The sequence below is a fragment of the Leuresthes tenuis genome, unplaced genomic scaffold (assembly GCF_036924035.1).
Source record: "Leuresthes tenuis unplaced genomic scaffold, fLeuTen1.0.hap1 SCAF_16, whole genome shotgun sequence".
In the NCBI taxonomy this organism is placed as follows: Eukaryota; Metazoa; Chordata; class Actinopteri; order Atheriniformes; family Atherinopsidae; genus Leuresthes; species Leuresthes tenuis.
The window spans coordinates 30,926,288-31,069,052 of NW_027325370.1; the positions used below are offsets into that span (position 1 = coordinate 30,926,288).

Here is a 142,765-nt window from a genome sequence, read left to right on the forward strand (position 1 = left end):
GCTGCAGGTCCAGGTGGTGTCAGCTCCTGAAGACCTCTGTGAAATGGCTACGTGGGATTCTACAGCATCTCTGTACAACATAAACAGAAGGAACATGAACATAAAAGAACATAAACAGCAGGATATGAGAGGAATACTGAGCTCATGTTCTTCATCTGCTGCTTTGACTTCACATCTATTGTAAATATCAGCTTCTTAGTTCTCTCTATGAAGTGAACAGATTAAACTCTGCTCTGGATTGTTAAACGTGGTGGAAAATCATTTTGTTGGTCTGAGTAACCCTCACCCCCACCCCTAACTTAAACAGTTTGTTGCTTTGAGGTGGTATTATTGTACAGTGAGCTCTTTGGGGCTGGAGTCAGAGCTTTGGTGGTGGAAACACCGTTTGTTAGCTGTTGACTCTGAATCAGAGCTGGAACCACTCTGGCGGAAAAAACCCTGTCTGTTGTCAAACAGATTGAATATTCTCCATGGTAGATGGGAGACATAAACACGTTTGAGATTCTAACAGCATGCTAACCTTTAGCACTAATATGACAGTATTTTGGCATCGTATTTACACCTGTAAAATCTAAAATTTCTCAATGTACTGACATGAATAAAAAGAATATACTTTATGCTGTTATTTTACTAAACCTAACAGGTTGTTTTATTCCAAACATTTACCAAGTGCTTTTACTACTTAAACGTCATCAGCGGTCAGTGTTGTGTACATCTAACAAAGTAGTAGTAGTCAGGTCCCACAGCAGAAAGGACAACATGCACTGGTGCCCTTTACCTCCCCTTCATCCCAGTCAGGACGCTGTGGCTTGTGAAACTAAAGGATTATAATGAGGTTTGCCTTATTGATATAAAGTGTTGATAACAAGGCCATTAGTCAGCAGAACAGATACTTACTAATCGACATGTACGGCTGAACGTGCTGTGATAAAACCCAATGAAATGGCTGCCTTAACAGATGCCAACAATGTATGGGCTCATTAATTCATTTACTTTTCACTAACTTTTATTCAGTTTTGAGGACCTGTCACACGTAATGCAGAAATGTCCTGGAAACTGCACACAAGCTATGCACATGCAATGCAGACTACGGTCACTGGCATCTCTTACTGTGCGAATGATGTTCTTCTGTGAATACCAACTATGTGGGATAAGCTTTGATGAGTCTACTTTCTGATTTCACATCACTTTTTAATGAGGTGAAAATAATGTTTTGATACTTGCTGACAGGGTTCTGGGAGACTTGCATGTGGACTGTAAATGATAGTGTTCTCTCAGTGTGTGTGAATCAGACCTACAATCGTTGACATGTCAGTGATTCACTTGTTCCCACACAAAGGTGTTGTTAATGTGAGGGCTTACTCAGCTGATTAGGTCCAGAGTGAGGATGAGCAATTGTTTCAGTAGATTATAAATTATACCAGTGCAGGAGTCATTTCATAGTGAAAGTCCTGAATTCACAATTTCAAAGAACACAACCTTGTTTGTCAGCTTTCTTTACAGATATCTCTCTTTTTTGTGTCAGTTCCAACTGTGTTTGGCTCACCTGTTGTTGTTGGCAACTATCTGCCTTACGCTCCAGAATTTTAAGTGCTCTTAAACAATATTCCTTCATCCCTCTTTCCCTTCAAGCACTCAACAGGAGGAGGTAGCTCTTGTCCATTTTATTTATTTATTCTGTTTTTTTACCTCTTCTCTAAACTGTGCGTAACTCTGGCAGGAGCCGTTGTTTGTCGTGTGATCTGTGTTTTCCGTGTGGTGTGTTCTTACTGCACACAGTTTGGCCCTTTGGGACAAAGACTAAACTGAATTGAATTGAATTAAATCATGTTTCTTCATCTGTCTTTTAACATAATGACTGACAGACACAGTTTATTACTTGTGTATTATGTATCAATTATTTTATGCCAATTTATATTTTCATTATCATCATTAATATTATTTTCTTTATAAATTTCCATGAGCTGGAATGAACCAGAAACATTCAACTTGGTCCAAAAGCCATGAATTTTGGAACAGGAATTAAGGCTCAGATTTGGACTTTTTGACGTGACTCTAATAGAAATCACTTTACAAAAGGTATCAAGTAAAGTCCCAGAAGATGACAGACTTTGACTCTTTTGTCCAGTCAACATAAATCTGAAATATCACATTTCTGAGCGTATGTGAGAACACTGTAATCGTCATTATCCGATCTTTATGCCGATGCTTTTGTTCAACGTGCGATGGAATAGAAAAGAAAAGAAAATACTTAATTCAAATGAAAAAAAATTGAATAATCTTAAGACATGATATTTGGATCCATAACTAGAAACAAAGTCTCTCTTTAGAATCAGACTCTGTCTCCATGAGATTAGCCGTATAAATAATGGTTATATGAAAATGAAAAGACAAAGAAAAGTCAGCAAATGAAGATCCAAACATGTAAAAGCTGGGAGGTCCTTGTAAATCTTAAACACACAAGTTCAGCTCAGCGTGCTCTATTATGCAGCAAAAATGCAGTTTTGGGGAAATTAACCACACATTTCTACTACAAATGGAGAGGTTTTGTCCATAAACAGCAAGTTAAAAATCAAATCATTAAAAATACTTTGAAAGATAGAGGTTCAGAAGGCTTATTACTAAAGCCACCTTAAAACTGTTGAGTTTAAAGTCAACTGAGACCTCTTTCACAGACTCCTGTGACCGTGTTAGGCTTTGTCAAGCCTGAAACCTGCTTATTGTTGCTTTCAGCCTTTTTTTAGTGTCTGAGCTACTTCCTTTGGTTGAACCTAAAAGGCACCTGCCGGTTCCAGCCTTAAATCTTGGCAGGTTTAGTTGTTAAACTGGTCCAACTTCTTAAGGAGGGGCCTGAAAAGGCTCTGTCTTCCCTGTTTTGGTGATTTTACGCTTTCAAACATACAGATTTGTGAAGCGAATTTGAAATCCATTTTTTCCATTTCATGCAGATGAGGGGTTCGTGTCAGGACACCTAACCTAACTTAACCCTAACCCAACAACCTTTTTTCCAGCAGTTTTGCAGAACATCAAACTTGTATCTAATGCTGATTTAACGAAATGAACCCAAAATAGTAACAAAATGCCTTTCTGCCATCCTTAATTAATTAACTGTATTACAATAATTACAATAATTACAACTGTAACATAACTCTAACCCTCTCGTGGAGCTACTAGTTGATAGCCTGAGACAAAAGTTACTTTTACCCAAAAAGCACAATTTCTCCTGAAGAGAAAAAAATGATGCGATCGAGCATCAAATCTCTGTGTGACTGTGGAAATATCCTATTTAGTTTTCTATGTAGGGCAAGATAGAAAAAGAGCGAAGTACCCATTAGACATACAGCACTAACATGCGACCTGTAACTACAGGTGTAGTTTGCTCATTTTTACGTTTCTGCCTTCCATTCATTAGTTATCATTAACTGAAAAAGAAACAAAAGAACAGGAAGTAAAAATGCTCTTTTGTAATTCTAAAAGTACACATTTTACTGTAGTTAATAGAAAAGTTGATCAACATGAACACTGAATGATGCGAACCCTGAAAGATCGTCCCACTGTTGCACCACTGGTTAGTAATATTACCTTCTACAGTACATAAGCAACGATATTTAGGTGTTTTCCACTGCAGCTTTCATTTTCTGTAGATATTACTGTCTCTATGTGGTGCGTTTCTCACATCTGTTAACACACTAGCAATAATAACTGAGTCTTGCTGTTGTGCAATATTTCTTTATTTTCAGTCTTAATGACATTTTGCTGCTATAATACAGCCAACATGTCATGTGCGCATTACATTTACAGATCACATCTGTATGTAAATACTACTTCTGTCATGTATGTATGTCGTGTTTTTCTGTAGCATGTCTGTATGTGTATTCTAATTCAACATTACTTTTAATTGAAGAATTAAAGGGGACTGAAACGTCTCTTTCCTTCGTTGTGATGTGCATAAGCAGCACCTTTGGAGTTTGGAATTTCTATAAAGCTTTTTAAAACTATTTTTTGCTTCACCCTAAATACCTGCTTAGGATGTAATACTTTTAATACCCCGTGATTATTCTTCAAAACCTCTTCAAAATATTGTTTCCTGGTGTCAGGGAGATTGTTCCGTGTAAACTATTCAGTGTCAACAATTCAGTGTCAACAACTTTAAATGTTACACCGGTGCATTTTTGAAGAGGAAGCATTAGCAGCAGTAAGCGGTGGGGAAGCCCAGTAACTTGCTGAATGACATTCTAAACAGGTGTCAACAGCTACTTCTGAGGTTATTTTTTCTGTTGGCAAAGGTCATCTCACCTAACAAAATGCCACTGAGCAGAACGGAAGCATGAGTCCTTTCAAAGCCTGAGTTTCTGTCAAAAGCTTGCCATTATTATTAACCTTATTAGGAAAGCTTTGTTTTGAGGTCTTTATCTGATGTTCTCTGCACTTTTTATGCACCTCTTTTTTTCTTAAGGAAACCTAATGAGAACATGTGAAATTAGGTAGATTCAAGCTTAAAAACATAGAAAAGTCACGAAGAATGTCAGAGCTGCTTTTCTCATTTTTTTAAAATAAATCTTTCATGCCGAATTTTACAGTTACAGATTTCACAACTTTTCACAGTTTGTGTTTTCAAGTTTTCTGATAGTTTATTTATCAAATTCTTACTTTCACACACAGAATTCTGTCCCACATACAAACAAAACATTGTAAAGCAACGCCAGAGACGTGTGTGAACCGTGAGACTATATGTGTCTGATGTGATTTGAGGAACAGCAAGGCTGTAAATCAGAGGAGAGGGAAGCTGTGGTTGATTCCTGTAATAAAACTAATGAAACATGTTTTTACAACATTTGCTTTAGTCAAGTCAAGTAAACTTTATTGTCAAAACTGCCATATGTACAGGACATACAGAGAATTGAATCGTGTATCCCGCATATCCCAAATCTAAAGGATATATCTACAGCATAGTCTGCCATAAGTGCTGTAAACAGGGGTGTAACTGTAAAACAGTGTGGTCTGCAGTTAGAAGGTTTTTAAAGGAAAGTGGCTGGTGCCATATGTGCAAGGGGGAGAAAGAGGGGTTGGGAGGGTCATAGGCCAGGGTTTGTGGGGGCAGAGGGAGGGGCTGGGAGGGAATTGGTGGATGAAACTGTCTCTCAGTCTGCTGCTTCTTGCCCGTAGGATCCTCCTCCCGGAGGGCAGGCTGAAGAAGTGGTGGATGCGATGGGTGGAGTCACCCGCAATGCTGAGAGCTTTGCGGGCCAGGCGTGTGTTGTAGCTGTCCTTGATGGAGGAAAGGAGGGCACAGATGATCTTTTCAGCTGCTCTCACTATGCACTGTAATGCTCTGTATCATGACGAACAGGAAATGACAACATGACAGCGGCAGTGTGTTCACCCCTGGCAAACCAGGCAGCAGTGTGTTTGGCTGTTTGGGTACTCAACTCAACTTAACTTAGCTGTATTTATGTTGCACTTTTTAAGGATTTGAAAAAGCATTAGGACTAAATAAAACAAAGTAAAGATTTTAAAGATCAACAACAAGTACTGAGATGTTAATACAAACAGCAATAAGAGCAAAGGTAAAAATACATATGGATATGACAGATGAATAAATGAAGTAAAAGCTGCCTAAGAGCTTGAAAAAAACTGGATCTTGAAAATGTTTCAGCTCTCATCTTAAAGGCTTCTTCAGTTCTGAACTAGAGGTGGGGAGTGTCAGCTTCTAAGCAGAGAGGGTCGTTACAGTCACATGTCACTGACCCCTCTGACCAATGTGTCGGTGGTTTAAGTCATTCTCAAATGTAAAATGTTTTCCTGTTTGAAAGAGCATATTTTGGTCAGAGGATCCAAGGTGAGAATGACTGTGAAACTGCCTGGAGAGGAGAGGCAATGCTGCAATGTAGGTGCTGGGAAGGTGATACCTGAGACCACCTCCTCTGTCCATACCTGCAACAACATCATGAGGTTTGCTGATGAAACCACAGGGCTGGGGTTTATCACGTGTAAGGGGGTTCTACGTTCCAGGAAAAGGTGGAGAGACTACCTATGTGGTGCACAGAAAACCTGGTCCTGAACACCACCAAGAGGAGATGATCACTTACTTCAGGAGGAAAAAGACAAACATTCAGCCTCTTCTCAGCAACGGTGACTGTATGGAGAGGGTCCCAGTTTCATTTCTAGGTATTCACATTGAGAACTTTACCTGTTGCATCATCAGTATTGCTCTAATTGAGACGGCACTGTAGAGACTATTTCCAGAGAGCACTCAGGAAGAGCCCTTTAAGACCAAAACTATGTGTATCCATTTAAAGTCGTTCCACAGATAGTCTGTTGACATACTGCTTCTTGTGTGTGGTTTGCTGGCTTTACAGCTGATCAGAGGAGGATGCTCCAGTAATTTATCAGTACTGCCAAGAAGATCATTAGCTGTCTTATCCCCTCTCTGAAAGATCTGCACAATGTTTGCTGCTCATGAATTCTGAAAGACCCATCTCATCCTGGGATATTTCGACTGTTGCCCTAAGACAGCCAGTTCAAGATGTAAAAAAGAAATGGCCAAACAGATTTAAAAGCAGTTTTTATCCCAAAGCTGTAATAGCACTCAACTCTGCTAAAACGTGATTAATAAGTGCAATTATTCTATCATACAATATTGGTGAAAGGTAGTTTTTATGATGTGCACTCCAAGGTCTGCATTCAAAGTCTCCCTGTCCACGTCCCTACTTAGATATGCAAATCATATTCAAATGAGTCCTGCATCTGTGATTCCCCTCTCTGTACGATCAGAAAATAAAGAAAAAAGAATGAGTAAGATGGAAAAAAGAAGGACTTCACGGAAAGTGCTACTTTCTGAAGTGGAGGCCCGCAAAAATATGCTCTTTAGTATGCTGTCCTACAACATAAGCAGTATAGTGACACACCTGTAGCGTGATGTGATAAGATATAAGGATTTATAAGAAGGTTCTCACTATCTGAATAAGCCTTATATAAGCTCGTGTTTGGGCACCACCATCAATGTAGGAAAAGACAATCTTATGATTGTGGTATGTTGAAATTTATATTACAGTTTCATATTGCGCTACTCGTGAAATTCTTGTTTGGTTGCACTGACAGATGCGTAAAGAAAACATACAACACAACCGGTTCATTTTATATGTATATATATATGAACCATTTATTAAAATGACATGACCAAAGACATGAACCTTAAGACAATACACACCCACCACATACCGTCTGAAATGTAAGAACAGGGAAGATCTTACTTGACACACTTTTGTCCCATTTCGTCAGCTTCATAATCACCAGCAGGCCCAAGTGGGTCTCTCTCATTTCTGCGTCTCACGGCCTTCGTTGTGGGTGACTTTCTACACCAAAGGGGGGGCTTCTGGAGACGGACTGGGTGGTATGGAGGAATTCACCACAAAGAAGGACAAAATTTGTCCAAGTGTCGAAGTTGGTTTGGTTGCTGACCAACTCTGATGAGTTGAACTTAAATTCACCAAAGATTGACAAAAAGGTTGACAAGCTTAAAGCTGACTCTCTTGGTGAGCAAAACTAGGTGATGCAGCAGAAGCAGAGTTTAAAAACGTGCTGTAAAAAGGAGACAGGATGAAGACGGACCAACAAAAACGCAAAATGTATCTTTCTACTACATTCTTCTTGCTTTCTTCCTCATCTTTCTATCCTGTCCTCTTTCTGTCTGTCTGTTTTTCCATCTTATTCGTTCTCTGTTCTGACCTCTGTTCCTGATGAGGGAACTCATTTCAGTCTCATTCTCTTCTACTTCTCTCTATTCAATCTCTCTCAATCTCCATCATCTTTTTAACTCTTCCACAACTCTCTTCATGTTTCTTATAAACTGTCAAAATTCTGACTTTGCCTCGCAGTTTCCGGAGTTTGACTCGCAGAGGCGGGGCATGACGTAGGCTTGCGCTACACTTTCAGCCAATGGTATGCCTGACACTGTTGTGACGTCTGCCTGGGCGTGTTTTGTAAGACGATCTAATGCTAGCGTTGAGAGACTTTGGATGAAACAAAAAACTTGATTTCTTCATTCCTTCGTTTCATGAACCTTCATCTAGAGCATTCTGAAAACACCACAACATGTAAAGGTATAAAGGTTAAAGATATAACATAGACTTATTATATAAAGAGATCAAATGACAACATAACATAACATAATGTTTACGAGTCTCAAAATTAAGATGGATATATGTAAAGTTATGACGTATGAATAACGAACCAAACAATGTTATCTTCCTGTGTTAAACATGGAATACAAGAAGAAACAGCAGGAAACATCAGTTAACAGGTCCATTACTTCATATAAATGTCCAGTCATCGACTTAATTTTGGGTTTAACTATTCACTACTACGGACCACTAGGGGGCAATGTGGCTCCATAGGCCGATTCATCATTTTCCAAAATAATGATTTCTTCGGTATTCTTCCAAGTACCGTCGTGAAAAAGGTCTTAAAATGCAGCTCGTGATTTCACTGAGAACCTGATAGAACTTGTATTAAGATATAAAGCACATTTAATACAGTTTCAAGATTCAGCTGAAAGTGAATCTGAGGTGTTAGAGTTTTTAGTTGTTATCTCATGATATACCCTGTTTTACAATTATAGTCCTGAGCTTTAATTGCACTCATATGTAATACCATAAAAATCATGTGTGATCATGTATGGATCTTATACTGCATTAGTTCTAATCATGGTGATGATGAAATGTGTGTGTGTGAGTATGAACAAAGGGAGATGCTTCAGGACAGAGCCTTCCGGAGATCAACTGAGTTTAACTGAGTTCAAACTATAACGCACAATGCCTGATTCAAACTAATTTGTAGATGTACCTCTTAGAATGATTATCGTCAAGGTCTCACACTCTGAAGTTGCAGATGTGTCTCTAAATGTTAGACAGATTCACACGCTCTGAAATTTCTATGCAACCTTTTGTTTTGTAAAGCTCTTCCCCTTTTCTTATCACTGAATAAAACCAGCCTGCTGCAAAGAGGGAATCGGAGATTGTTGTTGGTTGCTTGGACACATACACCTGTGGCTGAAGCAGCGACGGCTCTCCCCTTTTGCAAAAGCTGAACTTTATATTGATCTCTTGTGTGGTTCTTTCTGTTTAAGGTGGGACTTCGTTAATAAGAACGAAAACCCTATCATGAGGGAGGTCATTTTAAGAGTTCCATGAGGTGTTCCATGTCTCTGGTTTGGATCAGAGTCAGAGCAAATGTCACCCTTGGTTTACTTTGTGGATAAGGTCGGAAATGTCATGGTCTAGTTTTTTCCAATATTCTCCAAAAAAAGGTTATTTCTTTGTTCAGCTTAGTAAGCACCAAGTCATTAATGCATCCATCTAAGTTTATGGTGCAGGTCTGTGACAGAGGGACTGAGAAACTTCTCCAAAATGCTTTCATCGGGGAAAGGTTGTTGTAAATTAAAGGATCTCTGGTCCTTACACACGAACATCTCCACACAGGAATATGGGAGATTTCCAAAGTCTTAAGTTTGTATCGAATTCCACACTTGAGTTTACCACAGCAGCAAACGTAAGAGGAGTGGGAGGGAGAGCGTGAGTGAGGCCTTTAATGCTGTGGGGTCTGAGAGGCGCACACAAGCAGAGGTGAAAAAGAAGTGGTCCGATATTAAGGTGGACGTGAAGCGAAGACTGGCTGCCCACTGCCGAAGTGTGGCCAAAACAGGCGGGGGAGGTAGGGGTTATAACGCACAGGGTTATTAACATGTGCACACAGAGACGATCAGGGGCTTGTTAGAATGATCTTAAGCTGTTGTTTAACCAGCAAAAAACAGCAAGTTACTAACTTTAACCACCAACTATGATGCTGTGAAGTCTGTTCCCAACAATGCTCTTACTCAGAATGTATGAATCGTGCGTTGAACCAGGCCACCTCGCCACATTGTTGGTTAACATTTTATGTATCTCTGGGATCAGGGAAGACAATCAGACTGGTGACATGTGAGGAAGGGCAAGTGACCTGAAACAAGAGGGAAACTTAATCCTTCAAAATAAAACAGGAAATGACAAGACAAGACAGACTAAAAATCAAAAGACCTCACCGCAGTGTGACAGCAACAGTCTCGATAAGTTAAAAGATACCGTGCAGATTTCATGCATAGACACATGAGAAAAGAAATATTTTTAACCTGTATTTAAAAAATGTCTCCATTTGGTGACAGTTTAATCTCCACTGACAGTTTGTTCCACTTGTTTGCAGCATAACAGCTAAATGCTACAAACAAGGTTTAGTCTGGACTCTGTACTGGACCAGCTGTCCTGAGTCCTTGGATCTAAGAGCTCTGCTGGGTTTATATTCTCTGAGCATATCACAGATGTAGTTTAGGCCTAAACCGTTCTGGGATTTGTAAACCATCAGCGGGCTTTTCAAATCTATTCTGTGACTGACTGGAAGCCAATGTAAAGATTTTAAAACTGGTGTGATGTGTTCAGATCTCTTAGTCCTGGTTAAAACTCTAGCAGCAGCGTTCTGGATGAGCTGCAGAAGTTTGATGCTCTTTTTGGGAAGTCCAGTTAAAAGACCATTACAGTAATGGAGTCTACTGCAGATGGATGCATGGATGAGTTTCTCCTGGTCTTTTTGGGAGAGAAAACCTTTAATTCTGTTGATGTTTCTGAGTTGGTAAAAAGCTGCCTTGGTGACAGCTTTGATGTGGCTGCAGAAAGTCAGATCTGAGTCTATCAACACTCCAAGGTTACGAACTTGGTCAGAGATTGTAAGGGCCCGAGTCTCAAGATATTTACCAATGCTGACCCTCTTCTCTTTGCTACCAAACAGAATGATCTCAGTTTTGTCTTCATTTAATTGTAGAAAATTCTCTCTCATCCAGGAGTTTATTTCCTCCAGACACTGACACAGTACATCTGCTGGGCTGCAGTCGTCTGGTGACAGAGACACATAAAGTTGTGTATCAGCTGCATAAGTGTGATAATTGATGTTAAAGTTCTGCAGTATCTGACCCAAAGGGAGCATATACAAGTTAAACAAAAGAGGTTCAAGAATTGACCCCTGGGGGAATCATAGCAAACAGAGTTGGAGAATTGTTGGCATTCTTATTAATCAGTTCAGATAAAAGCAGCTCTCTGGCCTTGCACAGCTCATTGTTATAACTACGCAGGCTTTGTTTGTACAGCTCATAGTGAATCTGAAGCTTTGTTTTCCTCCACTTACGTTCAGTTTTCCTGCATTCTGTTTTCTGGTTTTTGACCGTTGTGGTGTTTCTCCATAGTGTTTTCTGTTTGCTCAAGGTGCTCTTGATTCTTATCGGTGCAGCAGCTTCCATTATATTCAAAATTCTTAAGTTGAAAGACCCGTGTGGACAATGATCCTCATGCCATCTGAATGTATAGACAGAATGGTCGGCAATCTAATATCTATCAGTTCCCTGACTGATGTATCATAAAAAGTTATATTTTCTGTCTTTGCCATTCTGACATGTTGTGTTACAGAGTCCCCAATCAGAATGGTATCTATTCCATTTTGTGTGGCCATTTGGGGCCATTTCTCTTGTTTTTTTTCTTATTGTTTTTATGAGAGTCGCTCTCTGTGAGGAGCAGCTCACTGATTTTGCAGGGTTAGGACACATTGTTCTGTCCGATTCTCTTTGCAAACAGGAGGGCTAATACCGTTTACAAGTATACACTTAGAAGAAAAAGAATAAATCATAAATTTACATCCAAGACTTGTGGAAAGAAGTAGAATGATTTAAAAGCAAATAAAGCAGTAAGCAGCAGGAAGAAGCACTCTTCAGAAGCAGGAAGTACCAATAAAGTTGGATTGGATAATTTTTTTTATTTGATTGGATTGGATTATGATTACAATGAATTGAACTCTAATTGGCTTGAATTGGGTCCCTTGAGATGACATTTGTTGTGATTTGACATTTCACTGTGTAAGAGGAGAGGGACTGATGTAATGTATGTGTTTGAGTGTTTCTGAAAGAACATTTATGTAAAACAAAAAAATATCTATTAAAATGTAACAAATAGTCGACTATTTGCTTTAAATTGTGAGTGCTGGTTAACGAAGAAAAGTTTTAGTCAGGGAGCCCATCCATTTCAAATGTTTTTCACTGAAATAACAGCCTCCCAGCTGTGATTCTGGAGGACCCACCAATCATAGAGCTGAACAGATGCCATTATCTTCTATCAATAAAGAGGTAGAAAAATATCTAATGGGATCACAAACTTCCCCTTTACGTTCCAACACATGGACGCCCCTCCCAGGCTGTTTTTGTAAGGCTCAGTGCTGTCCCTCTGCAGAAAGCTGCATGTTAGGGGAGTGGCCTTGCCATGGCTGCAGGTTTTCCCAGCAGAGTACTGCATTGGATCAAGATGAGAAGTTTTTCCTCACTTTGCGGGTCCGTGATCCGAATGCTATGACTGATCGGTGCATGTGTGAGGACTATCCAGCTTTTTACTATTTGTACTTTAACATTGTTCCTTCCCTCAAAACAAATTGAACAGCTCTGTGACAAGTAAAAAAGACTCCATTTATGTGCTTTTTTAATCTTGTTGACCTTCAGAAGTACTTCCACTCACTGATCAACACGTCAGGGCAATATAAGGTGCTGAAGAAGCCAGGGAATCAACCATTGACATTTTGACTGGGGGTTGATTACTCTGTTTTCTGATCCAAAGACTACCCCCAAACTAAACTAGTGTGGCGCAAGGGGAGGTGGGGGCCGAGCGAGCAGAGGGCACGCACAAAGCAATATTGTCTGTGTACAAAGTAGTAACAGGCTGACTATGCTCTGCTCATAGCCTACAGGTTGCTGACAACGCCACCCTGGGACTTCCACCCAAACAATCAGTTTTCATTAGTGTAACCCACTAGGCAAGGTAAGAGCTTGGGAAAAAATTTGCAATGAGGGAAACACTGGAGTCGGCCAGATTACCACATAGGCAGTTAGACAATCTGGAGAAGACTGGTTGCTCCTGCAGCTGATGAGCGCCGATGAGAAGCAAGTCGTTAGCCTAATAGCATAATTGCCTGAGTCATATTTGAAAAATCTTTGTGTACCGTCAAAAATGCCAGTCAGAGAGATGACTAAGGCAGATAGTAATTTTGGACTCTAAAATGTGTTGTGATAGGCTGAGGACATATGCAATAAGGCAGGGTGATGCAGCAGTGGTAGGAGAGTAAAGTTATATCACAATTTGGCCAAAAAATTACATAGGCAATTATGCTATTAGGCAAACGAAGTGTGTCGACAGGAGTAATCCAGACTCCGCCCAGGGCTCCTGGGAAATCTGCTCAGCCCCACCTAGGACTCAGAAACCAAAGCAACAACACAGCCATGAATGATCGTGACACATTCAAACAGTTGCAATGCTAAGATGTGGGTGGAAACCCAATTAAAAGTTTTTGAGGATCTCATTTTTCTACAAGAAGTTAATGATTTGATTGAAAACAGCTTTCTCTATTATCTTACAAGGAGGAAGGAAGACATTTGCCTTAATTTATTACTCATTGAAACACCCTAGTTTCTCCTTTCACAGCGGTGCTGACTACCACTTTTACACACTTTGACACCTGAGAGAAATGAGAAATTTACAACAGATTTTCTTAGTGCTTTGTGTTGTCAACTAGACTAGAGAAGCACTAAATAAATACAGTGAAGTTACCATTAATTTAAAAGCTTGTAGTTTGAATATCTAATGAGCAGGTGCATGGTTTAAGACTTTTCTCCATTTCTTCACCTTTCACATCTCTGTGCCTCTTTGTTCTTTTAAAGCAATGATAATAAAGATCTATTCTATTCTATTCTGTTCTTCCTTACTTTTGTTATATCAACTGCAATAAATTCAGACACACTAGTCATTCTTAATGCTGATCATGAGATGATAATATTAGTGCATTGATGTAATACTCAGTCTAATGTCTTCAGTTTTTTAATAGCAGAAATGTGCTCTTTTCATTCATTACAGCTCATTTTAATAAAGAGGATCCTGATTGATCTATCTGTATAAGTCAACATCACAGATAGAGTTTCCATCATTAAAAATCATTGTCGATCAAAGTTTCTCTGGCCTTCCAGCATTGTTTCCTCAGATGAGCTACTGATGTGACATTTCTCCATCAGCCACTCTGCTGGTTTCTCTTAACCAAAAGTGATCTTTGGCTTAGCTGAGTCTAATGCATGCATCAAACACCTTGAGTGATTTGGAATTAACATGATCAACAAGTTAATCTAAACATCCTTCTTTTGTAATTGATGAGCCTGACAAAATCTTGAAATCTTGTCAGGAACAGACTAATGCATTGACAAAAATATAGACTTGATCCAATATGGTGCTCTAGAATCTAGTGGAGATTCTGAGGCTCCTCACATGAACCAAATCCAAAGTAGCTGGTGATAAACCGATACTGAGGAAACTCAATTTGAAAGTGTCAAAACATAGGCCCATATCCAAACCCCCTTTCATTTCAAAGATTTTGGATAAAGTAGTTTTTGAGCACCTAATCAACTTTTCTAGGACAAAACAGTTTTTAGGATAAATTTCAGTCACAGAATGTACACTGCAGAGTTCACAGCTCTGGTTTTGCCGAACCTTACCTCTGACACTGTTGATCACAACACCTAAATTAAAAGGATTCAGGACTTGGTAGGGATTTGTGGGTACTGTTCTTGAATGGTTCGTTTCACGTCTTTCTAATTAGACTCTCAGTCTTCATTTAAATTCATAAACTGTAAGCCGTTTTATTCACCGCGGGAGTTCTCCTCGTTTATTCTGGTTGGTGTTTACATCCCACCTCAGGCCTGTGTTACTGAGGCGTTCCAACACCTGGCTGACCAGATAACAGACATGGAGAGGAAACATCCAGACTCCCTGCTCATTGTTGTTGGAGACTTTAACAGAGCAAACCTCAGCCGTGAACTGCCAAGATACAGACAACACGTTAAGTGTTCCACCAGGGACAAAAAAACACTCTGGACCACTGTTATACTGTTTTAAAGGACGCATATCGCCCTGCTCTCCATGCAGCTGTGGGGCTCTCTGATCACTGTGTTAGCCCAATTCTTTCATTGGAAGCCAAAGAATAAGCTGGACAAATCTTAAGTTAAACAAAGTATATATCAGTGGTCACATGTAAAGTATATGGCAGCGCTGGACTCGCAGTGATAAGAGCTCTCACAGGAAATCCATCAGGCCGAGCCCCGATATCCGGAAGCCTTTCATATTTATATTCAGTTCTATCTCACAGAGGTTGTACTCACACTTGACAGAGTATAATTGGCTAATTGTGATAAACAACGTGTGTGTGAGTGTTGTTTTAGGCATATACCAGACCTATCTAACCCAATAGAGATGCTTTGTCTGACCCAGTTGTTTTGTCTAGTTATGCTATCTTAAAGTCTTGGACCATTCAAGGTCATCTATTGTGTATTATGAGCAGAGTGGAAAAGTACAAACTAGGAACATTTTAGTAAAATACAGAATATGAATACATAATGTCTAAGAACAAAGCCAATTATAACAACTGCATGGTTCAATTTTTCACAAACTACAGGCAGAAATTCAAATCTGCTAAGCTGTACTGAAGACTGTGAAGAGATGGATCGCAGAGTCAAAGCTGGAGTTACAGGCCTGCTTTGACTGCACAGATTGGAGTGTTTTCAAGGCTGCTGCTACAGATCTGGCCGAACTCACTGACACTGTGACATCCTACATCAGCTTTTTGAGGACCTATGTGTGCCAACTAAATCCTTCTGCACATACAACAGCAATAAACCCTGGTTCACTGCAAAACTCAGGATGCTTCGTCGGGCCAAGGAGGAGGCCTACAGATGCGGGGACAGAGTCCTGTACAACATGACTAGGAACACGCTGACAAAGGAGATCAAAGTGGCAAAGATGTGCTACACTGAGAAGCTGAAAAAGAGGTTCTCAGCTAACAAGCCTGCATCAGTGTGGAGAGGTCTACAGGAGATCACCAACTACAGGAAACCATCCCCCCACATAGCAGAGAACTGTGAACTGGCTGATGACCTGAACTGCAAGTTTGAGAAGCCAAGCATTCACACCCATCACCGGCTCCAGCATCAAACAAACCTCATCACCTCCTGCACCACCCTCATCCCTCCCTACAGCTCCACAATAATCCCGGTCCCAAAGAAACCAGCTATCTCAGGACTAAATGACTACAGGTCAGTGGCCCTGACATCTGTGGTCATGAAGTCCTTTGAGAGACTGGTGTTGAACCACCTGAAGGACATCACAGACCCCCCTACAGTTTCCATATTGGGCAAACAGGTCAGTGGATGATGCAATCAGCTAGGGACTGCATTACATCCTGCAACACCTCGACTCCCCAGGGACATATGCAAGGATCCTGTTTGTGGACTTCAGCTCAGCGTTCAACACCATCATCCCGGACATCCTCCACTCCAAACTCACCCAGCACACCGTCCCAGCCCCCACCTGTCAGTGGATCACCAACTTCCTGACAGACAGGAGGCAGCAGGTAAGGCTGGGAAAAATCCCATCCGGCACCCGGACAATCAGCAAAGGCACCCCCCAGGGATGTGTGCTCTCCCCACTGCTCTTCTCCCTTTACACCAACGACTGCACCTCAAGAGACCCATCTGTCAAACTCCTGAAGTTTGCAGACCACACAATAGTCATTGGCCTCATCCGGGACGGCGACGAGTCTTCATACAGGCAGGAGGTGGAACTGCTGGCCCTCTGGTGATGTCAGAACAATCTGGAGCTGAACACGCTCAAAACTGTGGAGATGACAGTGGACTTCAGGGGCAACCTGGACACAATCTGTTTGAACTTCTCCCCTCTGGCAGACGTTACAGAACACTGTACACCAAAACATCCAGATCCAAAAACAGTTTCTTCCCCCAGGCCGTCACACTGATGAACAGTCACCCAGTGTCAGTAACCCCCTGACTCCAAAATCAATCATTCACTTTGCACTTTATATGTCTCATAACATCATATCATGCTCAGTATGCTCAATATACTGCCTGTACATAAATGAACAGCATAGTCCTCACTGTAAATAATATAACATGTACATACTGGAATATATAGGTCAGACCTCTGAACACTTGAACACTCATTTCTTCACATTCAAAAACACATTTTTACACCTTTCTTTAACTTCTTGTTTTTTGTTGTCCCTCTTTCTTTCTAGTTGAATGTTATATGTACATCGGGAACTAAGAAAAATATGGAGTCAAATTCCTTGTGTGTTCACATACTTGGCCTATAAAGCTGATTCTGATTCTGAAATCAGATCATGTGTGAAACTGCTGGCCCGTTACGGGGGTCCCTCAGCATAGTCAAATCGAGAAGCGTATCAAATATTCTACATTGCATTGATTGTGCTGATTCCTTGAAAAACGTTTCTTGTTTTTATGTTTATTCTGTCTTTGTATTGCCTGTTCTATTATCTTATTTATTTATTTTTTTACTTCTCTTATTGTATTCTGCTGCAAAGCACTTTGGGATTTTAATCTGAGAAAGATGTTATATAAATAAACTTTGTTTACTGACTTTGAGTGTGAGTTGGTTCACTTACATGTTGCCATAATTCAGACTTACCAAGTAAGGCAAGAAGTTATTTAGCAGAGCTGTCATTAGAAAGATCCAAAACAACATTGATATCATCAGTGAAAAGAATAAAATAATTTAAGTCAGTGTATATCATTGACAGCATCGCAGAATACTCACCTTTAGAAAATAATCTCAAAGAAAATGCAAAGAAAACCCAACTCATCAATAAATTGCTATCAAGATATCATTTTGAAGAAAGCTTGGTTCTTTTTCTTTAACCACAGTGCAAAGGTATCCATTCATTGTCTATACCCATTTCACTCTGTTCAGGGTAGCTGATGCCTATTCCAGCTTCTACTAAGTCAGAGGCAGGGTTCACTTTGGATTGGTGAGAGACAATTAAATTCATAAAGTTAAATTAAAATGTACCAAAGCAATTCAGTTCATACAGGAAATCATCTTTTTTTCCAGGATCCTGAATGATAATTTTCCTTCTCACAGCATCAAATGACCCAGTGTAGTATTGATATTGTCAATACCTGTTTTGCAATTATATCTCTAGTGATCTCTGGTTATTACTGCCAAGAACAGGGTAAGTCATGGCTGCAGTACATCCTACTGGATGGGTGCTGTAACTGCAAGACAAAGGTTAAATCGTAACAGAATTGAATTTAATAGTACTTTATTAATTTAAAAAAAGCATTACTGCAGTATTTATAATTGAGGAAAAATAAAAAATACATAACTGAATTAAAAAATATATAACTAAATAAATAAGAATAACAAACAGATAGTTGTGGTAGAAACCTTCAGAGGTCTCCATCAGTGGGTTGGGCTGTTGTTTCTGTAGCTTAGCAACAACTCAGCTGATGATGTCACTCACAGCGTCAGCAGGTAACTCAGGTGAACTCTAAGCAGACAACATGGACAGAAACTCACAGCCAGCAGTTCAACATCTGGGCTGCAGAGACGCTCCTTCTCAGTGACACGTCCAGGAATCCCACCATCTGTTTTTAACCAGCTCTGTAATCCTCCTCCTTTACTGTTAGCGCTCTGTCTGCAGTCTCTATACGCCCGGATAGTCTTAAAGCTGAGCAGAGAGCTGTTAGAGTTGTTCCTGCAGCCAGGTCCAGGATTCCACCATCTGTTGTTAACCAGCTCTGTAATCCTCCTCCTTTACTGTCACCACTCTGTCTGCAGTCTCTGTCTGCCTGGATAGTCTTTAATCCAGTTAGACGTATTAAGAGTTGTTCCTGTAGCCACATCTTGGTGAAACGAATAATGTTGCCTTGCCAATATTCTTATTGCATTCTCGTCAGGGCATCAAACTTGTTCATATTATCTACAATTAACCTTGAATTCTCATTGATGACCAAGGATTTAAGAAATTGTTCTTACTCCCTTTTCTGCATTTTTGTCTGCTCAATGTCCATCGATATCCAATACTTGGACATTTGAAAGCTCAGTTAAGTTCCAAATTTACCAGCAGAAAGCTCAGCATCCAAACCAACGTAGGAAAATGTTTTAAAAATCTGTGTTTGCACGGAAAAAAGCTAGTTTGAAAATCTCAAGAAGAAACATAGAAAGACATGTCCAGAGCTACTGTGGCATGCTGCCATTACTAAGTGATCTAAAACACACAAATGTTCTTTTTTTGATTGTATTTACTTTGAATTTACAGGTTTTCAGTGAACTGGAGGAGATGGCTCGGTATAGGGAGGTTTGGGGATCTCAGCTCGGACTGTTGCATCTATGGCACAGTCCTGAATAAGGGGTAAGATGATGATGGATGGATGGATTTTTTTTTTATGCATTTGATGAGGAGTCTACCTGAGTTATGAATGTAGCATGTTACATAGCTAGACTTGACATACAGAACTTGGCAACGAACTTGCCTTGCTCCTCATTTCTTTCTACATTTCTTAGAAAACAGGAAATAGTTGCAGGATTGATTGAAACGTGTCAAGCATGAACATAAATCCAGAATCTGAGGCAGAAACAGAGTTTTTTATCAGTTCTCAGCAGCTTTAAAGTGAATATCTGGTCTGAGCTCCTTTATTCTCCAACACAGCCTGAACCCTCTGAGACAAGCTTTCTGTCATTTCTTTAAGGAGTCTTCAGGAATAGTTCTCCAGGCTTCTTGAAGGACATCCCAAAGCTCTTCTTTGGATGTCGGCTGCCATTTGTTCCGTTCTCTGTCAGATGATCCCACACTGCTTCAGTAATGTTGAGGTCCGGGCTCTGGGGAGGATTCATCCCTCCATAAGACCTGTTGCCACTGATTTTCAGTCCACTTCTTGTGTCATTTGGCATACCTCAGCCTTTTCTCCCTGTTTCCCTTCCTTAAGAATGGCTTCTTGACAGCCACCCTTCCATGGAGACCATTTCTGATGAGGCTTGGGCCAACAGTAGATGGATCAGCTGAAGGTCCAGATGCATCTCTCAGGTCCTGTGTCAGGTCTTTGCTGGATTTTTTCCTCTTTCTTAAGGACATCACTTTCAGATCCTGTTCATCTGCTGTAGAATTAGTTGTTTAGTTTTCTCTTGAATTACAACAACTAGCATTGAAGCCTATACCTCCAGCCTCTGGTGACACTGCACAGCTGAGTTTATTGGTCAACCCATCAATGGAGAAGTGTCAGATTCCTGTTTCTGTGTTGCAGCTTTTCAAAAGGTTGCTTTAGATTTCCTTTGCCAGTGAAAGGAAACCTGGCTAATGTTATTTTCTGCCAGAAAGCACTGTTAAAGCTTTCTGTGTCATCAAAGTGAATTTCAAACTTTGTCCCATTTTACAATTTTTTAAGTAAACATTTATCTACCGATGATTTAGGAGGGAAGAAATGTGCAAAGCATACTGTGAGCTGAAGAGTAACCACCCCAGCAACAAATTTAGAGGGGGAAAAATCAATGGATCTACAAGCTGCTGGATAATATGCTTGTCAGAGATATTAGATTGAATGTTGATTGCTTGACTTGACTACAATATGAAAGAGTGATGGGTCTGTAAGTTTAGATCAGCCTGAGTTCACTGCTGCCGGCTCTGACAAAAGCTGAGCAAGTTGACAGGATCTGTTCTCTAGATTTTCTGCAGTCTATGAGAGCCAGACTGTCAGCAACGGGGCTGAGGTTCAGCCCGCGTGCCTCCAGAAAGCTAAGGTCCGCCCCTGTCTGCACAGTGTTAATAACCGCCGACACCACAGTTGTCTGTCGTAACGAATAGATGCTGCGCCATGTCCAGCCGTAGCCTTTCTGCTCTCAAAACTGCGCTCCTACCGGCCAGCCTGGAGAGGATGGCACATAGGATCTTTCCGTCTCCATGGTTATCCCCGTTTCTGCTTGGCCGCTGATAGGCTGCCCGGGCGCGTGTCGCTGCTCGCGGCAGCCAAATAGTCGATTATTCTATCGTTTTGTTATTATTTTCTTCATTTTTTCGTCATCCGTTATTCGTCATTTCCAGAATAGAGTCTTTGGACTGCTTTAGGCATGCGAACATATTCCATGAACACACACGAGGTTTCCTTCGGTTTGACTGGAGCAATGCGAAAGGAAGTGCGGCTGCGGATCCACACGGTTTCCGACAACTGCGAGGAGGAGAAGCCTCACAGGGCGTCTCATGGTGTCTGTCAGCTCCAAGAGAACATGGCTTTACAAATGCGTTGATATGTTCTTACTGTCTCAGAGTCATAGGCTCGTATCTGGACTGGAGGTACTGGAGAGTGGAATGGAGACGCAGAAATACAGGATGCGAGGATGACGATGAAGCCTCATTCGGAGCTGTCACCGGGACTGCTTCAGGAGAGCAGGAGACATGACTTGTCCAAGAAAAAAGATGGATTCTTTAAATACGTTGTCTTGTGAAGGAAGTCTGCCATCTCTGAACATTTTTTACAAACCTTTGCACCACTGACAGGCTTGTATTGGCAGCGTCCGCTGCTGAGGTCGCTCCTGTTCCCTGCTCTTCTTTTTCTTTGACAACAGACAGGTGGATCGTTGTAGTTTTTCTTGCGGACTGCATCAGACGCCCAGTTTGCGGAACACAGACAGTCCTCAGCAGGTAAGGCTCCAAGCAAGACGACCATTTTGCATCGCCCTCTCGGTCCTCCAACTGTCACGCTTCCAAATGTCTGTTTAAGTGTCGGAACCTTGTGCCTACTGTTGCCTATAGGCCCAGACTAAGCAACTCTCTCACTGCTTTGTCTACCCCAGCCTCCACACGGGGATCATTTAATCAGTTCAGTACAAAGTAAATGCTCGTGTTTGCATGCATCACTGCAGTATACGTTACACCACTGTGTTGTGTAGGTGTAAAAAAGGATTTCCATGGACTATGGGGCCTCACTGAGGCAGTGATTGTTTGGTGTATGTGCCCCCTGGAGAACATAGTGCCACCTGAAGGAAAGTGATTTATATGGTGTGAGGTTTAAGGTAATCCACACTCCTTAAAGCTGAACTGCAGCAGCTGGGGGCTCCCCTGTCCTTACCAGACCTGTGGGCTCCATGTTGGGAGGCCCGATGCAGGCCCCCACAGACAGAGAGCAGCTCTGTCTACTTCTCATCCAGTGAGCTTTGTCACTTCCTCCTACCAACAAAAAGTCAGAGGTATTGGGTTGCTGTTGCTATCCAGTTCCTGACAGTGACTCTGCCCTCCACTGCCAACCAACTTCCAGCATCACAAAGCCCCTCCTTCAAGACACAAAGCCTTCCTCACAGTCCTCCACAGCCCCCAGCCTGAAGAGTAACACGGGAGCCAACTTAAAAAATGACACAAAATTAAAATGTTTGACTTAATCAGTTTGATCTTAAATGGGAAGTTTATATGCTCCAAGGAACCAGGGATCCAGCACTTGTCTGACTACAGGACTTTGCTTTTGTTTTTGAGATATTTTCAAAACGTGCGATTTGTTGAAGCTTTCCATGCCAGCAACACAGTTGTGAAAATGTTTGGATTTGTTCACTACACTTTCCAGATGACAGTTTTATGAACAAGGCCCAGGCTGGCTTTGCAGAGAAACTGAAGCTAAAAGCCAAGATTGTTTCAGCACTAAAAAGGTATGAGTCTGAACCTCAAGCGGCGAGTGAAACTGTTTCAAAGGTCTGTGCTGTGTTGGCAGTAGGCTTATGGACGCATTTTAGCCCATCATGGGAACAGTGAGTGAAAAGCAGCTGAGCAGTAGCTATCAGTGGGGTGGGGTTGTATCTTGTATTAATAAGTTATTAATAATTAGGTCCTGAGTCAACTGAATATTTACATTTTTTTAAATCTCACAAGTAACAGTGGTTTGGCCCCCATCCACTTCATGCACTGGGTACATAGAACTATCAGCAACTCTGCCTAAGGTAACAATGGAGGAATGTAGAAGCAACTTTACCTTTTCTAGGTTTTGTTTTCTGCCTTATTTAGCATTTTAAAACATCTGTACCTATTAACACATACCCATGGCCCAAACATATAAAGCTGGATTTGAGATGTTTGAACACCTCCTAAAGGTTGTTTTTGTCAAAGATTCTGCTTTATTTATGTGTTGTAGCTTCCTGACTGGTGTAACCTTGAGTAGTGCGCACTCATGAGTCACGACATGTTCGCCCCTGCCCCCTTTGGCAAGCCTCCAGGAATCTGACCAATCAGCAGAGACTTATAAAAAAATTCCTCTCTTCTCAGGAGGAGGCAAATTGGAGCAAAAATCGCAACAGAAGACAGCTACCGAAATTTTATTCCTAGGCAGCTTGATTATTTTGTTCTTGCCCCTCTTAAGAAGAGGGTAATTATTCAGATGAGGCTGGCTGCATGCTTTAATTTGCAGCTGTGTGCTTTAAGGCAGACTTCAAATGTAATAATCTGTTTGAAGAGTTTCAGTCAGGATTCAGAGTGCATCATAGCACAGAAACAGCACTGGTGAAAGTTACCAATGATCTCCTCTTAGCCTCTGATAGCGGACTTGTTTCTGTGCTTGTCCTGTTGGATCTCAGTGCTGCATTTGATACGATCGATCACAGCATTCTGTTACAGAGACTTGAACATGTTATTGGGATTAAAGGAACTGCATTAGGCTGGTTTAAGTCATATTTATCTGATAGATTCCAGTTTGTTCTTGTAAATGAAGACTCTTCCTCACACACCAGAGTAAGTCATGGAGTTCCTCAGGGTTCTGCATTTTGATCGATAATGCAATTGAAGTTTAAAATCACTCCTGTATCTATACACTCAGCTAGACTCAGATGGGTTTAGGTGCTCTGCACATGTTCTCAGTAAACACAGTAAAATGTTTATTAATCCCCCATAAAGCTGCTCTCATTCCCATATTTTTCTGTTTCTTTTGTCAGAAACTGGGACTGAAAATCAGCCCATTAAGACTACGTATCAACTGGTGGTCACTAAAGCATTTCCAGGCTGTCGCTCTGCTCTAATAAAATCCTGATTTTATAACCACAGCCTCGTCTAACAGAATCACTGTTAAAGTAGCTTAAAGACAGCATCTGAGCAGAGAACCCAGCTGAATTACAGGTTGTCAAGGCCTCGGACACAGGATGCAGGGTCAGTTTCAGAGTCAGGAACGTTTATTTAATATAAACAATAAGGCAGGTTTAGGTTCTCCCGACAGAGCAAAAGAAGAGGCTGTGAAACTCCTAAAGCGCTCTCCACAATAACTATGGCTGGGGGGATTGCCACAATGAAAAATGATCAAAATAACTCTCCACTCTAGGAGGAAAACCTAAAGGGCTGTGAACAGTAACAAACATAAACTCACGCTGTCCTGATCAGGCGGATTTAAACAAAGGACGCTCTCTCAAATACCGAGGCACTATGAAACTTTAACTATAAACGTAAAGCACTCCTTTAACGGAGGCGTGGTAGATCTTAAAGAACAAAATGCAAATCGCTCCACTAATGGAGGTTTCTATGAAACATTGACAAATCAAAATCACTCCAAAAAGGGAGGAACAAAACAGGCTGTAGAACTTACCGTGATAAATAAACTATGGCTATAGAAAACTTACAACAAAGATGGGTCTGAAGGAGGATCGCTCGACTTCAGGCTGGAGGAAAGTATGGCTGTGAACACTGTGGCTCAAGACGCGAGTAATGAAGCTCATAACGGAGACAACACACTGGCACGGGACAGAGGGAGACGCAGACTATTTGAACCCATGAGGAACCAAGGGGAACAGGTGGAAACACTTTGGAATCAGGGAAGACAATGAGACGCTTGACACGGGAGGAAGGGCAAGATACCTGAAACAAGAGGAAGTTTGTGATTTCAAAATAAAACAGGAAATGACGAGACAAGACATGAATCAAAGCATAAATCGTGACAGTACCATGATCTCCCACAGAGGACATCAGAGGCAGCAGGACGTCTCCTTTTCACCTTTTCACCGACTGTGCACAGTGTCGCAGCATCAAACATATTCAGTCAATCATTTTGCAGCCATGATCTGAAGTATTTCACATAGCAGCAATTATACAGCAGTTATACAATATTCATTATGCATAGTAAAGGAGTTGTTTCTTCAATATAAGCCACATAAAGCTGCTCTGTGAGGCTGTATGTCGACACAGTTGTGCTTGACAAGCATCAACAAAATGCACATGACGACAGTGATAGCATGTTGATGTTTTCTACGTCATATACTCGACATTGGATGACAACTTTTTGGAGGTTCTTGTGATTGATGACAGTTTGCGGCAATAGCTCAGATATTTATTTGTTGTTGTGGTAACTGGAATATGTTGTAGTGGTAACAGGATCATATGTTGCACAGCAAGTTGCCCAGTACCATGGACTGGATTAGGTTTATGATTAGACAGATCAGATCACGTATGCCGTATTTCGCTATGCTGAGCTTTAGGGTTCCGAGCTTACCTCCTACCAGTCCTAACCACATGAGGGAGTCAGTAGATCTGAATTTCTAGGCTCCATACCTGTGGAGGTAATGTACCTGTGGAGGTAATGTATGTGCACCTGCTGTATTTTTGGCTGACTGGGCTTGTTAGGAGTGAACCCTACTTGTTGGTCTGACTGTAGAGAGTGAATGTGTCCACTGGACCTTGTATTTTAAACCAGAACACATCAGTCACCTGTTGACATAATTGTAGATTGTGCTCTTTATAAAAAATATTTCATTTCCTAGAATCCCATCAAACACACAGGCCCTTGTTCTCAACAACCAGCGTAGCTCAATGTCTAATAGCAGCGTTCGATGGACTTCACCCTCACTCAGAAGTTTTTATAATCCAGTAAATGTTCTATGAGTTTACACAACATGAGCAAATATGAATTTTGACAACCTCACAAATGTATCCAGTTGAATCCTCATACACCCCATGTCATTTTCAATGTTCCCTCTCGGATGCAGGGATCACAGGTTGTTTGACTCATTAGATGTTTTTTCGAATTCCGTTTTATTCCATTCTTTGCAGTTTCAAAGCATCACAAAAAAGAGGAAATAAGTAAGATAAGTAAAAATACATAATAGACATAAAGCAAATGGAACAAACACAACATCTTACCTACAAAGTACAAAACAAGAATTCATACTGTGCCAAGTTGGCCAAGTGCTGGCCAACATGTCATTGGGGTCATCAGGTGGGAACCTCCTTTCATCAGTGTTCATCAGGCCCTCAACACCTCCAGGAGGCCAGACAGGGATCAAGCCCCAAGCCTCCCCGGCCTATTTGAACATTACCCACAATCTCTGTATGTCTAAGAGTTGCTTCTGCCTCCTGAGCTGCCATTCTTGGATTCCATTTCCTCCCCTTTGTTGGATTCAGAACCACGTTACTAACTACCACATCTTTACTCCCAGCTAACAGGAGCTCTGTCCTAACTTTAGTACATTTAAACTCCTCTACTAGACTAGATTCTAGAAGCTGGAGTATGCCTTTCCCAGACAGTGCCACAGTACTTAAGCATCTAGGAACACCTACAGTAGCCACTTCCTAATGTAAAAGGGAACTAACTTTTTCTGCAACATATAATGGAATCTCATACACAGACAGTGGCCTCATCAACATAGAAAACAATCCAAACTGCAGAAACCATAGCTTCAACTTTCCTGGAAGCCCTGATTTATCTATTCTATCTAGTCCCTCAGCAACATCTTTCCGAAACTGCACTGCCTGCTCTCCATCATTTAAGTCTGCCTGGTACCACCTACCTAAACTCTTTACTGCCTTTTCCCTAATTATTGAAATGTTTTCTTCATCTATTACAAACTTGCTGTCACTTAATCTGCTTATTGAAATACTTCTAGACTTAGTAGGTTTGATTTTCATACCAGCCCACTTTAGATTTTTATTAAGTCTCTCAAGTATTCTCCTCATACATGCCACTGTTGTAGTCACCAACATCATATCATCCATGTAGGCCCTAATTGGTGTAAGGCGCATGCCATCCTGACGTCTCTCTCCACCTACAACCCACTTGGAAGTTCTGATGCTAATGGAGAAATCATACACCCTGCCATAATGCCCACTTCTAGCCTCTGCCAACCTGTTGTGAAACCTGCTGTACTTAGACACAGTCTAATATCCTGGAAATATGCTCTTATTAAGTTAACAACAACTACAGGCACTCTGAAACAATCAAACGCTTTCCAAATAAGTCTGTGGGACTGAACCAAATGCATTTGCTAAATCCAGAAATATAACATGCAAGTCTTTTTCCTCAGTCTTGGCTGTCTGAATCTGATGCCAAATCATGCTAGTGTGCTCTAAACACCCTGCGAAACCTGGTATTCCTGTCTTCTGCACAGTAGTATCTATTAAGCTATTCTAAATAACTAGCTAATCTCCATGCAATTACACTAAAGAAAATCTTCCCCTCTACATTTATGAGCGAGATCATCCGGAACTGACTCAGGTCCGAGGACTCTTTCTCCTTTAGAATTCCTTTCTCCTGCCTTACGCCATGCTCTAGGAATAAACTGTTCTTCCCAAACTATTCTTAATTGCCTCCACAAAAACTTTAGCATATCAGGTGCACTTTTATAAACCCGGTAGGGGATTCCATTTGGCCCTGGGGCCGACGAAGCCTTTGCATGTCTGACTACCTCCTCAACCTCTTACCACCCAAGTGTTCTAACATCCATCTTATGAGCTATCTCTCCTAAAGGTGGCATGTCAGGTGGAAGGCCTGCTACTCTACACTGCTCAAGATCTGATTATGTATTTCTTGGATACTTTTCCACCTCTAACTTTGTTGCTTTCATCTGCCCTCCCTTTTCCTGGTAAACAACCCTTTAACAAACTTGAAGGGGTCCCTGTAAAACGCTCTTTACATATTCTTCTTTCTCTTTTTCCTAAGATATTCAGCCCTTCTGAGTATTGCTAACCTGCTTCTCAATTCTTCCTGCAAAACATTAATTCCCTCCCTTTCTTCCTCTGTAGCTCTTTTCCAAGTTTCTTCTTTCCTTAACCAATTTCTCTTTGCCATCTAGACTTAACTAATTGTACTCTTTCAACCCTTCTTCTATCTTGCACCCCAAATCTTTCTGCACCATAGGAGTTAATTATATCTCCCATCTTGTCTAACCTATCGCTTGCATTTCCTCCTAACCTACTTCATATTAACGACAAATCTGTATTGACTGCCTCCCATTCTTTGATGCTATTTGCCCTCGGCCACTTAACTCTGGCTTTCTGCATCCCTTCTTAGAACCTCCTCCTCCACCTCCCTAGCTGTGTTATTGATATCCTTCAGGCTGTGTTTTTCTACCTGCCGCCGGACTTAATCCGACTTACTCGATTGACAAAGAGATTAAATTAGGTCACATCTGCTTTTGTCAGGCTCTTCCAGCTCCACATTTGCAGTAGTGGTTGCAAATCTAATGACAGTAAGGACATCACTTATGGTAAAAGAAACCGTCTCACTGGGGACCGAGTGCAGATATTTTTAGGTGACAATCTTTACTTGATTAGGATCAACAGTCTCTTGATTCTTCCACAAGGCAAGCGGGTTGGAGTTGATTTAAAGGTACTCTTGTAATGTTGGTGCACACTTTGTCATTGAACTGTTGCTGCAAATCTGTCTGGTATTTCTTATCAGTTTGAATTAGAAGGCAAAAAATTCTGCCGTGGCTGACCTCTTAAGCACATGATGTCTGTGACTCTGCAGTATCTGGTCTCATCCTGCTGTAAAATGAGAAAATAAAATAAAAGCTAACTAGTAAAAAAATTAGTGAACGTTGTAACAACAGGAATATTTTCACATGAAATGGGAGAATCAACCTTAGTTGAATAAGGGAAGATCTTTAGAATAGAATAGATTTAGAATTTAAAACTTTTTAGACTTCTGTGCATCTTCTCAGTGGAGAGGTGACATGAATGAAGGAAATGTCATGATTTGAGGTGTTTTTGTGTTCTGTTCTTGTCGTTTGAGTTTCTCGTGTTTTTTTCGTGCTTTAATCATTATTATGTGGTAGTATAAGTCCTCCTGAAGTCAAGCTTGTAGAGATGGGTGCACAGAGTTAAGGCTGAGCATAGAAATCAGTTTGCTCTGTTTTGGTACCTGACAAATGCTCTTCTACATGTTAAAGCATTTTGAGGCCATTTAGGGATAGTCTCATAAATATGTGGAACAGACTGAGCCGTGAGGTGCTCATGGTGTGTTGGGCCTTTATGTTTGCTCTGCTGTGGGAAAATTTCATCCTTTATGAAATTTGCTTTTGTCAACTTAATACATAGCATCATGTCTGGATCCCATATGTTTTTGGCTTTTTGGGGCTTGAACATCTGACCATGTGCAGTGTAAAAATCTCCATGAAGATATAAAATGACTGTGAGGAGGTGGCAGAGAGTTCTGATGAGGCTCCTATGATATCAGGAGGAGGTGGAGATGAGGAGGTAGGCTATGGAACAGTCCATTTTCAGTTATGGTTGAGGTTATCCAGTCTGGTGACCAGCTGCAACATCCTCTGTCATTTTATTGTTCTCACTGCCACAAACCTTTGTCGCACTCAATAGCCGATCAAACTGGCATTGGTTGCACAGTTTCGAAGGGATTCTGGTGTACAGGAAGGACTATCTAGAGCATGCAGGCAAGCATGTGATTACACAGTGAAAACACTTTGATGATGATGAAAACAGGTTGAGAACAGCAGATTAGGCTCCTTATTGTATTGATATGAAAAATGCGTGTAGCTGTATGTTTCCACAATAGCAGGGAGCAGAAAGTAGCATACAAGTCAGCAGAAAGGACAAACTCCCCATCACACACACACACATTCACTCACACAGCTGCAGCAAATGCTCCTGTACATTTCCTGACACATTCATATATTGTGTCACCCATTAATATTCTGGAGGTTTTACAAGGGGCTGGGTGGAAAATTTCCACGAGAAGTCCAAAGCATCTCTTGAATATTTCAGGACCCCGGTGCGTTATTCATTATGCAGAGATCCATTAGACAATATTGTGCTGTATGAAAGCTTGAAAGACTTGTTTGCTTCTTGCTGTGTTTAATTAAACTTTTGTTTCTGAAAGATAGCATTTCTGCAAGCTGCAAAATGAGGATTGAGTTTCATTCTAACAGTCCCATACTCACTTTAATCCCATGGGTTTCCTGGTCCAATCTTCAAACTCTATGCAGCACCATCTCCTCAGATCATTCTAAACTCTTAGCAGCTTGACTCGAAGAAAGACTCAGTGACTCCACCAGTGACCTGCTGTTGAATTTTTCAACTCCTCCCTTTGCACCAGTCTCTACTAAAGGTTCCAACCTTTGTATTTCCCTAACACTATACTCTCACAGGCTGATCAAAAGCAGCAAGGATGCTGTTACATACTGTGGAAATGGGTGGATAGGTAGGTATATATATGTGTGTGTGTGCATGTGTGTGTGGTGCGCTCTTTTCCAGGTTCCAGCTGCTGCTCGTTTCCCCAGTCTTCACCTGGGCATAATGAGTGATCAGCCCTAAAACTTTATAAAGTTGAAGGAGGATGGATTTCCCCCAGGGGGGAGAGCCAGGCAGAGCGCAGACCACTGTGACATTTAGTGTTGAAGGCTGACCCAGCTCAAGGTGTGGAGAAAGCTTTTTGGAGTCTTCCTTTGGTAGCAGTTTGGTGAGTTTGGTGAGCCTGGTGAAGTTTGCTGCCAACCGGGTGTGTGTGTGTTGTGGCAGCAGAAGCAATGAGGAGGTTGCTGCTGATTGTGAGTATTGTGGGCCTGTAGACCACGGAAGGGGTTTTTGTTCTCAGGAAGATCAAAATCCCCCCCCCCCCCCCCCCTTTTAGGTTAGTTCTGGGTTGTGACCCTTAAGGTTTTGTGAGAATAGTGGCGTGGCCACCTCTTTTTGTTAACTCCATATATAATAAAAGCTTATTATTTTTACCATACTCCTCTGTTTGGTTTCCTTCATTCTTCCCGGCTATATACATTGTTGCTCCCCCCACCTTCTCCCCCTGGATTTAACGGCGGGGACGTAACAGATGCATTCTTTATATCCCCATCTCTGGACTTCATCTCAATTCAGCAGTCCCGAGGCTGAAAAGTGGCCAATGGTATGCCGTCTTGCTGTAGTGGCATATGCCCATCCTGTCGTGGTCAGCCGCTACTCTCAGTAGGATACTTGTATTTTCCCGACACATACATCATATATAGTGCCTTAGAAATAGCCCTGCCCCTTTATTATAGGCATTACGAGTTGCTTGTTTGTGTTCCAAGTTTTATTAAAGTTGTAAAAATAACAAAGATAAGCCTCCTGAACATCTTTTACATGACGTTAGAAGTAAAGTGGATTGAATGGCAAAGTTTAATCCACTAATTTAATTTTTTTGGAACAAGCCTGGAGAGTGACCAGACTGGAGGCAACGCTTCATGAGGACTGACTGTAAGCTAAATAGTTTCCTGTGATTTAGTTGTTACTCATAACGAGAACATCCGTGACCTCATTGTCGTGGGAATATTAGACAAAGCTGTTTCATGGAACTCACAAAGGACTTTACACTGACCATTGAGACTGTCAGGCAATCAGAGGAGGTTGTCTCACAAATGACCAGACAAGGAGAAGCAGCAGCGTCAGTGCACAACGTTAGCCAAAGGCAAAACAAGACATAAGAACGATGAAAACTGCCCAGCTAAAGATTTATGTGAAATACATGTAAAAGGATTGGACACTAGAGCAGAGAAAACAAAAAGGAAAGGTGTGAGGGAGGTCACTGCACAACCTGAGCACCTGCAGTCATGTTGCTGGGAGCAGACAGGTCATCAGCACAGTGGTCTGTGGAGCTGCTGGTGGACCGCCACAGCTTGGACAATGTACCACTCAGATGTTGGCGTCTTCTCATGAGGCTCATGAGATTCAGTCCTGCAGCAGAATATGCTCCTCGTAGGACCCTCATTGTTGCAGAAACACTGTCACGTAGCCCACTGCCCACTACGTGCACAGAGACCGACACATACAGTGATGGGGCCAGTGTTATTGAAGGGATCTCTATACAGATACTGATACAGAGCTGCAGTCTGTGATGAAACTAATACAGACAGGATTCCCCGAACATTTAAGCTGCGTATCAATAGATACAAGAGCATATGTCCAAGTGAAAACAGAGCTAACTTGTTCTCAGGGGCAGCTGGATTGTGGTGCGGCAGACAATGTGAGTGGAAATTCTGCAGAAAGTTCACGAAAAACACCAAGGCTCAGTAAAATGTAGGGAGAGAGTATGCTCATCGATGTGGCTTGGACTCTGCTGATTTTTAAAAAAAAAATAAGCTTGTGACATCATGCCAGGTGAGCTGAAAAGAATGCAGCAGAAGGAACCTCTCATCTCTATTCCTCTCCCAGAGATACCATGGAAGAAGATTGCAATGGGCCTCTGTGAGCACAGTCGTCAAAACTATCTGGTAATCTCAGACAATTATTCCACAGTTCTCAAGCTCAGAGTTTAAAGAGTTTTCAAAACAGCTGTATTTTAAACATTACTTTGAGCCTTCATCATCCACAAGGAAATGGATATGCAGAAAGGGCCGTGCAAACAGCAAAGAAAACCGGACCCAGTGAGACCGCTACTCCATGATCCTTCGTCATCAGGACACAGCAAAGAGCGGAGCTGAGGTGGAACTGTCGTCACCTTCAACCAGGACCGAAAGCTCAGCCCCCTCCAGCAGCAGAGTCTACTGAAGACACCAACTCTCAAGAGACCCTCATGTCACTCCTACACCCCCTTCTTCAAGTCAGATCGTGACTCGATGGGTACGAGTGTGTAAACCAGTGACCAGGCTTAATCTGTAAATGTTTGGATGTTTCAGTATACATTAAGTACTATAATGAGTATCTTTTGGTTCTTTATTTATGTTGCTAGTTGTACACAAGTTCATTAGAATGTAAGTGAACATGTTTATTTCACTGTTATGTCATGTTATAACATCCAAATTTTATTAAAGTTGTAAAAAACAACAAAGAACATCATTATTTTCCAAACTTTGGATGGCCATTTCTATCAGACTGTCACATGAGATCCGCCCACTAACACATACACTGCATAGCTTTTATAACCTAACAGGTGCAGGGCATAAAAGCTATACATGTTTAGAATATGTGAACATAAAAATGTCGGTCCTATATTTTCATTAGGCACATACTTTTAAAGGATTTAACTGTAAATCAGCTTCATCTTGCTTGTTTGGCAGCCGTGGGTCATATAGGAGTCTAAACACACATCTTAATGGAATAGAGTTGCAGTAGTGGACATATTGTGCTTTTCTTTGAAGTTCTTTTTCTCTGAAAACACCAATTTTCTTAAACATTTTTACTCTGGTTTGGATGCTGTGGCGTTGGATGATTTCTGCTGGTAACTTTTGCACTTTTTCCACATCTTTTATGATGCATAACCATGACGAAGGGAGATTTGTTTGCATGTGGAAACAGCTGACTGAGCTTTTCAAAACACAAATAATTCCTGGAATAAAACCCACTGAAGAGATGTCAATATTTCTTCCTTTGATCATCATGGGAAGAAGTGTGGGATCACTGGCAGATAATATGGAAGAGACTGGAGGCCTGGAACCCTGGATGCAGCAGGAATATTAGGAACACAGAAAGGACTTTTTCTCATTGACAAAAAATCAGTCTTCACATACAATAATCTCTTTACCTGATGCCTGTGAGCCAACCACTCCTTGGTCATTTTTCTTTAAATGTTATTGTAATTCTGTCACTACCTTCTTTCCCATAGCTTGGAAGCTTTTACCAGAGAAACTTTACAAGAGAAACTTTTACACAGTTGCGTTACTCTGAAAGTTATTAGCTGTTGTTAAAACAAACTAACTGCATGGCTGTTCTCATAAAGTCCAAACACATGTCCACTGTGGTCTGTAGGATCTTTACTCTTTGATGATTAGTCAACTGCAGATTCATTTAAATATTTTTTCACTGATCTTTTCAATAGTTTTATTAGACTTAGTTGAGTTGTTCATCAAGCCACAATTCAGTATCACATCCTGACAACAAATCATGGCACAAAGAACTCAAAAGGAAAAAAACACTTGTGGACACCAGTTCTCCAAATACTACAGACAGTTTGCATCTGTCAACATAAAGATGTCTTTATAAGATAGTTTATCAGTTAAAGAAGCAACTGACAGTAAAAGTTTCTGTGTATGTCCAGTGTTTTTACTCTGCTGTTTGTAACACTTGGGTGAGTGATTCTTTAAGACATGTCTGTACAAGACATATTAAATCTCTTATTGTTGATCTTTTCCAATTGCTTTCAGGGTCCTGGAGAGGATCGTTGAAAAAAACTACATCAGCAAAAGGAACCTGCTTGAGATGGGGCAATGTGGACTGAGGTGTTCCTGTTCTCTGTGAACTCTGAGAGGGAAGCAACCACGAGGACGAAGCAACAGAAAGCAGTTGGAGGGGGCAGTGGAGGAGCAGCGGCTTTGTTGTTTAAAGATAAGGTGGTATCGGTGGGAGCCCATTCGAAATGGCAAATGGAAGTGAGAGCAGTGAAGGGCCTGCAGGGCCCATGGCTGCTGCAGTGGCCACGGCTGCAGGTATGGTCGTGGAGAGTTCTTCCTCAGCTGTATCTACCTACATTAAACTGGTGCTACTGGGGCTGATCATCTGCATCAGCCTGGCGGGTAACCTGCTGGTGTCGCTGCTTGTACTGCGTGACCGGGCCCTTCACAAGGCACCGTACTACTTCCTGCTTGACCTGTGCCTGGCAGACACCATACGCTCAGCCATCTGCTTTCCCTTTGTACTGGTGTCTATAAAGAATGGCTCAGCCTGGACCTACAGTGTGCTGAGCTGTAAAGTGGTAGCCTTCATGGCAGTGCTCTTCTGCTTCCATGCTGCCTTCATGCTCTTCTGTATCAGTGTAACACGCTACATGGCTATTGCACACCATCGGTTTTACTCGAAACGCATGACATTCTGGACATGTGTGGCAGTGGTGTGCATGGTGTGGACATTATCTGTGGCGATGGCTTTCCCACCAGTTTTTGACGTGGGCACCTACAAATTCATCCGCGAGGAGGACCAGTGCATCTTTGAGCATCGCTACTTCAAGGCTAATGATACATTAGGCTTCATGCTAATGCTGGCTGTGCTCATTTTAGCTACACATGTAGTCTACATGAAGCTACTCCTCTTTGAGTACAAGCACCGCAAGATGAAGCCTGTCCAAATGGTACCAGCTATAAGTCAGAACTGGACCTTCCACGGGCCAGGAGCTACAGGCCAAGCAGCAGCTAACTGGATTGCGGGTTTTGGGAGGGGCCCAATGCCACCGACTCTGCTGGGAATTCGGCAGAACTTGCACAACCAGAACCGGCGCCTATTGGGCATGGAGGAGTTCAAAGCGGAGAAACAGCTTGGTAGGATGTTCTACGTTATCACATTGCTGTTCCTGGTGCTCTGGTCTCCTTACATAGTGGCTTGCTATTGGAGGGTGTTTGTCAAGGCTTGCACAATACCCCACCGGTACCTCTCCACCACTGTGTGGATGAGTTTTGCCCAAGCAGGGGTCAATCCTATTGTCTGTTTCTTCCTTAACAAAGACTTGAGAAAAGGGCTCCTTTCACACCTACCAGCCTGCTGCAGGACTAAACCTCATCTGCCACGAGAGCCTTATTGTGTCATGTAAGCAGAAATTACGCTCTGAAGACCAAGATGAAAACAAAGGGACAGCCAACAGATGCATTTTGTGTTTTCTGAAGGTATTTGTGGCATTTGATGTAAACCAGTGAGTGTGGTGGTAAAAATACTACAATGCAAAGAATGTACTTAAATCTGCCAACACATTTTCACTCCAAAGTATTCTTGGAGCATACTTGACTTTTCATAACAGGAAAAAAATATTTTAATACTTAAACATAAAACTAATAATGTCATCAGCCAGACAAATAGCCACCAACAAACACAAGTGCTGCTCAAGAAGGAATTTTAAAATGGTCAGTTAAATAAGTCCTGTACATGGTTGTTTAAGCTGATTTAGGTAAAAAAATATCTCTTGAAGTGGCTTTTAGTCTAAAAGGTTATTCTAAAAGTTTACAAAGCCACCGAATTATTTGTTCAGCAACGGTTGAGACTCAAGAAGAAATAAAGGACAGACAGACTTCTGAATCCAGAGATGTTCCCTTACTGTTCAACTGATTCCTGTCCATTTTTATAGTGATGAATCAGAGAAAACTGTATTGCGTGTGAATGTATATAAATGCCTGTGCATTTAAAACATCAGTGACACTTGACAGCACAGTCTGTGAGTCATTTTACTGTGTGGTTCAAATGGCAACAAAATACTGTTCTTATTGATGCTTAAATGTACATAAAGAAATGAAAACAAGACCAGAGGGAATAACACAAGGCAACTGGATTGAGGTCATCTCGTGAATTGAAATTAAATACTAATTATTAGATAGTGACACAGCCTGGATGGGTGGAGCTCTGTTACAGGCTTAATATGCATGTGTGTGCACTGTGGCAGGACAGCAGAGCAGGGCCATGTTGGCACAAGGAGAACATGCAGACAGATACACCTGAGCTGGGATTCCAACCAGGAACCTTGTTGATGTGAGGAAACAGTCCAAACCTCGACACATCTTCACACATGTCTTATGACTTTGAGAAAGGTGTAATTCAGTTCTACTCAGTTGTGTGTGCAGGGCTGGAAGTACAGTACCTGCCTGCTGGGAGGGAATGTTCTGTGATAAGTTGTAGGTACAATCCACACTTTAGTCTTGACCTTATTCCAGATCATGATGTGAAACTGGACACATGATAAGAAATCCATGTACTGTGAACATCAGAGCTTCCTGTTTTAAGATTTGTTTCCCCTGAACAATAATGTATATTAAAAAAACTACAGTTTGCATTTGAAATCGCAAAGCAATGATCCTGAATGTGGGCTGTAACATGATAAGTGCCTGCTCTCCCCTTTGTGAAAGTTTTTAATATTGTTCATCTGTTGTTGTTTTCTAGAATATACTGTATGATGGGTGAAAGTCAGTACCATGACTGAACATATCGTCCTCTCCATCTCACAGAGGGAAACTGTCCCACTTTCAAATGTAATAAAGCTATGAAACCAATCCTGTCACTTCAAAGCTGGGTCTAACTTGTCAGAGCTGACCATCAGGAAAGAGGTTGGTGGGAGACTGTCCTCCTTCTAAATAGGACCCCATGGGTCCTTCAGGCATTTAAGCCCAAACGGCTTAACGGCTTAACTGTGTGAAAGGAGGATGTGACCTGGAGTGGTTGTGGGTAAAAATGACATCAGTGAGGGTGACAGTCACACTGTCCACGATGATTTCTAATCTTGTTCGAGTAATGTTATCACGAGAACCCAACCAGGAAGTGACAAGTGTTTGAAAAAGGTTCTGTTGTTGTACACCACGGCGCAGCACTCAGGTGCTGCATCCACCCCTCTGTTCTCTTTATGAAGACTGTATTGCTTCTTGATTAAAGACTTGAATGATGTCTGCTCTGATGTGGAAACGATCATGAGTCATATTCATCTTCTGCTGCTGGGAGGGGCGGCACTTTAAGGGACGCTGTTATGGGCTATAATCAGTATCCCATAATGACGACATGATTATGGGCTATAATGAAGCGTGTGAACAAACGATCCATTTGACTGCTTCAGTTGTTTACAGCACACACTCATTCACTGTGTGCTGATGTGGTCCACTGTCGGGCCAATGTTCCCCGGGCACTCAGGTCATTTCAGCTCAGTGTTCGCAGCTCTCTTTCTGCTCTGTTTCTCGTGTATTAGTGTGAATGAGTGTCTGAGCTGATAAAATGTAGGCTCAGCTCAGTGCTCTTGTCAGTTCCGGTCACCGTCTCCCTCTGCAACACAAGTGGAGCAGGGACTGAAACTCCTCTGTCTTGTTCTTTTTTCCCTACAACACTTCATGTTTGACACTACGCTGTACCTTTGGCATATTTACTTCTGCCTCAGCTGAGGTGCCAGGTGAGAGAAGCTGATACTACACTGCAGACCACTGATTGGTCAAGGAAAGTCCTCATCTGAGGGCACATCAACAACATTATGCTGGAAGCATGGTTGATTTCACACTTCTTTGTTTGCTGAAAAGAGAAATCCTTTGCTAACCCACTCACACAATTTATAAATCCGTGGGCTGAAGAAATGGATGTCCCTTGTTTGATCGCCCTGTGCCTGAGTAATGACTCCATTAGAGCATTTCTAAAGCGACTGTACTGTCTTCTTTGCTGACTGAGGCAGAGCACAAACTTGTGATGGCCACTGAAAAGATGTTAATGCTAATGTTCTGACAGTCTGCGCTGATGAAAAGCGAAACAGAGAGGAGTAGACTGGTGGTATGTCAGTGCATGTCGGGGGTGCAGGGGTGGAGGAGCACTGAAAACTGTATCCACAAAAATTCAACGCCATGTTGGTCTCCATAATGTTTTTCCTCCTTTGCATCAGTAGCTTCTCCTGATCTATTCCCACATCAGGTGCCGTGCATCAGGACATGGCTTTATCAGTACCTGCTACGCAGAACTAAATGATTCCCAGGCTGCGTCATCAGGTGTCACTGATTAGAAGGCCTCTGGACATAAAAATGCTTATTCCTCTTTGACATCTGAATGAAGCAGCTAATGCTGTAGGAGTGAATGAAGGAGTGGCTCTGACAGCGCTGCTTTTGGCTGGTAGTAATGAACCAAAGTAAAACTGCAAAGTAAATGTCAGCATATGCAGACCTAATAGACTGAGGAACAACAATAGGATCTGACTCATCCTGAGTTTCTTTCTGCTCATCAGTAATGAAAACGCTTTTTAAAACGTGGCCCACAATGATTCAGTGAAATAGATTCCAGACGATACATTTTAACCATCCAGGCTTCGGGTCTAAACCGTAACCGAGCAGCGCAGCTTGGGTTCTAAGACACACTTTCTCTATGACGTGACGAACTCTGTCACCAATGAGAGAGAAACTGTAAATCAGCAGAAAGATGTGATGTTAAGAAGTGGCACATCACAGGAACCAGCTGTTAGAACCATACCTGTGGTACAGAATCGAGTAAACTCAAAGGATTTAGTGAGTGAGCTGTGAGTCTTCAGCTCACAGCCCAACAGGAAGTTCAGGGGTGAACAGTGTGTGAAGAAATTACACCCTCTCTCAAATCTAAGGTTTTACTGCGATCAGATGAGGAGAAAGACATCATCTGTTCCTCATCAGGTGTTAAAATCCAACAACACATGACCTATTACACTAAGCAGTATAAAACTGAGACAGAACACAGCAGCAGTGTGTGAGAAACTAAGTGAACCCCTGATCCAGCAGTCTGGAGCAGCAGCTTCAGCAGCAGTGAGTTAAAAACTAAGTGAATCCCTGATCCAGCAGCTTGTAGCAGCAGCTTCAGCAGTAGTGAGTTAAAAACTAAGTGAACCCCTAATCCAGCAGCCTGTAGCAGCAGCTTCAGCAGCAGTGAGTGAGTAACTAAGTGAACCCCTGATCCAGCAGTCTGTAGCAGCAGCTTCAGCAGCAGTGAGTTAAAAACTAAGTGAATCCTTGATCCAGCAGCTTGTAGCAGCAGCTTCAGCAGCAGTGAGTTAAAAACTAAGTGAATCCCTGATCCAGCAGCTTGTAGCAGCAGCTTCAGCAGCAGTGAGGTGCAGTAATGGTTTCCTGTGTGTAAAACTATGTGAACCCCTGATCCAGCAGCTTGTAGCAGCAGCAGTGAGTGTAAAACTAAGTGAACCCCTGATCCAGCAGCTTGTAGCAGCAGCTTTAGCAGCAGTAAGTGTAAAACTAAGTGAACCCCTGATCCAGCAGCTTGCAGCAGCAGCTTCAGCAGCAGTGAGCTGCAGTAATGGTTTCCTGTGGGACGTTATCAGTCTCTCTCATGGTTCTGGAGGAATTTTGGCCCACTCTTCTCTTAGTTTTTTTTCTTTTGCAGTTTCTCTGAGCATTGCACCGTCTGACCTTGGAGTGAACTTGATGGGACGTCCACTCCTGGGAAGATTGACAGCTGTCCTGAATGTTTTCCACTTGTGAATAATCTTTCTCTCTGTAGAATGATGGACTCCAGATAGTTTGGAAATGGCCTTATAACCCTTCCCAGATTGATGGGAAGCAACAGTTGCTTCTCTGAGATCATTGCTGATGTCTTTCCTCCTTGGCGTCATGTTAACACGCACCTGAAAACTGACAGAACTTCTGCTTTTATAGAGCTGCTCACACTGACTGATGATCAGTTAATCAGAGCATTGATCAGCAGCTCCTGGCCGCTACTTACCCTCTAAACTCCTATGGAAACAGTAAGGGTTCACTTAGTTCACTTAGTGACACAGTGCAATATGTCATGTTGTTATGAAGTTACTGAATTCAAAGACTTGGTATTTACCTGATGATTCAAAATCTATTTTTTGTCCCAGGATGTCTCAGAAATGCGGGTGGACTTTGTCCACCACATGGCTGTAAATGAGGCTGCTCCTGTCCTTTATAAGTCTTCAGAAATGTTGTGAGAAGTTGCAAAACGTTGAAACTCTGAATCATACAAGAAAGGCAAGCTGTGAAAGCTCCAAATACTGTGCATGTTTCTATATCTGTACTTTTGTAGGCAGTTTTGCGTAGTTCACAACAACAATCCATTCAGTTATGGATAGTTTGTGCAGGTGGTTTCTGCTGTCTGCGTTCAGTTGCTCTCTGTTCTCTGAACTCAACACCAAGTTGTGATAGGATCACAGAAGCCACAATGCCCAACAGCATGCTGACAAACTGACTCATGCAGTCAAGACAAGGACCAAAAACACCAGTAAAGTTTTATGACAGTGGCTGTGTTTCCATTTCATGTGAACATTTAGATTTCTAAAAGCAGAAAGAAATGAGGTGCCTTCCACTCCCTACTTAATAATGGAAAAGTACCCAAGTTAGGATGTGTCTGTACAAGCAGAGGAGAAGCTGTAGCTGTTGGTAGCTGGAAATAACACTTGATAGAGAGAAACAAATTAAAATAATTGCCTTATCAGAGAAAATTAGACAAGGATCGTACAGTCTATTTTAATTGAGATGTAATTATTCTTTCGTGTCAGCTAGTAATGAATGTTCCTGCTGTAAATGTGAACATGGCTATCCATATAGGTGCTCAGGTGTGTGAGGTCATTTCTATTTGTTGCTCATTTATTCTCTTAATGAGGAAACAAAACCCGGATCAAAGAAGCATAAAAACATCTTTACAAACTGAAAAAATACCCGACTTTACTCCAATTCCATCAACAATTTCTGACATATGGGGGTGTAATAATGTATTTTTTGAGTTAGTTAACTAAGTCAGATCATGAGCAACACCGATAACAGTAAGCAGGAGTCTCCAGTCAGAGCTATGTCTTCATGATGCGGTTTCTTTCTTACCCTGTGGGGACAAAGATATTAAATGAACAGACACACTGAGCAGTATGAGAATTACTCCGGCTTTGTGCCAGGTGGAAACATCAAAGAAAACCTAATTCTTTGTGTGATTTGTGATGTGACCTTTCGTCTAGCCTTCATTGCTCTTTTTCAGATGCCATGCACCATATCATTATTTATTATTACCATTACTGTTATCATTGTACATGAACTATGAAACATGACCTGAACTGATCCTTCCTACTATCCCTACAGTATCTGTAGTTATAGAAAGGATCTTATTGATTCTTGTACAAATTATGATAAAATAAAACAGCGACACCACAAAAGCTCCAACAGCAGCGTTAGAATGATAAAGTACTTTAGCTGCTGGACTCCTGCGTCTCGTGCATATGTTGGTTAGAACATAATGTCCTTCTCTTTTAGTGTAACAAGAAGTTAGTTTTCTTTGGTGCTTGGTCTATAGTATAATAAAAGCAATTACAGACACTGAGTGGGCAGCATAAATACTATAAGAAGTATCTATATGTGGCAGTGAAAAGTGAACTGATTAGAAGTTTCACCAACAAATGCAGCCTGAATGAGCTCAAAGTGGAGAGCTGAAACAGTGCAGAGGCGCAGCAGAGCTGAACTGAGAGTGTGGAGGGAGAACAGAACAGAAAACAAAGTCCAATTAAAAAAGTACACCTTGATCAAAGATAGGAATCCAATAAAACTCCATCCATCCATTTTCATCCACTTACAAACTAGCTTGAAACTCACAGTCAGAGCGCTCTAACACTATAAGCCACATTCACACAGCGGCTCTCAGTCTGTACAGTGTTAGCTTCACAGCCTCAGGACCCTGCAGCAGGTGGTCCAGGGGAGCCGACCCAGCTCCACCACCTGCTCAGCGACACACTCTGTATGTCACATGTTGATCTATTCACACACATAGCAACAGCTCCAAAGGTACTGAAAAGCACCTTGTTGGTAGGTCTGGCCAGGGAAGGCGTTTTCACAGCCACATTCAGTTCCAGTGGCACACACTACCACACAGCAGAGCAGTACACCAGCTCACTGGAACACTGTTAGAAACAGAAACATTCTCACAAAACAGGGAAGCCAAAGCAAAACTTTGTTGAGGGGCTTCAATTCCAGGTCCAGACACCTGCACAGAGCTCAGCCACACTTTGATCAATGTGAAAATACAGCCGTTCTAACAGCAGTTCCGTTCAGAAGAATTTATTTGTGCTAGTCTATGTAATCAACCAGAAAAATGAAGCAGCAACTAGATATCATTATATTATAGTGTAAATGGTAAGTGATTCAGTCTGAAAAGATAGAGTATGATAATATACATCCAAAGCACAGGTCAGACACTCACCGCTGACCCCTGAACATTGCACGACCCCCCCATCCACAGCTCCAACACCAGCACATTTCCTTTGTACTCCAGGAGCTCCAGGGGCCTGATGTTACTGCAGGAAAACAAGCTTTACCTTGTCACAGCAGACACAGAACCATTTCTGTCTCTAAATACACAGCTACTTTTATACAGTTCGTCCATACTTTTAAGGTCTAAATTGTGAGAAATTCTTCATTTCAAATCATTATGTCTCAGCTAAACTCAAATGATCATAAAACTGTGGTGTCACTCCCAGGTTGAGTGTTGGAAGTTCTGATGACTTCAAATTTTTCTTCTTATCGTTACACAGAAAGCTCAAATAATGAGGGCAGAGGAAGACACATCTTGAGCTACATGTACCCAAATCAAAAGGAATTGACAAACTGGAACGGTGCATGTTTGTGTAACTTGTGGAGTTCAAGTGGAACGAGCAGAGAGTGAAATTTGCGATGACTGTCTGAAAAATGAGTGTTTGTGTTGTGTTTTTAAGCTCACCCTTTGTCTTTACCGTGAAAAATGTAACACCCCAACAACAGCATGCCACAGAGAAAAGTGAACACGTTTTTCTTTTCAGAATGATGGCCTTACTCGATCCAAACATCAAACCAATGCAACACGTGTTTCCTCACACTGCTGGAAAGGAGCAAACTGGAAAATAGCGATATTTGGAAAACTAGTTTCTCCAGCCTCGAAAAGCTGGGTTATGAACAGACTATGAGGGGAAAGAAGGTCGTTCCCTGAAGAGTGAACCCTGCTCTGAATTTTTAGGGGATTGCTCCTATGAGATGTTTCATTTCAACTTGAGAAATGAAAGGAAACAACTTCTTTCCATTTTTGAGCTAAATTCAAAGAAAAGTAGACAACAGGTGATTCCAGAGAGGTGTGAACTAAATTTTCTTTAGTTGCCTCTGTCAGATTATTTTTTGTAAACTTACTGTGAACTCTGTACTCTGTAGTGTGTAATTTATTGTTAACAAACTTTGAAATGCAGATAAAGTTTGAAATGCAAACAGAAAAACTTTGTAATCGTGCATGTTTTTTTGTTTCCTCATTAGGACCTTTTCTGCTTTATTAACCGACCCTGTTCCCCCATTAATAGCTACTGTGAATTTGACTCATTTGGAATTGATTGGATTATAATTGTATTGCAATGAATTGGATTCTAATTGGTTTGAATTGGAGTGTATCTTTGAAGTGCCTTGAGATGACATTTGTTGTGATTTGGTGCTTTAGGAATAAAAATTAACTGAAATTGAATACTGGGACCAGTAGTTATTATGAGGGACCAGAGCCAAGGCCAAACGTTACCTTAGGGGGTCTGGTTGCGATTAGGGCTGTTGCACATGAAAAAAAAAGAAATTCATGACGATAACAGGAATCATACATGTATAACACACTAACCTAAAGCCAGTTCCTGAAATGACATAATTATTATGCTCGGGTCACCGCCATCATACCCAGCAATAACACTACCCTCCACGGTGTGTTTGCTGAGCTCTGTGAACACAGTGAACACACCTGGCCAGTATCACTCATGTTGGGTAGATGATGTTCTGGACAGTTTTGTTTCATGTAATATGTCGTGTTGGATTTACCTCATTTTAAGACCTGGTAAAGAACAGGAGCCTCATGGATGAAAGACTGCACAGCTTTGGTGCCGTCACAAAATGGGAAAAATATGTGCGCTATAAATGTGTACAAAATGTCCAGAACATGTACAAAATCATACCCATACCTGATCCCTCGCAACTTTTCCTAATATAGCTCAATAATTAAATTAAATAAAAAAAATCTTTATTTCTCCTGAAGGAAAATGAAGTAATCGAGGTGTTGTGACACTGATAAACGGGAAACTGAGCGCACGTATAAACCAGTAATGCTGACCCAGCGGAAAAGGCAACATGGTAGCTGAGTAGAATGTGCTGCTTTCTGAGCAGTTCAGCAGCATTGTTGTCTTTGAAAGTTATCTTTGAAAGGCTGTTTGATGTTAAATGCCTCTGACAGATTTACCATGACTGTAGAAATGCTCTAGTTTGCTCACAAAAGACCCAGTGACTGCAACATGTTGGATAAAGTTAGCTTAGCTGCTAATGAAGACCATGACTACAATGGGGCAACTCATTGCAATCTCCAAAACAGGGATGCAGATGAATTTCCTCCTCTGCCGGTAACACCAAGCAAGTCCCAAGTTGCCAGGGAGCCAATTTCAAGCATCCCCCATCCAAGAAGTGATGCCTTGAAGGAAAAGATGGAAAATGTGCATGATGAATTAGTGGACATTAAGAAGAAAATAATGTGCAAAGTCTAGTTAACACAGTATTGTAACTTGCTTGAGTCGTGTAACAAAGCTTGAACGCTACAGTCATCAATGGAAGTTAAAACTCCATGGAACTTCTGGGGCTGGTAAGAAGGGCCATCACTGAGAAGTGATCAAAGAAATTCTCCCACAGGAGAAGGAGAAGCTCCTACATTTCATTGGAAAAAGGAAAGCAGTGACTCCAAGCACCGAACTATCATCCTCCACTTCACTGCAAAGAGACACAGAGAGGACGTCAGGTGAAGCCTGAATGACGGAGAAGAGCTCAAAGTGGCGAGCTGAAACAGTGAAGAGGTGCAGCAGAGCTGAACTGAGAGTGTGGAGGGAGAACAGAACAGAAAACAAAGAATCCTGCTGTCCAATTAAAAAAGTACACCTTGATAAAAGATAGGAATCCAATAAAACTCCATCCATCCATTTTCAGCCGCTTACAAACTAGCTTGAAACTCTAAGCCACATTCACACAGCGGCTCTCAGTCTGTACAGTGTTAGCTTCACAGCCTCAGGACCCTTCAGCAGGTGGTCCAGGGCAGCCGACCCAGCTCATCCACCTGCTCAGCGACACATACTGTATGTCGCATGTTAATTCAATTCAATTCAGTTTTATTTATATAGCGCCAAATTATAACAATTGTCATCTGAAGGCACTTAAATAATATAGTCCAATTCAAGCCAATTGGAATTCAATTCATTGTAATCATAGTCCAATGAAATCCAATTAATTAACTTCAAAATAATATAATTCATTCATGTAGAGCCAATTCAAAAACAATATCCTAGCTAAGGAAACCAACAGATTGCACCGAAACTTGTCTTCAGTCCAATCTATCGTCCTGAGCCTGAGGCGACTGTGGAAAGGAACAACTCCCTTTTAACAGGAAGAAACCTCTGGCAGAACCAGAACCAGGAAGAAACCTCTGGCAGAACCAGACTCAGGAAGAAACCTCTAGCAGAACCAGACTCAGGAAGGGTGAACATCCGCCTCGACTAGCTGGGGTTTGAGAAGACAGAGAAGAGGGAAAAGAGGGGGGGAAAACACCATAACACCATTCAAAGGATACCTGTTACAAAGGATACCCATAGCAGCTTAACTATGGGATGTTTCAGGATTACCTGAGCCATCCCTAACTATAAGCTTTGTCAAAAAGGAAAGTTTTAAGCCTAATCTTAAAAGTGGAAAGGGTGTCTGCTTCCCGGACAATTACTGACAGCTGGTTCCACAGAGAGGGGCCTGATAACTGAAGGCTCTACCTCCCATTCTACTTTTAGAAACTCTGGGAACAACAAGTAAACCTGCAGTTTGGGAGCGAAGTGCTCTGTTAGGAAAATATCTTACAATGAGATCTTTAAGATATGATGGAGCTCGGTCATTAAGAGCTTTATATGTGAGAAGAAGAATCTTAAATTCTATTCTGAATTGAACAGGGAGCCGATGAAGAGAAGCTAAAACTGGAGAAACATGTTCTCTCCTGTTAGTTCTCATCAGAAATCTGGCTGCAGCATTTTGGATCAGCTGGAGGTTTTTCAGAAAATATGTGGGACAGCCCAATAATAAGGAATTACAGTAGTCCAATCTTGAAGTAACAAATGCATGAACTAGTTTCTCTGCATCACCCTGAGACAGGATGTTCACAATATTTTAACAATATTACGAAGGTGAAAGAAGGCAGTCCTAGAAACCAGTTTCATATGTGCGTCAAATGATAAATTCTGGTAAAAAATAACTCCAAGGTTCCTCACTGTAGAACTAGAAGCCAAGGAAATACCATCTAGAGTAACTATATAACTAGACAATTTCTCCCTGAAGCGCTCAGGTCCAAAGAGAACAACTTCAGTTTTGTCTGAATTTAAAAGCAGACAGTTCTGAGTCATCCAGCTCTTTATGTCTTTAAGACAGGCTTGTAGTCTGACCAACCTATTGGTTTCATCTGGTTTCATAGATAAGTACAGCTGAGTATCATCAACATAACAATGGAAATTTATGCCATGCTGTCTGATAATGTTACCTAATGGAAGCATGTATAAAGTAAAAAGAATTGGTCCAAGCACAGAACCCTGAGGAACTCCATGACTTACTCCAATGTGTGAGGAAGATTCTTCATTTACAAAAACAAACTGGAATCTATCAGATAAATATGACTTAAACCAGCCTAATGCAGTCCCTTTAATCCCAATAACATGTTCAAGTCTCTGTAACAGAATGCTGTGATCGATCGTATCAAATGCAGCACTGAGATCCAACAGGACAAGCACAGAAACAAGTCCGCTATCAGAGGCTAAGAGGAGATCATTGGTAACTTTCACCAGTGCTGTTTCTGTGCTATGATGCACTCTAAATCCTGACTGAAACTCTTCAAACAGATTATTTCTATGTAAATGATCACAAAGTTGAACTGCAACTAGTTTTTCAAGAACTTTAGACAAAAAAGGGAGATTGGATATAGGTCGATAATTAGCCAACACTTCTGAATCAAGAGTAGGTTTTTTAAGTAAAGGTTTCATTACAGCAACCTTAAAAGTCTGAGGTACATATCCTGTCAACAAAGACAGATTGATCAAATCTAATATGGAAGTGTCAATTAAGGGGAAAACCTCCTTGAACAGTCTGGTTGGGATTGGGTCTAACATACAAGTTGATGGTTTAGAAGAGACTATTGCTGTTGTTAGCTCAGAAAGATCAACTGGGCAGAAGCTGTCTGAATACAAATCAGGTTCTAAAGACACTTCTAAAGCTGCTCTACTTGATGATACATCAGTGATAATAGTGGGAAGGATTCCATTAATCTTCTTTCTGATAGAAACAATTTTATTGATAAAGAATCTCATGAAATCATCACTGCTGAGAGTTAAAGGAATACATGGCTCAACAGAGCTCGGACTCTTTGTCAGCCTGGCTACAGCGCTGAAAAGAAACCTGGGATTATTCTTATTCTCTTCTATCAATAATGAATAATAAGCAGTTCTAGCATTACGAAGTGCTTTCTCATCTCTACTAAATACCAGGCTGTGCACACTCCCGCAGCCGTTTAATCACTTTAATCACAACAAAATCTCATTGGTGGCTGGGATGGAAGATGCCAGCAGAATGTAATGATACATTTCCTGGTTTTATTCCATGTGAATGCTTAAGGGGGGGTATTTTGACCAGCTTTTTATACAGGTATGTCCATACAATCTAAACTGCTTTGTGTCAGCAACAGTGGTTTCACAATAGTGTTCATCATCCAACACATAATATTCTTCGTTTGTTTTTTTCTTCTTGTGCATAGGTGCAAGTGAGTGTGTCCTTCACCAGCCCTCTTTCACAAACTAATCTAACAAGCTTTATTGATTAAAAAACCTTGATTTAGTCAGAGAGGACTAGAATCAACGACAGAGGAACACAAAAGGACAGGACAGATAAAGACAATACACAGAAGACTATGACAGGTGGGATCTTAAAGATCTCATTGTAAGATATTTTCCTAACAGAGCACTTCGCTCCCAAACTGCAGGTTTACTTGTTGTTCCCAGAGTTTCTAAAAGTAGAATGGGAGGCAGAGCCTTCAGTTATCAGGCCCCTCTCTGTGGAATAAGCTGCCAGTAAATGTCCGGGAAGCAGACACCCTTTCCACTCTTAAGATTAGGCTTAAAACTTTCCTTTTTGATAAAGCTCATAGTTAGGGATGGCTCAAGTAATCTTGAAACATCCCATAGTTAAGCTGCTATAGGCTTAGACTACTGGGGGACCTCATCTGTCACACCTTTCCTCACTTTGCTCTTTTTCCCCGTTCAATTTCTCAATTGATTTTATGTACATGTGACATTATTGTGGTTATTAACTTGTGTTTCCCTGTTCCAACAGATATCCTTTGAATGGCGTTATGGTGTTTTTCCCCCCTCTTTTCCCTCTTTTCTGTCTTCTCAAATCCCAGCTGGACGAGGCGGATGGCCACCCTTCCTGGTTCTGGTTCTGCCAGAGGTTTCTTCCTGTTAAAAGGGAGTCGTTCCTTTCCACAGTCGCCTCAGGCACGCTCAGGACGGGAGATTGGACTGAAGACAAGTTTCGGTGCAATCTGTTGGTTTCCTTAGCTAGGATATTATTTTTTGAATTAGATCGATATGAATTAATTGGATTATGATTACAATGAATTGAATTCCAGTTGGCTTAAACTGGACTGTATTATTTAAGTGCCTTGAGATTAAATTTGTTGTAATTTGGCTCTATATAAATAAAGCTGAATTGAGTGTGTGAGGTGTCCTGTGGTGCGAATCGATGAATGTGTGAAAGTTTGCGTTATGGTCTGTAAGTAAAATGATAGATGAACAGCTATTTGGAGATATAAGTTAACATGACAACATTCTTTACATGCAGCTAGAAATCTGCCTCAAAACAATCCAGAATAAACTTGTGTGTCGCATCTATAAAAGCTAGAGACTGGGCTGAAGTTAAGATATCAGCTCCACCTCAAGCTGATCATAAAGCATCCAGTTAGCCTTTACATTTTCAGATAATAACCATTCTTCTAATATATCGCCTTATTGGAAATTGAATCCAAAAGTTTTGGCATAAAGCTAAGGAGGATAAAAGACTGGGCATCACTTGGGAACTCTCCGTTTGAATGTGGTGAGCATCTGAGAAAGTCTGGTAGTACTGGAAGCTTGTTTATTAAGACTGAAGAAACTAAAATGACTTCCAGATTAGCAGAGTTCTCCCAAACACACCTGAAGTTATCGGACGAAGCAGAACAAGAATTAGCAGACCTGCAAATTCAATTAGACAATGTTAATATACAAAAGAGCACAGCTGCTTTTATCAGGTGTAGGAGAACATCATTGAAAATACTTCTTTAACTTAGAAAAACACAACCTGTGAATAACAATCAACAGGCTGGCAATATTTTGAAATGCATTCATGCATGTGCAGGATGACTCTGTCACACAAGTAACCAATCAGTCGCGTGATGGCGTGCGCGTTGGCGTGATGGCTGACTGTGACCCGAGCGGGATGGAAAAAATGTCGGGGCATTAAGAAATGTCTTCACTTTAGAACTGGTATCTATTGCCACTCTGTGATGATGAGGACGGGTGGGGGGGGGTTAGGCCTGCACACAGCAGAGGGGACAGAGCATCTCTTTGGTAGATGCTTCACTTGATGGTAACTTGGCTTTGAATTGGCTTTAAGGGTTATCTTCCACATTGTGAAGGATCTTGGCGCCTTGTTGATTTTGCAGTTCCAAGCGTTCCAGTATCCATGTGTACAGTAACTGAGTGGAACTGATTCATGTGTCTGATCTACACATGTCTCTAATCCAGAAATGCCCCCTCCCATCTGATGCAGACCTGGTTAATCTGGCCAATGATCCTCTTTCTTTTCTAAGCATATAACAGTATCAGTCGCATTCCTCTGGTGAGGCCTTTCAGTCGTCTGGATGGTGGAGTTCCTCAAAGGAATTTCCAACAAGGTGTAAAGGATCCTCTAATTAATAAAGAATACAAATGTCTTCAGAAACATTTCCATGTTTTTTTTGTTGTTTTTTTTCCAAACTATGGAGAAGTCACAGGAATGAAAAAGTTTAAATGCAACAGCTACGTGGCTCCGAGGCAGACACTGTACAGAATTACAAGACTTTAGAGACAGAAGGCCAGTTCACCACAAGCACACATGAAGTGTTCTTATTTATCCACGGTGCTGTTTGCTAAATGAGACAGAAGAACATCTGAGTTTTCATGTAAACCATTTCTTTGGTAAGAGGAGAACAGAGTGTTGCTTCACAAATGAGATTTTACTCATGATCAAGGTATAAAACATTCAGAAGATTTACTTTTGGCTCCCCATCCTCTTCATACACCAACATAAGGAGTTGTTGGCACAGCTGAGGCTCACATTTCCCACAGCCTGTGTGCAGGTTTAACTTCTTTTCAACTGGAGCTTTATCCTAATAACGTGTTCAGATAAATCCGATTCCACCTCATCAGAAACCCAGTTGTGACAGCTGACCGAGGTGCTGGTGGTGAGAAACATCCACTTTACTAACTTCTGTCGTTTGACCTGAATAATGTGGAGATATTTACACTGAAAGTGTGCTCATTTATCCAAACTTATGCAATTCATTGTGTCAACACTGCAAATGTAGTACAACTATGTACAGAACAAATAAAGTTCACAGAGTTTTCCCAGGAGAGCGCAAGGTTTTTCATCATTTTAAGATCAACCGGTGGTCACTTGCAGCTTTCCAGACGGCCGCTCTGCTCTAATAAAATCCTGATTTTATAACAGTGAATTCAGCTGTACTTCCATGCACCATGATCTCCCACAGAGGAGGTTAGAGGCAGCAGAACATCTTCAATCTGTTCTCACACAGTCCACAGCATCATGGAGTCATACATAGGTATTTCAGTCAATAACTGGCCATGTCAAGGTGAGCCCACAGCTGGACTCCGGTGTGCATCTGGCTGCGCTGGCATAAGTCAAACCAGTGTAGTGGAATCAACAGCATCATGAGTAAAAGCCTGCGCTCCTCTGCGCTGGCGTGCCCGTACACATGTGGCAGCTCAGCTTGCAGACTGCAGATCAGCACTGCTGGAATAGAAAAACTAAGACTGAAGCAGTAATACACTCGAACATGTAATCTACTTGCAGACTACATTTTAGTGCAGTTTTGGACTCGTGCACTGCACTGGAACAATAGACATAATGTACTTAAAATATTGGAGCTCATTAGACTTAATCCATTGATGAGATTTCATCTTTTTTTTTTTTTTTTTTAGAAAAAAGAAATTTAAGTCTGCCTGGCTCATTTATAAAAAAAGTCGATGCTGGCATTCATTTAAAAAAAATAAAATCTGTACAATTTTCCACTTTTTTACAGCTTTTCCAACAGTCCCACGTCAGAAGAGATATTTTCGACAGGATGCTGATCCACACCGACACTCCACTCGAGTCCTCTTCTTTGGGGAAGTGGGGAGCCCTGCGAGACTGAAACTGGAGTCCATTTTGGTGCTTTCTGTGTCCACTGGGTCAACTGGAAGCAAACAAAAGTTAAGTAGGTTAAAGGCTCTGGTGAGAAGACTTTACAATTCTGGACAAATGACAAGATTTTCTCAACTGTTCTAAAAAGTGACTATAAAGAAGTGTACACATTATTTACTTACTCAGAGTTCAGTAAAACTGAACATTTCTGAATTGACTTCTCAAAATGCTGTGTGATCTTCATCACAGCCTCAGAGGAAAAAGAATCTATGATCGTGGCTAATGGAAGTCCAACATCAGACAGTGAAAGAGGCTCAAAGACACACTCACAGTCCAGTGTCTAAAGATAACCAGAGACAAAGTTCTGACTGTGTAAGAAGTGGGTTCAGGCAAGGAAATTTGAGATGATCACCCTGCTTCCAATGATCAGCGTGACGCTGGTGCTGATGTGTAAAAACAAACTGAACGGTGTAGACGGAAGCTGAAAAAGCTCAAAACAACTTTAGGAATTCAAACAATTGAGTTGTGCATGCAGACAGAGTGCGTAGGGAGCACTGCTCCAACACTGAACCGACACACACCTGTGAGACTGGTGCTAATGTGAAAGCTGAAATTATAAGCCTGTGACAAGGTGGTCTCTGCTGGGCCACAATGGGTGTATTTGCACGGGGAAAACCCCCCCCCCCGTCGGAGGTACTGTATGTACGTTTCCTTTTGACCAACACGAGAGAAGTTTTCAACGTAAAAACTAGGTGCCTCTGACTCTTTTGAAGTACACCAATCATTTAAAGTGGGAAACTGCCCTTGAGCTCCTGGGGGCCGAGACACTGCCGTTAACATATTTACAGTACACTTGTACTTGTATACACACATATGATGACATCAAAGTCAAAGTCAGCTTTATTGTCAACTTTGTCAAACATACGCAGACATCGGAATTTAAATTTCCTGATTCTCAGTCTCCCTAACAGCACAGTAAGAGTAAAACAGTAAACACTGAATAAAAAAAAACATGCCTTAATATAAGAAAATATTAAAAGAAGAACATCACAGTTTTGCCCAAATAAAAAACTGTCAGGGAAACAGCAACGTGCACACTGGGGCCTTTCAGAACAGATCATTTGACACCGAATGCACATGGGTGGGCCTTATTTATCTAATTATGGGACTTCTCAGGATAATTGGTAGCACCAGATCTTATTTTGGAGTGAATTTATATGCAAACACTACTTTTCAACTTCCTTTATTTTTCTTTGAAATTTTTTCATCATCATTTTTTTCTTTAGCATACCTGCACGGCTCATTGAATGACACATTTTCAGAACCAGGGGGCCACAGCGTTGTGTACCAAGCACCTGATAGTAATGCATCAACATCAAGAAAAGAAAAAACAGCAAGTTTCCCTCCTGCAGGGCTTGGTGATATGGCTGTGACAGTGTGAGCTTAGATGCTAAATAAGAGAACATGCTAAACCAAAGCGATCCTGTATTTTAAGGTTCTTCTAAAAAATACCATTCAATTTTAAAGAAAATGGTCAAATAATTCAGTGATTTTGAATATTTATTTCTACTTGAAACATCCCTCATGCCAAATAGCTGTCACAGGAACTCAAACAGACGAGGAGCCCTTGCAATAACACTGAACTTAAGAATAGAAAAAAATCTTAATTTACATAATGTAGAATACAAAGGAGAGAAAATTCTGTTTTGAACTGATGACAATTTATTGATGACTGTTCCAGTGAATACATTTTAGAGCTTGATGAATTTCCATTTCTAAGCTTTGCTTCATCATTACAAGAGCTAAAAAGTCTGATTCAGCATGGTTCAGTAATAGTGACAAAAGGAATTAACTGTTAAGACCAATCAGGTGAGATGGGTCTGCAGTGCAAGCCTTTCAACAGACCTAACATCCTGGCCTCCAAAAGAAAGTACCACATCCAGAAAGATGCAAATTAGCTCGAGCACAAGCCGAATTACACAATTTTCACAATGAGGTGCTTATAATTGTGTCTAGTAGGGGTGTAACGGCACAGGTAACCCACGGTACGGTCCATACCTTGGTTTTTGGGCCATAGTTTCGGTACGTGTTTTTTTTTTTTTTTTTTTTTTAAATTTCCTCCCAGAATTCTCTTTTTATTTTGCTTGTCAGCTAAAACTGTAAACATCACCAGTATCTCTGGTGTTCTGAATAATTTAACACTTTTCTTTAAAGTTCACAGTTACTAAACAACTTTCAAATGGTAAAATTAAAGTTCTGATGAGGAGCTCAGAAATTCCGACATTCGTGTACAACTTGAACGCACCATTAGTGGCAGCACACAAAAGCCATCCACTCAATGTAAATCAGTCCAACTAACGGAATATTACTCCACTGTTAGCCCAGCCGTCCTGACCAGATACCAGACGGCCCACCGACCATCGGCAATCGCTGAGCGGGCCAGTTCGGGGGCCAGGCCACCGGGAAATGTCCTGGTGCTCCCGATGGCTCGTCTACTGCTCTCAACTCCTCCGCTGGTGCTGGCCATGCCTCTTTGTTTTCTTTTTTCTTCCGTGTGCGAGCTGAACTTTGAACCCGCCTCCAGTTACAACAGTGTGACTGACAGGGGGTGCATGGGTGGAGGCACAACAGTGATTGGACATTAACTCGCGGGGAGGGCTTTTCACCTGCCTGGACAGGCACACACATTGGCCTCTAAAGCATCAGCACAAAATGAATTGCAAAGCTGAAAACCTGCGGTCCATAAGGGTGTATTGTCCCGTGCATAGCGGAGCGAACGGTTCAATATTTTACCGAGTACCGTTGCATCCTTAGTGTCAAGACATCTTCCAATTCAAGAACTGCCGACAGAACTAAATAGATTTATTTAGGTAGTTCATGCAAAATGAATAGACTTACTTTGCATCTTGTAGTCAAAGGTCAGTTCCTCTCCTGCCCGAATAGCACGTGTTGAAAATAAAGCAATTCTCGGAAGTCTCTCATCAATGTTGTCAATGAACACATTGAAAACCTGAAGGTTGGGATTACACTACAAGATAAAAAGCAAAACTGTATAAGGGGCTTTTCATCCACACTCAAGATTATGCTTTCATAGAACAAGTAAAGAAAGAAAAAATTCCAGAAGTTTAAGTCATAGCCAGTGCTAGAAATCTAGATCCTTTAAAAATAATAACATCTAAAGTAGAATACCAAATATAGTCTGGTCTCCAAATAAGGTAGTAAGAAGTTTTGCCTCTGACTTGACTTTGATTTTTCAATCCAAATGACAAAGTATTGATTTCACCTCCTTTGAAAGTCTCAGTGTCGTGACAACGTTGAGCCCAAGTCCGTACTTAGGCTGGCAGAGCGACCTGTCAAAAAGGTGCTGTTAAACAGCAGTGAATGCACCCTCAAAACACTCACACTGTGGTTGACAAAGTGGGAAATGTTTCCAAGGTGAGCTGCATCCACTGTGTACACATCTTCCACATAATCCAGGTCAAAAAGGTATGTAGAGCCCTGGCAGTCATAAAAATGGCCCCTCCTCTCTGCTTCATCGGTTGTGATGATCTGAGGAAAACATGGGATCATTTTAGTCTTGGTCTTTTATATTTCAATTTAGCCAAAGTGTAGACATATGTAGCCCTAGGAAAAAAGCCTAATGAAACACACCAATGATTATAAACAGGAAGGACAAATTCAATAGGTTTGGAGCAGACATTATAAACATTTGTAAGTGGCTTTGGATAAAAGCGTCTGCTAAATACAGAAACATAAAGAGGGAATTGGCTAATCTTAAAATTGTGCATAATTATACATATATCTGTCTGAGAAAGCTGGATAGCTACTGTTGTGTAGGTTCTAGATCAGGACGTTTTTGTCACTGAGGTCAAGTTATTTTGTGAAGCCAGCAGTAATACATAAAGTAAAACCTGCATTTAATTCTAACTTAACATCACTGAAAATATTAAACAATTAAAAAAATATATTGGTTCTGAATTTTGGCTTCATCTATATCCTGATGAGGCAGAAGCTTCCATGCGTGTAGCTCCCCAGTGAGCGAGTGTCACCTCACTGTAGCTACAAGAGAAGGCTCCGACTGTGGTTTTCACATATTGCACATATGGCTGGGAAGAACAGCCTTCCCGATCTGAACCTGACTGGTGTTTTGGTTTTTTTGGACTTCTGTGCTATTCAATAGTCCATTATAAACACCAAGCTTAAGTACAAGGTGATTGATAAGTGTTGTATCATTAGACCTGCAGCCGATATCTTGGTCTTGGAGTGAAGAGCAAGGCAGAGCTTGGTTGTGAGTTACATTCACTGACAGGAAAGACTGCTGGACACTTCAGGGAGTTGTAAGTAACTTACAAGAAGAGGTTAGGGTCATGGAATCCAAATGGACCTAGTTCCAGACCCCCAATGAGGAAGTGGCTTCCTAGCGCTGTGGTCAGAAGGTCTGGTGGTAGACGTGGACAGCCTAGGAAGCTGAAGGACACCTTTCAAGCCTGGTTGTCCCAGGGGTCACCTGAAGGACCTGACAGGTACTAAGTGGTCAAAAGGGTATGTACTGGCAAACCATTTGGTGGCTAAAAAAGTGGGATAGCAGTGCTTGTCCCAGTTTGTACTTATCTGGGTGGACAGAGGGTGGACTTTAAAAGACCTCCTTAATCAGACTAGGATGTCCTCCATTGAGGAGGAAGAGTGAGGGAAGACTTGCACTTCACCTTGGCAGGATTGCTGAGATAGCTGAAAAGCTTCCTGGCCATAAGGCACCTGGGGGCAAATCTTGTCCATCCCTGGATGAAAGCTATGTACAATACCTGTGGAACTGAAGACCAGGACGGTCCTACCAAAGAGTCCATCTATATCATCCGGTGTCCATAGTAAAATTTACTTCAGGGTGTTGGAAAGGTGGCTCTGACTGATTGTCCAACCTAGAAAGAGCAAGGTGGTTTTCGCACAGGTCTTGGAACAGTGTACCAGATCTTCACCCTTGCAGAGTTACTGAGAGGGTCATGGGAGTTTGGCAATCTAATCTACATGCGTTTTGTGGACTTTGACAAGGCTTAGAACCATGCCACTCAAGGGGATCTTCGGGGGGGATCTTCTATCTGGTTTGAGAATCCAAGGATTGCATCTCTGCTTTTTGCAGATGTAGTTCTGTTGGCTTCTTCAAGACATGACCTTCAACGTTCACTTGAGTGATGCGCAGCGCTTAGTGTGATGTGACCAGGATGAAAGTTAGCACCTCCAATTCCAAGGCCAGGTTCTCAACCAGAAAAAGGTGGATTGCACCCCCCAGGTAAGGGATAAGTATCTGATTTAAGTGGAAGTGTTTAAGCATCTTGGAATCTTGTTCACAAATTATGGCAAGTTCATGCAAGAGATGAATAGACGGATTGAGGCTTAATCAGCAGTAATGAGGACGCGGAGCCAAAAGGTAAAGCTTTTGGTTGACTGGTCCATTTTCGTTCCAATCCTCAACTATTGTCGCAAGATTTGGGTATTGACCAAAAGAATAGTGTTGCAGATACAAGTAGTTGAACCAAGTTTCCTTTGGAAGGTGGTGGGTCTCACCCATAGTTAGGATGAGGAGCCTGACCATCCAGAGAGCTTGGAGTAGAACAGTAGAACAGCTGCTTTTCTACATCAAAAGGAGTCAGCTGAGGAGGTTCGGTCTTGCCTCCTGGTCGTCTCACATGTCCAGCTGGGAGGAGACAGGGGCAGACCCAGAAAATTCTGGAGGGATTATATATTCATATATCCCCTCTGGCCTGGGGAAACCTTGAGCTGTGGAGAGATGGATGCCTGGGTTATCCTCCTGGAACTGTTGCCTTTGCAACTAGACAGGACCAGGATGGATGATTAAACTGAATGAAAACTGTAAAAACAGCTTCTAAAACACATCAGCTTTTCACAATTAATTTCTATAATACTGTACTGACTTATAGTCACTTCAATGATTTCTGGGGATAAGCTTACAGAGATAATAAATTAATTAATTAATAATAAAAAAAACACTTGTGCACTACAGTTTTAGCTTGCATATTAGAACCTGCACAGTTTTAGAGGGAATGCACGTGACACATCTGACTGTACTTTTAGCCTAGTATTTTTAGAGCAAAATGGATTTGTGCCATTCACACAGACAAGTGGAATCCAGTCTTGGCAAGATAGATTTACAGTGAATACTTTGTGGCTTGGACTTTAGATTTCTGAGTAAAAATCATGATTTTACAATAGTATGAAAAACCATAGACAAGATAAACTATTGTCTGTTGTTCATAATCTGTAACTACGGTGTTTTTGCATAGGATGGACAAAACATGCAACAAAGCCCCCTTTGTTTAGTATTTTCGATGAAAGTTACATGTTAGCTAATCAAGATTATCTTAGCAAAACAGTAACAGATCTATTAAGCAGTGAAATTTGTAAAGAAAAAGACTTCATGTTTAAAGTTTGCTTCAGATATGCTCAAATTACATTTATAATTAGAGTTTTTAAAGAATCTGCCTCTGTAATCCCAATCCCCTGGTTCACATGTCAGATGTTTTCCCAATATTATAAATCAAATGGAAACAGGAAATTGCTTATCAGATGGCACGATAAAATATGTTAGCATGAACAATCAGAAAATTTGTATGGGACTTTGCCATCTTTAAGTTCACTGACAAGTACAACCAGACAGCCAGACTTTAAATACGTTCAAGCTATATTTAGAAATTAGGCAATAAACACAGGGATACCTGCTTTCAGCTTCTATGCTTCACATGTCTGGAACAAACTCCCAGAAAGCCTCAGATCAACTGAAACACTCAGTGGATTTAAGTCCAGGTTGAAGACACATCTATTTTCAGCTGCTTTTGAATAAGCTTGAGTTTCAAAACGGAATATTTTAACTACTGATTTTATCTTTCATATATATAATTTTTTCTGATTTTATCTATTGTTCTTATTTCTTTCTTTTGTTTAAATTTTAAATCATGCTTTTTATTTCTTCTGTTTTAATGTCTCTGTAAAGCACTTTGAATCACCTTGTCGTTGAATTGTGCTATACAAATAAACTTGCCTTGCCTTTCTGGCCACTAATAAGATTTTTGTAACTCATTTGAAATACCATGTCCCATTCATAACAACTGAAGCCATGTTGAAGATTTTGCCAAAAACAGTGACACTTATAGTGTTCTACTGAAACTGTCACAACTCTAATATATCTCTTTGCAATATCTTTCCATAGCAGATCTATAACTGATACAGAATATGCATGAGCTAGTTTTGGTTTCAAAGTATACGACAAATATGATCCATCCTGCAGAGAGAGCTGTTCTGTATGACTAAAAGACAGAAAGTGCATGGATCCCAGGCTGTGCTGCAAAGAGTGACACTCCATCTCCCCCTCTGGTTCATGCAAGCTATCAAGCGGCTGTTAATGATGGCTGAAGGAGTAGAACCACTCACTCCCAAACATTTCCACTAGTTGGAAAAAAGCCAAAGTTGAAAGTTTGGTCATTTTCCAAAGTACACGGAAAGAAAGGATAAAAAATAGACCATCCAACAGGTGTGGAAGAGGAAGGTCATCCAACACACAAGCGCTTGCAAAGCAGGTCTACCTGCGGAGGCAGTACTCATTATATCACATCTACGAGATCACCTCTCATAATTCTTTGTCGAGGTAATGTTGTCTTGCAGTAAACACCTGCCACCACTTACAAGAGCTGACATTTCTACAACAGTCTTAGAGAGGACCAATGAAATAGTAAGCTTGGATAGTGTTCGGTGGAAAAACTACCCAATCCAGTTCAAGTATTTTGTTCAAATATGTCCGATATCAGTTATCAAACAGCCGGTTTTTAAACAGAAGCTCCAATATATCCAATCTGTGACGTAATTAAATCCTAATTACTTTTAATGTGGCACGCCATGCACTTATGTATTATGGAAAATCTTTTCATCAACATGAAATGAACTGAACCCAGTACAACAAAAATAAACAGTTTGACCATGTCTCACCTCCCCCACATACTCCATGACAAATGTGTTCTTCTTGATGTGCTGCATTGTGCGGACACCCCAGCCTCGGCCGTTCTCGGTCTTAAAGATGCACAAATCGAACTGAATACCTTTTTGCACTACTCTGTTGGGACAATCAGGCCCACAGTTGCACCGGGAGTTGCACTCATATATGGGCTGTCCTGGTCGGATCCGTACCTGACCCCTGTCGTTGTAGGCCATACGGTGCAGGGAGGCTCCTGGGCAGCAGCCATTGACTGGCTCCTCTAAACAGTTCTTACAATCACAACCTACAGCCATCTCATTCAGTACGATGCCTGGGCCAACTTTGTAGTTGTTGATGTAGGTAAAGTTTTTTGGAGGGCCCTCCAAGTCCACTTCATTTGTGACGAAAATGCGACCCGGGTGATTGCGAGTGTCATTCAAGTGGTCCTCCCAGCGCTGCAGACTCCGACGGAGTTTGGCTTTCTGAACAAGGAACGAGGCAACCTCCTTATCCAACCTTTTAGGAATGCCGCGTCTCTTGTGGCGCTTTAGCTCCTGATCCAAGTCCATATGGAACAGTTTCATCAATTTTGGACATTTGAGGTTCCTCTTGGGTTCCCAGGTATTATCAGATTCAGGGAAGCCCTTCCACTTCACCAAGTATAGCTCCTCTCCCTGAAACACAACAAGTTTAGTTGGAAAAGATTGTTTTCTTTCCAAATGCAAATCATTCATGCACACCAAGACCAGTGGTTACAGCTCCCGACCAATCTGTAATGATGACTTTGTGCACCGATATCAATAATGCCTTTAACATATCCACAACGTTGATAGACAAGTGGAAAGCACCATACAAATCATTAGGACCTTAACTGATTAAACTCCAAAAGCAGCTTGTAACAAATGTTGCAGATATTTGCCTTCTCACAGGCAAGCTGTCTGAAACATATCCAAAGTTGCCAGCAAAATTATTCAAGGCCTGTTGCGTGGGGAATCCATAATCATTACTGGGCTGTTAAAGGCTGACTGTGACTAACAGTAAAAACAAACAAAAAAAAAAGGATACTTAAGTGTTCAGATATTAAACAGCAGACTGTAAAATTCTACAGGTTCATTTAACTCAACACCAGTAAAAAAGTGTAGGGACTGCTGGTGAAATAACTAAAGACACACACAGATCTATAAGAGGCCAAAACGGATTCAGGAGGTAGACTGGTAAATGTGAACATAAAACCTGTTTTAGAATGATACCGCACACCCTACAGCAGTGTCACACTGTAACACTGATTAGTAACACCTATGCAAGTTCATGAAAAGGAAATCCATGTCGTATAAAGCAGTGCTGTCACACACAAGAGAAGATACATGTGATGTGTAAATTTTGCCTCACCAAAAATGTAATACTTTGCTAATAAAATCAATTTCCCACTGAACCCAGTAATTCCTCCTGCAGGTTCTGGTTGATAAACTTTATCGGTACATATATCGAACTTTTGAATTTCAGAACTGTTTTAACTGTGAGGCAACAGGGTATGGAATATCTTTAAATGGTCTTTGCTTCAACATAAGCTGTTTTCACACATTTTCCAGAGATGTTAACGAGGGGTTTCACATTCGAACGCAAACATTGGCAGATGAACACCACATAAAATAGCTGTTCCATGCATGTATTGGTTTATCTTTTTAAGTTAAGTATAAACATGTATTCCACTTAACCCCCCCTTCCAATTGTATGAAGGTCTGAAATTGTCTTATTTAGACTCTTCCACTGGGCACAGTCAGCTATAGCAGGTCTCTTGTCAAAGACTTGTGCAAACGTTAGCTCATTTCCTGCAGCTTCTATAACTTAGCTGTTAAAAACATTAGTGGCCTGCAGGGTAATGATGTAATAACCAAAGCAATTTACCATGCGTGATAATAGTGATTTCATACCTTAGTCTTCTTGTAGTCACAGAGGAATTCCACCTCGTACTCATTGACGTTGGCTCGGTTCACTCCGAGCTGTTTGCAGTGAAGCTTCTCGCTTCGACACAGGGCCTCCAACTCATCCCAGGTCATCTTACAAGGCACGCTGCAATCTGACACATCAAATCACTTGTGCACTGAGGCTAAACCAACGCCCACCAAAGTCTGCCCCTTTTTACCAGCACAGCCCTTGGCTGAAAAGCAATGAAACGTGGCCCACATTGTATGGAACATTGTGCATTGTATGGAAGTTCAGGTTAATACAGCGGACAACGTTGAGCCATTTATCTCCACATGAGATTTTGGTAAATGGACTTGTACTTTTCCAGTCTAACTGACCACTCAAAGCGCTTCTAACACTACACGCCACATTCACCCACTCACACTCATTAAGTCTACCATATGGTCTTTCTATTCCAACCATTCATACACACAACGTGGGGCTCGGTGTCTTGCCCAGGGATGCTGTGACATGTAGCCCGGGGAGGCCGGAGTCGAACCACCGACCTTCCTTACTGGGCGACTGCTCTTCCTCCTCAAAGCCCGGTAGCCGCCCCGGGCTACCTTTGAGGTTTCTTACAGCCAAAGGCTAAAGCAGACGGACTGGGAAGCTGTTGACTCTCCAAAGTGCAAAACAAGCATCTGCTAAATGCGCGAGATTGAAAGACGACTTACCTTCATCTGGTTTGACAGAAAAACGACAACCGCAATATAACCGACAATTAAAGCGGTTCTTTGGAGATTTACAATCGTAGTAAAAGCAACATATGCGTGTAAAACCACATATTCAAGCATCTAAACATGTTCGAAGTTCTGCATGGCGCGTGCTGCTAACGTTATCTGGTACCGCTCTGCCCGCCTGTCGCCACAAGGCAGTCTTCAAAATCATCTTTACGAACTGATTACGACGTGCCGCACTAATGCATACAACATGCTTCTAACGTAATCAAAGTTACTTTGTATTCACAAACAGGGGCTTTTCACACAATAGAGACTCCATTAAAGAGCCCAAGAACGTTGAACAACAAACTCATCTTCTGAAGTCACCATTAACACAAAAGCGCCGCTCGCGTTAATAATATATGCAACAAACGACAGGAGAGCATACGAATTTAAGGTCTTTAAAAACTTTACACTACGCAAGTTCACCGCAGTGCATTAAAGAATAACTGAAAATAATCACCAAAAAAAAGACAAACTCATATATTACCTTTCAAATTTTCCGCCATGTTTCCCACACAACCGCCAAAATAGGAGGAACTACATTGAGCCAAGAGTCCTCCGGCACAGTCAGGGCGTAATAGCTGCTGATTGGACGAGTCATCTGTCAGCCCTCTCATTGGCTCAAAAGCAGATCGGCGGGTGGGTCAACCGACAATGAGCTGGTTCGAAACCTATGGTACAAAACAAACCAAAAAAGCCGACAGATGAGAAGTAAAAGCTTATTGGTCGATCCATGGAAACGTCAGCACGCAACAGCGGAACAATTATCCGCCATTACGGGCAAGAACATTTGAAAACGAAAACAAAAAAAGACTTTCAAAACATTGTGTCCGAGTTATGAAATCATAGATTATGCTACAAAAAAGGAGAAAATCGTGTGAGATGGTGAAAACATAAGTAAGGGGATATATACAGCGGAAGAGTAAATATAACGAGACTATTGTTTTTTTAACTTTATTTCACAAATCCTTTTAGACAAATGGAATACTGTACCGAATAGGAATTATTAACATTTTACTTATTTATTTGTATTTGAACTTTGTTTGATAAGGTAAAGGAGACTTTTCAAATATAAAAACTCCTCAGGTTGTTGTCCTGGCCATGATCGTCAGAAGTCAGCTCTGCTAAAATACCACAATGAAACACATCTCAGATTATCTAGCTGGCAAATGTTCTGAGGTAACAAAAAATAGATACACATACATAAGCACAAATTATGTATTCATTACACAAAGAAGGCTAACATGTGGGAACTTTGTATAAAAAATACTGTCTTTTTAGGGAATATCTTGTAATATACATCAACTTGATGCACCCTGGACACATCATCAGTGATGTTACCTGGGGTCTTTCAAACATCATACACTCTCACCCAGGCGACCCAGCTGGGGTTGATCGGGCCCTAACTTGTCTCAAGGTAGCGCTACCCCACTCACGGTTCTCCTCTCCTTATCCACAGCCACCTTGAGGCAAATTTGAAATTTTAAAGTAACGCTCGGGTCTGATTTCTTCAATGCACGACTAACTTGTTCTGGAAGTGGATTTGATGATGTATGAAATTTGGCCAAAATAACAAAATTAATAGCAAAATATTGTTAATTATTCATCAAATTAGAGTAGTTGAAAATACCAAAAAAACGGATTTATTTGAGTTATAGTAGTTAATATAGTTCCTTCTTTTTTATTGATCCACGTGAAAATCACACACAAAATATCCTCACAGGCGCCTGGCCCCCCGGTGGTCCTGACGAGTACAAAGCAGGCATGGATCAGTGGAAGGATTGAATTCAATGTGTGAAATCTGGAAAAAAAATGTGAATAAAAGTTTTTTAATTTCGTGTGGTAGCACATATTTGTAGGGTGAATTTATCCACCGTTTGTCTTATCTTAAACTCTATGCTTAATTTTCTGTCATCAAGGGCTGTCTATTCATGATTGATAAGCATTATTTTTTCTGGCAACAAATGCACTTCTGATGAAGGATTTGTTAAAGTTTTTGTCAAAGACTGAGATGCTCTCAATAGTAAATCTATACTTGGATAAGGATCCATTGATGTCCAAACCTGAACTGCAATGAGATAGTGACAGATGATGGTGCATTAGTCATAGTATTGTGTTTTAGTTGGGAGACAGAAACATTATATTTCTATTTAAAGTCTTCATATTAATGAAAAGTCCTTCAGAGTCAAATAGTTATCTTACAAGAAAAATATCTCAGTTAAACAAAATTTCAAATACTAATGACATTTCTATCTGTGATGTTATTGTACCATAAGAAGCATTTGTATGGTAAATTAACATTTTGAGTTATAAATCTTTTGATCGTCTTCATCAAGCAATTAATTTTCATTCATCTTTCTTTTATCCTCATGTGTTATTACAAATTCCAGATATTCAGGCCTATGATTTTTGTTCAATAATTTTTTTTTTGCTATACTGCATATCTCTGTGGCTACAGTATATTATAAAGCAATGATTTAGCTTTTTCTGTTCTTTAGAGTACTTTTTTGTGTGCCTGAAATCACCACCAATAAAAAAAATCTCACAATTAAACACAAAGTTTGCATTTCGTTTTGTGTCAGTGTATGAAAATATCTCTTTCAATGACCCGTTCGGATCTTCAGTGAAAACTTAAATCACTTGTCAAGTTCACCCTACCATCTTAGTTTGGACGGGACCTCAAAGCTCTGCCTTCATTTTCTTGCCGCCATTCAGTACGTTTAAACAATGCAGCCAGCTTCACATGGAAATGTTCTGTGGTCATCTGAAATGAATAGCATGCATCTTATATCAACCTGGGCCCAGGTTCCCAGAGCCCAGAGGATAGTATTTATATCTGAGGGTAATGTTCCAGGAAGACTTCAACGCTGGACTCTGGGAGTTGTGTCCCTAAGAGAGACAATTTAGCTCTTCGTGGCTGAACTTCAGACACATAAAAGTATCGCAGAAATAATTTGACACTTTAAAATAGATTTTTTTGTTCTCTTTTTTTTGCCATTTAGCACTAGCTAACAGCTTAAATAATGAAGCTGATGTACAAATATCCAGGCACTTATTGCTGTTATTTACCAAAAGATTACTCTTACTGTGGTTAACTGACGCGTTCTGGTTGAACAGTTATGTTCTGTAATTCAGAAAGCCAGCAGCTGTGTGTATGAGGTATATTAAGAGGCTTTTGTCATTGCAACAAAGCTGCTGAACATTATCTGTGCCCGGTCCTATGACAACTCTCATCCATGTACCGCTGTCGGTATGTTAAAGTTGCATGTGTAAATTATTGCCATGTTTTTGGTAAAGATGGAACTCCAAGTACAATTATTTAATATGATGCTAATGCATACCAAACGTTTAAACAACATTATAGAATTATACATGTGCATTATGAGTTTTGCTGTTTCCCTCTCATGTTTGGTCCAGTACTGCTGGTACTGATAACTTAGACAGCCAGAGTGCTTAACAGTTTAACTTGCAGTATCAACCGAGTAACTCTATCAATATACATAGAGAAAACATGAGTGTTGGTATGACTGGAAGAATAGAAAGAATAGAAAAGAATTCTGGCTCAGGATCTGACTCACATTTAAAATGTTTTTGCACGCTTCCATTGGAGACAGTTGCTTTCTGTTCAGCAAACTGTCTTCATCCCCAGCTTTGCTCAGCAGTTGCATTGATAGGGAGAAGTATTCTCAAGCAGTGCTGAGTGAGTTACTTCCAAAACGTTATATATTTCATATTACAAGTTACTTGCATTCAAAAGTAATACATTTCTTTACAATATTACCTTCTGTTTAGAGTAAAAAGTTACTTATTACTTTCTAGTTACTGTCACCAAAAATAAACATTTAGGACAAGGCATTACAAAATAAAGGTGTGCAATATTTCCCTTATTCTCAGACACTGAGACACAAATCTCTAGACTCCTAACTTTATATATTTCCATTCATATTTTTCTTAGTTAGGGCTTTGTTCATTACCATCCACAGTCTCATTTATGAATATTGTAAAACATGGAGATGTATTATTGTTTTACTTAACTTTTAAAGTATTCTGAGATGATGTGACACTAACAACCATGAAAATCCCTCTGCAAACACAACTGAATTAACAAATTAAAACAATTTTTAATCATTGAATCACCTCTTAGACCACCTGTAGTGTCTCATCTTAAAGGACAACTCCGTTTTTTTAAAAAACCTTTTTTAAACTGTTCTCACCGAGAACAGTTTGGCGAAAGTCGGCGTCCTTCGAAAGCTATTTAGAAAACTTACGATCTGCGTATATCCATATAATGGAGTGAACGGGGCAGGGACGATGCAGCCTCTAAATAAGGCATTATCTGTCTTTATTTCACCAATACTTTAAGAAGAATGAATGAACGAACGTGTACTATAGCTCTGTTAGCTCATAGCTGCTGTTATGTGGAGAAATCCAACTTTTGTTGTTTAGATTTGCTCGCGCCGTCATCTTCAGTCTGTTTGCTAGCAAGAGGTCGTTTAGGCCATATACATAAATAATTCATAATGTCTATGGTTTAGCCTTTAGCTTAAGGTTGCTGTGCACTCTCTCCAGGTGTTTCTTGAGGTTACTTGTACTATCTTTAGCCGTAGTGCACCTTATTGTAAGGTTTTTATCCATTTCTGTGACAAATTCATAATAGTGCGAGTATAACCACTTAGAGAACGTTGAATGATCAGTTATTGTTGCCATCTTGCCGTCTTCTACTGTTGATTTAAAACCGTCTTCTTCTCCTCTTTATTTACAGATGTTGCAACTGGGTTGTTTTTTCCAAAACCCCCACCTGTGCGACAGCTCAGATTGTAACGCGTAATCGTAATCCACCCTCTTGTCCAAATGTGGTGAAACTCAAGAAAGCTGTTATAATTGGCTTTGATCTTAGACATTATAAATTCATATTCTGTATTTTCCTAAATAACCTATGTTCCTAGCTGGTACTTTTCCACTCTGCTCATACTGCACAACAGATGACCTTAAATGGTCCAAGACCTTAGAAGGACATAAACAACTGGGTCAGATAAAACATCTCTATTAGGGCAGATAGGTCTGGTACATTAGATCCACGCCTAAAACAGCACTCACACACACACACACACATTGTTTATCACATCCAAAGAACACAACAAGGACAGCAGCTGGCCTGAGCATGTCACCCAAAACTGGCCAATTATACAAGTGTGAAAACAACTTCTGTGAGATAAAGCTGAATATAAATATGACATGTTTCCGGATAACGGGGCTCGGCCTGACGGATTTCCTGCGGGACCTCTGGCACTCCGAGTCCAGCGCTGCAATATACTTTATTTGTGACCACTAATAAATACTTTTTTAATAAACGATTTCTCCAGCTTGTTCTTGAGCTTCCAATGAAAAAATCGGGCAAACAAAGCCAAATAGGGCAATGGCCAAATGCTGTACTCAAGGTTTCAAAACGGGAGTTTACAAACTGCGACACACGGCTTGTTCAATCAGTGCATAGTCTGCAGTTGGAGATGGAAAACACACCGTCTTCCTCCGCATGTAAATACGTATCAATTGTGGAGTGTCACGGTCTGTGTTATTTGGGTTTTCTGGTCCTTTTTGGTGGTTTGATTATTTTCTTGGTTCTCTGTTTTCACTCTGTTCTGTGTGTTTAGATTCTGGTCATTATTCCAGAGTTTCCTCAGTTCCCTCCTGTTGTGGTCTGTAGCTCCACTGCCACACCTGTCACCTGGTCAGTCAGTCACAGCTGCAGTCACTTCCTTCCCTCAGTATATATTCCCCTTGGTTTCTCTCAGTCCTTGCTGTTACCATCTCATGATTACTCAGACATTTCTATTTCCTTTTGTCAGAAGTCAGGTTAGTCTTTCTTAGGGTTTTGTTTTCATCAGTGTAGTTTTTTGGTGCTCTGGCTCAGCTGTGGCTTTTGTTACAGTCCTTAAATAAATCAAGTAAAGTTTGGTTCAACCTCCTGCCTGCATCCGTGTCTACATTTGGGTCCCCTCATCTACACCGACTGTGGCAGTTGGTTTGGAAAGTTGCTTTTCTATTAACAACAAACACTAGTTGACAATCATCTTGGTGGCGTAATGAAAGAAACAATCATTAACCACACCACTGAGTATAATGCAGCATTCAATGACAGCTGGGAAACCTAGTTTTAGAGAATCCCAAGCTGCTCTGTTGTCTTAAAAACCTGGCTGTGTCTGACCACTACTGTGTGTTTTTTAACATCACCAGTGTTAATCAGTGGGAGGCCCCGGTGAGGAAACGCTACTTAACTCCTGAAGTGGCTGCAAATTTTATCCAGATTTTACAGAGCACTCCTGGAGAGATTTTACCAGCACCTTGTGATTTTATTGTTGACAATTTTAACAGCAATCTTAAGTCAACGCTGGACTCAGTGGCTCCTCAAAAAACAATCAAGACAAAACCTACACCACCATGGCGAAATGAGGAAACAAAGAAACTGAAAAGAAACTGCAGGAGTGCTGAAAGGAGATGGAGAAAATCAAAACTATTTATTTATATATATATATATATATATATATATACATAGACACATTGCAACATTGGAAATGTCCAGTACTTAACAATGAATATGAAATATACATATGACCTACCTATACACTCACTGCACTACTAACTTATCCAGTTTATTTGCAGTATTTCTGACATAATGAAATTGCTTATATTGAAATTCACAATTGATTTTATTAACAAAAGCACATTTTCAAACTTTTTGAAAATAGAGAAACATTGTATGGTAACATAGCCTAACATGACAAAATGTTTATTGCAGTCCTCTTAGTCCTTTTAAATGACTAATCTTAGATGGATATGGATACTGAGGGAATTAAATGAAATCTATTTTCTCTATCAGTCTTATAGACATCGTTTCAAAGTATGTGGTACAGTCCATGCTGCAGTAAATCAAGGAGAAATTCTGCTGCAGGGACAGAGGCCTTTTCCATTTCATCACATGAGACTCATTATTCTGATTAATGTAAGAGACATTACACATTTTGTTATTTGACAGACTTGCTCCACAATCCTTATGGTACAGTCCTTCAGGATCAATGGCAAATATAGTTTTTATTAGTGTTTTGTAAATTTCTTGAAAATAAAAATATCACATTTTTAAAAATGTTGGCAGATCCGTCACCCAGCAAAACATATTCAGTTGAACTTTTAATTAAAAGATCCGTCTTAGGAAGAGGTGAGCAGCAGCTGCCTCACCTTTTCCTGGGAATGCTCCCCCAGCTTTGTCTGCCTAAATATTTCAACCTCAACTTAATTGGGTGGGGAGTATCAGAGCCCTTCAATTCTCAGGTCTCTCCAAAGGTGCAGTGTTGGGTCCAGGGGCTTTTCCAAAGCAGTGCGCTTCACGTCATTCTCTTACTGAAATATGAACCTTCACCCCAGCCTGAGATCCTGAGCTCTTTTGAAGATCCTGCACCACTCTTTTCTTCTGCCCTGATGGATTTTCCATTCTTATTTCCAACACCATGCCTGCCGTCACCACCTCAAAGGCCTATCTGACAATCAGAAGGTCAGTGGTTGGATCCACGGCCTCCAAATATGCATGTCAGAAAAAAAACTTAACCCCCCCTTTGCCTGAAGAAAAACACATGTTGCACCACGTCTGAATCTGACTACTAACAGAAACGGAATATTTCAGCCTTTTATATTTAAGACGATGAAAAAACATTCCAAAAATCAGTTTTGGCTTTGTCAGTATTGTGCAATGACTAATGAAACGTATCCCTATTTTCAGTTGAGCCGAAAACAGAAAATGTGGAAACGCTCCAGTGGCACTCTAATTATGTCAGCGTTCCCCCTTTTCATCTTGTGCAGCTCAGCGGACAACAACTCACACGATGCAAAGTAATAATGTGTCAGCAGTTAAGCTTCATCTTATGTGGTATTTTCTTTAAATGCACTTCATCAATCAAACCACAGTGGCATCCTTAGAATCACAGTAGTTTATATCAGCTCTGACTGTAATGCCAGTTAAATCTTCACCAAGTTCATCTGGTTGAGCTTTGCTTGGGCGCTGAGGGAAGGGGAAACCATCCAGCGGAGTATACTCTATCCTGCACACACTGTCCTCACTATCGCTGTTGTAGCCGGGATTGGACATTCTGACGAGGCACTGGCCAGGCCAAGCTTCTTCAGATTGCAGGCTGGGCTTGTGACATGTGATTCGAACATCTGTTTGAACAGCTTTTTCCATCTTCCAGGCAATGACAGGACCTTCATCATTGTCTCCCTTGCTTGGCTCCAACTTACGGAAAGTGTGGCGGGCATATAGGCCAATGCAGAACATTTCCACAATCACGCTGTAGTGGTAGATCACTGAGGTTGACAGAGACACAGGTTTGAAGAACATAATCAGCAAGTGTGTACAGAGATTATTTGTATATTTCCAGTGCTTCACAGTAAGTTACCGTGAAGAGACCGGTGCTCCACTGTTGTGTAGTTAAACTGGTTCATCCGTGTGTATTCAAAACAATACAATTCATTTGTATCTTTTGGAAATTTACAAACTTTAGAGCTTGGATTCTTAATTTTCGATAACTAAGTCACAGTTTTGCTTGCATGACAAGTGGAGTACAGATCAAAAAATAATTTAGAATTACAGATTTCTGTGTAAGGTTGTTACTTGAATTTCCTCGAATTCCCCTATTGTTTTTTCTCTCCATTCCAGTATGTATGTGTATGTAGTATATAGTTTATATATGTGAATATATTTGTGTGGTGCATGCATGCATGCATGTGTGTAAGCACATTACGATACATTAACAGCCTATTTAAAAAGCAGATTTGTTAGGTTTTAGGCAGGCTTTTGTTTTTTTGCAAACTGGACTATTACGCTAATACTACTTGTGGAAAGCCAATTATGAAAAACCGAAAGAGGCTTTGAGGGTTGGATGAATTCAGGTGTGTCGTGACTTACTTTGCGATCTGGACAGGACAGATAATGGTGGTGTGCAGGGGATAACTTCAAGAGCACCCAGTGTCTCTAAGATGCCACTCTGCAGGCCACACAGCACTAAAACAACGGTGATGCAGATGAACTTGGCTCTTAGTCCATAGCCATGTAACACACTCTTGGTGGCTTTGTAAAAGAGAAGGTGGCCATAAAAAGACACAAAGGTTGACACACCTATGATGCCATTCACATATAGGTTGAGGTTGACTGAATCTACCTGCAGAACAACACGATGAAGGTTACTAATTTTATTCCTAAACCTTGTCAATGTTACTGAGAGCAGCACACAGACATAGAGAGGTTTCATTATCATTTAGATATACAAGTCTACAAATAATGAAATTTCGATGCGTGGCTCCGACAGTATAAAAATAATAAAAACAACAGCAGCGGGCAATGTTGAAAAGTGTTGTTGATAGATCATTCAGGATATAAACAGAATAAAAACTCAATAATTTAAAAATAAGATAAGAAATATAGTATATATAAAAAGTACTGTAAATGTTATACTATAAAAGTATAAAACAGAAGATAAATAGAAAAACCAGAGGTCAAAGTGACGGTGGCAGCAGTGCAAAAAAAAACTAAAAAGGTGTGTGAATTAGAATTTATTTGTCTGGTGGCATGGGGGGAAAAGCTATTCCAGAACCTGGTGGTCCTACAGCGAATGCTCCCAAACCTTTTCCCAGAGGCCAGCAGGGTAAACAGTCTCTGGTGGGGGTGTGAGGCATATATGTGGAAAACTGATCATTTAAAGGGTCATTTAATATCTGATAACAAAAATATCAGAAGGATACAAGGAAGGCTTAAGCCACAATACACTTCAAATGAACATCTGCAGTCAGATAGTGTGCTGAGATAGGCTAGTTGTTCCTGCAAAGAGGGCTGCATAGGCTATTCAGCCATTTAAAGTCCAAACTATGAATGCTCAGTTCAGTGAACTGTGCTGAAAGATGAACAAGTAAGATCATTCTGTCATTGTTGTAACTGATAATCTATATATTAAATATTCTAATGTCGTTAGGAAATGAGCTAACTTATCTACTAACAAGCTAAAGTAATTGATTTGGTTAACAACTATGTTATGACAAAGACTTTTAGCACAACAGCTACCTGCTGTGAAAGAGTTGAGGTTGAAAGAGCATCTGCGGTGGTGACATCATACATTATTCTAAATACAGACTCATTTTGTCTCAACCAATTCTTTGAGCTGTGTGTGCTGTGGAACAATCCCTGCATAAAATATTCTGAATGTCCAGATTCTTCATATATTCTTCCCCCTCAGTAACCATGTGTCTTCGTGCTGTCTTCAGGGGCTGAATGCCATGAATCTTACAAACATCGGCACATTGTCTGCTTTTAGACATATGAGGAGGAGTCAGAGGTTAAAACCCTGCCAGCTTCACACGTTCAAATATATAAACTGCGCACAAATGTTATGTCAGCCTTGAAAAGGTAATGACATTGTTGAAAACAAGCTCTTCACTTGAAGAATACAAAGCCCTTTTGTCCTCCATCTTTCTGAACACTGAAGACTTCCAATGGAGTTATAGCCTAAAATCACTGGTAATGAAAATATGGATATTACTTTCATGATGTTGATACTATCCCAGCTGTCACTGGACAGGTCGCATCACTGGGACAAATGAGACAAACACCCATCCACGCTCACACTAAGGACAATTTAGAGTCACCAATTGACCGGAGTTAAGCCAGAGTACCCGGAGAGAACCCCCGCATACACAGGGGAGAACATGCACACAGAGCTGGGAGTCCAACCAGGAACCCTTGGGTTAGGTTTTAGTACTGAGTGGGTGCCTTCGGTCTAAATGAGTCCAAATAAAAAAATAATTTAGTGTTGAGTGTTAAAAAGAACAATCTACAGAGATAAAAAAAAAAAAGAAATACAGAAATCTTTAGAAAACAAGAGTCCCTCGAACCAAAGCATGCAGAGGAGATAATCACACAACCTCACAACTAAAGTATGAAATACAATAAATTACAACAGCACAGAGAGGAACTTAACTAGGTCATGCTCACTGGGAGAATAATCACTCACATCACCATAGTCATACTGCTCATCAGTCCACAGGACCAGAGTGACAAAGAACAAGATGCTGCGGACAACAGAGAGCTGCAACACAGCAGCCATCATCCAGCCTCGAGACAAGAGACAAGGCTTGGTCAGTGTTTGTAAACTCATGGAATTTATTTAATGCATTTAGTAATGCAGCAAAGAAGACCAACTGCAGAGAACACACAAATGTTTGCAAAAGCATGTAATACTGTCAGTATGAGTCATTTAGTTCAGTGCAATCAAAGGATAACTGGTGCACAGATGCACTCACCATTAGGTGGCTCGAGCTCTCAGCATCACAGCCTACAACTCACTTACAGTCTTTTTTTTTAGTACAGTGCAGTGTACTGAGCAGTTAGTTACTCAGATCTTCATCTGCTGTGTACCTGTTGATGGCCACCATTGGGAGACGGCAGCAGCAGCAACAGGGGAAAGGATCTGGAGACATATGCTGTCCAGACAAAGCAGCTAGCATACAAGCTTTCCCTCCAAAGAAGTCTGTAATCAGTTTCATGAATTTCAGCAAAGTGATGGAGTGATACCTGCACAGGGACACACAGTCAGACAGCAGCAGCAGTGTAGACATTTTTCATGCAGTGTAATTCCATTACATGTCAAGACTTGTTAACTCACAGCGAAGCAAGGAAATTACACAGTGAGGAGGAGCGTGGCACATACAGCGCTATTAGGGAAGTCAAGGCAAATACCTGAGGCAAAATAACCAAAGTTTAAGCCACAATGCACGTCCAAGCTGAACCAGCTCAAGTTAATATAAGTCAGGTTTTATGTAGTTTAACTGTGAGGGAGCAAACAGTGTGTGAAAGAGAAGGTTCACGTTACCGGGTACATTCCTAATATCCACAGGTACAGACGTTTTCGTCTAGACGAGGTTGTGTGGCGCAAAAAGAAGCCCTCCTCCTCCAGAAACACTCCCAATAAAATGAGAGTAAGGCCGGCCGGAAGGAGGAAGAGCCACAGCTCATTTTTAATGGCTAACAAAAAAAAAGCAGAACAAGAACTGGTTTGTGCAGCTTTAAAATGTCATGATCACTTGTAGATTTTAGAAATGTTCAACACTGGATAAAACACAAAGTGCAGGTGCTTTCAACACAGTGAGGACAGTGATGCCTCATTTTCCTGCTCACAAACACAAAATATCACACAATAATCAGCCGGACATCCTTTTCCTGTTAGCTTCCAGTTCCTGGTTTTATTTTTTATTTGTCCTGACCAGCTGAGAGCAACATCTACACTCTTTTTTTATTTTAATATATGCTATTTTAAGTTGTTATTCAAATTTTCTGTGGAAGAGTCATCCTTCATTACCAGATCATACAATGTACAACAACTAACTTTATTCCCTTTAACATGGGGGGATATATTGCCCCCCACAGTTCTGTGTATAAAAACAAATGGACTGGTCAGCACCGCTGCCTCACAGTGAGATGGTTCCAGGTTCAACTCCCACCTGGGGCCTTTCTGTGTGGAGTCTGTATGTTCTCCCCGTGCATGCCTGTGTATTACCTATTTATCTAAAACTAGACAAAAAAATTAGATTTCAACTGGTTGCCCCTGATAGAGAAGAGAAATCCCACGTTTGATTCAAATGGAAAAAGTACAAACACACGACTCTTCCCATAAACTGAAGCTATTGAGTAGAAGCAGAACTTTACTTACCCCTGAAAATTTGTGATGACAGAGGGATCTCAGGCCCAATCCAGCTACAGTTAACCTCTCTTCCCATTTCTTATATAATATAAAACTATTCTCTGCTTTGTCCAGAATAAACATGTGGAAAAGAACACATTCATCCCAGTCAGCTACTGCTTTCGTATCATAGCCAGCTGAATAATGACACTGCACCTAACCCGTGGTTTCTACGGACTCTCTCCTGTTGTTTCCGTGTTGACCTGAACATTAATGATTGACAGGTACAGGTAGAAGGACAGGTGGGGGATACAAGTCCATTTAACAGGAAGCTAGTTGCTGTTAGGATTCATGAAGAGAGGTGGACCTAAATGCAGACCGAGCTGGCAGGAACCAGAAGAAATGTAATTACTGAGGGTATCTTAATGAAAACAAAACAACTGCGGAGGCAGGTTAGTAATATAACAATAGAAACTAAACCACCAGAATGAAATAAAAGAGAAACTGAAGAACCGACTTACTGACTGAAACCAAGACTGAAGACAACAAAGGACATCAAGAAAAACACAAGAGGGATGAGTAACAGCATATAATGATCAGGGAAGGACACAATATAAAACCAGGAGTCTATATACAGAGGGGACTAATGACAAGTGAGGCAAATAGCAAAGGAACCCAGATGTGACAAGGAGAGGAAGTAAAAGTGAACAGAATAGACATGGAGGAGACTACAAAATAAAACAGGAACTAAAGACCAACAAGGAAACCAAAACTAGAAAACCTGGAACTGGAAATAGACAATTGAAATGAAAAAATTCTAATTAATTCTGCTGTCAGTTTAACGGCCTATTTACTTTACAGGGAACCATTCGTAACTGCATAGTAGCATCTGGTTCTGTCTGAATATTTACAAAAATACATTTTCCAGAACCCCCACCAACTGTTTCATGGAAACAATGCATACCACACTCCAGGTTAAAGAAGATCCACTGGTTGAACAGCTCTTGTTGCCTGTGCTGTTTCCAAAGAAAGCCTTTGATCTGTAGCCCTTTTTTTATGCTGTGTTCTATACATAATTTATTGACTGAATAAATGTAGGGTCACACAACCCCAGGACGATAAGCAAACAGTAGTGGGTCCTGAAAGGTGTTCACTTGCCAACTGAGGTAAGTCAGTAACAGTCTTTCCAGGACTTTGATGATGTGGGATGTCAGGGCAACTGGTCTGTAGTCACTGAAGGCAGATTAATGATTTAGGTACCAGAACAAGAAAGGGTGTCCTCCGAAGCGCTTGAACTTTCTCTTAACTAAAGCTAAGGTTGAAGAGGTGATTTAAAATCCCACACAGCTGTTCCACATGGATTTTCTGCGCCCCATGGTATGAACATAGCACAAATATATTCCCAAAACTCCATCGATGCTCCAAAGCTCCATCCATGGGGGTGGCAGCATCATGCCGTGGGAAGGCTTTCATCAGCAGTCTGGAAAACTAACCAAAAAGATATAAAGCATTGTGATAGACACAGTATATTTTCTAAAGACAGTCTTTGGAAACCTACCAGAGAATTGAGATTGGGACGGAATTTGACTTGTCAGCCTGGGTCATCCAATATGTTACTTTTAACTCACTGCTGTAGAAACACTCTTTGGCAGTATGGTGATCTGACTGGCAGCATTAAGGCAAGCTCCAATATCAAATAAAAGGCCATAATTCAGTTTGATTCCATTCTAAAAAAAAAAAAACTGTGCTCATCCTAAAGAATAAGGAGAATGGAAAAATACTAAGAATGGGAAGGCCACTTCACAGCAAAGGCCACTTTACAGCAATGTGGAACTTCCACCCATGCATTTTCTATACCGTCAATCTGTCGGTCGCGGGGGCAAAGGGTAGTCATTGGGCAATGGGTGGAGTACACCCTGGACAGGTTGGCAGTCCATCACAGGGCCACACATAGAGACAAATGAAACACATAACCATACATGCTCACACTCACTCCTAAGGACAATTAATAGACACCAGTTAACCTGACATGCATGTTTTTGGACGTTGGGAGGAAGCTGGAGTACCTGGAGAGAACCCATGCATACACGGGGAGAACATGCAGACTCCACACAGAAGGGCCCCAGGCAGGGATTGAACCTGGAGCCTCTTGCTGGAATGGTGCTAACCACCACACCACTGTGCAGCCCCTAATGTGGAACTTGAAGTATGAAAAGAATGTGACGTTAGTGAGACCTGGACTGATGGAAATTGCCACCAAGCAGGGTTGCGGACCCACATCCTCCTCGCTCAGGCGAATGTTGTTGGTCTAGAGGGTCGCTCCCTACTCAATAAAGTGCGTATTTATGGCATTCCAGAGCAAGCAGAAGGCTCCTCCATCAAAGATCTTTTGTAGAACATGATTGAGCGAGAAGTTCATGGTCCTCCAACATGTATTCTAAAGGCTGGATAGAGAAGATGCTGAAATAGATGATTAGAACTTGAAATCTGTTTTTAAAAGTTGTCACACCCACTCCTTACTTAGTGTGAGTATACTTACTATTCTCTAATAATTATCTCTTATTCTAACCCATGGAAATGAATGACTTGGACATTGACTGGAGTTATAATGACACATAAATGCAAAAAATGCTCGAGAACGTCGACTCCTTTTCCCCCTCTTTACTCTGATCATGTTTAGGGGCCCACCTAGTGGCAATCTCCCCTCCACTTATGGAGGTATCAGGGTCAAGGGATTTGATTTTGGTTGCAAGTTATGTGAAAGTTGTGATGTGTTCATTTTGCTTTCCCAGTTATCTGAAGTCAGGGAAAAGAAAAGCAACATTTTAACACACAAAACCTAAATGTTAGTGACATAAACAGTCCCATTAAAATGATTACAATAAATGTGTGTTGCCTTCCAGCAAGAAACACAATTCTTTAAGTAGGAGCATGGAAAATTGGAAGAAGTGGGCTTTAAAAATGTTTTTTCTCTCTTCCTTATAGCAGAACATAAAACAAAAGGACTAATTTTAAGCTTGGTGAATTTTGGTGAAATTTCTTTCTGAACACAGAAGGAAGATTTATTTTCAACTTTGTGGAACATACACTCCTCCTGGCAGCAAATGACCTTTCCATGGGAGCTATAGCTAAATTTTACTGTGCATGAGATTTTAATATACTCCTAAACCCAAGATTAGACACAACTAAGAGATTGAGAAGGAAAAGTCCCATCGAGAAAGGGTAAATAAGTCCGGAAACGCGCTATAGAGGTTGAATAGTTCAACAAGGCACTGCATTACTTTCAGGGTTCTCTCTCTGGCCCCTAAACAGCACAGTTCAAGCTTCCATCATGGCTGCAAACAATCACAACACAGGTCAATTCATAGACATTTAATGGATAAAAGACTCCAAGAACACAACGATAGCTGTAAAAGTAATGGTTATGAAAAAAAACACTTAAAAGTTCACGTGCATCTGCTCATAAACAAGTTGACCTGCTGAAATGTTTCTGGATGCAAACAAGACACTGTCCAAACCTTACAGGCCAAGGTAATACAGTTTTGATTATTCAACCTCATCCGTCTCAAAAGAATGCCACTGCGGGGTCAGGTAGGCCCTTTCTCCTCCGTTCTACTTTTATTGATCATTTTCTGAAGTTCATCAAATGCTGTAGAGAGAGTAGTCAGAAACTGCAAAAAGGTCCGAGGAGGTTGGATGTTCCCTCCTGAAGACGACCACCTCGGCACAGCTGCAGACCTGTTGCACGAGCTATAAAGAAATCCTCTCCGTTCAGACCCATCAGAAGACAGCATCCTGATACCCACTGGCACAGACTTGTAGTATGAATGTATTGTAGTATCTTCCCATCTGCTGGAACACCCTTACTGAATCAAATGGTATAAGACCCAGCAAGCAAACACAACCCAGTGGCTCGCCCAGTTCAGGTCAGACCACCTCTGGATGGTATGGCTGGCTGCATAACCCTACAAACAGAACAAAAACAAGCTCAGTCTCAGTTTTTTGTGTCAGTCTGTCCAGACATGACACGATCAACATGCCCCAGAAGAAATCTTCCAGTGCAGCCCGCCCCTCCACATATCTGTGATAGGCTGATATCATATACAGAAGTGCAGTTTCACACATGACAGCTGGACTAAATGAGCTGGCACTGTCTTTACCACAGCTGTGACATCACCCAAAGCCTCAAGCTCAACATTCTGATCGCCGGCACAACAATTTCTTTAGTACCGAGTGGCCCATCGGGGAGCAGTTTATTAATAACACCAACACCCACCAATAAGAACATCCTGCTTTATCATCTGAGGCCATAATTGACTATAAGAGCATCAAGCTGCACTGAAGAAACTTTTAGACCAGAAATTCCTGAGGGAAATGGAGAGGTAAGGGACCAATGGTCATACCAAAGCAGAGCTCTATGTGATCACAGGTGCTGCCCTCTGCCCTCCATAAACTTTAAACTTTAATCTTAATCTGTACTGTATCTGTAACCCATACGAGCTGCCTTTATGCAGTGTCTAAACACAACGCTTCCAATGATGGGATGTTGCCACAGAGGTCAGTAGCTTCATGGCTGACACTGTAGTTTCTAATTTCTTTGTTTTAACTGTACATCTCAAATAGACTACATGTCAAAACACCCACTGTAAGATAACACAATTTGAATAATTTAACAGCAATGATAAAAGAGTGAAGTTTACCTCTTCTACTTCCTGTTCATCTCCTCCAGGATCAAACATGGAACCCAAATAGGTGAGATGAAAGATGACCAGAGAGCTGAAAACTAGGTTCAGCAGTTTCACCCAATAATTCTACAGACCAAAGCAAGAGAACAACTGAGAAACAGCTCCATAAAGCCTCTGAAACTGAAATACACAGCTGAATGTTGGAAGCACAACTGTATGCACATTAGGACAGAATGATTCTTATTTGGACTAGTTTCACATGAGTAGCCTCACTCCTGCACATGTCAGGAAAAGCCTGGACGGTCTGTGAGGAGGAGGAGAAGTTGACGGACTCAGTTTATTACACCCCGGATCAAACCACTACACCTCGGATTAGTAGACAACTGCTCCACATTCTCATTCGTGGTCATCTCCAAAATCTTGTTTTTGCTGACGAATTTGGCAACAGTAAGAATGTCCCTTAACGTGTCATCAGAGCCTTTAGTCGGGGGTGAAACAGCCAGGCAGCGCTCTTATTTAATGTCACAGGGAGGCCAAAGTTTTACACACTTAGCATAAAAGAGGGGAGGGGTTCCATTCATTCTTAACATCTTTAACAAGGCAACTATTTAAGGACTTGAAACCATCCTCACACACACACACTTCAGGCGCCAGAAGCGTTTGCGCAGCTCTGTACGTTTTAAATGCCGAGTCGAGCTCAGGCTGTACCTTCTTGTGCTGATGGCTGCAGTCAGATGTACACGGCCTGGAGAGGATGCAGGCACTAAAGATAGATGCAAGCTTCTTTCTCAGAACTGAGAAGAAGCAACAACAAGACAAATCAGCTCATGTACAGAATTTATATCTATATACATAGTTGGAACAGAAATTGAATAAAATAGAAGTTGCCTGCTCAGAGTTAATGAAATAATGAGAATAATATCAGATTACATTTCTGTGAAAAGATCAGCTTGAATATTTCTTACTGGAACTTTCGGTTTAGGTTCTGTTGAAGTTTTCCAACATTATGAACAGGTGGTACACATACCGTGCTCGACATAGGTGATGAATCCCAGCGAGAGCAGGACAGCTCCCAGGTGAAAACTTAGACCCTGCAGGACACCAACAGCACACAGTCAGCACACCCGTTCACTCTGCTCAGCACTGCCTTCATGTGCCTCCACAACATCTGATGTTTCACTCTCTTTAAGGAAGGACAAATGGACTGCATTTCTATTGCAAAATATCAATGTTGTCTTTCAGAGCTGGTTGGGAACACAGAACTTCAGTGAACAGCTGAACCCATGTGGCACAGATGCATGCTGGGAGATCGTGGGCAGTAGTCCAGCACCAACACTGATGGGTGATCCACTAACACTGCTCTCATCTATGAATACAGCTGCAAACATGACTGAAGCAGCAGAGCAACGCCACCTTTCAGTGATGTGAACTTCATTTCACTTCCTCCATCAAACGCACACAGAAGTCAGGTGATCGTGAGCTCGTTACAGTCTAATGTGTTGTAACAGAAAATAGCTCCCGCTGCAGCAAACTGCAGCAAAAAAACACTCATTTGAAAGGTGAAAGGCATCTCTGAGTCTGAACAGTGGACATGTTCTGATAAAGCCTTCCTCTGGCACTCCAAACCAACCAACACCAGCAGCACCAGTCACGGGCTCCTCAAGCGGAACGTTTCGGTCCAAAGCAGATCCATATGCTGTGGAAAGTCTGCTTCATCTGTTGTCTGAACTCAGTTTGTGCATGAAAGGGAGATGTTTGACCCTGTATGTGCTGTTGGCTCTGCAGAGAATCACTGCGCCTGCGCCGTATCTAAGCTCAAAGTAAAACCCATCAGTCAGCTGTTCACACAGTCACAGGCTTTCAAACCTTCTCCTATTTCCTGCAGCCCATAAACACAAGCACAACTCCACCTTCAGCACAACACACATACACAACAGTTCACTGCCGAGAGTTCTGGACAAACGATGTGTGCAGGGTTCTACTGACATGCAGCAGGGCGCTGGCAGTGTAGGTCACCAGGATGGCCGGGAAGGTTCCCAGCTTCACGGCATTTTTAAAGACATCTGAGGACGATCACAGAAAACACATCATCAAGGCAACACGGAACCACATAGTTTTACAGAAAGAACGTCAATAAAAACAGAACCACAGGATTTATACGGTTCATCCACCTCACATCAAGTGTTGAAAGTCAGACACTTTACCATTTCTAAGAGAAATACTAGTATGAAGTAGTAATAGAATCTGATGGCAGAAGCAGGTTACCTGGCAACAGGCATAACACTGTGAAGACTTTGAATATTCCATCATCTACAGCATATCTTTAAGAAAATACAAAACTGTGTCTCTTTCAACATTTGATATATTTTCTATATTTGAAGAAAATACTGCTTTGTGAGATTTGAAACCATTGCATTCTGCTTTCATCTCCATTTAACAAACCTTCCCTCCTTTGTTAGAATTGGGGTTGTACCCAGAACCTAGTTTCTTCTGCAGCCTGGCTTCCACGTCTTATTGAGAAAGAATAGTGGAGACTTACAGGTTTTCAGCCATCGGGACATGGGGATGTTCCAGGATGTCACCACCAGCACCATGGAGCGGGGCATTTCCACGCTGAGCGGGCTCACCACTCTCATGTCCCTAACACAGTAAACCCAGAGGGAGCGCCGGCTATCAGAACGTTAAGTATTCATTAATGACTCCACTGTGGAAAAAGATGACTCATCACAGCAGCCGAGCTGAGCTCCAGTTACCATCGGATGTGATCTTTCTCCTCTGTGAAGCACGCTCCAGCCAACATGCTTGTTCCTTCACTGAGATGACCCACAAAGAAGTTGCTGAAGTGGAAGGACACCGCATTCTCATAAGCATATAACCACCTGTACAACACACAGAAGTCAAACATTACCTTTCACTTTATCGCTCCCACTGAAACAGGCCACGCCTTCATTATTAAGATCAGTTTAGAAACAAATATCCTGAGAACTCGGTCATAACGAGACTTTATGTCCGTGCTTTTACATGATAAAAGCAAACCTTTTTGCTTACGCCTTCATTAAGTCGTTTCCCAAAATATGCAGCTCAATTCCAGATTTAATTCCACAGCAGAAACGGATGAATGGAATCTGTTCGCAGGTAAAGTTACATTTCTATGGAGTTCTCACTGGAAAGCAGGTGAGACAGAATGTTGCTCTGCTGTGCACACTGGTGTTAAAAGCAAAAGATGGAGCCGTCTTAACCCGGCTGTCTACTGAAACTGTGTGAAAAATGTCCTTCATACGGTGAAGCCTTACCTTCCTACATCTTGGAAGCAGAAAAAGACAAAGACAGCACATTATCAAGACCATGCACTTCTTTTGAAAATACAACCCAAGCAGCCAGACAGCAAACAAGAATGTCTTACTTCTGTGTGAGCGAGTTCCCAGAGATGGGGATGAATAACGGGAAGAGGTATGGGGCAATGCAGGTGGACACCAGCAGACACACCTGGCTTTTCAGGAGGCTGAGAAAGGAACTGTGCAGCCACAACAAGCTCTGCGGAGGCAAAGCCGCCATTACCGACACCGTGCTACACATGAAAAAAGGCGAAGAAGTCCCTGAGCAACACTCACCAGTTTTGTACCATCAACTGCATTCTTATAAGTGGAGAAACTGATCCATGGGCCAAAGACCACAGTCCCCACAAAGAGAACATAACCCAGGAACTCAGCTGGGGAGGGCAGGTCAGCCACCGCTCCTCTGTCCAGGTCGAACGCCAAAGAAATCACCTTCATGGCCACCACCATTTGAGAGCCTAACACGCACACGCACGCACACACACACACACACACACACACACACGTATTAATCACGTGCAGCCCTGTGGAGGAGCACACGTTGAACTCTGAATCTTATCACATATGATATCATTTTAATGTGGCTGGAATAACAACCTGGTTTCACTTTTTGTCAGTCATTCTACCTCCAGGTGAACATTTGATAGTTTTAAAACAATAACACAACACATGGGCTGCAGATGATGAGCTACTGACCTCTGATTTTATGCCAGGTCACCATGTCGATTAAATGCAACTCTCTGAAAAGAGAAAAAACGCTTGAATCGTGCACAAAGTGAGAGGAAAATGGTGAAATTACAAAAGGAAGTGTAAACATTCCTGAAAGAATAACTGCTTTGGACAGCCAGCTGGAGCGATGCCCCCCATCACAGATCAGCGTAATCACTCACACTTTGCTGTCCTGCCAGCTCTCTGCTCTACTGTCACATGGCCTTCTTTTGCATGACTTTCCAGTATTTAGCACCATCCATCACTCCCGATATTCTGACCAGTTTCCCAGTCCCTGCTGATGAAAAGCCCCCCCACCACCATACTTCACTGGGGGTGGGGGGTGTCACAGCATTTTCCTTGATGGCCACAAAGTTCAGTTTCAGTCTAATCTCTCCCAGGTGCTGTTTCAGACCCTGGGGCCTGTCAGAGCCGCCGTACATACATATAAACGGAGCTCATGTGACATGAACGCTGCACACAGCTGAACATTATGTGAATTCTGAAGATTTTCATCATTTTTAACAGTGACATTCATAGAAAAGGAGAAAAGTCTCATTCAAAGCTTTCTTTCTCAGCAGGCATCCTGGGCCTGATACTCCCTGACATGCAGTTAACACACTGATTCCCTCCAATGTTGGAGCGAAGGCGCACTTTCTGTTGTGCTGACATGACTGCAGCTGAGGACACACTCATGCACACATGATGTAATTTCTGTTGTGGTCTAATACCCAAACTGTGCTGGCTGTAATGTAAGCTGGATCGCTTGCCAAAGAGCAGTGTGGTCATAGAGCAGGCAGCTAACACAGGGTCAGGTGTGTACCGACTTCCCTTTGTTTCCCGTCTCCGTGTGAAGCACTTAGAGCAAAGACAGCAGCGTTTTTAAAACAAGTGTTCTGCTGCGTTTTCTCACCCAATGAGAAGGTAGACGAGGATGACAGCTGAGAGGAAGAGGCCTCTGCTGCTGGAGTGTCTGCTGAGCAGTAGGACAAGGTAACAGAGCACACTGAGCAACAGCACCCACAGCACGTGCAGCTCGAAGAACAGGAAGAGGCCGTAGAGCCCAGACAGCACCGACATCGCATGCTTCACGGTCGACCCGAATCCTGAGGAACACAGATGGGAAAGCTCTGAGTCAAAGGCACAGGCTCGGACAACTCATGCTGGTAATGCATGTGTGTGTGTGTGTGTGTGTGTGTGTGAGGGTCCTGCTGGCTGATGCTCACCCAGTCTGAAGCAGAGTCTGCAGGTGAGGCAGAGCAGCAGCAGCCTCCACACCTGCTGAAGGCTCTGCTGAGCCGTGGCGAGGCCGCAGCTCTCAGCCAGCTGCTGCCACACCGACAGTCTGCTGGTCAGGTCCATCCTGCAGCCACAGAAAAAGGCATCACCACGTGCACCCAGCTTCCATCAGTTCAAAACATTCAAAGTATTACTGAACTTAATACTGAACCGATTCATAGTTCGGTGTGTAAATCTTTTTTTTAGAAAAAGCGTCCATGTGAGTGTGTGACCTGTGAGAAGCAAAGATTTACTTCCAACTTTTAGGCCCAGAAGCAGAAGGCAGCAGCCGTCCTGAGCTGTGCACACTGACCCGGTCTCTTCCTGAAGGTGAAAACTTCTCCCAGCTGCAGCTGCCCCGCAGCTTAACAACAATGCAGCTGGTCCAACTGGGACCAGAGTTCTACCGAGTCCAGCGTTAGCAAAGATGCTAAAGCTAAAGCGGTAAAAACTGTGCTGCGAGCTTTTTCTTCCTCACGTTATTCAGATAAAGAGAGCCCAACCTGGGCAGCTGCTGCGCAGGGAAGAAAGGCGTCTACTCTCCTCCTCCTTCTTCTTCTTTGATTTTTAATGGCAGCTGACATCCTTGGTGTTGCATATGCCGCCAACTACTGGACTAATTTTTTTTCCTATTTCTTCTTTTCTATATTCTTTGAATTATTCCAGTATTTACCAAGAATCTTATTGTTATTCTCCTCCCTCCTTTAAACTTAGCAGATTCTACTATGTTTTTCAAATTACATTCTGTTATTCCTGCCCTCTGCAGCCCTATCTTCATTATTTCCCTCTCCCTTCCATATCTGGGACATGCTATCAAGACATGTTCCACTGTATCCCTCTCCCCACAGCTACACTGCCCAGTTGGATGTTTCCCCATTATCTTAAGTGTATTATTCAGTTTACAATGACCTATTCTTATCCTGCTAATAATGACTTGTTCTGTTCTGTTCTGTCCATAACACCCTGCCTCTCCTGCTACACTTTGTAATTTATATAAATGTCTTCCTTTTTCCTGTTTCTTCCAATATTGATTCCACTGATTGTTTATTTCTTTCCATACTAAACTTTTCCCTTCTGTTTTTGATCATTTTACTTTCATTTCCACCACCTCTTTCTTTACTGCATCCCTAGCAGCTTTGTCTGCTTTTTCATTTCCTTTTATTCCTACATGAGCTGGTACCCACATGAACACTATTTCCCTCCCCTGTTGCATTAACCTGGATGTTTTTAACTGTATTTCATATAAAATTTCCTGATGTGTTTTTGCTGTTCCGTTTTTAATACTTAAGAGTGATGAAAATGAATCGCTACATATAACTATTCTCCTATCCCTCACCCCCTCCATCCACTCTATTGCTATCAATATTGCACATAATTCCACTGCATATATACTTAAATGATCTGATGTTCTTCTTGATATTGTTCTATTATAAATGGGAACCACCATTGCTGCTGCTGTTACTCCTGTTGCCTGTTCTTTGGACCCATCTGTATATATATACACATATTCTCCATATTTTTTTGCTGTTTTTGCTGCCAATCCATATCCCACACTGCCGTAATCTATTCTAGACCTTATTAATGCTATGTATATATATTTTAATGCTGTAAAATCAGCACCCCACTCTAACCCAGCCAAACATCTCATAATATTCAATACTCTCTTACTTCTCTCTACAATTCCCTTCACATGTTCCCTCCATGTTAATCTAGAATCCATTATCATTCCTAAGAATCGAAAGCTGTTTACTCTCTCTAAGTTCTTTCTGTACAAGTTTAAATTTTATTTTCACTAATTTTCTTTTTTGAGAAGAACATTACTTTACTTTTCTCCACTGAAAATTTAAAACCCCACTCTTCTCCCCATTTCTCCACTTGATCAATCCCTTCCTGTAGTTTCTTAACTATGTGATCTATGTTGCCTCCCCTCTTCCATAATGCCCCATCATCTGCAAACAAAGATCGTCCCATTCCTGCTGGTGTCGAATATATCGTTTATCATTATTGTAAATAACGTTGGACTTATCACACTCCCCTGCGGTGTACCATTCTCTACCGTATAGCTCTCTGACACCTCTGACCCTATTTTAACTTGTATAACTCTTTCACTTAAAAAATCCATAGTCCAGTTAAACATGTTTCCCTCAATTCCCATTCGATGCATTTTAATTAGCAATCCCTCTCTCCACAACATGTCATATGCCTTTTCCACATCAAAAAACACTGCTGCCACTGTTTCTCTATTTATTTGTGCTTTTCTTATATCGTTTTCAATGCATACTACTGGATCAATAGTGCTCCGACCTCTTCTAAACCCACTCTGATGTCTAGTTACCAATCCCCTTATTTCTATATAATACATCATTCTTTCATTTATCATTCTTTCCATTATCTTACCTATATGGGCTGTTAGTGCTATGGGCCTGTAATTTATTGTCTTACTATGATCTTTCCCCAGCTTCCTAATTGGTACTATTATTGCCTCCTTCCAACTTCGTGGTATTTTCCCCTCTTTCCAGACTGTATTGAATAATGATAATATCTTTGTTAATCCCCCTCACTTAAATGTTTTATCACAGTGTAACATATCCCATCTTTGCCTGGCGCACTCTTTCTTGTATTCTCTATGCTCGTTTAATTTCTCTAATTGTAAATGGTACATCTAATTCGTTTTCTCTACTTTCCTTTCTTTTTAACACCTCCCTGTTTTCGTCTTTCTTTTTCTTCCTTCCATTTCTTCCCTCCTCAGTTAAATTATTTGAACTGTGCACCGCAACAAAAGTTTTAACCATTAATTCCGCCTTTTCTTTATTAGTTATAGCCACTTCATCTCCAGAACTCAGGACTGGATAAGTCCAATCCTTCCTATCCCCTCCCATTTTCCTTAACATTCCCCATACTTCTCCTATCTTAGCTTTGTTCCCAATAGATCCACAGAATTTCCTCCAATACGACCTCTTTGCTTGTCTTATTGTTTTCCTTACTATTGCTTGCGCTTGTTTATACTGAATCAAATGTTGAAAGTTATGGTATCTTTTAACTAACTTAAATGCTTTATTTCTACTCTTTATTGCTTGTTTACATTTTTCATCCCACCATGGTACTAACTTGTTTTTCTTTCTCCCTGAACTTTTAGGTATACATCTGTTTGCTGCTGATATGATCCCCTGCTTTATGTCTCTCTCCATCATTTCCACCTCCACATTATCATTAACCCGATCCAGATTTTTTTCACTTTCCTTTCCTTAAACTCTATCCAATTTGCTTTTTCTAAGATCCATCTTCCCCCTACTCTCTCCGTGTCCTGTACTATCTCTATATTTATTTTATTATATATAGGGTAGTGATCACTTCCTATGGTCCCTTTTTGATACACATTCCAGTCACACAGTGGTGCTAATACATTGGTCACTATTGTCAGGTCTATAGCCGACTCCTTCCCGGTACTTACATCTATCCTTGTTCCTCTTCCATCATTCACACAAACCAGATTCTGTCCATTTCTTCTACTATTTCTCCACTGTATTTCCATTGGTCTTGCCCTCCATTTCTTCCAGTTTCTTTATATCCAACTTCCTGCATGGGTTATAAAAGTTTATTATTGCCAACTTTCTCTTCCCTATCCATATTTCTATTATAATAGTCTCCATCTCAACTCTAATATCGATAACCCTGTAAGGAATGCGCTCTTTAACAAACGTGACACACCCACCTCCTACCCCTTCTTCCCTGTCCCTTCTGACTGCCATGTATCCTGTGATAATAAAATCTAAATTTGGTTTTAACCATGATTCCTGTATGCATAATATGTTTGGTTTTTCCTGCTGACTATATATGAATTGTTTAAATTCCTGACCATTAGCAATTAGACTTCTTGCATTCCATTGAAGGATTATCATTATTATTAATACTATCCAATACATGATGAATCTTGACTGGCCTGAACACTTAACTCGTCTCTCACTTCTTCCCATCGTATCCCTCTCATACCCAGATGATGTACTGCTGCTTTGACTATGATTTGTATTCTTTCTGTTTTAGATTTAACATCTGCAGTCGCATTTATTACCCCTGCTATGAATGTCACCAATCTTTTTTTCTCCTCCACCATTTTCTTTTCAATTTCTTGCCCAATATCCGTCACCACTTGTTTCTCTCTTTGCTTCTGTTTATCATTCTCCTTTCCCGCTCTCCTGGCAGCTTCAGCATACGATATTTTCTCATTCACTTTCATCCGCTGCACTGTTATCTCTTTCTTCATAGCCTCACATCCCCAGTACGCTACACTATGTTCTCCTCCACAGCTACAGCATTTTGGTTTCACACCTGTCCCAGATTTCCCATATTCATGGTCCCCTCCACACCTTGCACACCTTCTTTTCCCTGTGTACCTGCTAGCAATATGTCCGTACTCTTGACAGTTAAAGCACCTCATTGGTTTTGGGACAAATTCTCTAACACTATATTTTACAAATCCAAAATAAATTTCTTTTGGGATCGTTTTTGCATCGAATTCTATAACCACTGTTTCTGATTCTTTTTTCTCAGGCCCTCTTGTCATTCTTTTAACATCTTTAACTGTCGTATTTCTTACTCTCATGTTTTCTATTACAACTTTCATACTGATTCCAAGGGGAACCCCTGTTATCACTCCCTTACATCCAAAACTTCTCTGCTCTCCAACTCTCACCGTTTTTGTAACTTTCATTTTTCCTACACTCACCATTTTCCGAGCTTTTTCTACTTGTGTGTTACACCCGATTAGCAAGTTTCCATCTCCTAACACTTTAGCGTATTTGACTTCTCCTACTTGTGTTCTGATTATTTTTGTCATTTTTAATGGATCCATTTTTTTTTAACTCCCCCTTCACCTTCAAATCTCACTACAACATTAAAGTTTCGCTTCTTCCTATTCCTTTCCTCATCTTCCTGTCCCTCACTCTCCGTGTCTTCTACGCTATCTTTATCTTCTTTCTTTCTCTTTCTCCCACTTTCCCCTTTACCCCTTCCTCCTCTCCCTACTTGCTCCCACTCACCACCCTCTTTATCAATCTCAAACTCCTCTTCACTCATCTCCGTATTGTTACTACTCTCCCTATACCCCTCCATTTTACACCCGCTTACAAAAAGTAGCGCTAGGATATCGCTACCGGACCTGTAGAGGCCGTCGGCCGATATCCCCCACTCTACTCTCCGTAATTTACTTTTCTAACTACCTTCTACACTCTAGTGATGATGTTAAACACTCCTTATTTCACTTTTTCCTCTCGTGTTTTTTTTTTTTTAAATTTACCGCACTCTGCCCAGCAGCGACCTCTCCTACACTTCCTGTGTTTTCCAAAAAAAAACTTCTCCTCCTTCTCCTTCTCCTCCTCTTCTTCTCTGAACTCGCGCGGTGCCCAGGACCCATACGGACGCATTACCGCCCCCTTTTGGTTTTACTCGCACACTGCAGTTATCGAGAAGTCAATGAAAGTAAAAACGTTTGAACTTTTCTGTTTGCCCAGTTGCCTGTAGAAGAGAACTAACCATTCATTTCTACCCTGCACTGTCAAGACATTAGCTATGACGTGGTTAAGAAATTAAGATTAGGATGACTTTACGGTAATGTACATACAAATGTTAACAAGAAATGACCGCATTTAACCCATCAAGGTCGGCACCTGTTGAGCACACATGCACAGGGTCACACACTCACGGAGACAGATGCCATACACTGGAGCGGTGGGTAGCCAGCTATAGCGCCCGGGGAGCATGGGGTACGGTGCCTTGCTCAATGGCACCTCAGCCATGGCAAGGAGGTGGACTGACACCCCTCCAAGCTGTTAGTCCTACAATCTATTATGAATCGCGAGAGTGAGGAATCGAACCGCCGACCTTCCGGTTATTGGACGACCCACTCTAACCACATTTAGTCAATTCAAGAGTCTAATTTGAGCACAACTCAGTCAGAATGAATTTTTAATCAGATGAGAAAAAATCCGATAATCAGAAAATGTCAGCGTGTATCCGTTCGACATGATCCTCTCACACCTAACCGCCAACTTCTTTGAAAGTGAAGGATTAGTGTGCTTAGCTTACTTCCAGATCAGTAAATTCACTGGTGACACTTTGCTCCAGTCTTTGCTTTGGACTTTCACCCACAGGCTCCTGGGGCTCATGTACACTGACTGTCCAAAAAAGTCACAGACTCTAATCATTTATTGGACCAATTTTAACTTTCATTGCAGCATGCATTGTTTGAAGAAGCTCATGCAATGTGAGGTAGTTAGCTGGACTTCAGCCGGACCCACTGAAGCAGCCCCAGGTCACAGGCTTGTACAGCAGAGAATCTGCTGTCTTACCCTGACGCTCCCATCACTCCTGAACAGAGTGTATCCGATGTCTCACTCATTTCTTTCACAGTTAAACACTACTGTGGCTCTACTGTTGGTTTGCTTCTGCCTGATCTTATCCAGATATTGAAGTGATCTCCACACCCAATCATTCAAGATTTTCATCTGACAGCATTTCTTCATTGTCGATGATGATAGCTTCACCACCATCCATTCAGGTTTTAATGATGTGTTGGACAGTTTCAAACAAAATTATAGCAGTGAGAAATCTGCTTTGTTGCTGTTTTTTTTTTTTTTTTAAATTGAATGCAAACCGATAATTTGGCCCCTCTGAAACAGAGTGACTGTGTTGTTAGAATGAGAAGCTGCTCACTGTGTAAGTTCTGCTTAATAAACCTGTTACCAGCTGACATACAATAATCAACTGCTGTCATTTCCCATCACTGGACAATAAAGAGAAATTGAATTGAATTACCTTTCAGCCTTTTCTTTTTCAATTTTCCTAATTCATGGAGATTAAGTTTGACATCAGAAAGGCCAAAACTCATCTAATGGAATCTTTTTTTGATTTATAATTACCCCAGTACCCCCTGAGGGCAAATCTTATTTAATCCACAACATACAGAATTCACAAAAAAAACCTACTGAAAACCATTTCCTGCTGCTGATATGCTTTTTGCATTGCCATGACATTAACTGTCATCACACCATCTTACGTAACAAGCCTAAATCAGATATTTGCATTGACCGTACTTCCCTCTATGCCTGCCCTCTATCTCTACACCTCCGACAGAATCTGATTAGTGGTTTCCTTCGATGTAGCTTACCGTCAGCTTTGATGTTAGCTGTGATGTTATATCCTCATTTGTAAGTCGCTTTAGATAAAAGCATCTGCTAAATGCATAAACATAGTGTTTTTCTAGTTTAGCTGATCATTCAAAGCGCTTTACACTAATTCACACATTCACTCACAGCACGTCTTGGTCTATACAGCTTTTTATAGGCACTGTCACATCATACACAGACAGACGCATCAGTAGGCAACGTGGTGACTCCCACGTGTCCTGCTCAAGGACACTTTGACTGGAAGACACGAGTCAAACCACAGACCTTCTGATTGGTAGATGACTGCTGTCCCTCCTGGGCTACAGCTGTCACTCGCTGACAGAGGTACAGCTTGAAAATGGTCTGTGAAATGAGCCCTTATGGTTTTGAGCAACGGCCATGTATTCATCAGGTATTACACTTGTATTTCATGACTGTGCAATGAGCTTTGCAGATGTGGAATGGACTCTGCAGATTACATAAGCCAAATAATGTTCATAATCAGATATGTTAAATCCACTCTGTAATGCTGCAATGGTTCTAAAATGAACTAAATCGAGATTTTTGAGTCCTCCCTAATCATCTCATGATCTCAGGAAGACAATCTTATGTTTCCATGATGACAGAATAATTCATCTTTTAAAAAGTATTTCTTTATTTGTTCATTCAAACCTGTATCTGATGTATTCTGGTGAAGTGTAGCCTTGTACATCAGCTGCATACACATCACCATGACAAGACTATATGTATACAACATTTCTAAGTGGCCCTTTGAACCTAAACGTGCTGCATGTTTAGAGAAATAAATAAATGAATATATAAATGACCCACCCTCTATGACTGTGACGTCAGAATAAAAGGTTTTTGAAGAACCTGTACAACGGACTGGACTACAACCACCATCACTCGTGTTACTTTCACAGTCGAAGTCCAGCTGCCAGCTGCTGTTTGGCTCTTTAAATATTGACGTGATATTCTTCACGGACCGGGGGGTCCGGCCCCATGTGGAGCAGCAGGTCTCTGCAGCTCTCCTGGGCTCCTGCAGGGGGCAGTGCAGCGAGGCCTCTGTCCATGGTGCTGAAGATTCGGCTCTGTCCCAGGTGCTGAAAAGCTCAGAGGTCCTGGGCCTTGTCTGCGATGCCATTACACTGATTCTGGAGTGTTCTGGAGGTCCACTGTGGTCGCAGTCACAGCACTGCGTTACTGTGAACGTCTGCCTGCCGGGAGATGTCGACGCAGAGGGGGAGGGGAGAACAGTAGTCTGAGCGTAAGGTAGGCTTTATGTCCCACTGACAAAGAACAGTTTTTTGTTGGTATTTTCGCAGGCCGTAGTCGCTGACTTTACGTAGGAATTTACACCGTGCAAGAGGACCGTGATGAGGGGCACCCGACGCGGATGTCAGTGTGCTTTCTCGCTGTTTTCCCTCCGTAGAGTGTAGATAAAGCTCGGTAAAAATGTCCGCACGTAAGGCTTTTAAACCGATTATTATTATCAATCGTTAGTCTACTTCCGGCCGCTACATTGGGATCCTGATGACGAAAATCAGTTTTGTTAAAATTGTAAAGCCTTGAACACCGCTGGCTGCGCTGGGTTTGGTGTTTTGTCCGTGTGCCAGTTCAGCAGAGATGAAGGCCTGGCTCTGCTCAGCAGCCCGGCCTACATCTTCATGTCACCGCACGATCAGCGCTCACTCTTTGCTGTCTCATCTAATTTTCTTTTTCTGTAAAATGCTGTCAGTCAGCAGCACCCATCAAACATTAAACTGACGCCTCAGCGGCTGATGCCCCCGCCCCCCACTCACCAAGGGTCCTCTTTGTGGCCCATGAGTGACCCTGTTTGAGGATTCACAAACAGTTGCATGCCGTCAAACTGTCACGTAGAGCTGCCTCCTGTTAGCAGCAACGATATGTGTCGTTGTTGTAAAATAGAATGCGCACATTCATGAAAATATGTTTTCATCAGCATGTGACCATTTTTATTTCTATTCTCTGCACAAATTCTGTCTTTTGTTTCCAAATGTAGTTAAATGTTTTGTGTGCTTTTCAGCAGAAATACTTTTCAAGCTCACATGGTCTGTACTGTAGCTGGATGTATTGATATATTACTTCTATCATTGGTGGGCTTATTTTAGTCTCAGCTGATAACAGCGAGTCAACTTTTCAGCAGGTAGTCTAAGGAAAGCAATGATTTAATTTAGCATTAAATTTGAAAGTGGAACATGACTTTAGCATCTTCTTTTAGAAGAACTTGCACATAAATTCAAGAACAGTTATTTTTTATGAACACTTTTATGAATGCTTAATCAGCTTTACCAAAACAGCAAAAGTCCCACAGAAATACTGATATCATATTTGTGTTTCTGTTACTGGAAGCTGCAACTTCACTTCAGTGGAGCAATGCAAATAGTGACATATTCACCATGTTTCATGAACACATTCCCATAAAAAATGACATCCTCATTTTGAAAGGTAGTGTGTGATTTCATATATCACCGACTTCTTCTTTATCAGCTAATCAGTCAGATGTTGTTGTGTGTGTTTAATCCAGCAGTGAATAAGTTCAAAGGTGGACCAAGAGAGAGCCAGCTGACCAGAGGGCGAGCCTCAGAGACAAAGTATCTATCTATCTATCTATCTATCTATCTATCTATCTATCTATCTATCTATCTATCTATCTATCTATCTATCTATCTATCTATCTATCTATCTATCTATCTATCTATCTATCTATCTATCTATCTATCTATCTATCTATCTATCTATCTATCTATCTATCTATCTATGCTGAACTGTCTCACTTATGACTCTTGATCATATCTCTATCCCTCTTTTATTCAGATGAGTCAAGACACTACAGAGACACGAACACGAACCCGCTCCAAAGGCATCCGGGGTAAGTATTAACACACCCACCCACACACACACACACACACACACACACACACACACACACACACACACACACACACACACACACACACACACACACACACACACACACACACACACACACACACACACACACACACACACACACACACAATTAAAAGAAAAACAAATAAAAACATTTCTCGGTCACTCTATTTTCTTGAAATATGCTTATTTTTTATCATAGTTACGAATGCATCTCTCACCGACACGCTTTCAATGTGATGCCTGCATCACAGGCATGGAGAACAGGAAAAGATCACACAGAGGCTGACACTCGAACCCTAAGCAGGACTATTTTCTTTAATCCCACTCAATATTTGCATCCAACCCTTCACACACACACAAACCTAAAAGAGAATTCATAAAGATATATAGCTGCTCATGCTGGGTATAACAATGGGAATTCATGCAATGTCTCTTAACATGTTGCCCATAAGAAGCAGAGACTTTACTATGATTCTATTAATCACATACATCCTTGTTTTTGATGTGTCCTTTTGAAAATAATTCCAACATTAAAAAGAAGCTGTGTCACAGGTAGTGGAGATTAAGGACCCAAAATGTAGAATAGAGTCGTGAGGATGAAGAAAAACTAGACTGGATTTATTACAAAAACTAACAAAAAGCGTGGAAAAGCTGGGATACCAACAACCAACTGTGGAAAAAAAAAACTGATCAAGAACTGAAGGGATGCACGGTGGTGTGGTGGTTAGTGCTGTCGCCTCACAGCAACAGGGTTCCTGGTTCAAAACCTAGCTGGGGCCTTTCTGTTGTGAGTTTGCATGTTCTCCCTGTGTATGTGTGGGTTCTTTCCAGGTACTCCAGGTTCTTCCTCTCACCACCCAACTCTAGAGTACAATATAGAGTGGCTGGGAGGGCAAGAAAGAACTGAAGAAAAACAGAGAGCTTAAATACTGAAGAGGGCTGATTTATTAAATATAATTGACAGGTGTGGAGCTAATAACCTGAAGAGGGAGGAACTGAGGAAACTGTGGAATAATCATCAGGATCTAGATACAAAACTGAAAGGAGGAAAAGGTAAACAAACTAAGAACATAGAAGAAGAACAAATCAACTATGAAAAATACCAGGAACTCAAAAGAAAAGTACAACAGTGGAACACAAAAAATCCCACAGAGTAGGCCTCAAATAGAGCTGCAGGTCTCCTCCTCATTTCTAACTCCAGAAAAACAAACTTGTCAAACTCGATGCCTTAATATGGTGCTTAGCGAACCAGTGGCTCTCCATTTCACATTCCGTTCTCGCATTTGCTTTGGCTCACTGATATTTTTTCAGTTCAATTCAATTCAATTCAATTCAATTCAATTCAATTCAATTCAATTCAATTCAATTCAATTTTTATTTATATAGCGCTAAATTACAACAATTGTCATCTCAAGGCACTTAAATAATAATAGTCCAATTCAAGCCAATTGGAGTTCAATTAATTGTAATCATAAACCAATGAAATCCAAGTGATTGATTTAAAAAAAATCCAATTCATTCATATCGAGCCAATTCAAAAATAATATCCTAGCTAAGGAAACCAACAGATTGCACCGAAACTTGTCTTCAGTCCAATCTCCCGTCCTGAGCGTGCCTGTGGAAAGGAACGACTCCCTTTTAACAGGAAGAAATCTCTGGCAGAACCAGACCTCCACCAGAAGTAGATCATTAGAGACATGAGTATGTAATTGAAGATTAAAGACCCGTGGTATGCATTGATGAGTGGGTCCTGGGTATTTGTGGTCACATTCTGTAGTTTGCTGATCTGCCTGCCAGAAAGCTTTGGGACACATCTCATGAAGAAAGATTCACAAATCTATTTAAGGTTAATCTTAATTTATTGCCATCCATAGAAAAGACTGACTTGGCTGAAGGGAAATACTGCATCAAACTATGCACTGCCAGGAATTATACAAAACATTGTATATGCACACATTTGCCAATTAAAAAAAAATAAATCAAAGAATGTAAATCTGCTGACAACATAATTCTCTTCACAAAATAAACGTGTAAAGCTTTTATGTAAAGCTTGAAAAGGATTTTAGTTTCTGTATCTAATGACTTTCATGTTGCTTTGCTCTCAGTGTCAGCAGAACAAGTTGCACAAGACATGAAGCTGGAATTAAGGTAAACAGTTGATTCTCAAACTGGGGACCATGGGTAATGTAGTCTGTGCTGTATAAATGAAGTGTGCCATTTGTTTTACTGTGTGCCAGCAGCAGCTGTCCAACCCCTGGATGTGATGGCAAAGGTCACGTCAGTGGAAGATATTCAAGACACAGAAGGTAGGATTCACCGATGTGTCAAACACAAAAGTTTGTGTGTTTTGTGGGATGCAGGAAGAAAAAGATTTCCTGAACGTTCACTGCCTTTGACTGTGTGAACAGCTGACTGACAGCTAAATACTTCAAAAATAATCTTCAATTCTGAAGCTGACAGGAAGCCAATGCAGAGACTTTAAAACTGGAGTCATATGTGCTCACTTTCTGGCCCGGGTCAGAACCCATACAGCTGAGTTCTGGAGTGGGAGTCGGGGGGGCAATAGTTTTTTTTTTGGGAGGTCAGAACGTAGAGCATCACAGTGATTGGTTCTGGAGGAACAGCTTGAGTTGCAGACAGACCAACAGCACACACGGGGTCCTGAGTCAGTTATCTGACAGTGCATTGATGCACAAAGTGTTTCTGCTGCAGATCAAACAGTGCAGTGTCTCTGCCAGTGTGTCTTTACACACTTGTTGACTTGGCACTGATTTGCACACAGGTTTCATCAGCATATGAACCTGCTTTGGACTGAAATTAAGCTTAGTTTTACTCACGGGTGTTGGAATAGAAAGATTTTGAAAAATTTGGAGGCATCTAAACAATTTTGGATTTGTTTGTGGACATGATGTTGCAGCCATACTGGCCAAACACACAGTTTCAGGTTATCCTCCCATGCCCATCAAAGACTTCAGCACCATGTTCTAATTGAAAAAATGCTGTAAGAGGCTCTCACAAATGTCTCACCTGACAACTCATCCCTGGACAGAGATCTGCAAGCTCCAGGTAGCTGTTAGTTTTCAGGAAGGGAAATGTCTTCCCGATTGTTCTGGAAACCGGTGTTAATAAAGTTTTGGAAATCTTTCGGAGTGTGCTTGGTGGCAGTTTTATTGTAGATATAAATGGGGCATCTTCCAGGAAAAAGGTTGTTCTAACTCTGCAGTCTCTTACTCCAGACTTACGCCTCCCGAGAGACATGCTTAGGGGGCACTGGCCAACTTGGTGTGTGTTGACATGGTCCACTGCTTTGATCAGATCCAGAGTGGTAAAATGTCATGGACTGTAACTGGAAGCTAACACAATAACCAGCATTCTACCTGCAGCTGTAGAAGCTCTGCTGAGTTCTGGAGTATGTTCTACCTGCAGTTTTAGAAGCTCTGCTGAGTTCTGGAGTGGGTTCTACCTGCAGCTGTAGATGCTCTGCTGAGTTCTGGAGTGGGTTCTACCTGCAGCTGTAGAAGCTCATCTGAGTTCTGGAGTGGGTTCTACCTGCAGCTGTAGATGCTCTGCTGAGTTCTGGAGTGGGTTCTACCTGCAGCTGTAGATGCTCTGCTGAGTTCTGGAGTGGGTTCTACCTGCAGCTGTGGAAGCTCTGCTGAGTTCTGGAGTGGGTTCTACCTGCAGCTGTAGATGCTCTGCTGAGTTCTGGAGTGGGTTCTACCTGCAGCTGTGGAAGCTCTGCTGAGTTCTGGAGTGGGTTCTACCTGCAGCTGTAGATGCTCTGCTGAGTTCTGGAGTGGGTTCTACCTGCAGCTGTGGAAGCTCTGCTGAGTTCTGGAGTTGGTTCTACCTGCAGCTGTGGAAGCTCTGCTGAGTTCTGGAGTGGGTTCTACCTGCAGCTGTAGAAGCTCTGCTGAGTTCTGGAGTGGGTTCTACCTGCAGCTGTCTCCTCCAACACGCTCCAACACGCTTCCTCCTGTCTGTTGCAGTGGAACACCTGACATGGTGATAGGTCTTCAGCCACTGCAGCATAGCTCATGTGTTGAATCTAAACCTAGATGTGTGAGATCAAATAGCATGAACAACAGTTTCCTCTTTCTTCCCATTTAGTCTTTTATTAATGACAACGACATGCTTAACTGCATGAGATGGCTGGATATCAGTGAGGTTCATCCCAAAATCTAAATCTGATTACCCTGAATTAAATGTACCCAAGTTTTATGCATGACAGCAGCCCTCACCCTAAAATGTGAGTACAGTAAACTACAGATTCTGTATCATTTGGCAGTATGTTATTAAGAAGTGGCCACATCATCGTAATATCCCACTCCTACATGATACTAACCTTTGACTGACTCCTCCCACAGCCTGTTGGGGCCTTGGTTGAAGTGGTGTCCTTTGTTCATTAGAGATGCATACACATGTCCATCAGTTAAGTCCATCAAGGGTCTCTGACTTCATTCACCCATAAAAGTTCCTCTGTGTTCAGGACATCACTGGGCCCGTCTTTATTCCTTAGCTTTTGAATAAAGCTCAGCTGTAGTTGTGTTGAAACCTATCTTGACAGTTTTTAAGCCTTTTCTCCTCCATGAATCTTTTGAATGTTGTTTATTCTTTGCAATAAAACATTTTCTTTTCCAGCTGTCATGCCTCAATAGTTTGGCTGTTTCAAGATTCTGAGGTCATTTGATCATTTGAGTTTGTTGTGTCAGCAGAGTCTCCATTTATCTGAGGTAAAATGGAAATAAAATTATGATTATGCCTCCATCAATGCATCTCTCCTCACACAAACATATTACCTGAAAATCAATAAATTCAATATATTTTAAGTTCATGGGGTTGGATTTAGAACATGTGGTCATAAATGATGGATGACTGTAATACCTACATGCCATGTGCATACAGTAAAGAAGCATCAGTACTGTTTGCATCTCATGAGTAACAAGTCTGAATAGAACAGTGTTCACTAAAGCATGTATCTTTCTTTCTTCAGTGTACTGGGTTGCCCAATTGTGAAGAAAAGAAAGCTAGAGGAGGCTGAGGCTGGAGAGTCCGCATCGAAAAGGAGGAACCAGCCTGCTAAACAGGCAGACGGAGACAATGATACTGCAGAAGAGGAGGAGCAGAAAGAGGACGAAGGAGATGGAAAAGAGGCAAACCAAGACAAGAAGAAAAACAATGCAAAAAGCAGGATAGAGTTAATCAAAAGTGAGTTAACCCAGAAGAAGGGCCAGACATCTATTATTACCCATCATCATGGCAAACTGGAAGTTTTATGTTTCAGTTATTAGTTTTTTTTTGTTATTATTATTTAGTCAAGTAAGAAAATGAAAAATCTGATCATTATCTCAGTAAACTGGAGAAACAGGGTGATTTGATTTGAACAGAGGAGTATGGCAGGAGAGTGCAGAGTTGAGCCAACTGTCTGAAGACGGGCTTTACTTTATTTGTGCGAAACAGTTCACATGATAAAAGGCAACTGATTTCTGACAGTTATTTATGTATACTTGTTATCCACAGCAGTCAGCTCACTGGTAACAACAGAGGAAACAGAGATAACTTGTTCTCTGCATGATGATGCCAAGAGCAGAAGTGTCAGCTCAGGGACTGGAAACAAAACTGAGAGGGAGGAAACTACTGAGGAAGTGACATCGGGATCAGCTGCTGATGATCATCTGCACGGAGAAACAGAAGCCAAGGATGAGGAGGAGGCCCAGGTGTTGACCCAGTACCAGCCACCAGAGCAACCTACAGAAGAGACTGCTGTTACTCAACCTAAATATACAAAAGATGAGGAGGGAGAGGAGGCAGAAGAAGAATGGGAAGAGGAAGAGCAACAAGAAAAGCAAATGAATGATGTAGACGAGAGGGAGGCAGGAAGACAGATTAGGAGACAGGAAAACACAGATCACCAGTACTCAAGTGGAGATTACAACCATCAGGCCAAAGAATCAAAACAGGACCAGAGTATGAGGGATAAGCATGAGGAGGAGGAGGAGGAACAGGAGGAGGATGATGAGGAGGAGGAGGAGGAGGAGGAGGAGGAAGAGGAGAAGGAGGAGGAGGAGGAAGAAGAGGAGGAGGAGGAAGAGGAAGAAGAAGAGGAGGAAGAGGAGGAGGAGGAGGAGGAGGAGGAAAGAGAGCTTGACACACCATACAATTTAAGTACAACCACTCAGGGATCAGAAGCAGCTGTGTCACTCAGGGAAGAGAAGGTCAGCACCCTCATGACTGAAGAAGAGGAGGAGTATGAAGAACAGGAAGAAGAGAGGGAGGAAGAGGAAGATGAGATACAGGAGAGGGAAGCAAGCGAAGTAGTAGAAGACCAAGATGAGGACCGAGATTCAAGCAAAGCTTCTCCAAGTACAGTGGTTATAGAAGTCCGCTCTGAGGAGGATGATGATGAGGAGGAGGAGGAGGAGGAGGAAGAAGAGGAGGAGGAAGAGGAAGAAGAGGAGGAAGATGAGGAGGAAGATGAGGAGGAAGGAGAGGAGCAGGATCGTGTTTCAGAGGGCTCAGGAATCACAGATGACTCAGAGAACTGGGATATGACCCGGGGGAACCTGGGGCTGCTGGAGCAGGCGATCGCCCTGAAGGCAGAGGAGGTGCAGGGGGGCCAGGAGAGCCGCAGCTCCCCAGAATACCAACCACACAGCATCTCCATCACGAACGCCGAGGCTGCTGCTGTGGCCCACCGCACTGCTCACTACAGCAAAGGTACACTTCCTGTTATTGTGAAGGAGGTCCTGTTCAGACTGCTGTTACACACATATCAATGTTTGATTTTTAAAAAAGAATTATTATTTGAATGATGAGTCGCCCCTCAGTTTGATCTTTAATTGGTAAGAGTTAAAAGGAAATTTCAGCAATAAATCATCATTCTAATCAGTTTTGTGCTTGAGTTTGGACTGTACCGTTCACACTTACCCATGAGAGTTTACAGACAGTTGCAAAGCCAGCTGTACATTGCACCTGATCATTGTTACTATGGTTATGCAATTCTAGAAAAGTAACTTGGTAAAATACACAATTAACTGTGGTTTATAATTCTTCAACTCTATCATAAAGAGAGTTGAAAGGCTACTTTTTACCCCACATTTATCTGGAAGCTGTGTTACAGTTTGGGACTCTAAAATCCTATCATGATGTTGTGAATATTCAATAGAGTGAATAAAGCGACATGGAAGCAGCTTAAAAAGACAATATTCTGTCCCTCTCTTCAATGTGATATATTTGCCCCTCCTAAGCCATCAGTATATCCATATCCATATAAATTCTAAAATTAATCTAGTTTCTTCCTCGTCCCAAAAGTGTGTCTTCATCTTTTTTGCACATGCATTCAGAGTACCTCAGAAACTGTGTCATATCTGACAAGCGGTTGTGCTTGGAAAAGAAACTGTTACCAGCCTATCCTCAGCAATTATGTGGTTCGCTTAACCTTTGAAAGAAATTAACTAAAATTTCCTTCAAAGTATTGTGTCCAGTGTTTTATTAGATCAAGATCAACAAATGAAAGATTTGGAAGTCAGGGTTGACGAACCTCCTTCAAGTTCCTGACAAAGAAATATGACTTCTGATGGCAGTGCCGCTACTTTTTCCTTGAATGCAGCACAGGGGCATTTGTTGTAAAGCAGTTTCCAACATGCATCTGAGTCAGAAAGTGGTAGGACGTATTAGTTCAATTAGAGCGTATATATTTAATGTGACTAAGATGGTTGTGTTCCTTGTGCCTTTGTGCAATTATTGCTTCCTCTGAATATGACGTTTCTGAGGTTAAGTTGATCAGGACATTCTGTTGATATGTCATATTCAGAGGAAAGTTCCAAGAGGGTGAATATGAGAATATGTCTGTGCATGTAAATGTAACCAGTGACCATATACTGTGCTTATCCAGAGTATAATACGGCTTCTGTGGGTGGTTGTGCACTGCTCTGGTCTGATGCAAATGATACAGTCGAAATATAAGCACAAGACAGAGAAATGGAAAGTTTAAATAATGACTAAATAATATAGCCACAAGCCACCACGATCCAAAGAGCTTGCAAACAGGTGATTACATCATAGGTTGAAGATACATCATCTGTTGAAAGTGGAACTTTGACCCTGGACTAACCTGTCAGGTTACTGTGAACTCAAGTGTGAATTGACAAGAATACCCCACTTTTGCACAAATCATGTCACTCCCTCAACCAAGCAACATTTGTTTTTGGTTTATTTGTTAATTAGATCTAAAGCAGTACAATAAACAGCAAAAACCATTGTTGGTATCTGGAGCCATTCTCTCAGATTTAGTAGCACAACCCCTCCTTTACATTTGTGCTTTAATTTATCTTCTACATCACCTGTTCTCTTTTCAGACAAGAAGGAAGTGAAGTGTCCAACCCCAGGCTGTGATGGGACAGGTCATGTCACTGGGTTATACCCTCACCACCGCAGTTTGTCTGGATGTCCTCACAAGGACAGAATCCCTCCAGAGAGTGAGTGCACTTGACCATGAACTGAAGAGACAAGTGTCTAAGGGGGGATTATTATGGGGGAAAGTGATGTTAGGCCGGGGGATTATTAATACCGGCGCTATCAGAATGACTATCACTACTTCTACATCTTTCTGGTGCAGAAAAATGCTGTTTTGATAACAACTGCTTTTTCAGCTCCTTTTCTTTGCAGCTGCCCTTAACACTGCTGATACTGACATCTACAGTCAACTAAACATACTGACATGAATTTGCATCTGCTGTGTGTCTGTAGTTCTGGCCATGCATGAGAATGTCTTGAAGTGTCCCACTCCTGGCTGCACAGGCCAAGGCCACGTGAACAGTAACCGCAACACACACCGCAGGTTAATAAAACACCCAAGAACACACACACACACCACAACACACAGCGTTTACTGTACCTGACCACCACAACAAATGTGACCAGTGAAGATCTAACATATCACTGTGACTTATGCAGACAACAATGAAGGTCTTGTAGAAATGCTGGAGTTGTATGTCAACTTTGAACAAGCTTCAATGCTTGTTTGTAGTCTATCATTTGCTAACATCTCAGTTTGTCCTGGTAATAACTCCAGCATAGTTTTAGAGATATTTTTTAGTTAAATTCTATCAGCAAAAATAAATGTTTGTACATATATGTATAATTACACAAAAATACTGGGTGAAACTTCAAGAGGAACTAGTCTCTTCTAATACTACTAACACATAATTAAATTGCCTAAATTAACGTTTGCTTATTGATTAAAGTTTTTTTCTATTACTAAATGCAAACATGTGTCCCGTCAGTCTGTCAGGCTGTCCCATAGCAGCAGCAACTAAGCTCAACAAGAACCAGGACAAACAGGTTCATTTACAGGCTTCAGCTAGCGAACCCCCTTCCAACTCTGATAGAGTGCTCAGGTAAGAAGCGCAATCAACTTTAAAACAACTAAATGATCCATGCAAACAGTGCTGAACTGTATCTTCATGTCTGTGAAGGGGTAATACACAATTTGTGACTTTTCTTCCAGACCCATGTGTTTTGTGAAACAGCTGGAGATCCCTCAGTATGGCAGCTACCGGCCCAATACAGTGACCACCACACCTCGAGCTAACCTGGCCAAGGAGCTGGAGAAATACTCCAAGGTGTCGTTTGACTATGCAAGCTTCGACGTCCAGGTGTTTGGAAAGCGTATGATCATTCCAAAGACACCCAGCAGCTCTGACACATCACCCAAAGCATTCAAATGTAAGACCCACAGTATTCACCCTCATGTTCCACCAATATGTTGGAATTTGACAGATAGCATGTTTCACAGTACCTGGGAGTTGTGAATAGATCTTGAGTTAAACTGGGCATTTTAGTTTTGAACACCAATGTTTGTATCAGCGTTATTTTTTGTTTTGCATTTGCATTTTCAAAAGCAAATTCTGTGACATTTCATTCCAGTGCAAATAGAAATGGGTGTTTTAAGTTGTTACTGTTATTTATTTTTATTGTTACTGAGTTTAAAAACTGTGGTCATCAATTTTCACCACATGAAACCGCATATTTCAAGATGTAAGAAGAATCATTTGTGTGTATCTATTCCTGGTCTTCTGTGTAAATGAACCTGGATGAAGTCCAGGACATGTCTGTCATTGATGCTGTTTTTATTGTTGACATTCTTTTTAAGATAATAGCAGCCATTTACACAACCTCTGAACAACTGTGAATATATCAATCATACTTATAGCTTTTGAAAGGCAAAGAAAAGGTAGAGAGTATATTTCACAGAAACCCGAAACAATTAGATCCCATGTAACATCAAACACCAAGTGACCATATTTAAGGTCCAGACATAAAGATGAGAAAGACTGCTCTGAAGACTGAACATGCCTGAGGCAACTGTGGAGAGAAAAAAACTTATTTTTAGCAGGAAGAAACCTCCATCAGAACCAGGACCATGAAGGGTGGCCATCTGACTGGACTAGCTGAGGGTTGAGAGGACAGTAAAGAGGGAAAGGAGGGGGAAAAAACATAACACCATTCAAAGGATACCTGTTGAGACAGGGAAACACAAGTTAATAACCACAATAATGTCACATGTACATGGAGAGTAAAGAGAGCAGAGGGAGGAGAGGTGCTGCTCCCCCAGCAGGCTGGGCCTATAGCAGCAGAACTATGGGATGTTTCGGGGCCACCTGAGCCATCCCTAACTATAAGCTTTATCAGAAAGGAAAGTTTCAGCCTGATCTTAAAGGTAGAGAGGGTGTCTGTTTCCTGAAGCCAAACTGGCAGCTGGTTCCACAGAGAGGGGCCTGATAACTGAAGGCTCTGCCTCCCATTCTGCTTTTAGAAACTCTGGGAACTACAAGGAAACCTGCAGCCTGAGAGCAAAGTGCTCTGTTGGGGAAATATCCAACTATGAGATATTTAAGATATGATGGAGCTCGGTCATTAAGAGCTTTATATGTGAGGAGAATAATCTTAAATTCTATTCTGAATTTAACAGGGAGCCAATGAAGAGAAGCTAAAACTGGAGAAACATGATCTCTCCTGTTAGTTCTCATCAGAACTCTGGCTGCAGCATTTTGGATCAGCTGGAGGCTTTTCAGAGAATATGTGGGACAGCCCAATAATAAAGAATTACAGTAGTCCAATCTTGAAGTAACAAATGCATGGACTAGTTTCTCTGCATCACCCTGAGACAGGATGTTCCTGATTTTAGCAATATTGCGAAGGTGAAAGAAGGCAGTCCTAGAAACCAGTTTTATATGTGCGTCAAATGATAAATTCTGGTCAAAAATAACTCCAAGGTTCCTCATTGTAGAACTAGAAGCCAAGGAAATACCATATAGAGTAACTATATAACTTGACAATTTCTCCCTGAAGAGCTCAGGTCCAAAGATAACGACTTCAGTTTTGTCTGAATTTAAAAGCAGACAGTTCTGAGTCATCCAGGTCTTTATGTCTTTAAGACAGGCTTGTAGTCTGACCAACCTATTGGTTTCATCTGGTTTCATAGATAAGTACAGCTGAGTATCATCAGCATAGCAATGGAAATTTATGCCATGCTGTCTAATAATGTTACCTAATGGAAGCATGTATAAAGTAAAAATAATCGGTCCAAGCACAGAACCCTGAGGAACTCCATGACTTCCTCTGGTGTGTGAGGAAGATTCTTCATTTACAAGAACAAACTGGAATCTATAAGATAAATATGACTTAAACCAGCCTAATGCAGTTCCTTTAATCACAATAACATGTTCAAGTCTCTGTAACAGAATGCTGTGATCGATCGTACTCAATGGCCAAAAGAAAACAAAGTATTGGGATTCACAATACTCTGTACTCTTTCTGTTGTTCTATTTGTACTCAGCTAAATCCTTCCCCAAGGCATCCTCCCCTAGTCACTGTGTATCAGAAGGTTTTTCCAAGAGCACGCTGTCCTCAAGTGGTTATGACTACAGCCAAGATGCAGAGGCTGCCCACATGGCAGCAACAGCCATCCTCAATCTTTCCACTCGCTGCTGGGAGAGACCAGAGACCCTCAGCACCAAACCCAAGGAGCCCTGCGTCAAGGTACACAGGCTTTCATTTGAATTCACTTGTTCCCATATTTAAGTGCACAATTTTCTGCATTCTGAAACTGACTGATATAAATCAGTTACAGAATCTCATTTACAAACCCTGGCAAAAAAATAATGAAATCACCACACTTGGAGAGTGTTTGTTCAGCTTTTTTAAAATTATTTTTCATTTAGTAATAACTGTCAAAGTTTGTGATGCGAAGGGGGAACCCAGATGCAGAACTTCAAAAAAATCATTAATAAAAAAGGCACAAGGCAAAAACAAAGAACGTAGCTGAGCCGGTTATCAAAAGTCTTAACTGTGAAAACAAAACAAGACTGTGGCTAAGAATAAATAGACAAGACTATGAATTAAACAAACAAGACTATGAGGCAAAAACCTGAAGAGACTGTGGAAAAACAGGACTCATGGAAGGTAAGATGAGGTGAGGAATCTGCAATGAGTGGACCTGGAAACTAAGTACTGTGGGGAGGTGATTAGTGACGACGTGCAGCTGTGGAACAGAAACAGGTGACATGATGGAAACTTAACGTGACAGGGGAAAAAACATGACAAGAAATAACCAAGACCTGAAAACAAGACAAAACATAACTGAAAACATGACAATAATACAGATATGGTATAAAACAGTTTTATATTTATAACAGCTGAATGAAAATTATTTATGAAATTGTTGTTATTTTTGGCTTATTTTAGATCAAGTACAGGAAAAAAGAGTCACCTTGGTGATTAATCTCTGAATATCACTTTCATCCAACCATCCACAGTCCATGACTGCTTCTCTTCAGTCCACTGTGACCTGCTTTTCTTCTCTTAAAGTGTTGCTACTGGTTTACTTTGGCTTTTCGATGGAAATCCGATTTCTTTCAGCTGGTTTCTTACAGTTCTCTCACAAACATTGACTCCTGTTTCAGTCTGTTTGTTTTTCATTTCTTTTGTTGGACATTTTATACTTTCCTTCATGAATCACCAATCTGCTTTAGACAAGGAGATGATGCCGGAACTTTAGTTTGATCCAGTGAAACATAGAAAGATGACCAAAACCAGCACATTTCTACCATCATTGATGATATGGGCTGATGTAAAGGACCAGAGGAGATGACAGCCATTACCTCTGCAGGAAATGTACTCAGGTGGACTCTGACATTTTGGACTCTTATCTTATGCCATCAATCAAAAGGAGGTTTGTTGATGCTGAGCTCATGTTTCAGGATGATGCATCTCTCCACAGAGCAAAGAACGTTCAAACTTTTCTTCAGGAAAGACAGCTCGGCAACAATGGTTCAGATCAAAATCTGAGTTCAAATTTATGGTAGAAACTGAAAAAAATGGTCCATGACAAGGCTCCACTCTTCAGAGCTGAGAAAACTGGAAACTGACTGATCAAGAATTGCTTTTATTAGTGAAAGCCTCAAAGAATTCAAGCCTTCAGAAATGACAGGGCAGCTGAAACTAAGTACTAAGGGTAATCTTTTCATTTACGCTTCCATAATTTTTTCCTCTACTTCATCTAAAAATAATAATGCAAAAAAATACTAAAAAAAATAATAATATAAAAAAATTTTTTTTAAATTATTAGGCCTGTTTTATTAAACCAGCTATGTTCAGCTGTTTTACTTTTTACCAGGTGTTGTAGAAAACCCTTTTATCCAGAGTTCCTTATGTTGCAAGAAAACACTCATGTGGACTGGGGAAACTGGGTGTTGATCCATGGATTTCGGATGGTGTTCAACCGCTTTACCACATTACAGCCACACTTCAGTTACACTCTGTCTTATGACCCTTCAGGAGTCAGATATTGAGGTGGATGAGAACGGTACCTTAGACCTCAGCATGAAGAAGACGAAGAGGGAGGGCATGCAGTCTCCAGAACCTTCATCGTCTTCGTCCTCCTCATCTCAACATGTTGGAGCCACATTGTCTCAGGGCCACACTCAACCAGATTGGGAGGAGCCTCTAGACTTCACCAAACCAAGTGATGTCAAGGACGAAGACCACGAGGAGGTACTGAACACACCCAGTGCCACATCTCACATCACTATAAGAAAAGACTTTAGGATATAGGGAGAGAATTTAACATTGCTGGATCATACACTGTGTCATGTACCTGAAGGTACACAAGAAGAAATCATGGACCCAAAAACATACATATGCTTTTCATAACAATTCTGCACCCCTAGTGACAAAAATGTATCTTTATTTTCAGCTACAGAAATGTACCTTGCAAGAGGCAAAACAAATCATACTTGTGAATTCACTGAGAAGAATTTCCACTTTTATTCCATCCACCCCAGGGTCACAGGGGGCTGGAACCTATCCCAGCTGTCATCAGGCAAGAGCCAGGGTACAACCTGGACAAGTCACCAGTCCATCACAGGCCCAACACAGAGACACCCATACCTGTGGTCAGTTTAGAATAACCAGTTAACCTAACTTGCATACGAAGCCAGAATGCCCAGAATAATACAATGTGGACAAAGAAAAAACAACAGAAAAAGGTCCCAGCCCTGATTCCAAATGGGAACTTTCTTTTTGTGGGGTGATAGTGCCAAGCTCTTTATTACCATGCAGCCCAACCTGACAACTAAATGAAAATAAAAATGCAATAGGATGAATGAATGCCACAATAGATTAAATAAAAGAAACTGTCAAAATGCTAATATGAAGTAAAATAGTTAAGAACTATCATGGAAAGTGAGAACATTTAAGTATCTCACACTGATTGAATGAACAAATTCCTTCTTATGTGTAACTGCTATGTGACCTATGTTTTACATTTCTTCAGATGGAGTATACAGCTCCTTCATATACCTCATCTGAAGGTGAGGATGAGGACCAAGATAACCTGGAGGACAGGAAGTACCCTGGTGAAGTCACTACCACCAGCTTTAAGGTCAAGTTTCAACCCAAAGACAGCAAAAAAGAAGTTCTTGTGTGAGTTTTACATTTATTCAAAACCTCCTCTGAAAACTTAAGGAATCACTTTTCCATTTTTCATTTTATTGTAACTTGCATTTAAGAACCATTGTTAAGTTGCATTTTGCAGTTAGGCTGCAGATTAAGTTAAATCAAATTAAATTAAAAGTAGTAGCTTTACCATTTCATGTTAAGGTAAATTATTGTATGGCTTGGTGTTTTTTTCTGGTTGTATTTAGTACAATGCAACTGATTTTAACCAATACTTCTTTCGGTAACACCTCAGCTGAGGAAACGCTGCTGATTGTTCAGAGAATCACTTGTGTGTGTCTGTACAACAGCACACACTGACACACTTCCTTGTTCCATGAAGTTTAAAAGAGTTTGGCAGTTTGTGTACATGACACACATATAGTATCGATGGCTAATGAATACATAAGCATTTTTGAAAACCTCAAAGACCTCAAAGAGCCAAACCTGGATAACCGATTATTAGTTATGCAAACTGGCTCTGGGGACCTGGAGCGTCACCTCACTGGTGAGGAAGGAATTTGAGCTGGCGTGTGAGACAGAGCGGTACCAGCTAGATATAGTTTCATGTGTGTGGAAGTGACCCTGGTGAGTGGCTGGACTCACTCATTGTGAGAATGCCGTTAAGAATTCTCATGATTGTTTTCCTGTTTCTCTTTATTATTCCATCATCTTAGTTCTTCCGTATGATTTTTGTCCTTTAACTACTCCTGCATACTTTCACAGATTTAAACAATTTTGGTCTCAAAACGTTCAGCTCGTTCAGGAGATTTCTGCTACATCTTTTGGTATTTCTCACTTTTTTAAATATTTGACTCAAATTTTCCCGTCACTCAAATGAATGGGAAATGCTTTCAACTCTTCCTCCTCTTTCCAGCCTAAATACTTCTGTATACCTTCAGCTAGAGACACCATTCAAACTTTAAATGGATCACAAGACATTCAGCTATTACCAAATGATTCAGCTTTTTCAAATATTAAGCCAATTTTGAAGTATGGCAGTTTCAAAAACATGAAAATTTTGCTCCTTCTTGATTTTTATGAATGAGCAGCCAGCAGTGGCACACTGATCATTTTCAGCTTTTTCTGATATTCAAAGAAATTCCTCTAACTTTCCTACAGTTTAACTTACAGAAACAAATTATACCTTAAAATGCAGGAAAATGTGTCCTCTTTCAGCCAATGTAACTACTAAAGAGCTCACATTTACAGAATTTCAGCTATGAGCCTTGAAGCGTGAGAAACCTTTAAAATTCTCTCACTAACTCCAATGGAAAGTTTGGTCTGACACAGCAGACAGCTTCAAGTGTGTTCAACTTGCTGTTGTTTAAAAATCTTTCATTCCATTGAAATAAAAACTAACCTCTAACCCTTCTGGTGCCACGGTCTTCAAATTATTTTCCTCGCTCTTATATTTTTCTCACAGGAGGTCATAGTATCCATTCAGCCATTTCTGTTCTTTCTCCTGAGAGTGAGCTCTTAAGCCGCGGCTGCTTACACACATTCCTATCACTGTGAGGACATCTCTCTTCCATTCTGCTACATATTACACAGCAGCCATTTTAACTATTACTCACTTGACTTCTGCTAAATTTTCACTGTTTACAGCTATTTTTAGCATGGTCAACTAACCCCATTCATGAGCATTCTCAATGCTGTTTCGCAGAAGCATTTACATGTGCACCCCTACAAACCACACTCGCTTACAACAATTCAAAGTGCTTTACATAAAATAAAAGCATTGCAGCAGGGAGCGGAAAAAGCATTAAAAAATATGTAAAATAATATAAATAGAAAGAATTAAAATTAATAAAAACAAGCAACAGTCTTGATAAGTTAAAAGATACCGTGCAGATTTCATGCATAGACGCATGAGAAAAGAAATGTTTTTAACCTGGATTTAAAAATGTCTACAGTTTAATCTCCTCTGGCAGTTTGTTCCACTTGTTTGCAGCATAACAGCTAAATGCTGCTTCTCCATGTTTAGTCTGGACTCTGGACTGGACCAGCTGACCTGAGTCCTTGGATCTAAGAGCTCTGCTGGGTTTATATTCCCTGAACATATCACAGATATATTTTGGGCCTAAACCGTTCTGGGATCTGTAAACCATCAGCAGGCTTTTAAAATCTATTCTGTACTGACTGGAAGCCAGTGTAAAGATTTTAAAACTGGTGTGATGAGTTCAGATCTCTTAGTCCTGGTTAAAAATCCAGCAGCAGCATTCTGGAAGAGCTGCAGATGTTTAATGCTCTTTTTGGGAAGTTCAGTTAAAAGTCCATTACAGTAATGAAGTCTACTGGAGATGGATGCATGGATGAGTTTCTCCTGGTCTTTTTGGGAGAGAAAACCTTTAATTCTGTTGATGTTTCTGAGTTGGTAAAAAGCTGCCTTGGTGACAGCTTTGATGTGGCTGCAGAAAGTCAGATCTGAGTCTATCAACACTCCAAGTTTACGAACTTGGTCAGTGATTTTAAGGGCCCGAGTCTCAAGATATTTACCAATGCTGACCCTCTTCTCTTTGCTACCAAATAGAATGATCTCAGTTTTGTCTTAATTTAATTGTAAAAAAATCTCTCTCATCCAGGAGTTTATTTCCTCCAGACACTGACACAGTACATCTGCTGGGCTGCAGTCGTCTGGTGACAGACACATAAAGTTGTGTATCGTCTGCATAACTGTGATAATTGATGTTAAGGTTCTGTCATATCTGACCCAAAGGGAGCATATGCAAGTGGAACAGAAGAGGTCCAAGAACTGACCCCTGGGGGACTCCACAAGTCATGACCACTCGCTCAGATTCATAGCTGCCAATTGCAACAAAATAACTCCAGCCTTCTAAATAGGACCTGAACCAGTTAAGGACTGCTCCAGAAAGTCTAATCCAGTTTTTCAGCCTGTGCAACAGGATTCTGTGATCTACAGTATCAAACGCAGCGCTGAGATCCAACAGAACCAGGACTGAAACAAAACCAGAATCAGTATTCAACCTGATGTTGTTTAACACTTTAACCAGAGCTGTTTCAGTGCTGTGATGACGTCAGAAGCCTGATTGAAAGTTTTAGAGACTTCCACTTTCATTCAGAAAGTCGTTGAGCTGGTTAAATACAACTTTCTCAATAATCTTGGATATAAAAGAGAGGTTAGAGACAGGTCTGTAGTTGTTCATCACAGAGGCGTCTAGAGTTCTCTTCTTTAGGAGTAGCTTAATGGCAGCTGTCTTTAGTGACTTGGGAAAATGCCTGATGCCAGTGAGCTGTTAACTATTTGTAGGAGATCACTTTCTAATGAGGTAAAAACAGTTTTTAAAAAGTCAGATGGTTTTATGTCCAGAGTGCAAGTTGTTGATTTCAGATGCCGAACTGTTTCCTTCAGGATTTTTAAATCAACAATATTAAATTGTGACATAACGTCAGAGTTAGTTCTAGGTTTTAGACACAGATTAGTTTTCTTGTTGGTCTGTGTGGCGTAAATGTTTTGTCTAATTGTCTTGATTTTTTTGGCTAAAAAATTTGGCAAATTCGTTGCATTTCTCAGTGGAGAGGAGGTCTGAGTTTGACTGTTTAGGAGGATTTGTGAGTTTTTCAACCATAGCGAACAGAGTTACGAGAATTGTTGGCATTCTTATTAATCATTTCAGATAAATGCAGCTCTCTGGCCTTGCACAGCACATTGTTATAATTATGCAGACTTTGTTTGTACAGCTTATAGTGAATCTAAAGCTTTGTTTTCCTCCACTTACGTTCAGCTTTCCTCCATTCTCTTTTCCGGTTTTTGACCGTTGTGGTGTTTCTCCATGGTGTTTTCTGTTTGCTCAAGGTGCTCTTGATTCTTATCGGTGCAACAGCTTCCATTACATTCAAAATTCTTAAGTTGAAATGATCCAGCAGTCCGTCAACCGACTGTGCGCTCTTTGTTGGTGACATAGCTATGGCCTCCCTAAACTGAGCACTTGTTTTCTCATTAATGTACCTCTTCTTAACTGAGGAGCTGGTTGTTTGTGATCAATAAATCAAATAAAATACAGAAATGGTCAGACAAGGCAAAATCAATAAGCACAACAGAAGAAATACCAACACCTTTAGATATGACCAGGTCCAGAGTGTGACCTCAAAGGTAGGTCGGTTCTGTTACATGTTGCCACAAACCAAAATGTTCCCTGCACTCAGCCTCTTGTCCATCATTGAAACACCCGACATCTGCAGAGTAATTAGAGTATTTCTGGACATGATGGGGCTCTGAGTTGTACTGTGAGAGTACAGTCCTCTGTGGTGCAAATCAGAAAAATGGCATAATTTGCTATCCTTTTCTATTACCAACCCAATATAATATGAATTACTTCACAACCAGGCAGGACAAGAGACTTCCAGGCCTGTGAAATTAGATAGATATGGATTGGAGATATGGAGTCTATACAGTCTTCCATCCTGGCAGAAGGAAGTTTAAACTATAAACTAGTTCATAAGTTTAAACTATAAATTATAATACATAAACACAAACTAAACAAGAAAGTTTACAACTTTTAAAAAATGAACACTGATTAGGATCGTAGTTGGCCCTGACCTACCTGTCCTCCCAAATATGTGACAGTTGCTTTTCCAAAATCGTACATGGCTAAGCCGTGTGAATGCTTCTATTAATACTGCTATGTGTTCTTCCCAGGTGGTACTATATATGATGAGGTCATCCAAGTATGCATTACATCTTGTAATACTAGACAGAACAGTATTTACCAAACGCTGGAAGGTGCAGCTGTAGAGGACCTGAAATGGAATGGGCCAATCCCTGACAGGCATTGGGTGATGAACCAGTCCCGGATGGGTAACCACACAGCTGCTGAACAGTATCAAATCTCCAATTCCTAGCTGGTTATTCTCTGTTATTCTTCAGTGTGATAGAAACTGGAGCGTGATCACTGATAGTGATGGGGTGGATTTTGGTGTCTGAAATATCACTAATCAAGGAACTGCTGACTAAGAAATAATCCATTCTTGAATATGAGTGTTGTACCGGTGAGAAGAAGGTGTATTCTCTAAGAGTGGGGAGGTGGGAGCGCCAAGCATCACAAAGACTAAAATCATTCATATACTGTTTAACAGTATTTGTGGACTGCTAGTTCCGCTGACTTCCTGAAGTACTGAGTCTGTCTACTCCTGAGTCAGAAACCATGTTAAAGTCCCCTCCTATGATGAGTGTGTTATCTGAGTGATCAGAGAGTGAAGTAAGGAGTGAAAAAATGAGGGGTCATCAACATTTGGACCATATATAATTGCAATGCATAAATTCATATTTTGGATAGATAAATTAACTATTAGAAATCTACCTTCTGGATCTATAACTGTGTTGTTTACGGTGAAATTTACTCTTCTACCTATCAGAATGGCTACACCTCTTTGTCTGGAGTTGTAACAGGCTGAGCACACATGAGGAAACTGTGCTGTGGTGAGAACATCAGCTGCAGTCTTTGATAAATGAATCTCCTGTAATAAAACAATGTCTGCCTGTAAATCCTTCAATTTATTGGAGATTTTTAATCTCTTCTCCCTGGACCCAGCTCCATGCACATTCCATGAAATAAACCTTAGCGTGGACATGTTCAGACTAAGTCGAGAGTGCTGGATACTTGCTAAAAAAAGTGTGCGTCCGTGTGCACATATGCGTGCGTACACGTGTGATTGAGTGTTGTGTGTGCAAGCATGTGTGTGTGTGTGTCAGCTACCTCTATGTTGACCGTTTGTGTGTGCACTTATGTTTATGAGTGTGTGCGCCGTTTGCTACTATGTGCACGCTCAATGTGCCGTGTATGTTAACATTAATATAACGTACTAAGATGGAAGTTGGGGAATGGAGACAGAAGAGAAAAACAGTGCAAAAGAGTAGAAGTGTGAGATAGAAAAGGCCCAGAACAAACCCAAATGAACCAGAATCACCTGCATACAATAACATTCTGTGCTTGGACACCGCCAGTGATTTTTCTACTTTGCCTTAACAGTTCACTGTGAATTAAGTAGAATATTTCAGATTTATGTATGTATCAACGATAGTGACATGATTTACAGAAGTGAGCAACTTCACATCACCTGGAGTAGAGCCAAGGAGCGGAGTTCTGATACAATAGAGCTGCCCTTTGACGAATCATTTATTCACCGTGGCTCCACGGGAGCCTCCTTCCATGAGCTTTTTCCAGTTGCGTCTTTCCAGGATTTATTTTGGAAACTGGTTGTTCAGAGATGCAGAGGGACATATTTAACTACTGATAAAAGATCCTGGATGTATTTCCTCATGTATATTTATGCTTCAGGTCTATTGCTCAGCAACATTGTCTGTGAGATGACAGGGACATGGCCTGATACTAACCACACACTGGGTCTATAGAATGAACCTCTGAGGTCAGGTTGCTTTGGCAGGAGTGGCGGCTCAGAGTTGGTATGAGCCAGGAAAGGAGACATAAAAAGTTTTTAATGAGACCTTTTTTGAGTTGATGTGGGATTGGTGTGCTTACAACCAGTTTAGGATTTTCCGGTGGTTTATTATCAACTGCCCTGTCCTGACCGGGTAACTGATAAATCTCAATTGCCAAATCTTCTCAGTATCTCTAATAGATTTATTTGTAAAAGTGAATAAAAGTTATGGCACCAGACTAATCTGTGGGTATATTCTTTGTCTCAGATGTCCCACCCCAGGCTGTGATGGAAGTGGGCACATCACTGGCAATTATGCATCACATCGAAGGTAAGACCCAGGGTGTGTCCAATGCAGCAGGCTTAGTGTCTTAGAAAAGAAAATTATTATTATTAAGAATAATAATGTTCATCGTAGTAGTGAGAGAGACCGTCGTCTCTGCCCTGTCTCAATGTTTAGAGACCATCTGAAGCCTTTTTTGCTGACAAGGATCTATATGACATATAGATTCTAAGCAGTAGGACAATCTTTCCTAGAAACTGACCTCATAACACTAGAAATATTAGAATCGCTACATAAATGACTGAAGTTCCATGCTATGAGAGCCACCACTGTGTCGAAGGCTCCTCGGGTCACCATAGGTTAATAGAATGTTAACGTAAAGTGTGTCTACTGCCACTATCTTTTAGTTGATCTGTTAGTGTCAGAAATATTTTCAGATTACTCATATGACTGTAGGTGTGACAGTACAGTAAAAAAAAGTACCTTTGCAGTCGCAGTTACCAACACACAGACCAGCTCAGACACTGCAGCACCTCATGCCACCTGGACAGGGAACTCTAAACTTTCTGTATCTTCTGTCTGACCTGTTCTTCGAACTGAAGAGGCCTTTCAGAGCAAAAGCGAACAGTAATCCAACAGATTACTTAATTGCTACCATAATCTAATCTGAATTACTCAAATGACATTTCATGTGCATTTTCTTTGTTAATAGTTTTTTCCCTTACTCCACAGATAACACTTTACATTAACTCTTTTCCTCCCTGTCTGTGCAACTTAATCCTGTCCTGGCTCTTTAGTTTGGTTCAGTTTCTGGCTCACTCCTTCAACTGTTCACGGACAGTCTGTTGTCAATATACTTCTCTGACATTCTCTTTCTAATCTTCCAGTCTGTCAGGCTGTCCTCTTGCTGATAAATCACTTCGGACCCTCATGGCTGCCCATACAGCTGAACTGAAGTATGTGTGTTTTCTCCTGACTCTCATCTTCGACATGTTCACTGAATGCTCTGCAGCGCCAGCTCTGTCCATGCTCTCCCCTTGATATAATAACACTGTCAAATATGAATATAGAATGCTCCAAATCAATCCAAACTGATGTCCAGTTGTAAACAAAAAAACAAGAATCCCAAAGTATTTACTGAGGATGCTGCAGTTTCCTTATGTCAGACTTTGAGCTGAAAGACTGTCTGTGTGTGTCTCAGGTGTCCGACTCCAGGCTGTGACGGATCAGGACACATCACTGGAAACTATGCTTCACACAGAAGGTAGGAGCTCTTTTCTGAACCACATGTTTAATCATGGATATGGTCCTGGACTCATTTTCCTTATTGTTTTGTTGTTTTGGTATGCTAATGCTAATGCTAATGCTAAAGATAAGTAAATCATATAAACCAACAACTGATCTCAATCTATGGACAATGACACAATAAAAGTGTCAAAGACAAATTCAAAGTTATTGATGTCTCAGGCAACACTATGAGCTTTAAGATGTACTGTGAAGCCAATAACTGAATACTCCAGAACAGGGCTGAGCAATTTTACTGATACCGCGATATATATCGATATTTTGTTTCCTGATAAAGTATCAACTTTTCAGCCGCAAGTATCAATTTATTTTTTATTTTTTTTAGCAAACTTTATTGAAAAGTCAGACGTTACAATTAGTGAAAACACGGAACATTAACATAATACAAAACAACACCGGGGGGTCACATTGTACAAAACAGTGATAAATTAGTGATAAAAATGTTATATAAAGTGCATAGCTCAGTGGATTTGATGGCTTTTCTGTTTATAGAATGTAGGATTGTTGTAATGTATTGTTTGAGCTCCAAATCCAAATGATCTTTATAATTATATAATTATATAATCACAAACCATCTTTTTAAATTTTTGAGTATTTAGCAAGTAAAACAAGCAGGTTGATGATGTAATATTCACAACATAAACATGAGTCTGCGTACGTTGAAGACACGGTTGTGACGTGTTTGTTAGTTTCCGTTTGTCTGGCGGTGTTGTCCTTTCAGTTCAAAGGACGGACCACCAGTCCAATCAGCAACGCTGTCCCTTTAAAATCTTTCAGAAAATTATGTGTATTAAATCGTATTGAATGGAATCGTATAAAATTTTATCGAATCGTTGGTTGAATGCAGCGTATTGTATCGTATCGTGAAATTAGTGTATCGCTACAGCCCTAATCCAGAAGTAGTTTTATTTTGATTTAATGTCATTTTGAATCACACAATGAAGGACTATTGTAGGAATACTATTTCACAGCTTTCCCTAAAGAAGTGTTGATTTCTCATCTGTGTTCCTCTACCAGTTTGTCTGGATGCCCGCGAGCCAAGAAAGGTGGAGTCAAATCAACACCTACCAAGGATGACAAGGAAGACTCTGAGCTATTGAAGTGAGCAACTGTCACTCATTTGCTCTCATCAGACAAGAATCCATGTATAATGTTAAATGGGTACAGATTAACTCAATTTTCTTAAAGTGGATGTTGATAATCAGAAGAGAATAAATCATGTTGTCAATGGTGTCTTCCTGACCTTGTTTTACACCACCTGTGGAAACTAAATTGATTTGCACATTACAGGTAAGTTGTTGTAAGCCTACATTTTCTGTACAAAGTCTAGATCAGAGGGTCTGAAACAAGACACCTCCCTGAGGACAATTGATCCTCTTTGTACCCATCTTGTGTTTGCCTCTTGTCTTCTCCATCCCCAGTGAGACTTTAATCCAACCAGACAGACTGTTTTCTACTTTTCTCCAGGTGTCCTGTTCCTGGCTGTGACAGCCTTGGCCATATCAGTGGGAAGTACGCCACTCACCGCAGTGCTTATGGCTGTCCACTGGCAGCACGCCGGCAGAGGGAGGGTCTTCTTAATGGCACTCCTTTCTCCTGGAAGGCCTTCAAAACCGAAGGTCCAACATGCCCAACGCCAGGCTGTGATGGCTCTGGTCATGCAAACGGGAGTTTCCTGACACACCGCAGGTATCCTGAACATAATAAACAATGTTCTCTCAAGCTTTGTGTACAGTTTAATCTAAAGTGCTGAAAATGTGAAAACAAGAAAAAGGACCACATGCAAATTATTCCTCAATAGTGAATACTGGTCCAAAACTAATACAGCACTATGCCCTCTATATATTACTATATAGCACTATTCTTTTTCTATAATTGCTCGCTGACAAATATATTGGAGAAAATGTGGGATTCCGTAATTTGCCCCAGAACATTTTGGCCCTGAGGATGAGGAAAACTACAGTGGCAAACATATAGTGGTTTATTATTCAATGTGTCTGGCACAGTAAGGCTGTCAGCACTCTGATCGTATTGGTTACTGCAGCATTTGACTTTCTGTGTCAAAATACAGCCTCACTGAACAACAGCATCATCAGAAATGATAAAGGTTCTAAGATGGTGCTCACTAAATGCTCACAAAAAAATAGTTAAAACGCATCTGTTCCAACTGATGCTTGCAAGGACCATACTTGAAAAATATTTCAAATTAAACATTTTATGATAATACAACTTAGTATCCAGTTTTGTCTGCAGGACAGAATAGAAGCCATGCTCAGAATGTAAGGTGGAAAATAATGTTAGTTAGGATGAATGGCATTGGCAGTGGCTTACAAATCATTCATGTTCTGTATATTTATATATTTACACATTCATGTTCTAAATATATATATATAAAACACTTGCCCATCTTTGTAGGCGGTACCCCATCTTTCAAGCTCAAGTCCTGGGAGCTTGAGGTTTCTAAGCAGTATCTTAGCTGTGCTCTTTTGGACAGAGATCTCTGATGTTGTTCTTGGGATCTGTTGGAACCACCGAGGGTCACAGCCCCAAGTACTCCAGTTACCACGGATACCACTGTTTCCTTTAATTCCCACATCTTTTCAACTTCCTCCTTCAGTCCTTGGTATTTTTCAAGGTTCTCCAAGGTGTTCCTTCTTGTTGATGTTGCTGTCACTTGGAATTGCTTCATCAGTCACAAGTGCCTTCTTCCGTCCGGTTGGTTAGCCATCACCAGTTTATCAGTCTGGGTCAGGAAGTCCTACAGGACTGTGATTCTCCACCACCTTTGGAGGTATTTCCTACTTCCACTTTGGGACTTCCAACCCATACTCAGCACAGATGTTCCCATACACTATGGTTATGGCGTTCCATGTATGCCGTGCCTGCCTGCGACGTGCACCCCGCTATTATGCGCTGGACTGTCTCAGAGGCCTCTTTGCACATCCTACACCTAAAGTCCTGTCTGGTGTGGTAGACCCCTGCCTTTCTTGCTCTTATGCTCAGGGCCTGTTCTTGAGCTGCCATGATTAGTGCCTCTGTACTGTCTCTCAAACCAGCCTTTTCTAGCCACTGATGGGACTTTTCTATATCAGCCACTTCTTCAATCTGTCAGTGGTACATACCTTACAGAGGAGCAGTTCATCACTGTGGGCCATCTTCCAGGTGTATTCTTGGATTCTATTTTTTGTTGTTTCATCCTGAATAGTGGCTCTGACACTCACAAGCTGCCGACCTCCCTCCTTCTGCTTAGTGTACAATCTCAGAGTGCTGGACTTAGGGTGAACCCTTCATGCATTGTAAGGAGCTTTCTTGTCTCGATATCAGTGGCTTCCATCTTTGCCTTTGGCCAGGTTATTATACCAGCAAGGTATCTGATAACTGGCAGGGCATAGGTGTTGATGGCTCAGACTTTGTTCTTACTATTCAGCTGACTCTTCAGGACCTACCTTACTCTTTGTAGATACTTGGCTGTGTCTGACCTCCTCGTGGCCTCCTCATGGTTGCCATTTGCCTGTGGGATCCAAGGTATCTGAAACTGCCCTCCATATTTGCTACAGTGCCTTCTGGTAGTTCAGTTGGGATCACCTTGCCTCTGTTTGTATAATTTGGCTGCCTTTATCTAATTCCAAATTACATCTGATTTCCTTGCTGTATATCCTTGTGAGGTGTATCAATGAGTAGATGTCTTGCTCAGTACTGACATACAGCTTCATGTCATCATTGTAGAGTGGTTATGGTTGCTCCAGTTTGGATCCAGTATCCATTGCCACTCTTCAGGCCTATGCAGAACAGCAAAGGGGACAGAACATCTGCTTGGTAGATATGTTACTTGTGCATTTGGCATTTGGAATTGGCTTCCATGTGTGTGGCATTGAGTCACTGGCTTTCTTGTAGTTAATCCAAGCGATGCACAGATTTGTATGTCTCCTCAGGTGTTACTTCCCAGTCCCCTCTGGGCCAGACTCATGTATTGAGCTTGTGTCTACTCATCTTATCCATTACAATGCCAGACAGGAGCTTCCATGTTTTGCAGAGGCAGGTTATTGGCTGGTTGTTGGATGGATGCTGCTCAACGTTCAAGGAGTGCAGTTAGTTTTTTTAGCCAGTAGGTGCGTATCACATCAGGGCGTAGTTCAGTCCAGCTCTTCATACTTGAGACTCTTTCTTGGATGTCTGGTACCGTGATGGTCACTAGTTCACCTCATCACCTGTTCTGGAAGGTTGCTGTGGTCAGCTCTCAGATCCACTAGCCATGGAGCATTGCTGTTATGTGGTGCTTCTCTCTCCCATATAGCCCAGTCTCAGCCCTGAGTGGGTCCAGGCTCATCTTTTTACCCTGCCACTGACCGTACACTTTGGATGTTTCAGTTGAAAATATCCTATTTATTCTTCTGGATTCAGCTTAATTCGTGTACCTTCTTAGGTGGGTAGTGTAGCGAACTCAAGTGTGGAATTTAATACAAACTTAAGATTTTAAATGACTGCAACATTCTTTTGTGGGGATGGTCAGTGTGGAAATACCAGATGGGGGATTTCTACATCAAAGAAGAGAAATTTACAACAACCTTTGCCCACAAAAGCATTTTGGGGGAGTTTTCTCAGCCCCTCTTTCCACAGACCTGTGCCATAAATTTAGGTAAATGCATTTATAGCTTAGTGCTAACTAAGCTGAACAAACAACGGACCCTCTCAGGAGAGTATTGGGGAAAACCAGAAAAGGACCCCTCCGACCCTATATGGTTCAAAGTAAACAATGGTGACAGTTTGCCCTGACTCTGACTCAAGCCAGAGACAGCCGCTGCATGGACCTCTCAAAAGGATCTCACCTAGAATCACTTTTTACTGAATCTTGAAACTGTATTAAATGTGCTTTGTATCTTTGTACAAGTTCTTTCAAGTTCTCAGTGATATCACAAGCTGCATTTTAATACCTTTTTCATGATCGTACGTGGAACGATACGGAAGCTATTATTATTTTTGGAAAATTACTAATCAGCTTATGGAGCCACATTGCCCCCGAGTGGTCCGTAGTCCTGAATAGTTAAATCCAAAATTAAGTCAACAACTTGCATATGACATGTGACATTTATATGAAATAATGCAACTATTAACCAATGCTACAGCTGTTTCTTATTGTATTCTGTGTTTAACACAGATAACAACAACTATAACACAAATAACATTGGTTGGTTCGTTATTCATACGTCATAACTTTACAGATCCATCCATCCATCCATCATCTGCCGCTTATCCGGGGGTCGGGTCGCGGGGGCAGCAGCTTGAGTAGAGAAACCCAGACGTCTCTGTCCCCGGCCACTTCCTCCAGCTCTTCCGGGGGGACCCCGAGGCGTTCCCAGGCCAGCCGAGAGACATAGTCTCTCCAGCGTGTCCTGGGTCTTCCCCGGGGTCTCCTCCCAGTGGGACGTGCCCGGAACACCTCCCCAGGGAGGCGCCCAGGGGGCATCCTAACCAGATGCCCGAGCCACCTCATCTGACTCCTCTCAATGCGGTGGAGCAGCGGTTCTACTCCGAGCCCCTCCCGGATGACTGAGCTTCTCACCCTATCTCTAAGGGAGAGCCCAGACACCCTGCGGAGGAAACCCATTTCGGCCGCTTGTATTCGCGATCTTGTTCTTTCGGTCACTACCCACAACTCGTGACCATAGGTGAGGATGGGAACGTAGATTGACCAGTAAGTAGAGAGCTTCGCCTTCTGGCTCAGCTCCCTCTTCACAACGACGGGTCGGTGCAGAGCCCGCAACACTGCAGACGCCGCACCGATCCGCCTGTCAATCTCCCGCTCCATTCGTCCCTCACTCGTGAACAAGACCCCGAGATACTTGAACTCCTCCACTTGGGGAAGGATCTCATTCCCGACCCGGAGAGAGCATTCCACCCTTTTCCGGCTGAGAACCATAGTCTCGGATTTGGAGGTGCTGATTCTCATCCCAGCCGCTTCACACTCGGCTGCGAATCGCTCCAGTGAGAGCTGAAGGTCACGGCCTGACGACGCTAACAGAACCACATCATCTGCAAAAAGCAGAGACCCGATTCTGAGGTCGCCAAATCGGACACCCTCAACGCCCTGGCTGCGCCTAGAAATTCTGTCCATAAAAGTTAGGAACAGAATCGGTGACAAAGGGCAGCCCTGACGGAGTCCAACTCTCACCGGAAACGTATCCGACTTACTGCCGGCAATGCGGACCAAACTCTGGCACCGGTCATACAGAGACCGAACGGCCCCTATCAAGGGGTCCGGCACTCCATATTCCCGGAGCACCCCCCACAGGACTCCACGAGGGACACGGTCGAACACATGTAGACTGGTTGGGCGAACTCCCATGCACCCTCCAGGATCCTGCCGAGGGTATAGAGCTGGTCCATTGTTCCACGGCCAGGACGAAAGCCACACTGCATCTCCTGAATCTGAGGCTCGATTATCCGACGGATCCTCCTCTCCAATACCCCCGAATAGACCTTACCAGGGAGGCTGAGGAGTGTGATACCCCTATAGTTGGAACACACCCTCCGGTCCCCCTTTTTAAAGAGGGGGACCACCACCCCAATCTGCCAGTCCAGAGGCACTGTCCCCGATGTCCACGCGATGCTGCAGAGGCGTGTCAGCCAAGACAGCCCTACAACATCCAGAGCCTTGAGAAACTCAGGACGGACCTCATCCACCCCCGGGGCCTTGCCACCGAGGAGCTTTTTGACCACCTCGGCAACCTCAGCCCCAGAAATGGGAGGCCCCGTCTCCGAGCTCTCCGAGTCTGCCTCTTCCGAGCACGTGTTGGTAGGATTGAGGAGTTCCTCGAAGTACTCCCCCCACCGACTCACAACATCCCTAGGTCAGCAAAGCCCCGTCCCCACTGTAAACAGTGTTGACTGTGAGCCGCTTCCCCCCCCCGAGACGCCGGATGGTGGACCAGAATCTCTTCGAGGCCGTCCGGAAATCGCTCTCCATGGTCTCACCGAACTCCTCCCAGGCCCGAGTTTTTGCCTCAGCAACCGCCGAAGCCGCGGCCCGTCTGGCCTGTCGGTACCTATCAGCTGCTTCCAGGGTCCCACTGGCCAAAAAGGCCCGATAGGACTCCTTCTTCAGCTTGACGGCTTCCCTCACCACTGGTGTCCACCAGCAGGTTCGACGGTTGCCGCCACGACAGGCACCGACCACCTTATGGCCACAACTCTGATCAGCTGCCTCGGCAATGGAGTCACGGAACATGGCCCATTCGGACTCAATGTCCCCCACCTCCCCCGGGATATGGTTGAAGCTCTGCCGGAGGTGGGAGTTAAAGCTCCTTCTGACGGGGGATTCTGACAAACGCTCCCAGCAGACCCTCACAATACGTTTGGGCCTGCCAGGTCTGATCGGCATCCTCCCCCACCAGCGGAGCCAACTCACCACCAGGTGGTGATCAGTTGACAGCTCCGCCCCTCTCTTCACCCGAGTGTCCAGGACATACGTCCGCAAGTCCGATGATACAACCACAAAGTCGATCATCGAACTACGGCCAAGGGTGTCCTGGTGCCAAGTGCACATATGGACACCCTTATGTCTGAACATGGTGTTCGTTATGGACAGTCCATGACCAGCACAGAAGTCCAACAACATAACACCACTCTGGTTCAGATCGGGGGGGCCGTTCCTCCCAATCACACCCCTCCAGGTCTCACTGTCATTGCCCACGTGAGCATTGAAGTCCCCCAGCAGAACGAGGGAGTCTCCGGTAGGAGCATTCTCCAGTGCCTCCCCCAGAGACTCCAAAAAGGGTGGGTACTCTGAACTGCTGTTTGGCGCATAGGCACAAACAACAGTCAGGACTCGTCCCCCCACCCGAAGGCAGAGGGAGGCTACCCTCTCGTTCACTGGGGTAAACCCCAATGTACTGGCACACAGCCGGGGGGCAATAAGTATGCCCACACCTGCTCTGCGCCTCTCACCACGGGCAACTCCAGAGTGGAAGAGAGTCCAACCCCTCTCAAGAGGACTGGTTCCAGAGCCCAAGCCGTGCGTCGAGGTGAGTCCGACTATATCTAGCCGGAACCGCTCAGCCTCGCGCACCAGCTCCGGCTCCTTCCCCAACAGAGAGGTGACATTCCACGTCCCAAGAGTTAGCTTCAGTAGCCGAGGATCAGACCGCCAAGGCCTCTGCCTTCGGCTGCTACCCAGCTCACATCGCACCCGACCCCCTTGGCCCCTCCCACGGGTGGTGAGCCCGTCGGAAGGGGGACCCACGTCATCATTTCGGGCTATGCCCGACCGAGCCCCATGGGCACAGGCCCGGCCACCAGGCGCCCGCTGCCGGGCCCCACCCCCGGGCCTGGCTCCGGGGGGAGGCCCCGGTGTCCCATATCCGGGCAAGGGATCACGAGGTCCAAATTTTTTGTTCATCATAAGGAGTCTTTTGAGCTGTTCTTTGTCTGGTCCCTCATCTAGGATCTGTTTGCCTTCGGTGACCCTACCAGGGGCTTAAAGCCCCGGGCAACATAGCTCCCAGACTCATTGGGGCACGCAAACTCCCCCACCACGATAAGGTGACAGCTCAGGAGGGAGATATCCATCTGAATTTTGAGACTCATAACCATCATGTTATGTTATGTTATGTTATGTTATGTTATGTTATGTTATGTTATGTTATGTTGTTTTTTATGTCTTTATATCCTAAGTTTATGCTATATCTTTACCCTTTATATCTTAACAAGTTATGGTGTTTTTATCCTCTGAACAAATGTTTATGAGACGGAGGAATGCAGGAGTCGAATTCCTTTGACGCAAACCTCCTTGCAGGTCGCCTTACAAAATACGCCCAGGCAGACGTCACAACAGTTTCAGGCATACCATTGGCTGAAAGTGTAGCGTAGGCCTACGTCATGCCCCGCCTCCGCGAATCAAACTCCGGAAACCGCGAGGAAAAGTCAGTCATGGCATAAGCTCGCATAAGTTCTTGAACAAAATATGGACGGAATATTGAAAGAGAATATTGAAGGTCCAGATCAGTAGAGAAGATGAAGAGCAGAGAGCTCTAATTGATGGAATGAGAGTCTGGCGGAGAGTCTTTGAAAATGGCAGGAGAGGAAGATGAGATGGAAGAAGAAGGTCCGAACAGAGACAGAAAGAGAAGAATGTAGTAGAAAGACACATTTTGCGTTTTTGTTCGTCCGTCATCCTGTCTCCTCTCTATAGCACGTTTAAAACTCTGCTGCTGCAGCATCCTCTCCTATTTTTTTATCACCAAAAGGAGCCAGCATTCAGCTTGTCAACCTTTTTGTCAATCTGTGGTGAATTTAAGTTCACCTCATCAGAGTTGATCAGCAACCAAAACCAACTCCACCCTTGGACAATTTTATCATTATTTGCGGTGAATTCAGACACACTACCCCGCTCGTCTTCAAGCTACCAGAAGGAAGGCTTATTCTCCGGCGCAGGAAAGCGACCGGTCCAGTCCCTGAAAGTCAACCACAACGAAGGCCGCGAGACGCGGAACCGAGAGAGACCCAGTGGGACCCGCTGGCGATGACCGGTGGTTCGGAGCTGACCTAACCGTAAGATCTGCCCTGTTCTTACATTTCAGACGGTATGCGGTGGGTGTCGAGAGAATTTGCTGTTAAAATGATAAACTAATCCAAGCTGTTAGCTTTTAAATTCAAATAGTAACAAAGCTCAACTATTTGAATGATTCCGGTATCCATCCATCCCCTCCCCTTAGTTCTTTTCAATTCACTAAGTGTTTCTTATATAATCATCCATATTCAAAGCATTTCTCCTGTTGTCTTAAGGTTCATGTCTTTGGTCATATCATTTTAATAAATGGTTCATATATATATATACCTATATAAAATCAACCGGCTTTGTGTATGTGTTCTTTACGTATGTGTGAGTCCAACAAAACGAGAATTCACGAGTAGCGACTATATGAGACTGGAATTTATTAGTTATTAATTAATAATTGATTACTAATTTAACATACCAGAATCGTAAGATTCTGTCTTTTTCCTTCGATTGAAGGTGGTGCCCTAAAACAAGGTAAAATAAGGACAAGGATAATATTCAGATAGTGAGAACTTTCGGATAAATCCTTATATCTTATCACATCACGCTACGTGTGTCCGCTATAAATATATATTGTTGGTGCCTCGTGTGTCAGCGATATATAATTTGGCTACAGTTGCCAGAGCTGTGAGTCGTTGTTTGGTGGTCTCCTCTTCATTGCACCTTTCTGAAGCTCTAATGCCTAATGCAAACCTTGATAATCCGGGCAAAGTCTGAGCCAGCATGGCTTCAGTTCAATGGCTCTCGCTCATATTGGTTTCAAGGTTGCTGTAGACATGCCCTGACTATATACAGTATGTAAAGAAACCTAACACACTCATGGTAAATGGCAGGATATTTTCAGCTTTGTCAGAATGCAACATGTAGGTGCTTTTTGATGCAAATCAGTTACTTCTTTCAGTCTGTCAGGTTGTCCCAGAGCATCAGCCAACAAGAAGAGAGCAAAGCTCCCTGGAGACGAGTACATAACAGCAAAGTTCAGAGCAAGTGACGGTAAGAGGACCATATTGTTTCCACTCTAATACTGTACTATATGTCTGCAAAACATTTTTATCATTCAAAATTTTAAAGGCATACTAAGAAAATGATTTCAGTCATCATTTGCAAACTCAATATTCAAATTTGGTCCCTGCTCCTCTGCTCACTAAGCAAGCCAGATGGAGCAGCAGTGGTGCTGAAACTGTCTGGAATGTTCCGTCGGCTGTACAATACAAAAAATTATAATAAATCAAAGTGATCATATTCTAAAGCACAAATATGCACCGCCACACCTTCGCACACTCAACTACAAGAGCACCAAGAGGCAAGCAAAGAAGACAAAATTCTGGTCATCCACTTTCTAAGTCTGATCAAATAACTTTTTTCTCCTCTCTTTAAGAGCCCTGAAAAGCAAGAAGTTATTACAAAACTACTAAACTACTAGACTTAAAAGAAAAATCTATATTCCCATGAGCTTTTGCATACATCAGCACAAAACATGTCACGGTCAAAACCCCATACAAGACACAAATCCTTTTGATTCTATTTAGATCATGGTGCAATGGTGTCCCGGGTCCAGACTTTTGATTGTACACTGAAATCTACCAGAGGGTAGTGGTTCAGTTAGGTGCACTTTACAAATAAATTAGACTCACTTTCTTTTTTTCATTTACCGTTCAGTGTTCATAGAGTGAAAGAATAATGGGGAGAATTATAAAATGGATGACTAACATTTTTTCCTTTACTTGACTTTCCGGGATTCCGTATTCAACACAATATGCTTCACATAGCTCCAGATTAAACTAAAATCATATAAAAACATCTTGGAACAAATCGATACAACAAAATAAAATAGTGGGACAGTTTACTAATCAATCAATAAAAACTTCACCAGAAAAATCAGGAAAGGCTCTTTAGAGTTTAGCATCTTTGACCTCTTAAACCTTGTACTTAAATCATGTCTCTGGAACAAGTAAATGTCCTCCACCAGAGGATCTCAGTGTATGTAGAGGCTCATGTTTTACGAATGGGTCAGACAAATGAGAAGGTGAAAGGCCACAAAGAGCTTTAAAAGTCAATAGTAACATCTTAAAATCACTTCTAAAAATGCTGGGTGCCACTGTAAGGAGGCTGAAATGTGGGTAATGTGCTTTCTTCTTGGTTCTTGTTAAAAATCTGGCAACCCCACCGTAAGGCACCTGATTACCAGACTGAGCCTTAATTTGTGTGTCTGAGGCTCAGCCAGAGAGCAAGGCAGAGGGAGGACAGAGCAATTTGAACAGATCACAGTATTCTGATGTTGGCCAGTGGCTTTGGCCATAGGATGCAACCCAAGCAACAAAGGAAATGCAGAGAGAAGTCAATTTGTCTGCATAGACACACACTTGTAGTAGGGGCAAATGGTCAAATTTAGAGGGATCAAAAAATATTATTTCTTTATGAGTCCATATGTTTTTTTAGGGGTCTGTTCTGTTTGATTTTACTTTAATAACATTAGAACACACTTGATGTTTTCTGCCTTTTAAAACACTGACTGGCAATACATACATCTGTAAGTGTAACCTTTATAGACATGTGTAACAGTATGTGGGTGGACTGACAGTTGTCTTTATAATATGTTTGCTAACTGTGTGTTATAACTGTCACTCAGTTTTGGACAATGATGAAGATATCAAGCAGCTCAACAAGGAGATAAATGAGCTGAATGAGTCCAACTCAGAGATGGAGGCTGACATGATGAATCTGCACACTCAGGTGAGTCTAGTTCCTCAGCTCACAGTGAGCAATACGATCTGAGACATATCCAAAAACAGAACTAAATATGGAGTAAAGCTGAATTGTGCTGCAAGTTTTTCCCATGATTAATGGTATGAAAAACTAAAATAGAGGAGCAACTTGTATTCTGTTGGTTCCAAGCTCTATAGTATTCAACAAATACTGTAGAAGCAACTCAACTGTTTGCTATAAAGTAAGAAGTAGTAAGTGGATTTCAGGCCTGATAAAGCCACTGATTTGTTACAAGGGTTAAAGCACAATTTCTCAATTGAATTTAATCAGAATGTTTGTTGGATGATGGCCATGTTTTTGGAAGGTTCCTGTTCATTTGGCATCTTATTCACTCACTAATCAGCACAGCAGCAAAACCAAACACAGCATATCAGCACAAACACCTCATACCAGCTGTCAAGCACGGTGATGGAGGGCTGATGATCGGGGCTTGTTCTGCAGCCAGAGGACCTGGGCACCTTGCAGTCATTGAGTCCACCATGAACTCCTCTGGATACCAAAGTATTCTATAGTCAAATGTGAGGCCATCTGTCCCACAGCTAAAGCTGGGCTGAAACTGGCTCATCAACAGGACAATGATCCCAAACACAGCAGCAGATCTACAGCAGAATGTGTGAAAAAGAAAAGAATCAAGGTGTTGCAATGGTCCAGTCAGAGTCCAGACCTCAGCCTGACTGAGATGCTGTGGTGGGACCTTAAGAGAGCTGTGCAGAAACCAATGCTGCAAACCTCAATGAGCTGAAGCAACGCTGGAGAGAAGAGTGGGCCAAGATTCCTCCACAACCATGAGAGAGACTGATAACGTCACACAGGAAACCATTACTGCAGCTCACTGCTGCTGAAGCTGCTGCTGAAGCTGCTGGATCAGGGGTTCACTTAGTTTTACACTCACTGCTACTGAAGCTGCTGCCAAAGCTGCTGGATCAGGGGTTCACTTAGTTTCTCACTCACTGCTGCTGAAGCTGCTGGATCAGGGGTTCACTTAGTTTCTCACTCACTGCTGCTGAAGCTGCTGGATCAGGGGTTCACTTAGTTTTACACATCCTTCCTCAACTTTTTGTCTTAGCTTTTGTTCAGTTAGTAATGACATGGTGTAATACGTTGTGTGCTGTTGTTGATCAGGTTCAGACGATTTTTTATTTTGTGTTGATATATAAAACCTTTTAAAGAGGTTGAACTTTCCTTTCCACAGGACTATGCTGCAGCCCAAAAGGGATGAGGGTTCTGTTGGTTTAAAGTGCAACCTGGAGCTTAACATGTAGGAATAAGCAGCAAAAACTAGGTTTTTGAAAGCAGCAGTGATATAGTATGGGGACAAGCAGTCAAGGTAGAACAAGTTTAACATTAAGATATGGATCCACTCGGAGTTTTGCTTTGAGATAAAAGAAAATGCAAATAAGCACGAACATGACAGACCAAATCCTCATACTTTTGAGTCTGATAGACTGGTTCAGGAGAACCAGTGGAGAACTGAGCCAGGATGCTGTTGAATTGCTAATGTTAGCCTACGTTATTTTCACAGTTCTGTAGCGTGCCAGTCATTTGTGGTTAAAAGGGGCTTGTTGTGTAAAGTGCTTTGATTTGTTGATAAGACTAGAAAAGAGCTATGTAAATGCCATCCATTTGGTCCATTTCTGAGTGTATAACGAAGTTCTAGGTGTTTTACAACTGCAATATTAAACAGGACACAAAACAGAACATAATGCTTAAAAATCTGTCAGGACTGATGGTGGCGAGAGGAGAAGGAGCCAAATGCAGACGTGATTCAGGCAGGAGGTAAAGGAAAATTAAACTTGTTTTATTAAGGAAAAGGTAACAAAAAGCGGGGTGGAGCCAGAACACCATTAAACTACATTTGTGACAAAACAAAACCTGACTGAATCTAAGTGCACGAACTAGGATCGAACAGAGAAACGAGAGCAAGGATCTGACAATGACTGAGGGAAAACAGGGAGCTCAGGTGAGTGTGTGGAACTGATGACTAGAGCAGGGATACTGAGGGAGCTAGAAGTGAGAGTGTGAAACAAGAAGCTAACATGACTTAACCAACACAAGACTACTGACCCAAGTAAATAACAAGCATGAATGTAACCATGACAACTAAAGACTGAACAACACAGACTGCAAAAACAACCTAAAAGAAACAAGTGACTAATCAAGAAAACAGAATAAGAAATCCAGAAAACCAAAAGCCTTTAAACCCCAACAAAATCAGCTTTTGGGTTATCAGCCATATGACACATAAAGTGAAGCTACAATTTTTGATGCCACAGATGTTGGAGCTGGAGAGAGAGGGCAAGACAGTCATCCATCCATTTTCTATCAAATATTTTCTACAAAGAAGACAAACAACCATGCACATTAACATCTGGGGGCAAAGTATAATCACTAATTACCTAACATGCATGTCTCTGGGCTGTGAAGAGAAGCTGGAATAACCAGAGAGAACAATGAGAACTCCACAAAGAAAGGCCCCAGATGGGATTTGAACCAGGAACCCTCTTACTGTGAGGCAATGCAGCCCATGAAAGTCATGGAAGATAGAATATCAGATAAAATAAAGAGACATGCAGCCCACTGTTCCAGGCTGTGTCCGGCTTTATATCATCATTCCATCTTCACGTGTCCCTCACTCTCATGCAACGTTGTCATGGCAGCCTGATGTGGATGGAGCTGCTCAGAAGGATCTGGGAACATTATGTTTCTGTCCAAAATAAGAACCACACGCAATTACGCTGGTTGTCACAGAAGCATCAGTGAAGTTCAGTTTCTTCAACTGCACAAGTGCATCCAATAAGGAAAGCTAACACCAGTAATAGCGTTATGTCAGAACTACTGCAGACACACAAAATGTGCACAGCGATGAAAATCACAAGAAGGACACATGTTACACAGAACTACATGGTAGCTTTTAGGCCACAGCTCAGAGAGTTTGTGTGTTCATGTCACATGGAATTTTAAATGACTAATAATTCTGAATAATTAACTACTTCATTTAATTTCATTTCTTTATTTGAAATTAAATAAAACATTGAAAATAAAACATATTCCATGACCAGAAAGGAGCATCTTATTTTACCTGCCCCTCCCTCAGGATAAAATGAATCTATAGAAGTGGTCTGCACAATTACAGTTACCCGATACAACGTTAACATCTTAAGGAGAAAAAACAAAAAAATACAAAGAGAAACTCAAACGTTAATCATTTGTCACATCAGTCATACACGATATAAATCCTATTTGTTTCATACGATGCAACTCTTCGTCTTTAAATATTTTTTAAAACTGAAATATGTTCAAATAGCCCTTGAAATCATTCTGTAAGGAATTCCTCAGCTTAACTCCAGCAACAGAAGTACACATCTGTTTTAAAGCAAATTGGTGCGATGGTCTTCATTATTAGAACTAAAACTGAACGAATTTTGTAAATTTTCTGGTAATATTTAAAATTTTGTCATGAACATGACTGCGAGTGTCTGTAGTTTGACCAAATAATCGAGTTTCAGTACTCTTGATTCAATAAATAACCTATTGGTGTGTTCTCTATAACATTATGAATAAGTCTGACTGCTCTTTTCCGTAAGAAAAATTGAGGAATCATACTGGTAGAGTGTGTATTACCCCAAACTGCAGCACAATAACTTAAATAAGGCTAGATCAGTGAGCAATATAAAATTCTCTTTGCTTTATAATTTAATATATACTTAGCCTTATTCAGAAGAAAAATATTTTTACTCACTTTTGATTTTACTATATGAGCTTTCACAATTTTTATGTCAATTTATCATCAACCATCACACCTAAAAACCTGAATTCTGTAAAACTCTATAAAAAAAAAACTCCATCTAAAGAAAGTAATATATTAGCCTCTCTTCTTTGATGGCCAAAAATCATGAACTTAGTTTTGTTCAAATTTAGGGACCACTTATTGTCATCGAACCATTTTTTCAATTTCACCATTTCATTTTCTATACCTTTTGCAAGCGTTTTTAACTGTTCACCTGAACAAAAAAACGTTGTGTTGGCAAACAACACAAACTGTAGTGATTTTGAAACTTTACATATATCGTTAATATATAAATTAAAAAGTTTGGGCCCCAATACTGAACCCTGTGGGACTGCGCAATCAATGTTCATATAATCAGATATATTACCAGAAAAGTGCACATTTTGTTTTCTGCTATCCAAATAGCTTTGCACCCAGCTTAAAACCACGCCCGTCACCCCATACGAAAATAATTTTGAAATAAGAATTTTGTGGTCAATAGTATCAAACACTTTTTTAAATCAATAAAAACCTTAATTGTATGTTTCTTGCTTTCATTTGCTGTGGTAATTTCTTTTGTTAATTTCATTAAGGCAAAACTTGTGGACCGATTTTTTTTGAAAACCAAATTAACTGTCGCTTAACAATTAATTTTTTTCAATAAAATAATCCAATTTTATTGCAAACAGTTTCTCCAATACTTTAGAAAATTGTGACAATAATGATACCGGTCTATAATTAATGAAACTGTGTTTATGTCCTGCTTTAAAGAGTGGAATAACTTTTGCAATTTTCATTCTGTCTGGAAAAATACCTGTAGAAAAGGACAGATTGAAAATGTAAGTTAAAGGTTTAATTAAACAGTCAATGGTTTTTTAATAATGGTCATGTCAATCTCATCGCTATTCATTGAAGTCTTTATTTTTAAATTTCGTCACAATAGAAATTTTTTCGCTCTCATTCACTTCTCAAAGAAAAAGAGATTGCAATACTTACTTTCCCCATTCCAACCGCCTTCTGCTTGTCCATTATCGTGTTGTTTAATAGTTTTTGCCGGGTTCGGCCCAACATTTACAAAATATGAATTAAATTCGTTCACCAGGTTTTTTAGGACCACCTTGCTATCATTAATATGAAAACTACCAGCTTTACTTGTGGGCTGTAGATTATTGGCAGGTACTTCATTCAGAATTTTCCAGGTACTTTTTATTTTTTAATAGCTTTTTATTATAATAATCTCTCTTAGCTTGTCTCACTATAACTGTTAACTTATTTTTATATATTTTGTATTTCTTTTCAGACGCCTTGGTTCTAAGTTTTATAAAGTCTCTGCAAAGTTTTTCTTTTTTCTTGCATGCGTTTTGCAAGCCCTTTGTAGTCAAAAGTTTGTCACTATATTTGCCGTTTTGTTTATTTGGTATTCATGGATAATGTTTGTCATACAATAACAAAAAGCGATTTAGAAATGATTCATATTCAGCTTTGACATCATCAACATAAACTCCTCTCCGCTCTTCTCTAAATAGATCATCCCAAAGTGCATTAGTTCTTACCCTTACATATCTAATACGTATATCGTCCTCCTTTCCCTTTATTTTCCTATCATACACTAAAAGAACTGGTAAGTGTTCAGTTATATCATTAATAAGTAGCCCACTTCTGGCAGAGCTTTGCAAGTCATTTACAGAAATGTTATCAATTAGTGTTGCCCCATTCAATGTTATCCTACTCGGCTCAGTGATCAGTGGAAATAAACCTCTGCTGCATAATGCATCTAAAAATTTGATGTAAGATTATGTTTAGGTACATTTAGTAGGTCAATATCAAAATCTCCACAAATAATATTTGTTTCCCTTTCGTTTAGCTTGTCCATTACTTCTTCCAGTTTGTCTTTGAAGGTTTCTATATATGATCCTGGTGGTCTGTATACAGTTTCCATTTCAATTTCCACAATTATATATTCCATTAAATCATTAATTGCCGTCGTCATAGATTCATTGAGTTTGCATTTCAGATCAATGACTTTCTGTCTTTTTTCTTTGCATGCTGACTCAGAGAGTCCATTTATGTCTTTATTTTATCTGTATCAGTTCAGTTCCTTTATTATTCAAACACTATCATTCAGGTGACCCTAATAATGAAATGATGAGGTTTTATCCCTCCAGGTTGATGAGCTGCAACAGAAAGAACATTCTCCGCACTGACTGCTACTTTTAACATGTCTGTCTGTTAGATTTCTTCCATGGAGAAGAACCTGAAAAGCATGGAGGAGGAGAATAAACAGATAGAGGAGAGGAATGAGGCCTTGTTCCTGGAGTTATCTGGCCTGAGTCAGGCTTTGATCCACAGCTTAGCTAACATTCGCCTGCCCACCATGGTGAGTATACACAAGATGCTTTCAGTTAGTTTTACAGCCCCGAATCCCCAAAAGTTGGGATGTTGTGTAAAATGTAAATCAAGTGCAACGATTTACCAATTTACAAAAAGTAACCTATATTTTATTTACAACACACCAAATGTTAAGTGAGACATTTGATTATTTCTATTAGAAATAACAGCTCATCTTAAATCTGAACAGAGCAACATGTCTCAAAAAAGTTGAGAAAAGATGAAAAAAAAGTGGTACTAAAAAGAAACAGCTGGTAGACCATGTTGAAACTAATAAGGTCAAGTGGCAACAGGGTTAAAAAGAGCACCTTAGAGGGGCAGAGTCTCTCAGAAGTAAAGATGAGGTTCAGCAGTCTGCAAAGAAATGCAAAGTATGGAGCAATTCTGAATAATGGTTTAGAATTGAAATATTCCATCATCTACAGTACATCACATCATCAAAATATTCAGAGAATCTGGAGACATCTCTGTGAACAGGAACACAGCTGATAATCAGTCCTGGATGTCTGTGGCCTTCAGGCCCTCAGGCAGCTCTGCATTAAAACAGACCTGATTCTGTCCTGGAAATCACTGCCTGGGCTCAGGAACACTTCCAGGAATCAATGTCTGAACACAGTTCACTGCAACATCCACAGATGCAGGTTAAAGCTCTGTCATGCAGAGAAGAGAACCAGAAAGCTGCACATCAATCAACGCTGAAAGGTATAAACAGGCTTTAGAGCAACATCTGCTGCTGTCCAGACGACGTCTTCTTCAGGGAAAGCCTTGCATATTTCAGCAGGACAAAGTTAAACCACATCCTGCATCTATTCCAACAGCATGACTTTGTAGTGGTCAAGAAGCCCAATGTGTCAGCATCCAAAACCACAAGGAGAGTAAAGACGGCTGAAACATCACAATAGCAGAGGAAAATGCACTAGCCAAGGCACAAGATTTGGGACTACAACATGCCCAAAAGAGAGACTTTTTCAAATATTTTTATACAACAGATGAAATGGGGGAATGACTGGCTGGATCACACGCAAATTTTGAGTCAGACTTGCAGTCATCATGAGGGATGAGGCAGTTTGACCTCTTCAGTTTGAAAAGCTGCTCCCAGACCTTGGAAGATACTATTTTCAAGTAGAGGTACACAAAAGAAGTCTGCATATTTCAAGAAGGACACAAAGAAATAGGAAGATACTAATGGGAGTGAATAATTTTGCAAATTGCTTTTAAATAAAGGCTGATTATATAGACATTATGGGCTTGACAGACACAGACCGGCTGTAACCACTCAGTGTAATAGTGACTTTAGGCCTATTAGGGACAGCCTGTGTGGGATCCCCTGTTGATATGGGCTATAAACACAAATATGCTTCTATTCAGGTTTATGAATGAACAGAGGCTCCTGACAAGAAAAAGAAAAAATATCAGTGATCCAAAGTTCTTTAACATAGAGAAATCTTTTTTTTTTTCTGTTAAACGGTGACATGTCATTCAATCATTGGAAAAAGCTCCTCATACTCTACGCTGGGCAAATCTCAAGCTGTTCACATTATTACCTCTAATACTTCAATAACTAATATGTTTGACTCTGAACTTTTGTGTGTTCAGCAGGAGCCACTATCAGAACAGAACTTTGATAGCTATGTGGAGACACTCACCCACATGTTTACCGATAAAGACTGCTACCAGAACCCTGAGAACCGGGCTCTGCTGGAGTCCATTAACCAGGCTGTAAAGGGCATCGAGGTGTGACGGACTGCAGGAGGACTCTGGGAGATGCATCGCAGAAGCAGCACCACTCTTTCTTTCCAAACCCTTTTGATACTGTGTGATTAAACCCTCTCATTTGGATCTTTGTCCTCTGTTATCTGCATTAGTTTCTTGTTTGCATGTTACTTTATGACAGTATGAGCGTGAACAGAAGTGTGAATGTTAACTGTGTGATGGCACCCCTGGAATCGAACTGTCTCTGGAAGTGGGAGGGCTCTAAAGATATGAGCAGACAGATAAAGTGAGTGCAGAACAAAGTGCAGTATACAGCCTGATCTTAGATAGTGAACATATCCCATCTTCACCCAATAATGTTGATAGTATTCCACATGAACATAGTGTTGTTGCATCTCCACGACTAGTTTGTAGGTTCATTTTTACTATTGATGTGTAACTATTTAAGTCCTGTGCAAATGTTGGTTTAATAACTAACTTACTCATGTCAGTTGGATTATTTTAAGTTAATTATTTATTATTCATTATCTGTTTTTTAAGTTATTATTTCAAAATCTTTCTTGAGAAAATTTTAAACAATAATCAAGAGAAGGGGATAATTTTCTCTGCATAGTTGAACAAAGAGCAAATATTTTAAGATATCAACTATGAATTCTTTTATATATCTTATTGTTTATTTAAAGTAATGGGATCTTTTTATGTGCAAATATTTTGTAACTAAAAGTTTCTAAATAATTTTGTAAAGATTCTTCGTGTGCTTCTGTTTATATCATTTTGCTTTTTATTTCCCCAAACTATTTTGAGTACATTGCTATACGCAAGGAAAATTGAGCTGCACATATTTGTTATTTATTTGGTGATGAGAAACAAAGTGATGGTGAATATTTATTTTGTATCGTCTATGTGTTAATGATGGTTGTAAATTGATTAGTCTTTAAGTTGCTCTTGAAATAAACGTTAACCCATGGTGATTGGTGAGTGGAGTAATTCTATCATATGATAATATTCACAATGGCAGGACACTTTTGTCCTCTGATGTTGGTCATTTTTGCATTAATGGGCCTCACAGCTTCATTCAGACAGACCCACAACAATGAGGTTGAATGCCAGTAACTCACGACCAAGAGAGATCACATCTCTCCAGTTATGGCCTACCTTCACAGTTATGGCTCCCTGTAAAGTTTGCAATAGAATTTTAAATCCTTACATACAAAGTCCTTAATGGCATAGCCAGCTCAATTCAGTTCAGTTTTTTATGTAGTGAAAAATCACAACAAATGTCATCTCAGGGCACTTCAAAAATACTGTCCAACTGAAGTCAATCATAATCCACCAAAATTAATTAAGTTCCTAAATGGCCCAATTCATACAGAGCCAATTTAAAGATTTCCTAGCTGAGGAAACCAACACATTGTACTGAAACTTCTCTTCAATCTCATCCCCCTGTCCTGAGCATGCACGAGGCGAATGTGGAAAGACAAATCTCCCTTTTAACAGGAAGAAACCTCCATCAGAACCAGAACCAGGAAGGGTCCATCTGCCTCAACCAGCTGGGGGCTGAGAGGACAGGAAAGAGGGGACAACAAGCACTGTAACACCAGGCCAGAGATACCTGCTGAGAGAGAGAAACACAAGTTAATGACAACAATGATGTCATATGTACATGGAGAGTAAAGAGAGCAGAGGGAGGAGAGGTGCATCATGGGAGCTCCCCCAGCAGGCTGGGCCTATAGCAGCAGAACTATGGGATGTTTCAGGCTCATCTGAGCCATCCCTAATTATAAGCTTTATCAGAAAGGAAAGTTTCAGCCTGATCTTAAAGGTAGAGAGGGTGTCTGCTTCCTGAAGCCAAACTGGCAGCTGGTTCCACAGAGAGGGGCCTGATAACTGAAGGCTCTGCCTCCCATTCTACTTTTAGAAACTCTGGGAACCACAAGGAAACCTGCAGCCTGAGAGCAAAGTGCTCTGTTGGGAAAATATCCAACTATGAGATCTTTAAAGGGGAAGTTCGGTTGTTTTTTTAAACCTGGACCTTCTTTCTGGCATAAAATGCGTTCATCTACTCACCGATAACAGTTTGGTGAAAGTCGGCGTCCTTCAGAAGATATTTAGATGACTCAAGATCCGCCTATATCCATAAAAGGGGAGAGAACAGGGCATTGACAATACAGGCTCTAAATAAGACATTATCTGTCTTTATTTCACCAAACCACATGACCTTGGTTTTGCTTGAGTTTATGGATAGGCCAAGGGCAACGAAGCCAGACTGTAAGTATTGAAAGCTCTGTTGGAGTGTTTCCAGAGCGATGTCAGGGGAGGGGCCGGTGGCATAGAGCACTGTGTCGTCGGCATTAAGGTGAATAGATGAATTGCCAGCTGATTTAGCCATTTAGCCAGTTTATTAACCCAGATTGAAAAAAAGACAGAATGTTGTTGGTGTTTAGGAAGCGTACCTTCTTCTTTGTAAAGACGTCTGTCAGGATGAAGACATCTTTAGTGCCAGTGCGGTCTGGTTCAATTGTCAGAAAGTCAATGCAAAGTAACTCAAGGGGTCTGGTGACCTGAATGTTTACAAGGGGCGCTTTCGGGCAGGATTTTTTTGCAAACGTACCTGTGACACTTTTTGACTTTTTGCTCAACATCAAAGGCCATTTTTGGCCAGAAAAATCTGGATCGTGATAGGTAAAGAGTTCGGTTCATACCAAGATGACCCATGTCATCGTGCAGACTTTTTCAAAACAATGATTGCACCAACAGCACTTTCAGGGACGTGAATGAAAGGATCGGTACCAGGTAAGTGGTGTTTGATAAACTGGCAGATCCGTTCTTGTTCTTTCAGGGAGACAACATCATTTACTGGCTCTGGATGGGCGCAGCACAACAGGCCATCCACGTCCATGTTTAGTTTGCCAGCCCTGTACTGAAGCTGGAAATCAAAAGAAGACAAGGCAGACAGCCAACGACTTGTTGCGTCCAACTTTGCTGTGGTTAAGATGTATGTTAGAGGATTACTGTCCGTTATCACTGTGAAAGCACTCCCATTGAGATAGTCACAAAACTTTTCCACGACTGCCCACCTGAGGGCTAGAAACTCAAGTTTGTGAGCAGGGTAACGTGTTTCGCTTTTGGACAGTCCTCTACTTGCATATGCAATGATGCGCATCTCTCCCTCCTGCTCTCGATACAGGGCTGCCCCTTGCCCTGTCATGTTTGCGTCCATGTGAAGCACATAAGGAAGTTTGGGGTTGGTAAACCCTAACACAGCAGTGGTTGTGAGTTTGTCTATTATTGTTTTGAATGCTTGCTGACATCTTTCAGTCCATCTTTGTTGGAAAGTAGCTTTTGGCTCGAAATACTGGACACTGTCTGTTTTAGGGGTGTTACTCTTTCTAAGCAGTGGATAACCTGCAGTAAGGCTTGTCAGGGGTTTCACAATGTTTGAAAAATCTCTAACAAACTGCCTAAAATATCTGGCGAAACCTAAGAATGAGCGCGGCTCTTTCAGATTTCTGGGACTTGGCCATGTTTTGAGTGCAGACACTTTATCAGGGTCTGTTTCAACACCGCATTGAGAGACAATGTACCCTAAGTACCTCACCAAAGTCTCAAAGAAACCAAATTTTTCGAGGGACAGTTTTACACCGTACCCTCGGAGACGACTGAGCACATGAAGAAGGCGTGTTTTGTTGTTCAAGGGTTTCAGAAAACACTATATGGTCGTCTAAGTACACCAAGACTACCTTTAGGTTAATGTCCCCCATGCACTTCTCCATCAGCCTTTGAAACATACTGGGAGTGATTGTTATACCCTGAGGCATGCGGTTGAATTTGAAGAAATCCATGGGACATACAAAGGCTGTTTTGCATTCGTCTCTCTCGTCAACCTTGATTTGATAGTAGCTGCTTCTAAGGTCTACGACCGAGAACCACTTCGATCCAGAGAGGGCCGAAAATGTCTCCTCTATGTTAGGGAGGTGTCTTTGATCGTGTTGCGGTTCAGCTTGCGATAATCTTACATACCTCACTAAGTTCCTGCAAATGCCTACGGACAGCGTCAAGATCCTGTGATCTTATTGGACTGGTCTGTGTTTGAAAGGTGTCTCATTGCTCAGTTTT

The 142,765-nt window shown here is 41.4% G+C and overlaps 5 protein-coding genes across 17 annotated transcripts; 2 read left to right on the forward strand and 3 right to left on the reverse strand.

The window, feature by feature from the left end:
* The first annotated feature begins 20,765 nt into the window (after window positions 1-20,765).
* Window positions 20,766-43,680, forward strand: gpr173 (G protein-coupled receptor 173). The gene is made up of 2 exons (XM_072367269.1): window positions 20,766-21,603; window positions 34,260-43,680. The coding sequence occupies exon 2, from the start codon at window positions 34,472-34,474 to the stop codon at window positions 35,633-35,635; it is 1,164 nt and encodes a 387-aa protein (XP_072223370.1). The 5' UTR covers window positions 20,766-21,603; window positions 34,260-34,471; the 3' UTR covers window positions 35,636-43,680.
* On the reverse strand, window positions 23,829-63,233 carry LOC140271971 (histone-lysine N-methyltransferase SUV39H1-like). Of its 2 annotated transcripts, XR_011907874.1 has the most exons (7): window positions 63,172-63,233; window positions 61,929-62,074; window positions 60,012-60,671; window positions 55,422-55,568; window positions 54,918-55,047; window positions 51,325-52,071; window positions 23,829-23,985 (listed from the first exon to the last, which is right to left on the reverse strand). XR_011907874.1 is itself a non-coding variant. In XM_072367268.1 (6 exons), the coding sequence occupies exons 1-6, from the start codon at window positions 63,188-63,190 to the stop codon at window positions 51,938-51,940; spliced, it is 1,236 nt and encodes a 411-aa protein (XP_072223369.1). In that variant the 5' UTR covers window positions 63,191-63,233; the 3' UTR covers window positions 51,135-51,937. The 2 variants fall into 2 exon arrangements, 1 of the variants encoding a protein (XP_072223369.1); XM_072367268.1 differs by lacking the exon at window positions 23,829-23,985 and having other exon boundaries at window positions 51,135-52,071.
* Window positions 63,234-70,629: 7,396 nt separating this feature from the next.
* On the reverse strand, window positions 70,630-78,667 carry LOC140272031 (organic solute transporter subunit alpha). The gene is made up of 7 exons (XM_072367340.1): window positions 75,428-78,667; window positions 74,591-74,742; window positions 74,384-74,457; window positions 74,137-74,292; window positions 73,733-73,871; window positions 71,638-71,890; window positions 70,630-71,036 (listed from the first exon to the last, which is right to left on the reverse strand). Exons 1-7 carry the CDS (start codon window positions 75,492-75,494, stop codon window positions 70,630-70,632), a joined length of 1,248 nt encoding a protein of 415 aa, XP_072223441.1. The 5' UTR covers window positions 75,495-78,667.
* Window positions 78,668-78,754: 87 nt separating this feature from the next.
* On the reverse strand, window positions 78,755-89,560 carry LOC140272029 (protein-serine O-palmitoleoyltransferase porcupine-like). Of its 4 annotated transcripts, none has more exons than XM_072367337.1 (13): window positions 85,637-89,559; window positions 85,352-85,488; window positions 85,039-85,231; window positions 84,114-84,157; window positions 83,694-83,875; window positions 83,486-83,616; window positions 82,836-82,961; window positions 82,622-82,722; window positions 82,069-82,145; window positions 81,110-81,173; window positions 80,791-80,876; window positions 80,098-80,208; window positions 78,755-79,362 (listed from the first exon to the last, which is right to left on the reverse strand). In XM_072367337.1, exons 2-13 carry the CDS (start codon window positions 85,485-85,487, stop codon window positions 79,261-79,263), a joined length of 1,353 nt encoding a protein of 450 aa, XP_072223438.1. In that variant the 5' UTR covers window position 85,488; window positions 85,637-89,559; the 3' UTR covers window positions 78,755-79,260. The 4 variants fall into 4 exon arrangements, with proteins under 4 accessions (XP_072223438.1, XP_072223439.1, XP_072223437.1 ...); XM_072367338.1 differs by having other exon boundaries at window positions 85,717-89,558; XM_072367336.1 differs by having other exon boundaries at window positions 85,658-89,558.
* Window positions 89,561-93,601: 4,041 nt separating this feature from the next.
* LOC140272418 (myelin transcription factor 1-like) lies at window positions 93,602-139,620 on the forward strand. Of its 9 annotated transcripts, none has more exons than XM_072367857.1 (24): window positions 93,602-93,835; window positions 95,112-95,178; window positions 95,402-95,456; window positions 97,585-97,627; window positions 97,717-97,785; window positions 100,473-100,687; window positions 101,000-102,196; window positions 103,837-103,956; window positions 104,228-104,318; window positions 104,764-104,877; window positions 104,988-105,205; window positions 107,319-107,521; window positions 109,319-109,534; window positions 109,825-109,935; window positions 110,316-110,464; window positions 117,144-117,206; window positions 118,046-118,114; window positions 118,360-118,422; window positions 119,481-119,564; window positions 119,931-120,152; window positions 128,918-129,009; window positions 130,646-130,749; window positions 136,782-136,925; window positions 138,533-139,620. In XM_072367857.1, the coding sequence occupies exons 3-24, from the start codon at window positions 95,402-95,404 to the stop codon at window positions 138,674-138,676; spliced, it is 3,786 nt and encodes a 1,261-aa protein (XP_072223958.1). In that variant the 5' UTR covers window positions 93,602-93,835; window positions 95,112-95,178; the 3' UTR covers window positions 138,677-139,620. The 9 variants fall into 9 exon arrangements, with proteins under 9 accessions (XP_072223958.1, XP_072223961.1, XP_072223960.1 ...); XM_072367860.1 differs by having other exon boundaries at window positions 138,536-139,620; XM_072367859.1 differs by having other exon boundaries at window positions 97,720-97,785.
* The last annotated feature ends 3,145 nt before the right edge of the window (window positions 139,621-142,765 follow it).

Bases quoted from the DNA above. Each gene is read 5' to 3' on its own strand.
- LOC140272418 (XM_072367857.1), top strand. From the start codon at position 95,402: ATGAGTCAAGACACTACAGAGACACGAACACGAACCCGCTCCAAAGGC. The intron at 104,319-104,763 runs GTTAATAAAACA...GTGTCCCGTCAG, and splicing joins AACCGCAACACACACCGCAG to TCTGTCAGGCTGTCCCATAG. The intron at 109,535-109,824 runs GTACTGAACACA...CATCCACCCCAG, and splicing joins AGGACGAAGACCACGAGGAG to GGTCACAGGGGGCTGGAACC.
- LOC140271971 (XM_072367268.1), bottom strand. The intron at 55,569-60,011 runs GTGAGACATGGT...TGTTTTCCTCAG, and splicing joins TCATGGAGTATGTGGGGGAG to ATCATCACAACCGATGAAGC. The intron at 55,048-55,421 runs GTGAGTGTTTTG...TTTATCTTGTAG, and splicing joins CCCACTTTGTCAACCACAGT to TGTAATCCCAACCTTCAGGT.
- LOC140272031 (XM_072367340.1), bottom strand. From the start codon at position 75,494: ATGGGAAGAGAGGTTAACTGTAGCTGGATTGGGCCTGAGATCCCTCTG. The intron at 74,293-74,383 runs GTGAGTTAACAA...GTCCCTGTGCAG, and splicing joins TGTAATTTCCTTGCTTCGCT to GTATCACTCCATCACTTTGC. The intron at 71,891-73,732 runs GTGAGTGATTAT...GTTGTTCTGCAG, and splicing joins AGCAGTATGACTATGGTGAT to GTAGATTCAGTCAACCTCAA.
- LOC140272029 (XM_072367337.1), bottom strand. From the start codon at position 85,487: ATGGACCTGACCAGCAGACTGTCGGTGTGGCAGCAGCTGGCTGAGAGC. The intron at 85,232-85,351 runs GTGAGCATCAGC...TGTGTTCCTCAG, and splicing joins CAGACTCTGCTTCAGACTGG to GATTCGGGTCGACCGTGAAG. The intron at 79,363-80,097 runs GTAAACTTCACT...TTCTGTTTGTAG, and splicing joins ATGAACAGGAAGTAGAAGAG to GGTTATGCAGCCAGCCATAC.
- gpr173 (XM_072367269.1), top strand. From the start codon at position 34,472: ATGGCAAATGGAAGTGAGAGCAGTGAAGGGCCTGCAGGGCCCATGGCT.